Raw genomic sequence first — 144,179 nt, 5'->3', positions numbered from 1 at the left:
CATGGTGACGGTTTTAAAACCAGTAAGGAAAGAATCACTGACTATTAGACACAGCTATAATCCACACTTTGCCCCGTGGCTGTGACACTATTCCTCCTCACATCACGTGATCAGCCACACTCTGCTTGGTAGAGTAGTAACAGGCCTTCAGTGCTCAGGAAGCTGAATGTCTGGTTTCCGACTCTGTTGCCATAGCTCCTGTGTGATCAGCAACAGGTATGGAAAGCACTCGCCCGGGGACTTCAGAAACCACGGATTCTCCCCACCCCCACCCCTCAGTTTGCAAGAGCACCCACAGCAGCCAAGGCTAGTTGCCTCTGCTGTCTATTAATTCCGCTCTGTACCTGGAAATTGACAGATCCAAGAAGACCGGAATGACCAAGCTTACATCCAGGAATGGCGGGATGCATCCCACCCCTACTTTGCAGACAAAACTTCAAGCCTAGGGTGGCAGAAGTTGCTGGAAGAAGAAAAGTGAGCAATCAGAGTACAGAGAAGAGAGACAACCGCTGCCCTCCCCGCTTACGAGAGCCATGTCTTCGGCCTATAAGTCTCAAGACTGTGCAGTGTCTGATGTCGAAGTATACAACACCTCCCCCCTGCTCCACATCCTTATCAGACACCATCTCAGGAAGCAAAAGTACAGAAGTGAACCAGTGACCTCCCATTGTTGGTAGGAACCTCAGCTGCTGAGAACAACTCAAGCAACAGTAACAGTGAAAAATATTGAAGAAAAAAAATGTGACTGTTCGGTAGGGCAAGTGAGAGATGCTGAGAAACGGCAGAGCCCAGAGCCCTCCCTGATGGACATGGAGAGATCTGCGGGGACATGCACACACTCAGGGTCACTTAACTGAGACCAAACCCTGGGCAATCACTCTCCCCAAACCGCACAGCACAGCAGCCTCCACCTGCTTCCCCTTAGGAAACGGGCCCTCGGCAGCTGCTGTGAAAGGAGCTATTGCCTTTACTCAGGTAGAACTAGGAGGCCGGAAGTAGGAAAACTTTCAAACTCAGGGAAGTGGCTTTAAAAATCCCAGTCAGCTAAGACGGTGGAAATGCCTTTTAAGTCACCCAGAGGATTTTACTCCTGAGGCCTGAAGTCTAAACAATGACCTAAGTTACTGAAAACACCTAAGCACTCTGCTGAAACCTTTCTCTCTTTTTTTAGTATTCTAACTCCCACCAAGCGTAGCTGGGCGCATGGCGGAGCATCTGCCGTTTTCTGACAGAGCCTCCCTGTCAGAGCCCCTTCGCACAGTTTTAGAAGGAGAAATAACTCCCTGGTTATTTTGTGGAAATGACTTCCACAATGTGGAACAATGTTGATACATTGGTACATACATAGATGCATAGAAGGTTGCCTAGCTACCGTGATAACTACAGGCATGCATCTGAACACCGGGATCAGACCTGAAGGGTGCGACACTCCTTGGTTCTGTTGTTGCGAAGCATGACCAAGTACACTTGAGCAAGCATACATGGTGCAGGGTAGTTACTCCACGCCTCTCCATGGATGAAGACTCACGGAAAGCATGCTGTGAGTCGGTAGCCTAGTAACACAGAAAGTTATTTCATAATAAAAGTCTTATAAATAAGAAGTATACGCGAACATATTAATCTAGGGTGTGGTAAATATATAGACCAATAATCTAGCCACTCGGAATTTTCAAGTGTTATGGCCGGTGTAGAATTTTCTACACCACATCTTCACGTGCACAGCACATTTGGTTTTGTCAGCATCACCCCGGCACGTGAGCAGGGGTGGTGGTGTCACAAGGCCATTAGGCAATATAAAATTGTCAGCTCCATTATCATGTGGTCAACAAAGATATGCAGATCTTTGTTACTCAAAGCATCAGCATGTGACTCTAAGGGACTCAGTCAGAAGACAGTGTGTGTGTTTGTGTTGCTCTTGAAATGCTTGAAGCATTGGAGGCAGACCCCAAAGCTACGAGGCTTCCAGTAACCTTCTCAAGTGACATGCAGTGGGATTCCTGTGGGAAGCCTATTCGCCTGAGTAGAACATTTATGCTAGCCAGTCCTCTGCTGCTTATGAATATGTAAAGAAAGACGGTTTATTTGTCTTAGTCGGGATTTTGGGTGCTTCAAAAAAATCTCTCCAAAAAGGAGATCGCCAATCTATTGCCATAGCTAATTTAACAAAATGGACTTGAAATTTCTCTATTCCCCAAATACTTAACATGCTTAGGCTTCTGCAAAAAAAAATCTCCATTGAACCCGGTTAAAAAATGCACCTTTGTGCAGTGTTTAAATGGGTGACCATAAAAACTATTGAGTTTGCCATCTGTGGCGTTTGCAGGGGAAGCACCTTACACTAAGGCTGTAGCAGAGACTTCGTGGTTGGAAGTACGAAGTGCTGAATGACCGAAGAAGCAAAGGGTTCAAGGTTAAAGAGGGGGATAAAAAACAAAGAAGGTGAGATTTTAGCAGTATCTGTGACTCTACCCAATGCCTCTACTATTACTCATCCACCCATCCTTCCATATATCCTTACATTCTTCCATCCATCCATCCATCCATCCATTCATCCATCCTTCCATCCATCCATCCATCCATCCATCCATCCTTCCATCCATCCATCCTTCCATCTATTTACCCATCACTCCATCCATCCATCCATCCATCCTTCCATCCATCCATCCTTCCATCCATCCTTCCATCCATCATCCATCCATCCTTCCATCCATCCTTCCATCCATCCTTCCATCTATTTACCCATCACTCCATCCATCCATCCATTTTCCATCCATCCACCCACCGACCTATTCATCCATCCATCCATTCATCCATCCATCCATCCAATGATGTTTATTAAGCACCATCCATGGGTCTGGCACTTTGAATAACTGAATTGTATGAGAAAATTCAGAACAAAAGTAAGAGAAGATGGCAGGAGAGATAGCCGTGCTCTCCGAGGAAGAAAACTCTGAACAGAAGCTCCAGTAAAGTGAGGACAGGAGCCATGCAGACCTGTGCCTGAGAGAGACAGGTAGAAGTGTGTCAAGAACCAAGGCTCCAAGCAAATGTGACAGTGTGCATATGTGAGGAGCAGGAAGAAGTGGCTGGATCACACTATGCGTGGGTACTGTTGGTTAACAGGACCCGAGTCTAGATGATACTCGAGACGTGTAGGTCATGGTGTAGGACCAATAGGCCCATCTTCAGTGATCGCACAGCTTCTCTTGCTCATACTTACTCTCTATAATTCCTCCTAGAGCCTGTACAGTGCATCGAATACTGTATTACCTGAAAAGAAACTAGGATACCTCCAGGTTAAACCCTTGAATAGAAAGGGAGAGCTAGCTACAATAGATACCTGGCAATTAATTCTCTGTATGAATAAGGTGGCCTCTGGCAACAAACCAGTTGTACTTGCTATTGTATAAAATTAATTAAAATATTAAGTGGCTGTAGTGTAAGACACGAAGCAGACATGGCTCAAGTATCTGTTGGTAATCATTTTGGCCGATTCGGTAGAAACATTTGTTGGACAATCTACTTCCGTGTGTCAGAGAAATCGAGCTATTAATTTATTGCCCGGGAAATAAATGCAATGCTACCTGAAAGAAAAGAGTCTGCATACTAGTGATAACATTTGTCAGATTCCTATTCTCTAGGGGGCCTTATCCTTCTGAAATGGCTTTGCTTTGTCTAGAAACATTGTCCAATGTATTTTATCTAGTGTTTGTGTTAAAAGTATTCCCTCTCCCTTAAAAAAAGAGAAAGATGCTTAAAACAGGGAAATTTCTTTTTATTCTCTTTTAACCTGAGAGGCAAGAATGGCTTTTGGCTCAAGGTTAGATGAAAATACTCTGCAAAGGACATTGGGGCTTTGTGATTGCAACAGGAAAAGCCCAAGAAAATGGAGAACCTTGCTGAAGGATGCATCCTGAGACGGGAGGCAGGGCTCTGGTGGGGAGGGGAGGGAAGGAGGCAAAGAGTGGAGAAGATGAAGGAGACCGGGAAGTGACTATTATTTCAGGAGATGGCCCTGATAAGCTTATTGTACAGCATGGAGCTTGGTCAGTGACCTCTAGCTGCACTCAAGTTACATCGCTGTCACTACTGAGTTGCCACAGAGACGGTCTCATTCTTTTGAAAGGCAGGGACAAAGTACAGCTCAGTCAAAGCTGGGGTTGTGAGGCCATTGGGATTTCCATCTACTATGTGAAGGATTCCCACCTACTATGTGAAGGATTTCCACCTACTATGTGAAGCACCCATAAGTACAGGAGACAACAGGGCTTGTGGATGCCGACCACTGCTCAACCAAGTGGGTGCGGGGCACCATATTAACATGATGGGGAGGCGCTCAAATACAAAGATAGGGGAGTTGCAAGATGTTGGGGGCCTTATGAAGAGGAGAGAAAGGGAATCTAAACAGGGTGAGTTTGATTCCATTAAGGAGATCAATGTCTCAGAGTCTTTATCGTCGTCACATAAGTTTTCACGGTCATTTACAAACACGTATCCTAGAACTGTTCTATTTTTAATAGACTAGTTTTGTTTTGTTTTCCCCAGAAGAGATGCTGCCTCTCGTTTTTCTTTCTAAATCTCTTTTTTAAAATTTAGTTTTATAATACCATAAAGACCAAAACTATGTGAACTCAATAAAGAAAGATGTTTAGATGGTTCAGAACATCCGCATTTTGAAAACTAAACATGTTTCTTTTTCTCCTTGGTCAGTTTGGCAGCACGAAGTAATTTATTTGTGATTGTTATTGGTGTCCAGGATTTCCCTTAATAGCAGGTTTCTAGGTTTTTATATTCATGAAGCATTTCCTTATGTCTGTACCAAATCCCCCCTTTTCTCTCTCTCTCTAATTTAAGGCCAGTGACTATGGAGTTGCACACCACTGTGTAAGTAGGAAGACGCTTGGGGTTTCTTGTGCAAATTTATTTGAGCCTGTCTTTGCTAAGGCATTCAGCCCCAATCGTCCATACCCTTCCTTAGTGGCACACTGGGGCGCTTGTACAAGTGCATTCATAAATAAAATGCTCTCCAGAAGTACAATCCAAAATTGATTTAACATAACCCTTTTATATCGTGTGTTTGAATAGTGTTCTCGTGCATGTTTTAAAACAATGTGACAAGTTGTTTTATCTTGATAACTGCTCTGTGAGAAAAGCATTATTCTTTTTTCTTTTCCTTTTCTTTCCACATGAGCTCACTGAATCTTGGGTCATGCTGCCAAATTTTCTCTATTTTTCACTGAAGAAGAGCTGGACAAGTGACTCAGCAGTTAGAAGTACTCTCTGCTTTTGCAGAGGACCTGGGTTTGGTTCTCAGCACCCACAGGGGAGTTCACAATCAGCCACAATTTTAATTGCAGATATCCAATGCTCTCTTGTGATCTCCTTACACACCAGGGATATTTGTGGTACACACCTGCAGGCAAAACATTCATGTATATAAAATAAAACAAAAATCTAAACTAAAACAAAAAAACTACAGAATGATTTGAATGAATAAATTATGTATCCTCTCCATGGAGATAACTTCAGGTCTCTCTGCTGAGGGTTATTAAGGTCCAGGCCTCTTGACTCATCACACAAGGGGAGTGTGGCTCAGAGCAGGTATGAGGCGCTAGCTTTAATCCCAAACAACACATACTCACACAGATGCAACTATTCAGAACTTGCACACATAAAAACATCCTGCAGGATAAGAAAAATTAATTTGTTTCTTAACTAGCCTCAACTGTTGGTTAGTTACCATTAGAGTCACAGGGATGGGAGCTCAGCCACAGGCAGTCTGAACAGAACATGTCATGCACTGGGAAGCTTTCTGTCATTACAGTCTGGAAAGAAGAAATCAAAGGTTACCAAAATAGAAGACCATGAGGGGGGATTGCGCTGGCAGAGTAGGAAAGCAAGTGTACACTGATGTGCAGTGCGTTAGTAACTCTATTCTGAGGCAGAAGAGTGGAGCTCCCAAACAATCTTAATGGCATGGGCAGAGGTATAGTGTGGTCCCTATTTCCTTCCTCCAGAGGAGAGCTTTGAGTCATGAAAGAAGTATCATTTGGAACTGCACAGTAGATGTATAACATGACCTCCAAATGTTGCCAGAGCTTCGTTGCTCTCTAGAAGCTCTGGAGGGGTATGGGAGCCATTTTTTGTCTTTTCCAGTTTCCAGATTCTTCCCTCACTTCTTAGCCCCATGGCTTGCACCTCTCTCTCCAATCTGGTAACAGGAAATTGGCTCGTTCTCAGATCATGTTTGTCTGACCTACCTTACATCCTCTGTCTTCCATGTCTAATGACACTTGTGGTTACATTGGCTCTGCCTAGATAATTCAGGATATTCTGTTTTGTCTTAGTAGCAGATTTGTCTTAGATTGGGGTTTCCGTTTCTGGGAACAGACACCATGACCATAGCAACTCTTTAAAAAGCAAAAACATTTAATTAGGGCTGGCTTACAGTTTCAGAGGTTCCGTCCATTATCATCATGGCGGGAAACATGGCAGTGTGAAGGCAGACACAGTGCGGGAGAAGGAGCTGAGGGTGCTGAGCTGAGAGTTCTATGTCCAGATTCACAAGCCGCAGGAAGAAAAACAACGGTGAGCCACTAGATCTGGCTTGAACTTCTGAGCCTACCCCCCAGTGATGCACTTCCTCCAACAAAACCACACCTCCTCATCTTATCACAAGACTATCAACCTTACTTCTCAGAACATCTTTGGGACTGAACTTCTATTTGCCTGAGTAGATAGCAGACATTTTCAAAACCATTTGCACAACCCTCGTTGGTTGAGTTGTGATTACCTAAGTCTATATACGAATCGCTACTGAAAAGAGTTAAACCTTCCAGAAACACTTTGTTGTCAACATTTACCTGAACAGCCAGCCTCTCTTGGGGAAGGAAGACAGAGACCCACATAGATTGTTACTCAGCATTTACCCTCTGCTGTTATGCTTCTTGTCTTTGCACACAGAGACGTCCAACTCAGGTGGCCCATCGGCTCACACTCCCAGCAACCATCAAGAGCTTCCCGATGAAGCTCTAGAGAGCACTGTCCTGACCATTTGCAAGTTCTCTACTGTGGTGAGAGGGCCCCTGGGAGTTACAGGGTTAGCCTTTGCTGCCTTTCCCCATTTCCTAGGTCTGGACTTTATAAAATGCCTTAGAACCTATCCTCTTGCCTGGTTTATTTTTACTCTTTTCTTTTTTTTTTTTTCCTATTTATTTATTCACCTCACATCCTGATCACAGCCCCAGTCCCACCCACCTCCTCACCTCCCAATCCCACCCACCGCTAACACCTCCTCATACCAACCCACCCTGGCACATTGAGTCACATCTGGGCTAAGCATATCCTCTCCCACTGAGGCAACCCAGCTAAAGGAAAGAAACCTAAAGCTCTTCCCCGATTTAAAGGGACGCACATTCCACTCACTGTTTTCCTCCTTGTTCAACCCAGGCTGGCCTTGAGATCCTCTTGTACTCAGCCTCGCAGGCGCTAGGAAGGGTTTGTTTGGCAGTGCCTGGCTGAAACTAATACGCAATGATGGGGTCTTTTTTCCTTTTTAGTTTTATTCTGGTGGCAAGGGATTCCACTGAGAACTCTGTGCCTGACAGGCGAGCAGTTGGCTGTGCTTTGGTTTGTTGAGACAGGCTTTTGGCCTATGGCTGTGGCTGCCCTGGTCTACACTGAGGATCTCTGGCTGGCCTTGGATTCTCGAAGTCTTCCCAGGGCAGCTTAAGTGCTAGGATGTGAAGCATGCACCGCCACGGTAGGCTTTGGGTATGCTTTAACATGTAGGCATGAAGGTTGGAGGGGTGGTTCATCAGTTAAAGAGCAGCGTCTGGTCTTCCAAAGGATCTGGGCTTGATGCATACCACCCACGTGGTGGCTCACAACTGTCTCCAAGTCCACTTTGAGGGTATCTGATGCGCTGTAGTGGTTTCTGCAGGCACCAGGCACCCTTGTAGAGCGTGCATACACATCCAGGTTAAACACCCAGACACAGGAAAAACATGTATGTTTTAATTAAAATTTAATCTCGGCTGGATCTTTGACTTTCCTTCAAGATTTTAGATTTGTGGACATTAAACCGAGTCACTGGAGGAAGTGAAAAACCACACTTGAATTGTGTGTGCAGTGCATCTAAAGTGACAGCCGTGACAATAAATGAACTGGCTTCGGGGTTACTTTCTTCTATAATCAAATGTGCGAAAAGAGACTAGGGGTCTTGTGGGTTAGAGTTGGTCTAGGCTCTGTGCAGCAAATAAGCAAACCCATGACTACCTTGAATGGTACATGCCTAGGACCTATTGGGCAGGAATCACAGCATGAGGGAGCTGTTGGCAATTTACTCAGCCTTCTTATTCAACTGTTTCAAATTGGAACTTGATAATTCTCCTAATTGCAAAAATTAAAATTGCAAACAAAAAAAAAATACATCCAGTAAGTGGCAGCTGGTGGCACACACCTTTGATCCCAGTACTTGGGAGGCAGAGGCAAGTGGATCTCTGTGAGTTCGAGGTCAGCTTAGTCTACATAGAAAGACTAAGAGCTACATAGAAAACTTCTGTTTTGAAAAAGCAAATGACCAACTAAACAAACAAACAAAAACACCGCAGATGGAGTTGACCAAAAATACTTATCATTTAAATTTGAGCTTCTTTCCTGATACAGCATACTGCCTCTAGTGCATGTAACCATATTATTATAAATCTTATATTTATTTGAGGAGAATCTCAATTATTTTAAATCGAGGGACAAGTATAATAAAAGTAATATATTAAAATTATTCATTTATTAGCCATGAACATTTAAAACATGCAACTTTTATAGCCCTATTGTAAAACTGAGAAGCAGCCAGGGGCATCTTGGTCTGAAAGGAGTGGGAATTGCTTATACATATAAATCCTTCCTTGGTTTTTGAGCCTTCCAGTCAGAAGCTGCTGTGTGCAGCTCTATACCAGTGACCTAAAACCTCGGGGTCTGCATTACTGGCCAGATGCTTTGATGGCCTTTGATCAGGCCATTGTACCCGAGAAGCCAAGATAGAGAACAAGATGTGGCCTTTCAGTAACCTTCCTTTCTTGTGTGAGAGTGAGACAGGTTAATTAGGCTTGACAGTGCAGATGACCCTTTCAAGTCGGGTAACATGAGACTCTGCTCTTGTCACAGGTAGATAACAGTTAATACTGCTTGTACTGCCGATGGGAAGAGAAAGGAGCTTGCTCTTGTAAATGTTTTTTGATGAAGGCTACAAAGATTCCCCAGAAGTTGCCCAACCAACTCCATTCAAGGAGACAATGGTACCATTTGAAGGGTTTGAGACACATGAACGGTGCAGGACACACTTCCATTGATAAGTTATTATTGATAACCGCCCCCTTTGTCCTTTATTTCACAGAATTGTTAAAGTTCAGAATGCGGGACCAGAAAGCTCACACGGGCCATTTTTAGAAGCTGTGTCTGGAAACAGAATCTTTCTTACGTCTTAGTGACAATGAAGTATCCCAAGCGATCTGAGCTGGCGGTCAATGCGCTTTATCCAGTAACCTGCTTTTCTCACAGTATATTCTGAAGGTGGCTTTCCCTTTGTGTTAATTGTTTGTGTTCTTGTTTGACACCTGTGAGTGTGCATGTACTCACCAAGGGAGAAGCAACCCACAGTGGGATCTACCCATAGAAAATCAGTTCGTCTTCGGAGAAAATCCTGCCAGGGATACAGGATGGAGCATTTCTCCATGCAATCCAAAACTTACATGTGCCTCTCAGAAAATCAAAGCCAAAACCCATTGACATGGTTTTACTTTGAGGCTCAACCACCCATCCATTCCACCTCTGTTGGTCCTGCTGCTGTTCCAGAAGTCAGAGTATAATTTAGATGGAGTGAGGAAGGAGGAGAAGGAGAGGGACAAGAGGAGGAGGAGGAGGAGAGGAGAAAAGAAGAGGAGGAGGGGGAGAGTGGAAGAGAAGGGGAGAGGAATGGGGACAGGAACAAGAAGAAGAAGAGAGAATGGGAGAAGCAGCAGAAGTGGAGGAGGAGGAAAGGGGGAGAAGGATGGGGACAGGGAGGAGAAGAAGAGGGGGTGGTGAAAAAGAGGGGGAGGAAAAAGAAGAGGAAGAAGAAGGGAAGGAAGGAGAAGGGGGGAGTAGAGAAGGAGGAGGGAGTGAGAGAGAGATGGAGGAATGGAGGGAGAAAGGCATTGGATCCAGTCTCAGTGGAGGATCTTAGCAGCCTATAGTTTCTGCTCTACAAATACAGTCTTGGCCTCAGCAGTATAGTCTATGGATTGATGTTGTATGTCCTCTGTTAATAATGAGGTATTTCCAAACAACATGAAATGTTACCTGAAAAATAAGAAATAAAAATCAGAGTTCTGTTGCCTTTCCTGCCTATGGCCCCTCACTGCAGTGGAACAGGCAGGGCCTTCATTCACTTAGCATCTGGGCTTCCATGACTGGCAGCATTTCTTTTGGAGAGCAACTTGTTAATGCATAGCAAATGCCAAACTATATTCTGATGCTACATTTGAAGCACATCTTAAGGGAATAATTAAAAAGCAGAAAATTGTATTATTAGGAGAATCTTGAAATAAAACGATGTGCTCTCAATGGCATTATAATATCTAAAATCGGGTCTAAATTTTCAACAATAAAGGCCAACTGAATAAGAAAATACCAGTACCATGTAAAATTAGACAAGCATAAAAACTAAGTGTGATCGGTGATTATGGAAAGACACATAGAAAAGATCAAATACAAAATAATGCAAAGTTATGTGCGCCACAAAACTATGCTCACAAAATAATCTTATACATATTAAAAGAAACATGAAAATGGAAATAATTTATTTCAGTATTGGGGAATGGACCTTGGGCATCTTGAGAAATCTGATTTAGGCACCAAACTCAGTCCATGGCAATTATTTTATTAACACCGAAAATACCCAGACTGACGTACTGCAACATACCTGAGAATACTGGGTGCTAGATTTAGTGTCTTCCTTCTTGACAAGACCAATGGGTAATATCTTTGTTCTTCATCTTAAAGAAAAGGGACCAGAAATTATAGGCACTGTCTCAGACAGTCGCCATCTGAGAACTACTGACTCACACTTGTTTCCAAAATCAGCTCTGAGTTTCCAAACTAAAATTAAATAAACTAACAGGTACATACTGAATAGGGCTGTGGTGGCCCAGGAGGGGCACTGTTTGGAGGTATGGCCTTGTTGAAGGAAGTGTGTCACCATGGGATGGGCCTTGAGACCCTGGTCCTAGCTGTCTTCTGAACAAGATGTAGAACTCTCAGCTCCTTCTCCAGCACCATGTCAGCCTGGATGCTGCCATGCTTCCCACCATGATGATAAGGGACTGAACCTCTGAACCTGTAAGTCAGCCCCAACTAAATGTCCTTTATAAGAGCCACCTTAGTCATGGTGTTTGTTCACAGCAATGGAAACCCTAATTAAGACAAGGGCACAATCCTATATTTTTTATTAAACAATCATTTTTGTTTTCAAGTTCTATGTAACAAGGGTGCTTGGCCGATGAGACTTCCTTTTACTCCTGTTGTTTGCGGAAATCTATCCCTCTACATTCTCACCTCGAGGGACAGAGCATTTGCTCATATTCCACCCCCTCATCGCCCAGCACATAATTGGTTGTTCAATAAACATTTATTTAAATAAGTAGTGGGCAGACTAAGCAAAAATTTAAATGCTTTCTTCATTCAATTTCTTTAGACCATGATCTATTGGAATACGTTTAATATAGTCTAATACCAGAATGAATGCAATATATTTAATAAAGCTGCAGTACTGTCTTAGATAGAAAAATCTCAAGAAGTCAGCCTTTAGTAACAGAGAAAATCCCAATGTAGACAGAGCAAGAAAGGACCTACACCTCTCCCAGGGCTCAGGATAAAACCAGGGCCTCACAAATGCTAAACTAGCACTGAGCCCTACCCCAGCCCAACCAACTTTTAAGGTACTCCCTCTGTCTTGAGAATTTTTATTATTAAAAAAAAAAAGGTAATTATGCCTATATAGTTTTATAAAATGAAGGCTGAAAATGTTCAGCTTGGGTACAAGCATTCATGGTTTAAGACAGCAAAATTGTCACGGGCAGTACAGCAAGGCCCGTGTTTCGTGTGAGTGCTAAAATGGCAGGAGGAACTCGGGAGGGTGCCTGTCTCTCCACTGTTGTTAATGCAGTTAAAAAAAAATGGTTTCCCTAGAAAATGATACATCATGCTTAATGGGTTTGGGGTGGGTGGAGACAGGAGAATCTTGTTATCTTGCCCCACCCCTTTATGAGATAATGCCTCATAAAGCAAAGGTTGACCTTGAACTTGCTATGCTCCTGCCTCAGTTCCCCCGTGTTGGTATTACTGGCTTGGGCCCACCCCAGCCTCCACCTCCAGCCCTGCTGGCATGAAAGTGTACTTTACAACTCTTCTCAGGAGAAGAGCAGGAGAAACTTTGTTTTATTTTGTTGTTTTATTTTATGTGACAAATCTTGCTCTTCTTTTTCCCTTCCAATATTTTTATCTCCAGTTACTTAGAACCTAAAGGACTACCACTAAATCTATCTCATACTCTGAAATCTATAACTAAACATTGAGGGTATTTAAATATGAAACTGGTTTTTTATGACTTGGAAATAATATAAATCTTTCCACATTTTTATTTTACATTTTTTAAAAATCTGTTCTTTAAGAGTTTGTGTTTTGGTTATATTCCCAGGCCCCAACTCATCTCAGATCTGTTCCCCTTTCCACAAACCTTTGTGTCAAAAAAGAAAAAGAAAGAAAGCAGAGAGCTGAAGAGATGGCTCAGTGGTTAAGAGCACTGACTGTTCTTCCAGAGGACCTGGTTTCAGTTTCCAGCACCCACATGGCAGTTCACACCTGTCTGTAACTCCAAGTTCTGACACCCTCACACAGACAGGGCAGGTAAAACACCAGCACACATAAAATAAAAATAAATAAATTACAGTAGTTTACAGAACCGTTTTGTGATGTCCAGATATTATTATTTTCTATTGATTTTGTGAGACAGCCTCTCTACTAGCCCTAGCCATCCTGGTACTCGGTGTGTTTGGATACAAGGAACACTGAAGAGATTAATGCAGCTCTCAGTCCTCAGCTGTAGATAGCAGTTAACACAGAGAACTAAAAATGGCCACGGAATGCAGAATAGGAGGCTCCAGAGTGCTCCGACCTGAAGGAAACAAAGATGCTGCATGCACACACAGTTCAGGGATTGTTTCGGAAGAGGGTCTTGGAAGAGCATAAGAGCCAGAGGCAGTTGATGACAACCTGGAAGCACCTAGACCCAGCAGGACAGCTGCACACATCGCCAGTGGTTTTGACAGTGTGCACAAAGCAACTGTTGTCTGCTGGGAAAACAGGGCTCCATGTTTGCTCTAAGAGCATTTTTATCTTTAAGGTTTTTTTATGACTTACTTTATGTATATGGGTGTTTTGCATATATAGATGTTTTAATATATGAATATATATATATTACATATATGTAGGCCATAAAAGGGTGTCACAGCCACCACGTGGTGTTGGGACTCAGATCCTCTGTCCTCTGAAAGAGCAGCTAGTGCTCTTAGCCCCTGAGTCTAGCAACCATGGGTGTGTTTAGCGTTCTCTCCTATTGCAGAAGAACATGGGCAGTAATAACTTCTGAGCTATCAAAGCAGCTATCCGCTTTAAATTATGGTAAGAAACACTTTACTAAACAAGTTAGAATTTACATCATTCTATAGTCCCTGGTATGTAGACCACCTCAATAAGGTCAGCCATGTCTTAAGGGGTCCGTGTTTGCTCTGAGAGTATAGTCCCTGGTATGAAGACCACCTCCGTAAGGTCAGCCGGGTCTTAAGTGTGGGCTATGCAAAGAGATTTTACTCTAAAGACTGTAGAGAGGGCAGACAGAAGGTAGGGTTGCCATTGGAGAATCCCTACAACACTACCTTGACCAGGAGACTAGAGGCTCAAGAGCAACAGTCTGATAACAGCAGGTGACGAGACAGGAACTCCATCTCTGAAGGCATCATCCTCCAAGCCCACCACTAATCCCTTATCATGGGAAAAGTGTCCGACAGACCCCAGTGGAGGCTTTCTACAATCTCCTTTGGTAGTATTTCACAAAATAAATAAATAAATAAAAGTGTCAAGGCCATCAAACATAGCAAGTTTGAGAACCCCTTAAGGAGATATGACTGTCAAGTGTCCTACAGTATACTAGGTAGGATCCACCCTGGAGCTGAAACAAACATGGTAGGTATAAACTAAGGGAATGTGAATAAGGTGTGCTCCTTGACATGCATGCGTTAATTCTGCCTCTCTTAGAGACCAATGTACTAGAGAAATAGAAGGTACCAGCAACCGGTACAGAGTACACAGGAATTCTTGGTAGCATCTCTGCAACTTTCCTATAAATCTAAAACTACCCAAGCACAAAAGTTACATTTTAAAAATTAAATGAAGTAGGGATAAGAGATGAGAAACTTCGCGTTCCAATTTTAGGGACTAAAAAGTTCTTTCAGCATGCAAGTTCTGGTTGTCATGGTATAAATTTTCTATCCCATATGCTTACTCACAATAAATCATAGTGCGTAAAAAGTTATATATGATGTGCAGTGGACTCATCTAACTCTTTATGAATGAGCAAGAAAGGAGTTGGTGGGCAGGGCTCTGTGGCCTGCTTATGAAAAACCTCAACCACAGGCAGGTGAAGTGACTCAGTGGGTAGAGGTAACTTGAGTTCTATCCCCCAACCCATGTAGTGGTGAAAGATGCATTGGACCCCACAAATTTGACCTCACCACAAGTGTGGTAGCATGTATATGCCCACATACATGATACTAACACACAGTAACATTAAAGTTCTTAAAAATAACCCCAACCATAAGACAGAATTGCTGAATATACTGAGTCTTACCTCTGCTCATTACTGTACTTGCTTTTAATTTGTTAATTCCTAAGGGAAGATCAGATTAATAGCTATATATTTCTTGAGTCTTTGCTTTTAAAAGTGCTCTTTGGCCCTGGGGTATCACTGCTGGTGTGCCCGGGCATTTACCAGCTCACTGTCTGAGTAAGTTCGAAACTTCCAGGAATACACCAGACAGGGAAAGCTCTTAGAGTGCCTTCCAGTCACGTATGCCCTCCCCACTCAGCCGTCTCACGGGGATGCTGGGTCCTAGCTTCAGGGAAAGAGAATTTATTTTCACTTTCTCATTGCTTCTTGGAGTGACTCAAGATCTCTGATGAATAAAGAAACCAAAATGTTTAACTGACTTGGAGGAGTAATTCTCTTCTTGTTTAAACACCTTGCCTCTTGAGAACTAAATGACAACTCTAGAGATACCCAGGCTCCCCAAAAACCAGCCAGGTCTTCTGGATACTGAGATGTAGCCATTTACAATGGTTAAAATAGTTTTTTTTTTTTCTTACAAGTCCAGCATCCCTGATCCAAAAAGCCCCAAATGCCCCAATTTCTGAAACATTTTGAGCTTCAACATGGAGATTCAATACACACAGACTTTGTATCACACACAAAATGCTCTTAAATGTTTAAGACCCCCTGCTAGCTTGCCATTGCTGTGACTAAATACCAAAGATAAGAATGTCAAAGTTGAAGAGATTTATGTTCATGTTTCCAGAAGGTTCAGTCCGTTGTCACATGACCTTATAGTTAGGAGCTCCAGCAAGAACAAACATCATGACAGGAAGTCAAGCAAAGCTGCTGACTCATGGGAGCCAGGAAAGAAAGCTGAGGAGAGAGGAAGAGGTTGGGAAAATACACTCTTTAACGGCATGTCCCCAGGGTCCTACTTCTTAGCTAGGCCCTACCTCCTAGGCTTCCCACCACCTGCCCGTAGCCCTTTAAGCTATGGATATATAGTCAGATTAATCCCTGCACGAGGTTAGAGCCCTTGGGATATCATCACTTCTAAAAGCCCCATGTTCAACACGTGAGTCTTGGAAGGGACTTTTTTTTTTAATATCTAAACTTTAGTGTGTATAAGGCATGTATAAAATACGAAAAATTTTCATAATTTTACTGGAGTTCTAGCTCTAAGGATATTTCAACACGTGCTGATATAGAAAAATAAAAATACTCAAGTCTGAAATACTTCTAATCTGAAGCATATCAGATAAGTACTAAATGTAATGTGTTTTCACTGACCAAAAAAATGCAACCTTCAGTTGAACAAATGTCTTTCACTCCAGGCTCCGAAAGAGAACTTGTAGCTACTCCGAATCTGCTGACTCACTGCAGATGTCCTAAAGTAGAAGGGGCTGTTACCTTCACCAATTCACTGGGAGATCAAGGACCAGATAGCACAGAATCTCCTCGACTGCAGCTTCTATGCCTGAACTTCTTCAATGCAGGCAGTTCAGAGCCCTGGGGACAAAATGGGTCAGAGGGTGGGCTATTACGCTGCAGCTTGCTTTCTATCTAATGACACACTACCTAGTCGTAGCTGAATGAGTGTAGCTTTTAGATCCACTGACAATAGTGAGCTCCTTCTAGAGAGAAGGAAGAAAAAACAGTTCTGTGAAACGGCTCTGTGAGTGGTGAAAATTACCTTAGGAAAAGAGTCCACGGAGACATTGCCTCTGAAAAGCAATCTGATGCTTGACTTATGGTACACACTAGCCATCCAACAAAAACTAACATTGTCAGTTTTGCTACACAAGGAGAAATCGCTGCTTTGGAAGAGCAATTTGAAACCATTTCCTTCCAGTGTGCCTTTTAGATGCCTTCTACTTGTAGATGGCCAGTTAAGAAAAGACTCCCGCATAGGTAGGCAGTCATAATATTCTATATCTTCCTCAAGCATCGGCCAATGGGGCTTTTTGTAGAAATGCAAGGAGGACTATCTGGAGGTCCCATGTATGAAATATGGCCACTACAACAGGTCAAACATTTATTTGTATGCAGCTGAATAGGCCTAAGCAGCTAGTAGGTGCTTTATTGAATGAGGAGGCTTTAGACAACTGGTTCAATCCAGCCTAGAAGTAGCAGGTCTCAGCCCTGCCTGAGGGCCATACAAGCAGCTGCAAAATCCCAACCACAAGATGCAGCATCTGCGACTTGGTGCCGATCATTTTACCGTCAAATTTCTGTAGAGATTTGTGATTAGCTGAGAAAGAGGTGTTCTAGTCACCCCCCTCCCCCATGCATTTATATGAATCATACATTTCTAATCAACCAGTATAGCTGTATCTTTTACCCTTTTGCTTCCTTTGCCTCTTGGCTGCTCTTTAATCTTGGTGATCAATTTGATAATGACTGACTGAATCTAACATATTTTTATACAGAGAATCGAGTGAAGATTCAAACGCTGCCAACAAATAATATATCAATTTTTAGATGAAGGGTTTTGATTGTCTACTCCACTAAACTCACAAGATAGGATTAAGTTTATTTTTGTCCATACTAAGTCAGTCTGAACTAAGCAGAGAATTCAAGGGCAGTTAAATATCCAAACAATTCAAACCGCTTTATGTTTATTTAATATGTCTCTTTAATTTTCACAGACTGGAATTATCAAGAATAGTCCCCTATCTTTCAGATATTTTATTTCATAGCCTTTTACCAGTTTCAAGGATGACCATTTTGTTAACAATATTGAATGAAACGTAACCAGGTGGTATGGATGTATTTGCTTGGTATTTTAAGTCATCAGAGAGTACGCCTAGCATTTTTATCTTTAAGGTTTTTTTATGACTTACTTTATGTATATGGGTGTTTTGCATATATAGATGTTTTAATATATGAATATATATATTACACATATGTAGGCCATAAAAGGGTGTCACAGCCACCACGTGGTGTTGGGACTCAGATCCTCGGTCCTCTGAAAGAGCAGCTAGTGCTCTTAGCCCCTGAGTCTAGCAACCATGGGTGTGTTTAGCGTTCTCTCCTATTGCAGAAGAACATGGGCAGTAATAACTTCCGAGCTATCAAAGCAGCTATCCGCTTTAAATTATGGTAAGAAACACTTTACTAAACAAGTTAGAATTCACATCATTCAAAAGGCTTTAAAGTCATTTTCCTGAACGATGGTAAAATGTAAACGGAAATAATATTGTAACGGACATAGGTACTTGCACTTTTACACACCTCATTTACCATAAAAATGCTGCACTTAAACCTGAAAAACAAACTTCTACTGTTTTGTGTGTAGTCCATCCTAAATAGCCAACCTAAAAGAAGCAAAGGCATCAAATATGGACTCCAAACATCACCTTAGATGGTCGTTCCAGAATCCTACACACTCTTAACCTGACAAACTGACTGGCTGGGTGGGGGGGTAGTAAATTTGTTTGTGTATAAAATAATTTTCATTTTTAAGGTATTTTAAAAAATGACTCTTCATCTTGAAGTGCTGCCTTTCGATTCACTTCATGAAAGAGAATCTCCCCTCCCCCCGCACCCCCATCAGAGAGTCTTTAGCTGGGGTTCCCCACCTCTTATCCGGTTCAGTAGCAATAAAGGCGAGTCAGATGTGGCTGCTGGACCCTGGGGTTGCGCTTCATACACTGAAAGCTGGAGTTTTGCTGCCACCTGTTGACCAGAATCGCAAATAATAAATCTTGTCTGCAGGTCAAATGTCATGGTTGGAAGAGTTGAGAACCCAGCCTACTCAACCTTCCTTGTTCAAGAGTAAAGAGCACAGATTCTAGGCCCTAGAAGAAATGCGTGGCTTTCTTCAGATCACTAAAGGGAGACAGTTCTGGGGCCAGAGCCCAGTGTTTGTTTCCCTTACCAGCTACTCTCCCCACTGTGTAGGTGGTGGAACACGTGAAACGCACAAGCGCCCTTTACACAACACCGGAATCACTGATGTGTCTGGATCCAAGAAACCAATCATCTTACACCTTTCCAAAATGCTACAGCAGATGTGGGGTTGCTCGCAGCGACGTTCAGAGAAGTTTGAGTGTTTTGGAGAGTAAGGCAGTGGGCCTCGGGGTGTCTGACTGCACATCAGTCTGAGGACAAGGAGGCTGAAACCCAGATCTCTGACATGGGTGATCCTGATCACAGGTTAACATGTGTCATGGGATTCACACTTTGCTGGAACAAGAGTCAATGAGAACCGTAGGGAACTCTACACGTTGGTGAAACTAGGAGCACTGGCTCCCTCTGAGGGTAGAAACAGCTCCTCTGGGTCCTGGGCTGTTTCCCAAGGCAGTAGGATGCTGGAGGAGAAAGTTCAAGGGCTTAGCTGGAGCCCGGACTTTGGAAGTCAGAGACAGGACAGAAGCCTAATGGCACCTGGCTGAGCACATTCGTTAACACACAGTAAGTACCACTGAGAACACCTGGAATTAGTTAAGAGGGGACTCTCAAAGGGGGCTGGTCCTTTCTGCTACTATGATGGTCACAGAGCTGGAACAAAGACTGTTTGGTTTCCATGACTCCAAGCACCAGGATTAGGCCACAGCTCCGTACCAGTACAAATACAGTCCTCTCTCGGTATCCATCCTCAGAAGACTGGATCCAGGCCTCCTTACCACTATTCAAGCCCAGGGAAGCAAAAATCCTCAGCGCTCAGTTCCTTCCACTACGTGACTGAGTGTCTGCCTGTGGTCTGTGCCTGTCCTCCTGTGGGCTAACCATCTCTAAATGTGTTGTCATAGCTGATACCGTGGGAAAGCCATGTAAATGAATGTTCCACTGAGTAGCCAGGGCCTAATGACAAGAGAAAGCCTGGACATGTTCAGAACAGGTACAATTGTCTTGGCAGGAAGTTTCAATCCACGTTGGTAGAGCCTGCTAATATGGAATCTGCCGCTGCAAAGCACCAGCTGTACAAGGTCCAAAAGTGCTCAGAACTTTCTTAAAACGAAGTATCAGTCACAACAATCCAATCTAAAAAAACTTATTGAATCTTAAAATTTTTAAATCTATATATGTTAAGGTATATTATGTACAGAATATGTATTATGTCTCTATAAAATCATTGCCTACCCTTTCTGCCTCTCTGAGGTGTGTGGGAATCTTTAAGTTGTTAGATACATCTGGATGGAAGGAGGAGCTCCACCACGTTAACCATTCTGATGGGTTGGCATTTAGCCGTGGCCCTGCCTTTTCCTTTGGCCAACCGAGCTCACACAGAAGCATCACACAGTTCTTGGTAGAGATTTCTGAACCCGGATGTGCTCGGCTGTTTTTCCTCACACTAGATAGTCATGGAGCACACACTTGGATGGAGCTCTGAATCTGGTACTTGGCTGACTCAGTACACACAGAGACCCTGTGTTACCCGCCCTGGACACAAAGCATGAGAGAGAAACAAACCTTTTCTGACTTAAGCCAGATTCGGGGTTGTTAAACTCCGAATTATGTGACCTCTCCTGAACGTTCTAGTGCCCAGCCACACCCGTGCTACAAAGACAATGTCGTTTGAAACCATGCAGCAGGGGTGTGGAGAGCTGGCTCAGCAGTTAATAGAATGTGCAGCTTTTATAGAGGATCAGAGTTCGAGTCCCAACTCAAGTCAGGAGGCTCACAACCATCTGTAACTCCCCCTCCGGTAGCTCTCTGACCTTCCCAGGTACCTGCACTCACATACAGAAACCCACACAGACACAGATACACATGCATATAGTCAAAAATAAAATAAAATAAATAAAAGGTGGTGTATGCCTTTAATCCCAGTAGGTGCAAGGCAAAGTCAGGCAGATCTCTGAGCTTGAGTCCAGCCTGGTCTACATAGTGAATTCCACAACATCCAAGTCTACACAGAGAAACCCTACCTCAAAAACAAACAAACATTAAAAAAAAAAAAAAAACAGTCAACCAATCATCAATAAAGCATCTAATTGAGGTAAATTAACAGGGAATTTTGGAAGAGACGTTTTGGGGAAATACACACTATTTAAAGACTAACAAAACGAAAAGCTGGGCACTGAGATAGAAAGCCACATTGTACACAACAAGATGGCTGAATCTGAGTTATGGCTAAGCATCACATCTCAATGGTGATGTTTTCAGGTGTTGGAAAAATACTAACCTCTGATTCCCCTAGAAATGTTACCTATAAAGCTGTTAGCTTGTCAGGACTGTGGAGGCCCCTGAGAGTCACGAGCATGGACATACGATTTTTAAACATCTGAATCTGGCGTTGTACTGGCTGGTTCTGTGTCAACTTGACACAAGCTGGAGCTATCACAGAGAAAGGAGCCTCAGTTGAGGAAATGCCTCCATGAGATCCAGCTGTAAGGCATTTTCTCAATGAGTGATCAAGGGAGGAGGCCCAGCCCATTGTGGGTGGAGCCATCCCTGGCCCAGCCCATTGTGGGTGGAGCCATCCCTGGGCTGGTAGACCTGGGTTCTATAAGAAAGCAGGCTGAGCAAGCCAGGGGAAGCAAGCCAGTAAGTAACATCCCTCCATGGCCTCTGCATCAGCTCCTGCTTCCTGACCTGCTTGGGTTCCAGTCCTGACTTCCTTTGGTGATGAACAGCAATGTGGAAGTGTAAGCTGAACAAACCCTTTCCTCTCCAGCTTGCTTCTTGGTCCTGATGTTAGTGCAGGAATAGAAGCCCTGCCTAAGACAGACATAAACAAGGAGAAATAGAGCCATAGGCATACAAAGATTAGTGCTCCCTCATCAGCTCACCCCTGTCCTTTTTATCTCTGTCAGAGTTAGCTCCGAGGCCCTATCTCCAGATCTTTCTTTGACCACTTTCATCAGCGCCTCACAGGGCTGTGGAGCACACCCTAAACGGGCTGTGGAGTGAAAGGGACACCTCAGCAGGCGACACGTGGAGGAGAGAAGCAGCCAAACAATGAAGCCTTTGAAGGCGGCCAGCCAGTTTCCTAACAGCAACTAGGTCTAATTAGTACCTGTACGGTAGTCACCTCAACTCTCCTTTTAAAGCACCCAGGCCTCTTTCTTCACCTGCTAGAGAGAAACCCTGAGGAAAGCAGCTTGCCACCCTCCAAGCCAGACAGGTCAAACTTCTTTGTCCTTCCTGAGCACACTGTGAAGAAAGCCATGATACAAAGGGAAATGTTTTTGTTGGCAGTCAGTTCACAGCATGTTGACATCCCTGTTTTTAACAACCCACAGCTCAGCCTGGGTGTAGTCCTTCTTTTGAAGGTCGAGTCTGGAGGAAGTAGGTCACGAGAGCCAGTGTTTGGCTCCCCTGAGCGTGACTGAACCCAGGCGTTCACTACTTGTGTGTGGCTTTAGAATGGGTGTCTGGCTGACACGGAGTGCCACCTGCTGATTCACCAACCGGCATGCCTAGTTACTCCAGCTGACCAGCAAGGCTGGACTCTTTCCTCAGAGCAGGACAAGCTCGGCAAGCAAACAACTTGTTGCTGACCAAAGCATAAAATTCACGGCAGAAAGACTGGGGTTGGCGGAAATAACCCAAGAGGGCCTCAATAAGCTGACGTGCGGGAATTAGAAATGGGATAGAGACAAGGGACACGAGAAAGGCAGAGGCAACGGACAAAGGCTGAGTAGGGTTTCCCACTCTGGCTGAGGCACGGACTTACTTGTCAGTGTCCCTGAAACCCATCTTCTTCATCACACGGCCAGGCCCCAGTTTTCGGGTTCCTTTATAATCGGGTGTAGCCATGAGACTGGATCTGACCGGAGCAGAAACAATGTGTGCTTTCAGGCCTGACCTATAAAAAACCACCTGCTCATAACCCTTTCTCCCCCTCCTACTTGCCAGGTGATAACACTAGAATCCAAACAGTTAAGGTAGGCAACCAGGCTCTGCAAGACACTGAGCCACCTTCCCTCTTCCTCGCCTCTGGGTGCTGACCTGAAACCACTCCGTCCTAGGACTTGAGAAGGAAGTGAGCTGTCTGTTCCCTGTGTCCCTGAACTCTCATTACAGCAGGTCTATCCCCGTTCATACTTTTAATCATATCAGTAATGTTATCAGACACACAAGGTAGAAGCGATTTACCATAAATCTCTCCAGTTCCCATCTCACAAAGAACATAGGGGGCGTGTTTTCTCCTCCAGCTTCTCTCCTGGTTGCACTGTTCTGCGCATGTGCACCAACCACACTGAACTCGCACATCGCCGCCTTTCCTACCAGCCACCTAGCATCTTCCCTAAATCTCCGCCAGTGTTTCTTCCCAGCCTAACCCTCCCTCCAGAGCTGTAACCAGTTCAGCGTTTCTCATTCTTGAGATTTTAGCTTAGATATTATTACCTTGAGTCCTTTGGTATCTCCCCAAAATTCAGGTGACTGCTGCCTCACAGAATATGTCGTAAAGGCTCTAAAGCACTAGGTTATAGTTGCCTGACTGTCCCTTCCTGAATCCAGGCTCCCTAAGAGTGTGTGTGCCATGTTTATAGCTGACTGTCTAGCACAGTACCTGGGATGTGACAAGCATTGGATAAAAATTAGTAAGGCTTGCTCCCAAAGCAGCCATCACAGCCCTAAGAATGGTTATTGACAATGGTTTGGGAAAAAACGATATTTTCATATCTTTTGGGACCCCCTTGCTTCTTCTGTCCCTTGTACACAGGTGTTACATGCATCAATATGTGAAGTGACTATCGGCTTTGAAAAAGACTTTTATTATTAAAGGAAAAACAAGGTGAAGTTCTGAGCCTTGACTGATATTGGTATTTATACCTGGAATGGCTTACATGAGAAGGATCATTTTTTCCCTGAGAGATGCTTGGAAAACCCCAAAAAGGTTGATGCAAATAAGATCGAACATCATATACATATACATATACACATACACATACATACACATATACACACATACACATACACACATACACACACATACACATACACACATACACACACATACACATACACATATAAATATACATATACATATACATAATGAATGAATAAATGAAATTCTTTTGACAAAAGACAGGTTAACCTCACAGTGAGAGCTTAGATGTTACTCTAAAGAAGAATAGGTTAGAGTGGAATCACGTAGGCCAGCATATAGAGAGGAGGCCAAGTACTCATGGATTCCTCCATATCTGAACATTTTAAAGGTATCCTTGTGACATTGTGACTTACCAGTAATTCTACTGTAATTCTCAATAACACATTCCTCATTTATTGTATATTGTAACAATAAATCAATTTATTACTAGATCATCTTTTAGAAAGTAGTTGTGTCTTTTCTCTAGAGAGATCTGGAGACAGACATTCATCCTGAGGTATGTACAGGGAGGAGGCTCTTGGGGTAGAGGACTGAGGAAAAAGTCTCCACCAGACAGGCTGATCACACTTGTTGTCATAGAAAAAGCAAGGAAGGATCCCAGAGGGGATCTTTTAAGTCCCTTTTAAGGTTCAGATAACAATATACTTGAGGAACAAGCCAGAATCTAAGGCTTGAAAAATAGAATAAAACCTCAGAGGAGGCCCTTGGACGAACGCAGAGCTATAGAGATTCCTAGGCTGAGTCCGGGAACCTCACTTAAGTCTCAGAAAACATTTGCAAGCAAACGACCTGAGAACCAGGCATTTCCTACATTCTCTTCAGATGAAAAGTTTAACCATGTAATCAAAGCCAGCCAGAAGCAAACGGGTTGGTTAAGAAAGCTATAATCTGATACTTCCCAATGTCTAGTACTTACCAAGAGGAGCCACCCCACTTCAAGTTAAGGCAGTGAACAAATCTGAGTCTGGCCAGCAGAGGGCAGTATACTCAATTCTAAGGTGGGGGATTTAGGAGTTGGCCGGATGCCAGAAAGTCTTATTGGCTGTGGTGAGGGATCACCTGTGAAAATCCGCTTACTTTCGAAAGGTGGGAAATGATCTGAGTGCACACAATTCCTGAGCGGACTTTCAAAGTCTGATGATTAGCAATGCAGTGTTTCCTGTCAGGCACTGAGGTGGTGGGAATGTGAATGCCTCCTTTCCTTTATCCTCTGGACACCAATCCCTTAGCAGCGGGTTTTCAACCTTCCTAATGAAGCACCCCTTTAATACAGTCCCTCATGTTGTGGTCACTCCCAGCCACAAAATTACTTCGTTGCTACTTTGTAACTCTAATTTTGCTACTGTTATGAGTTTTAATGTAACTATCTGATACGTGACCTCTGTGAAAGGGTCCTTCGAACCCCCCAATGGGGTTGCGACCCACAAGTTGAGAACTGTTTTAGATGTCCTTTTTAGAAAGGGTTGGCGTGTGAGGAATAGCTGTTTGCTTCCCACTCATCCCTGCCCCCCTCCCCCCAGTCAAGATAGAGAGAGCAAGTGGGTACATTTTACTGAGTTATCCTTAAATCTAGATTGTTCAGTCTGAGCTATGGGGAGTCCTGGGAATAGCCAAGATGTTGACTCTTAAGCATTTGAGCAAACAGAATCTACAGGACCCATACACGTCCAACATCCAGAAGCCTCTTCCGGAAGATGGAGAGAGGAGCCGGTGGATGACATCACGGGTTCCGGGGCTGTTCCCGGAAGAAAGCAAATGAGCATTTCCATTTACACGCAATGGACTATTGCTGCCTTGCCAGAGAATCAATCCTGCCTCACCTCTTAAATAAATCACCAGTAAGAGCTGATTATAAACGCCATCAACTGTGTGGAGCCACCAGGACTACAAACTCTCTTTCTCTCTCTCTCAGTCTCTCTCTCTCTCTCTCTCTCTCTCTCTCTCTCTCTCTCTCTCTCTCTCTCTCTCTCTCTCTCTCACACACACACACACACACACCGACTCAAACTCTGGGTTTGGTGTCTCCAAGTTTGGAAGGTTTCAGAGCCTGCCTCTGTTTCTACTTCCTTTGTCTCATAGAACCACCTGAAGCTTTGCCTGAGCCTGAGGGATGTCACTGCCTCAAAGTGGGGGCTTCTGGTCTCCTCTCTGTTGTATAGAGTTGGCATACCAAAATCTGTTCTCTAAAACTCCCACCTTTTTTTATGTTTCTTCCTAGCCAACCCAAATTTTGTGTAGGAAACTCTCTCCACAATCCCCTCAGCCCCCTCATCTCTGGTAACCAGCGCTCCTCTTTCTTTCACTAGGGTTGCCTGTGTGAGCTTTCCCGTGTAAGCGGGATGGTAGCAGATGTATTTTCTGGAGCCTGGCTCATTGCAGTATACACAGTGTCCTCTGGGGCTATGTATGTTGGCACATGACTGGATTTCCTTCCTTCCTTCCTTCCTTCTTTCCTTCCTTCCTTTCTTTTCTTTTAAAGCTAAATAATATACTGAGGCATCAGTGCTATTGCTGAAGAGGTAAAGTCTGACTTCCTCTCCTTCCTATTGTGAGAATTGCCATGGGCACAAGGTAGCTTTAACATTCTGACTTCATTCCCACTAGATATATGTGTAGTACTTGTATGCTGTATTTTTAATGTTTTTGAGGCAAACTGGAATGCTTAACCAAAATGGCTGTGTTAATTTGTCAATCCCATCAACACTACCTAAAGCTTCTTTTGGCCTGTCCTCCATGTCTATATTTTTTTAAAGGTTTATTTACATTTTACAGGAATGTGTGGGGTTTTTTTTCTGCATGCCTCCCATCCTGCATGTATACATGTGACTGTGTGTATGCCTGGTGCCCTTGGAGGCAAGACAGGGTGCTGGGTTTCTTGAAACTGGAACTATTGGTGGTTGTAAGGCATGATGTGGGGTCTGTGACCTGATTCTGGGTCCTTGAAGAACATTGGGTGTTCTGCATTGCTGAGTTGCTTCTCCAGCGCTCTCTGTCTCTCTCTCTCCCTCCCTCCCTCCCTCCCTCCCTCTCTCTCTGTGTGTGTCTCTCTCTGTGTGTCTCTCTGTTTCTCTCTGTGTGTATATGTCTGCGTCTCTCTGTTTGTCTCTCTCTCTCTCTCTGTTCCCTCCTTCTCCCTTGCCCCCCCCAATCAAAGCTCCAGGTAGAGATCTCACTGTGATTTTAATTTGCAGTTTACGACCATCAGTGATATGTTAAATATTTTCCTAATCCTTGTTGGCTAGTTGTATGTCTTTTGAGAAATGTTTGTTCTGGTCTTTTGTTACATATGGCAGGAAGCACAGCAGCATCAGGGTAAACTTGGTGCTGGAGGAACCAGGAGTTCTACATCTTTATGAGAAGGCAGCCAGAAGACTGGCATCTTCGGGCAGCTAGGAGGAAGCTCTCTTCAGCAACGGGTGGTGCCTGAGCAGTAGGAGCCCTTAAAGCCCACCCCCACAGTGACGCACTTCCTCCAACAAGGCCACACCTCCTAATAGTAGCACTTGCCATAGGTCAAGCATATTCAAACCACCACACTGACTCTCCATCTAGGATGTGATCGTAATAGGTTCTTTCACCTGTAACTTATATCTCCATTTTGTTAGGGGTTTTTTGCTGTGCAAAAAGATTCATTTGAATCCAATCGTATTTATCTACGTTTCCTTTTCTGGTTATTCTTTTGAATTATACCCCTGAAAGTCGACCTGATATAGCCTTCAGTCTATGATTTTTCTAGTGATTTTTTTTTTCTAGCTCGACCTTGAATGTAAAATTTTAATCAGTTTTGAAGTGACTTTTTGTTGTTTGTTAATTTAAGGGGTGAGATAAAGATCCCATTTTCTCCTTCCTGCTGGAGGACAGCCTTTTTTCCTAACGTTACTTAATGAAAAGACTCCATTTTCCAGTGGCGTGTCCTTGACATTTGTCACAATTTATTGACCAGTGGGTACATGGCTTTCCATCAGGGCTTTTTCTCCATTCCGTGGGCCATATTTTTTGCTTTTATACGAGAAATGTGACGCTTACCATGGCTTTGTAGACTCTTTGGAAATCAGGCAATGCCATACCTCTAGCTCTGTTCTTTAATTTCCTGGTTTGCTATTTTGCAGAATTCATTAGTCATTTCCAACCATTTCTGTCGTTGCTGTCAGACTTTCAGATTTTCATGCGTCAGTAGGCAGCAGAGGTAAGTTCACTTCTTCCTTGTTCTGGAGTTGTCATGACCTCATATTTTTACTTAGCATTCCTCCCTCCCTCAATATTATGACAAGATTCTGAATGTAAGGCACCAAAGAATGATTCGAATTTTAGTTCCTTGGCCACAGTTATTGGCTAAAAGGTGAACTGATAGCCCAAGAGTCAGGGTAAATTTCACTAAAGAGCTGTCCTCTGGAAATGCTGGGTCAAAGGTGTGTTCATTCCTTCAGTTAGATGTACAGTTAGAAAAACATTCATCTCTTTCTCTAGCCTCCTAAGCAGTAACAGCACAACTGTGCACCACCAGATATGGCCAATCATCTGGTTAAGACTCAGGTTATTTGTCTTCATGATATAGAGTTGTTTGGACTCCTTGTGCACTTTGAATACAAATACTTCATTAACTTTGTTTTCCTCCCCTTCTATAGGTTTCCTCTTCACTCACTTGCTTGTTTCTTTCATCAGATGTGTTTGCCTTCGAGGTGACTCTGCTTGCCCACTTCCGCCTGTGTTCCCTGTGCTGTGGGAATCACATCCAAAAAGCCACTGCCTAAAGCAATGATGAAGAGACAGGGTGGGTGGGGGCAGCTTTTCTTTTGTCTTTTCTTGTCATGGTTTGATGGTCTCAGATTTTATGTTTAAGCCCTAGTGAATCTTTGTCTTAATTAATATGGTGTGACACAACATTTAATTTCATTTTTCTCTTGTGGGTATTCATAATTTTTCTCCTTCTGTGTGTGTGTGTGTGTGTGTGTGTGTGTGTGAGAGAGAGAGAGAGAGAGAGAGAGAGAGAAGAGAGAGGTCTTGCTATGTAGTCCAGGATGGTCTCAAGTCTAAGTGCCTCAGCATCTCAGCACCTCAGTGGTGCACTGCTACACACAGCTTCTTTTGCAGTAGTCTTACTCAGACTTCATCCCATGGTTATCAGAACCTAATGCATGCTTTGGAGTGTCTCCCTTCCTCACTACTCTGGACTACCTGACTTGCCCTTAGGTTGTTGGATGGGCCGCGGGCTATCCTTTGATGGATACTCCTGGTAGGAAACATCTTTATCATTAATTTCTTGAATGGTATGTATGGGTCAATTCAGTTTTTCTCTTGATTCCAGTTTTTATAATGTAGTGTTGTACTACAAACTTGCCCATATACTTTCCAAATCAATTTGCATAAGCTATCTATAATATTTTCATATTACTTTGTCATATCCATAGTATTATTTACTATGAATATTTACCATAGCAAAAATTTTACTTAAATTTTTTAATAATAGTAAACTTAAATAATAAAATTTCATTTAAGTTTTTTTTCTAAATTTCTTTAATAAGGTTTTTTTATTTAGACATTTTTATGCAATATAGTCGGAACATATTCTCTTTCTTTGCCTGTTTCTTCACAGACCCCCCCCAACTCCCTACTCACCAACTTCATGTGCTTCCTTTCTCAAAACAGAACAAAAACCGGAAATCGATGCAATTTAAAACAAACAAAAATAAAACAAGAAGACAAAAGAAAATGCTAAACCAAAACGAAAAGCACACAAAACCTACAGAGTCCAGTTTCTGCTGGTCAGTTACTCCTGGAATGAGGCCTGCCCTAGGGCGTGGCTGATATACCCACTCCATTGAAGAAATTTGGTTTTCCTTTGTTTGTTGGCTTTAGCAGGTATCGATTGCATGTAGTTTCTTGATTTGGGGAAGAACTTTGTGTCCACGGTCTCTTTTCAGTGCTGGAATTTTGTCTGGTTTGAACAGTGCAGCTCCTGCACACGATCTCCTAGTCTCTGTGCGTTCACATGTATATTGGTTCTGCTGTGACTAGATGATGCTGAGTCTTTAGAGTCATCCTACCTCTGGCTCTCATCATTTTCCCGCCTCCTCGTCCACGAAGACCCCTGAGATTTAGGGGGAGGAGTTGATAAAGACATCCATGTACGGTTGAGTGCTCCAAAGTCTCTCACTCCTGCACATTGTCCAGTTGTGGGTCTCTGTGGTGATGACCTTCTACTTCAAGATGCTACTCTGAGCTCACAGTGCAGTGGAACTCACAATCCTCCTCCCTCAGAGCCAGCGGTGCAGCCTACTCTCATTATTTTGTGGTGTGTGTGTGTGTGTGTGTGTGTGTGTGTGTGTGTGTGTTGATTTATTGTTCTTGTGAAGTTTTCCCATACAAGTCCATTGCTCATTAATATCCAGCCTTCCTTTGTAATTTAAGCATGATAGGCTTGTTTGTAAGCCCATGTTGTATTGGGATTTTACTCAATCGCATAGCACAAGTTTGGGGTTCTAATTTTTTCTTTAGTTTTAATATTTTATAATTTTCATTGGCTTTTATTTTTAGCTTCAAAGCAACATCACTCGCCATTAAACACTGGCTTTTTAATCAGTGTTTATGTTAGAGGTGTTTGTACAATATTCTATTTATACTTAAAAATAATTGATAGGTGTTAGTTAAAAGCAGCAGTTCAATCATTTCCCTAAACATTGCATATTTCTTTTTTTGTAATTTGCTATAACATGTATGAGTGCTTTCTTTATGTATGTATTAACCACATGCATGGCTGAAGGGGCAAATCCCTTGGAACTGGGGTTACTGATCAATGTTAACTGCTGAACCCCTTAATCTGCCGTGTGTGTGTGTGTGTGTGTGTGTGTGTGTGTGTGTGTTCTTTCTTCCTTTCTTTTGATAACTAACCAATTTCTCTTTCCTACTCTTTAACAATGAGAAATGTACTAGGTGTGGTAGCACATGGAATCCCAGCCCTCAGGGGACCAAGTGAATCTGTGAGTTCAAGGCCAGCCTCATCCACAGAGAAAATTCCAAGTCTACCTGTGCTATCCAGTGAAGTGGAAGCCTACGGGTTCTTTGGAAAGTTGGTTGAATGGTGTTTTGCCGGGTCAGACACACGAAGGAACGTTTAGCTGAAGCAGACACAGGTGAAAGGAAGTTCTGCTAAAGCCGTGATGAAGAATTCTTTGCATACAACACACTTGTTTTGTCTGCCTTCCACTGTGTAGTTGAGCCGCATTTGTCGGAACCCCAAGAAGGAAACACACCAAAAAACTTTCGGTGGTGTGTTGCAGTCTCTTGCCTCGGACTCCGGCTGATTGGGGAATGATGTCAGCTGAGAGAGACACATGTACTGAGGGAAGTCACCTGACGCAGAGGACGTGTTGGGAGGGTATAAATAGGACTTGACCGGCCAGAGACAGAACTTGGCTTGCTGGGGGCTCATCTTTGCTGACCGTCAATTCCCTGAGAGGCACAGCCGAGAACTGGTTTTCCTCCTGCCGACTTGAGCCGAGACCTCAGAGGCCTCTGACTCTTCCGAACTGGGCTGCTGGTGCATCCGTGAAGTGTTTGTGAGTAGATCCAGCTGCCGCTGCTAACCCATGAGCTGAAGTGCCGATTTCCAAACACAGGGGAGTTGCTCCAAAGAACCTTTCTAAATGGGTCCACTTTCCCGTGTCCTTCCTTTCCCACTACCTCCGGTGGGTGGTGGGCTACAAGGGAGGTTAAAGCATTTAAGAACAATCATTAAAAGTAGGTTTTTGAAACAATTAAAGTTACAACCCAGAGAAACTGTCTCGAAAACCCAAACCAAACTAAAACGATGAGAAATTTAAAACTTTCGTTATGATGGTATTATTTGGTCTTCCTGATTGTTCCTCTTAAGATTGCTTTCCGTTTATCTTGTGGGGTTGTAGAAATTCAAGTTCCCATCAGCTCCATGTGAAATTTCCATCTTCAGAATTTGGTATGGTATGCTGCCTATGTTCTGTCTAAGATCCAAAATTAACCGGGTCCACAGAGGGCCAAGTAATGTCCTAGAAAGCTAGGAACTGTGGTTGTAGGAAAATAACAACAAAGCCACATGTAAAAATTCGGCAGCCAAATGGCCTTGTCCATAGTAAACCCTCAACACGTGTCTCTGAGCCACTCAACTCCAGGGAGATCCTGTCCAGAGTCCATTTACCTGGCCAGTATTTAACTTAATGACGCTTGCTTCAAATTAGGCTCACAATGGCAGAGTTGGGGCTTCTCTATGAATCTGAGGATTAACACATGAGCAGGTAGGAAATAAAATTCACTGTGACACTGACTTCTCACTTCCCAGTTCCCCAACTCTCACCTGTCCCTAAAGTCCCCAGGTAGTCCTGGCTGGCACAGAACTCAATGCTTAGACCAGGCTGGTTTGCACTGCCTCCTAAGTGCTTGGACTAAAGGCTTGCACCACCGTGCCAGACTCTCCAAGTTCTTAGTGTGGTTGTTCATCTCTGAGTGTTTGCTGACTGCATTTACACAGCCACCTGTTTGTAACCTGTCTGTTTTCCTGTTGGTGGCTTATTCATTTTTCAGCTGAAGGGGAATTCTTCTGTGTAGCAAATATTTTTCTCAGCACCTGTCCTGCCTTTTCAAGTCCCCTTAGGCCACAGAGATAGTTAATGAATGTCTTTACTCTTCTGTTTCATGGCTGTCTCTGTCCACTCTCTCTTGCCTGTGTGGTCGTAGTGTTTGCTCCCAGTTTGTAAACTCTCTTTTTAACTTCTAGTTACATATTAAACCCATCCATAACTTTTTACTTTTAACGATTTGTTTTCCATTTCTAAAACTTTAATTTTTGTTTCCCAATCCAGCTGGTCATTTTTGTGCTTCCTTGCAACTTACTGGGTTTTTGTTGTTTGTTTGTTTCTTAGGGTTTTTTCCCCTCAAAACATTTGTTATCTTGCCATCATGTTCTATGTTTTATTTTTCTAATACATAAAATCCTCAGCCTAAATATGCTTTTTTGTCATGTCTTATATTTATGGTAAAGGGTGCCATGGAAGACAAATGGGAACTCTGCTAGCTACTTCAAACAGAACTGAATAGAATACATTTGTTACTGGGGCTGCCTACACTCCCAGACTTCCAGAGCCTGGCAACCTTCCATCCCTTTGAAATTGCTTAGTCAGCTGCAAGTGCTTCAGGGACATCCCCTCCCCCTACCTGACTGATCCACCTGGACTGTTGGGAACCAGAGAACAATGATTTGCAGTTTCTGTCCTCAGCAGAACTAAGCTGCAAGTGTCTCCTTTTCCTCCCTATCATCTAGTCTTCTTTTGATAGAATCTGGCAAGAAACAAGCTAACAGGGGAACTTAGGGAAGGTATTGTCAGGCTCATAGCTCCTTGCAATATGAGGCCAGAAGTGTGAAGACTTTGTTAGATAATTACAAGCCCAAAGGCAGCAGAGATCCTTGCTTGATCACTGATTGGGTTTCAATATGATCAATTTAATCTCAGAAGGCCTCTAAGTTAGGTTTTCCTACAAGTGTTTGGATGCTTTCCTTCAAAGATGGCTCTTTGTCAGGGAGTTGTCACAGACAACTCTGGTGCAATCAGTTGCAGGGCAATCTCTCTTGAGTGGATACAGGGGAGCCATTTAGCAAAGCATCCTTAGCTTTGACGTTCTGCATGTTTTCACATGCAGTGTGCATGTGTGTGCATCTGTTAATCTTTGCTGGCATTAGGAAACCAATGATGGTTTCTTGTAGTTTTCTTATATCATCTTCTTTCTTGTGCTAATCCTCCCCTATTTTCCTGAATTTTATAGTCAGTCATTTTGAACAGATAATTTCTCTTACTTGTTGTTGAGTAGATACCATTGTTCTCTATAGATAAAGCTGAATACATGGTCAGAGAGTAGGGAAGCTTTTCTCTTCCGGGCAGAGCTGAGCAGGTGCGGTTTCCATCTTGTGCAGGAGGTAGCAGAGGTTCCAGCCTAAGAAAACCAAGTTCATCTTACATGTGGAATCCTACCTGAATTCCCTCCTAATAACATAAGGAACAGACTCTCCTTTTCCAATGCACAAACACTTTTGGAACTTCATTAGAAGTAACCATAAAGCCCCAGGATCTGCTTCCTCTACCCATATTTGATATCTGGATTGAACCCCCCCCCCCAGGAGTAGAATGAGGTACCGACCTAGATGTCCACATATTGTTCACATCCTTCAAAGGATATGAGCAACTGAGACTGCGTCAGAAGTTCCCAGTTCACAGAATGCTCAGACCAGGGACTACAGCCTTCACTTGGCATCTGAGGAGTCCATGAAAGGTTTAAAAACAAAATCTAGGAAAATCCTTCATTAGATAGACGATCACTTCCATCTCTCTGTGATGTATGGGCAGCACTCCAGGGAAGTTCATTTTTTTTTTTCTGAGTCAGTTATGAGGCTCTTACATTCTGTAAGTTCTCACTTAGAATTGTAGAGATTTATTTATTTTATGTATGTGAGTAGTACACTGTAGCTGTCTTCAGACAAGGGCATTGGGTCCCATTACAGATGGTTGTGAGCCACCATGTGGTTGCTGGGAATTGAACTCAGGACTTCTGGAAGAACAGCCAGTACTCTAACCGCTGAGCCATTTCACCGGCCCCAGAATATCACTCTTAATTATATAAAAATCACTGGACCCCCAAGTTGTTTTAGACATTTTTATGAAAATATGAACCCAAAAGAGAGTGAGGAAGCCCACTAGTGGTAAAAAAGAGGACCTTTCTCTTTCTTGAACCATTGCACATTTCCCAATAACTTGCAGAATTAGATTTAAAAAAAAACGCATGCGGATTTTCAAAAACTGCCACTGGGAAGTATCTTCTATACATCTTTGCAGGAAGGTAGCTGAAAGGACTTCATTTCAGTGAGTACGTTTATTTCCTACCTAGAAATCGGTGTCAAATTAATGGGTGGCCAATACAAACAGTATCCAAAGCATCCTTTCTAAGAGATACTAACTGGATCGCGCCCCTGTGAGAACCAGAAAGATGTATTTTCTTTTGACAAGTATGGGCTGAAGAGAATAGAATGATAACCCCATTTCAGGTGAACACACAGGGTCTGTCGGAATGTAGTAAATCTCTGGGATGAATTTCGGGTGCTTTCTCCACCCTCTATCCTTTCCCATGGGATACAATACATTGTAAAGTATGAGCTTTTTTTGTGCCCAGCCTTGCTTTGAAAGACACAGAACTTTATGTTCATTAATAAGCTGCCGGCACTAAGTTGGACAGATTCTGAGCTATTCTAACCAGACTATAGTTGGGTTATTGGTGTGACCTACTCCCCAGCCACATGGCCCATTTCCTGACATCTTGCTCGGCATCTCCTTAACTGTCCCGAAGGCATCTCACTGGGTCCCACCTGAAACCATCTGCCTCTCTCTGGGTTTGGAAGTCCCAACTCGTAGATTTTCCTGAAGCTGTTTGTATTTTAATGTTAATTCCATTTCCTCAAGGAGGGCTGCCCAGTTACTTCTCAAGACTATCTAAAGCTTCCCATTTTAATTAGTAAAATAAAGGAAAGCCAGTGACTGGGTGGGGAAGGGGAGATGAAGAAAGGGAGGTCTAAGAGGTCAGAGGACGACGGAAAGGAGAGATCATGCCAAGATGGAGGTTCCCAAGACCCAGCTAGACCCAGGTGATATTGATTGGCATTAAATAGCTACGAACATTAAGGATTTTACAGGTCTAATATCTCATATAGAAGGGCAGTTTGTATCTTTGTCTATTTGATGTGATCTTGTTGTGTAGAGGGTTTGTGGATTGAGAGTTGAATATATAAACTGTATGAAAAGCTATCGGGCTGTAGAGTTGTTTGTGGGATTTTGGGGTACAGAAACACCCTGGGACAGAGGCACAGAACAGGTGGAAGGAAATCGCCAAGCGAAGGGAGTTTCGTGAACAGAGTGAGATCTGGGTGGTGGCTTGGACCGGCTGTGTTTGGCTCTGTGTCAGGGTTGGGACTGAGGAGTGAGACCTCAGGGCCAGTAAAGAGATAAACTATATTTTTTAGTATTTACTGCAACACCATCTTTTCCTCTCCTGTTCAGCCCTTTACCCAATCAGAAGATGGGGAACAATGTTTCACAAAACCGAGTCAGGAGATGCTTCACGATGGTGGCAATGCTGAAGTCCTAGGCTGCAACTAGATATCTGGGTACAGAAATCATCATTTGAATGCACAGTGCACAAAAGCATCCCTCAGTGTGTGGGTGGGAGGAACTTTAATAAGCAACTTGAGATGGTGTTGAGCAGCAAATCACTGGCCTGCCTCTTAGGGACAAAGTTCAAAGTAGGGCTATAAGAAAGATGCTACTGAAGGCTGTCTTGGAGGTCTGCTCCAGTCTCTACCCATCCCCTTAGTAACGGAGACACTCTGGCGTTTATTCTGGAGATAACACCTCCATTTCTAAAACAGTTGAAAGACTTCATTGTTAACGGGAAGGTGGACATTAGGGCCAGCTGAAGAATGTGAATCTTGGTTCTGTAACTTAGCTTTAAGGTGACTGAGATTTGCTACATCTGTTAAATAGACTTTGTTACAGGATTAAAGGGACAGACCTACTTTCCAGACAGAACTTGGAAAACGTAAAAGGGTACACAATCAGGGAACACGCGTTTTCAGCGACCAAGGCCCAAGGAGCTGGACACGATTGCCTAAAAGGAGAGAAAGAATTCATTTTCCTTTTAGAAAGAAAGTGAATTCTTTCTTTCTGAGGCCCCCTTTTTCCTTGGGTATTATCATGGCTTATCAGCTTGACCTGAGAAGCAGGAATAATGCAAGGATTGCCTCTAGCAGACCAGCCTTGGACATGTCTGTGGGGACGTTTTCTTGATTGCTATTTGACGCGGGAAGACCTAGCCCTCTGTGAGAAGTACCATCCATGAGCAGGTAGGCTTAGGCTTATAACAAATGAGTCTGGTCATAACCTGTAAGCAAAAACAAATCCTATCCTCCCTGTATCCATTTTGGGCAAAGTGTTTTTATCGCAGCAGCAGGGACATTAGTAGTAGTAGTAGTAGTAGTAGTAGTAATAATAATAATAATAATAATAATAATAATAATAATAATAATAATAATAATAATAATAATAGAGTGGCTGCTATACTTCTCAGGCTTTCTAGTGTAAGTTGTCAAACTCAAGTTTCACCTGCTAAAGGATGCCTTCGTAAACTACAGACTGCATCTCCATATGCCTTCTGAGGGGAGAGGCATCTCATTGAATCCTGGCTCGCTTTTACACTCCATCTCTACTATTTGTGAAACTGGGGGGGGGGGGCGGGGAAGAAGTTCCATTTTACCTCAACTGTAAAACTGGGACGTCGACAGTTTTCAAATAAAAGTTTAAGGAGGCATCAACTGTTATTAGGGATTTTCTGAGTGTCCTTGGGATTATCTCTGAGATGGCAGGAGCCTGGCAGCCCCTGGCGTCTGGGTTCGGTAGTGCTAACCTGCCACAGGAGCCTGGGCAGTTAGAAACCAACAGTGAGAACTCTACAGTGCAGGCTTTTTCTGATGACCCCTTTTTTTCCCACAGCTTGTAGGAAGGCCGGGACACACTATATACACCCTGAGAACTGGGGCTACAAAGCTTCTTCTGGATGGGTCCACAAAGCGAGGCCAGAGCCATCGTTAGCACACGGGTAGAGAAGAGTCGTTGTTAGTAGATCTTCATGGGATTGAGAACAGGCAGGTATCTTGTCTCGCACAGGAACAGTGTTGCTCAAAACACAAAACCCGAAGCAGAAGGGAGGAGCCACAGGGCAACCAGCGGTCCTCTCACCTTGCTCCCCAGCAGTCAGCAAATCTCCAAGTGGGGGTCATCTATTGTCTTGGCAACACCTCCAAAGAACCTCCGCAGCCTGGAGGCCGAGCTCCCTGTGTCCATCAAGGGTTAGGGTGGAGTGAGGGAGGTGAGCTTCCTTCGCGATCACCTTGAAGCATTTCTTCTCCCATATCCAGAGAGGCGGGCAGGCGGGAGAGCAGGCTGGGGAAAGCCAGCCCGGGCCAGGGAAGAGGCAAAGTTTCTCTTCCCGGGCGCGGAGGGAGGGAGGGTAGCGAGGGGCTGCGGTGCGGGAGGCCGGTCGCCGTGCAGCGTGGCGCGGCGTCGCCAGCGTGCTCCTCCCGTGCGCCAGGGCGCGGCTGGCGCTCCTGCAGAGGGAGCTGTGCGCCCGCTCTGGCGCCGGCGCGGACGCTCCTCTCCCTCTTGCCGCCGCTTGGGCCCGCCCGCCGGGGAGGGGCTCCCGGCCTCGCCGACAGCGTCTTCCTGCTTGGTGCACAGCCCCGCCGTGAGCCCGCCCGTGCACGCCGGCCCCCCAGCTGCTCGCACGCCGCCCTCCGCCGCAGTCCGCGCCCAGCCTCGCCCAGCCTCGCCCGCACTCCCCACCTTCGGCCCGCGCCCGGCTCCGGCCATGCTGTCCTTCCAGTACCCCGACGTGTACCGCGACGAGACCTCCGTGAGTACCCCGCTCTCACCAGGCCACCCGGCCCGCGCCGCCCGCAGCTTGGCTCCCGCAACCCCCGCACGCCCCGCGCCGCTCCCCGGCCTTTGTTTGCGGAGCCGTCCGGGGTCGCGGGGCTCCTCCCAGCGCGGGGCCGGAGGGTGGCCGCGGCCCACGTGCCTGCGCCCGTGGTCAACGCCGCTCGGCCCCAAGGACAGACCCCCACCCCCACTCCCTCAGGCATGGGCGTCTGGGGCCAGTGGGCAGCCAAGGTACCCCCGTGTTTCTAAGAGAAGTAGTCTGGCTTAAATATGGTGGTATTTAAGTGTATGCTGGTGTGGGTGCGTGGGAAATGATGTAAGATTTGGAGACAAAAGCAAACTTTGAGAACTTGGAATTTGCAAGTTCTTAGAGTTGAAGCTCCTTCATTGCGCTTCGAGGCTGTCCTGTTTCGAATCAGGTGCCCGGGGTGGGTTGCTGGGGTACAAACAAGGAGACGGTGGGGAAGGAGCAGTGGGCCCACAGTGTGCGGAGGCCAGCCAAGTTTGCCAGAGAAAAGTTAAGATGGGGTGGCCTTTTGCAAAGAAAGTTTCCCCCACTGGGAGTTAACTGTTTACCTAAGCTGCAGGTGAACCCCAGGTGACTTCAGACCATTTAGTGAAATTCAGAAGTGTGTGTGTGTGTGTGTGTGTGTGTGTGTGTATGTGTGTAAAATAGTTTGGAAACTTAGGTGGATCGAATCCAAAACATTAGGGCCCTAATTCCTGTAGTCATAGCCTGATTTCTCAAGTTATTTAAAATAGAATCAAAGTAAAAATATTTTTGTATAATACCAGCTTATTTATTTTCCTCTTTACTTTCATCTGGTTCATGCCAGAAAATGTACTCTGAATTCAGCACATCACACTGGAAGGTAGAGAGGCTCATGTGTTAAAGACCATCTTGTTTTCAAGTGACCGCCTGGTGATCATGTTTCTTGGTCTGTTCCACTGCTTGCTTATTGAATTCGTCTTCAAGGGGACCGGTTAACCCCCAGACAACCCGGGTGCTGTTTGTTGGTGTCCCTCACTATCTGGGTGACATTGGGCAAATCTTTTACCTGTTAGGAGTTCATGTATGAGGTCCTCTTTTGTAAATGGGCTATTAGGGCTGACAGGCCTTGACTTGCTCGTGGAAGACTTGTCATCTAGGTGGCCTAGTTCTGTAGTGGGTCAGGTACAAAGGTGTGGAGCTGTTTTGAGTCTTGAGTGTCTTTTGGTTTTCAGTTTAACATATGGTATATGTATATATGTTATCAATAATGCACGTTGTGAGTGTGTATAATTCCGACCATTTGGTGGTTTTGATAAATATAGTCTTAGGGTTTTTCTTTTCTCTTTTGAATCTGGGGGTGGAGTGAGGGTAGTGTTGGCTCTTGCTTAAATTTTTCTTACTCCGGTCTGCACCAGTCTTGCAGTTTAGCAATATTTAGCATTTCCCGGAAGGGTCAGGTATGGATTTTCTAAGTTTACACACATCTGTAAGGCATGTTTAGAATTTGGTACACTCCACTCCTTCTCACTGAAGAGCTCATGATACCCCTCAAACCTGTGGCCTTGGCAAAGGAGTGCCAGCCGGGTCTACTAGCCTGAGTTTACAGAGTACTAACTTGGCCTGATAACCCCCCAGGTGGCATTTCGTACAGTGGGGTTCTAGTACCGGGTCGTAGGTTTGACTTCATACATTGGCTGACTGCAGCTTTTGGGGGGTGGGCTTGGTTTCCTATGGTATGTGCTAGAGATTTCTGCCTTTCAGCCATGCTTATATACTCCCCTAGATAAGAGTTTGAGCATGAAGCTTGTGTGTTGTCATGAGCAGTGAATGTCATATAATGCCATTGCCTAGTCTATGCCACTGTTACATGTCTAACAGGTCACATGTAATGCCATTGCTTAGTCTATGACACTGTTACATATCTAACAGGGAATTAGGCCTCCTCCTGGACACTCAAGCCCTCATAAAAGGGTATTGAGTTAGAGGAGAACACAGAAAAGGATGGGGTGAGTTTCTCTCAGGAGGAGGAAGTCATTTTCTAATTGAGCTTGGAGTTGGCTGGATAAGGGAGAATGGACACTCTTGACTCTCGAGATTAAAAAGCCTGAATAGCTGTATAATTTGAATTCACTTGTGGGATAGCAGGAAGACCCTCATGGCCCTGACGCTGTCCATGGAAAGTCAAACTGGGAGGCAGCTGGGAAGAGGAACAGCTCCAGGCTTGGTGGGAACACACCAGTCTGCAGTCCATCTGTCCAGACAGGCAAAAGTGAAGCAGAGCAGCGGGAAGCCAAGCACTGTCTTATCAGGCTTCTCACAGCCTTTCCAGGAGGTGAAGGGTGGCTTCCAGACTTCAATCACGATGAATTATATGTCTGTGACTATGCAAGGGGTGTAGCTATGAGAGTCTACAAAAGTAGAGTCGAATAAAGGGGGAAAACTAGCAAGAGGATGTTGCGATAAACATATAATACTGGTCACCTTTTATCCTGAGCTACTCTCATAGGAACATATAGCACTTTGGGGTATTTTTATCTCATTGGCTCCAGGCCTCCTCTGAGTACTCAGGTGTGGTCCACTCCACCCGCTCCGGCTGCTTCTGTCCCAGGTGGTCCGCAACCGCCCCAGTGTCTTGTTTTTCTGCTTTCACACACTGTCCTCCACAGTTACCGGTAAAGTCAACAATCAATAACTTATCAAACAGGTTTATATGCTAAATCCACAGTCACCAATCCCTCTACACAATAAGCTTATAACCAGTTGACAACGGTATAAACTGCCCACCTAGATAAGATAGATTGACCCATAGAAACCCTTATAAATGTCACAACCCTATCTATGTAGAGATGCACCAAGAGAAGCATCCACATCTGCTGCCATGTGACCTCCTCCTCCTCCTCCTCTTCTGATTTACCCACCCCACTCTCTACTGTTCAATCATGTATTGCCTTGACATCAACCTGCAAGAGGACATTGTGGACTGTGGCTCGTGGGGATTGACATTGGGAGCATCCTAGCGAATCCGAATTTAATCTTGGTTAGTGTCTTTGAGATTACTAAGATTCCTCCCAGGTCTGAGAAGACACAGCCATTTGCATCCTCTTAAAGACCATTTTGAGTCAGTCCAGGATGTGATGCAATGGGTTCTTGAGTTTGAGCCCAGCCATGTACTTGCTGGGGTACACTTGGTCAAGTCTAAGTACCTAAGTACATAGAAGAATGATGTTGGGGTGCACCCCACTGATGAGCCCCACACTGCGATTGCTTTAGCCCTTAGTTCCCTATGTCACAGCCAGGGTTGGGTAAACTAATGCAGATGATGTCCGTAACATGATGTTAACTCACGGACTCCTGCCTGTGCACAACAGGCCTTTGTTCCTCTTAACCTCGGAGTTTGTGCTTTGCCATCTGTAACATGGAAACATGGACGGCTCTTTAAAAATAATCCACCCTTTTCTGTACAGCAGAGTTGTGACTGTTCAGTAACATCTCATCCTGGCAGTACTTTCTCCTAGCTGTGGAACTGCTGACCTGGCTAGCTTCTGTACTTTCTCAGGAAAAGCTAAGCTTGGGGGGGACGCCCAAGGTCATTTTTAAAGTGGTCTGGACTCGGCTTTGGTTGCAGACTTGCCTCTGAATGTGGATGGCTCTAGGTATGTTCCTCAATCCTGTGCCTGCTGTCGCGCCCGAGAGGGCCTTTAGAATGGTGACTTCTGGATTGACGGCAAAGAGAAAGGTTTTCTTATAAGCCTATTATTTATCCGCTCAAGGTGTCAAATGAGGAAGACTTGTAGAAGAGAAGATCTTAAAACGCTTTGATTGAGTGGCGATCTGCCAACATTGAGTGATCGAGGTGGAAAATTGGCTTTAATGAAGACCCTTGAGGAGCAGGTTTAGTCTGTTTTGAGATCTCTTGCTCTGGTCTGTCTGTTGTATAATGAAACCCTCTCCTGCTCACCCAGCCTGTTCTGTCTGGCCTCTGTCTCTCTCAGGGGGCCTAGGTCGGGAGGAATGCAGGCAGGCAGGTGGTATAGGCAGGGGACCCTGAGGCTGGCTGGCTTTTTTTCCAGGAGAGGTAGCTCTTCGTGGGGGCTAGCCTCACCCTTCTGCTATTATGGCATAAAGCAAGGACACAGGTTAGAAATCTATCTGTGATAGAGGTGACATTCCTGCTGCCCAATACAAGAAGTCTTAGCCAGGGTGCTGGTATCACTCACAGACCAGACTGGAGAAGCTGATAGTGGGATTCAGTTAACCAGATTAATCTTGACCCTACCATGTGATGGTTTTTACTTTGGGATTAAGTCTTCATGCATGCTCTTAGAGAGTGGTGAGGAGGGGCAGGCCTGTTTGTTTGTTCTCCCTTCTCTGTTCTTTGAGGCCAGGCTTTGGACTTTGTACCTCTCTCAGAAGCCTCTCAGTTGGGAGCTCCAGAAGCTCCGCCCACACCAGGTCCACCAGCATGCAACCATTGTCATTTCTGCTAGCAGTTTCCTTTCTTCGGGTGTCAGGGTGGCCTAAGTGGATGGTGGCATTCACGATGCCTTGCTAGTGATAAAAGATCATCTCTGCAGCAGTACGAAGGAGGCCGTGGTTTGAGCGTGTGCCATGGTGTGTACTCCAGCTTCAAGAGCTGGCGCCAGAACTAGGCTGTGCGTCAGAAGCTTGCGTTTAGTAGTAGCTCAGACTCAACAAGCAAAATGGATCCTCTACCATGCTGTAGAGAGTTGATTTCATCACCCAAGCTCAGCACACGTGTGGTGTGTGGTGACTGCCTTCCGGACGCATCCTTCTTGTGTGCCCACCACACTGTATCCTTCTGTGTAGACCCAGCGACACCGTCTTGAGTTCCTCTAGCCCAGCAGCCAACCTTTGTTCCATGCTGTGTACAGTCCAAGCCTTTCTCGTCCTGACCTCTCATCTTCTTTCCCTCTCGCTAAAGCATCCTTTTTATGAAGAATGGCTTGACACTTTTGAGAACCTGCCGGTTTGGCTCATGTGGTAATTTGGGCACACATGTTGCCCATGAGCCAATTAAGTACCTTTGGCCTCTCCCATTTCTCCGTCATATTATATATACAGTATATATTGTTAATTGAGCTTGAGTACTGATTACCTAAGCCCTCATTTTGTCTCTTTGCAGGTTCAGGATTATCATGGACATAAAATTTGTGATCCGTACGCTTGGCTTGAAGACCCAGACAGCGAACAGACCAAGGTAATTCCAGTTTGGAGTAATCACTAAGCCACCTTAGTGACCCTGTGCACCTGCAGATGTCGGTAACCTCGTTTTTCCTTCCTGTGTCTCCCTGTATTTCTGCCTTGGAACAGTGTGTACCTGTAGGTACCCCAACTTTTTGTCAGATGTTTCTGGGGGTGGGTAGCAAACACACTTAGTCCCCAGAGTGCATAAATAAAAGTGTGAATAAATATGGCTTGTCCTGACGCTGATGAGCAGCATGCTTGGGTGGGAATCCTAGAAGGGATGAAAAAAGTCAAAATGGCAGGAGAGATGCTGCCTTAGTCCATCTTGGGGTGGGGCAAACACTAGTTTAGATAATCCAATACTGCTTTTAACACAAAGAAAAAAACCAAAATTATAAATATAAGAGTATTGTTCGGTTTTGTTAAAGTCAGAGCAGAGGGAAAACTCTTAAGAACATAAAAGTTTGTTTTGTTCTGGAGAAACATTTTCAAGGGCCCAGCTGAAGTCTCATTTCATTAGCACAGTTCTGCTCAAATGTTGTGGGCTGTGGGGACTGTTCCTCTGTACGGTGGCACTTGTCAGGTATATGTGTGCTAAGGGGCTGGGTTTCCTTGGGAAGGATGGCTGTCTCAAAATCTCTCAGTATGCGTGTGTGTGTGTGTGTGTGTGTGTGTGTGTGTGTGTGTATAGTGTGTGTGTGTATATATATATATGTGTGTATATGTATATGTATATGTATACATATATTTGGTTCTTTTGAGACAGGGTTTCTCAATGTAGCCATGGCTGGCCTGGAACTTGCCTTGTAGACCAGGCTAGCCTCAAACTTAGGAATCAAAGGCATTGCTACACACTTGACAGATCCATCTTAAGTTCCTCTCTCTCTCTCTCTCTCTCTCTCTCTCTCACTCACCCCCCTTTCTCTCTCTCTCTCTCTCTCTCTCACACACACACACACACACACACACACACACACGTTACAGTAAGTATTAAAAAGGTGGCTTGACCTTTTTAACCTTTTATCCTGCGCTTTGCCCGCTCCCTCGGGGCCGTCTGGCATTATGGGGATCTCTATCTTGGTGCTCTATGCCTCCTCTATTAACTCAGGTGTAATTTACTCTACCACCTGCTGAGTCTGTCTAGATGCATGACCACCGCCTGACACAAACATGACTCCACAGCCATTAACTTATCAAACAGGTTTTTATGTTAAATTCTCAATCCACAAACCCTCTACACAATAAGCTTACAACCAGCGGACAAAGATATAAACTGCCCATCTAGAAAAGATAAAGTAGACCCGTAGAAACCCTTAGAAATAATCATAGCAACCTCATCGAGCTATAGATGCACCGAGAGAAACATGCACATCGGCTTCCATGTTGACTTCGGAATCCCCCCTCCTCCACTGCCTCCTCTCCCTCGCCTCTAGCCTCTTTTCCCGCCTACCTCTCCACTGTCCAATTATGTATCACCTTAACATAAACCCACCAGCCCCCCAACTTTGTGTATGAGAACATGTGTGCTGGGGCTGGGGAAATGGCTCATCAGTAAAGTGTTTACCACAGAAGCTTGAGGACCTGAGTTCAGATCACCGTACTTATCAAAGTCTAGGTGTAACTGTAACCCGGGTGCTGGGGCAGTGGAGACAGCAGGATCCTGGGGTTTTATAGATCAGCCAGTCTAACAGAATCAGTAGACTTCTGCCCTCCACATGCACACATATGTACACATCCATCTGCATATGCATGAACACACTCACACACACTCATACACAATCACACACACACACAATCACACACACACAATCACACACACAATCACACACACAATCACACACACACACAATCACACACACACACACACAATCACACACACACAATCACACACACAATCACACACACACTCACACACACAATCACACACACAATCACACACACACACTCACACACACACACAATCACACACACACACACACTCACACACACACAATCACACACACACCTTGAAGGACAGTTTCTAATATGCTCGTCCTGGTTAATTTTTGTTGACTTGACATACCCTTCGTTACCTAAGAAGAGGGAACTGCAGCTAAGGAATTGCCTCCATCAGATTGGTCCACGGGCAAAGATTGGGGTTGTTTTTCTTGTCTGTTGATGGGGAGGGCTCAGTCCTCATGGTTGGCATCTTTAAGCAGGTGGGCCCGGGCTGTGTAAGAAAGCTAGTCGAGCAAACCAGGAAGCAGCTTCTTACATGGTCTCAGCTTTCGTTCCTGCCTCCAGGTTGCTGGAGAACTCCTACCCCAGGGATCCTGCAGTGATGACTTATGCATCCCATAAGACAGATAAACCCTCTTCTTCCCCAAGCTGCTTTCTGTTGTAGTATCTGCCTCAACAACATAGAGCCAGCTAAATATTTCACAAATTTAATGTCTGTAGACCCCTAGCACATATTTCCCCCCTTACATTTTCTTTCCTTTTTTTTTTTTTTTTTTTTTAATTAAAAGGAAAAGGCAAGTCACATGCTGGCCAGGTCATTTGTTCAGCACAGTCTCCATATCTTGTCTCGGTGTCTCATGGGCCCACAGCGCCATATCGATCAGTGTTCCTTGGAGGACTGAATTCGGTTTTCCAAGTCTGCTTACATTCGCTAGAAAGCTCCAGCTAATGCAAGTGGGTTCTCCCTGCTTCCGAAAGGCAGGAACTGGAGTAGACTCCTTAGGACACGTGAGACATGGCAAGGGAGGAGACTGTTCTGACCAGGGGTCTTGGCCGTCTCGTTTTCCCTGCATCCCACAGATGGGCTTGCCTGAGCCAGCTTCACCTGTCCTGTAGACTGGGGCTCTCTCTTCTCCTTCAGCTTGGTCCTCTCAGCTTCCTTCCTGCCCTCCATCTGGAGCTCTTGTCTACAACCCTTCATTCTTTTCCCAGTTCCCCTCAAGAACGACAAACCCTTCCCAGGTGAGGATGTGTATGGCAGTAGACTTCAGCATTTCTCCTAAGGGTTTCTGGAAACAGCCCCAAGTGAGGGTGATGGCTTCTTTTCTGAAGCACCAGGTCCACCCTGGGTTTCTCCAGCCTCTGATGCTGGTTGTCCGAGGCACGTAGTGACCTCACACTCACCAGATGCTCCTCGTTTGCTGATGAATGCCTGCTTTGCTGTCTCTCTGTTCCTAATGACTGGGCCTGTGGATAATAAGCCACTTATTAGTGGATGCCAAGCTTCCGGTTAATAGGTTAATAGATGGAACTTTGCTAATTAGTGATGTTACAGTTGGCCTTGGATGGATGCTAATAATGCGTTTTTATTTCCGTGGTTTACATTGATCGTGTGCTTACTGCGCGTCAGACATTTCGCTGAGCGCTTTGCCCACCCTATTGCATTGGATCCTTAGACTCTGTAATAGGCCTTTTTATTCCTACACTTTGCAGTGAAGAACTTGAAGTACCAAATGTGAATTAAGTAACTTGCCAAGGTCACCTTCTGGTGTATTTCCAGGAGTGGAACCTGGCAACAGAGTTGATGATCAAAATCAGAATAAAGAGAGAGTTGATGCTGGGCAGCAGATGCCTTTAATCCCCACACTCAGGAGGCAGAGGCGGGCCGGCGGGGTCCTGAGTTCAAGGTTAGCCGGGTTTATAGAGCGAGTTCCAAGAGCAAGAACTACACCGAGAAGCTCTTGTTCTGAACCATCCCCCCAAACAAACAAGAAAATTAAGACTAAAAGGAAGTAGACTTTTGGGTTGTATCAGCTCTTGGGACACTCGCTGTAGGAACGTATGTGACTGTGCCTGCCGGCTTCCACCCGGGCAGTCTGCTCACAGAGCCACAGCGGCAGTACCCAGCTGCCTGCCTCGGCTCTGCACACGTAGCTTCCTGCTTGCTGTCTAAAGGGGCGTGGGGTTGACATGGTCTTACCTTACTTGAAAATGAGTGGGTTAAAAGGGAAACCAAGTAGACTGTACTTCCTTTCTTTGGGTGAGGGGTTGTCGGAGATGGGGCACAGGGTCTTCTGTGTGTGTCTGTCTGTCTTGCTGAGTCTGATGTTTGCTGAGTTGGTTGGATTGCTTGGCCAACAAGCCCCAAGGATCCTCCTGCGTCTGCGTCATTAGCACTGGGATTTGGGAATCACAAAGCATCCCAGCACACCCAGCCTTTTATGTGGGGTGCTGCTGATCTACACTCAGACTCTCATGCTGTGGCAGCAAGTACTTTACCAGCAGAGCTGTCTGCCCAGCCCATGCCCGCTGAGCAGATGCTGTACCACCAGATCACCTTTTTGTCCCTGCTCCCCTCCCCATGCACTGGGCTTTACCTTTTCTAAAAGTTATCAGAGCAGACGTAGAACTTGGAAAAGTGTAACAGGGAGAGGGCTAGAGGGGGTGGATCTGGGTGGCAGCAGTTGAAGCAGTCGCCGCCAAATGTCTGCTTTATAGCAGAGGCTCCAGACTGTAGCTCACACACAGTTCAGTGCATAGTCTGCAGCTGAGCGCGGAGGGAGAGCTCCTATGAGCTCTCCTGGGCTCCGACGAGGCCCCACTTGGCCTGCTGACTGACCATGGGCCTTCCAGGTCTGAGAGGAGGTGGCTATAACTAAGTTGAGGAGCTTCTGCAAACCACTGTCTTCGAGATCAGAGGCCGATGTCTCTAGAAACCGAATGTCATGTTCAGGGCAGCTCTGCTTGCTCATATGTCCTGTCAAGGGCTCCTCCTCCTCTTGGCTCTGCCTGGCCTCTCGGGCCTTTGGAGATTGTGTCCCTTGCTTTTGTCATCTGGGAAGCACCTTGGGTCACTGCAGGAGTTGTAAGCTTAGGTTTGTCTTCCAGGGAGCTGATGGTAGTCCTCGGGGACCTTTTATTGCTCTCCCAGACTGTAATGATTTTATTATTTTATCTTACTCCTCGGGCTTGGTTTTATAGCCCTCTGGTCTAGATTAATGCAGCAACTATAATCTCGTTCTCTTTCCTGTGCAGCCATTACCCCTTTACCCTTCTAACTGACTCCTCGAGGTGGTGCTGAGTTACTGAAGGAGATGCACATAGGGGCAGGAAGCATTTATACCTTTCAAGAAATAGCCACTTACAACCTGATTGTGAAGCCAGTCTCTGGGCGCTGAGCACTTGAGGAACCAAGTGTATAATCAGCTGCGTGTGTCTGATGGCTTTTTCCTCTTGAGAACTGCTCCTGGCGAAGTGAGAGTAGCTCGGTTTCCCTTCTGTTTCATGAGAGAACTCTTAATAGGAACCAGAAAAAAAAATCAATAGAAAAGATTGTGCATGTAGTTACCCTTTCCAAAAAAAGAGAGAAAAAAAAAAAGAAAAGATCTGCCGTTTGTTTTGGAGAACATAGTGTAGATTTTCTTTCTAAGAGCAGTGCACTTTCTCTTCCCGTTCTCCTGTTGACTGAGCTGTTCAGGGTAGCCCCATTACGCTTGCTGGCAGGCAGAGAGGAGCCCTGGAAGTACCACACCTTCTTCCTTAGTCCCAGTACCTCTCCTTTCCTTGTCTAGGACATTTAAACAGTGCAGTGTTTCTGAGATTAATAATGTCACCGGTAGACCGATGGAGGGCGGATGTTAGGAGACGAACACCTGCTTTCTTAGGCTCCGTTCTTGTATCCGCTAAGATCGGTTTTCCGTGCGCTTGCTTCGGCTTGAGCTTTGCTCTCTAACGTTAAACCTACATGTATGTAGGAGGAGTTGGCTGTGTATAAGTCTGGCCTGGGTCTTCCCGGAGCAAGAGCTTCTCCTAGTGTGGTCCAGAGCCAGGTGAGCAGGGGCCTCTGACTGCCTCACCCCACCAGGCCCCAGTGGTGTTAGGTTTCAAGAAAGTGTGGGCTGGAAGCCTGCTCAGGAATTTCAGAGCAGCTTAGAGCTAGGGAAATTGCTTTAACCACGAGGTAGCCATGAGTACTGACTGGGGTGGCTGTACACAGGGACTCAGTTCACTGTGTTCTTTGAAGACCTCATAGCAAGTGGAGATGTCTGCTTTGTTCCCCCAGTCTATGAGATGTTTCTGTGCAGCAGGGAATATTTGCTGGGTGACCTGGAAGTTGGAAGGCACCACTAATAAAAGCCTAGGTTTTATTTGTACTTCTATGACCAAAGGAAGCCATTCTTTAGCGTTTATTTCCTTTATAAGGACAAACAGCTGGGCGCTGCAGAGACAGTTCAGGGGCGCTCAGCCTTCCCGGTGCTGCGACCCTTAGTACAGCTCCTCCTGTTGTGCTGACCCCATTATTTTCACGGCTACTTCACGACTGTTATTTTGCTACTGCTATGGGCTGTAATGTAAAATACCTGTTTTCCCTTGTCTCAGGTGAGCCTGGGGAAATCTCCAGAGGGGTCTGGACACACAGGTTGAGAACTTGCTGCCCCAGAGCAAGATGGTTAGCTAGACCAGGTAAATCAGCTCTGGACTCAGGGAGAGAGATCCTGCCGAAATATGTAGGGCAATCAAGGAATACACCCGACACCAACCTTGACACACTTATACACACGTGCACCTGCATACAGTTTTGCCCAGACTATGTACACACACAGACACACACCATGTGAGAATGTGTACCTGAAACTCCACAGAACAACGACAGTGGGTAAACAAGACATACTTGAGCACCACAGCTTACAGCCGACCAGCTTCCCAGCCCTGACCAGTCACCAGGTCAGCGTTGCATTTCAGAGAGACTAAATTCTCACCTGCAAAACCTCGCAAATTTTCCTTTTGAGTCCTTGATTTTTCACAAAAACAAAAGAACCCCAGATTCTTACTTTGGATCTCTACTCTAGTACAGCCTGCTTGAAAACTCGGTTTTGGTGTTTCAAAGCCTGGCGTCTGAACGGGGCCAGTGGTCACCTCAAAGCTGTCCCGTGCCTCCTTTTTGATTGCCACACTGTGAACCACCACACTGGCAAAGCTGGCCTATGAAATGTACCTATTCATTAATGTCTCATGTCAGGGCCTGGAGAGAGAGTGACACTGTATGCCACCCTGAGGTGGGGACAGAATTTAGGTCAACACACTGCCACATATTTTTGCAGCCTCCAGGTCCGTCTCCAATCTCATTACCTCCTGCTGGATTGTGCGGCCTAAGTTCCGTTTGTAAACATACTTCACCCAGATCTACACTTGACATTATGTATTTAGGGTACAGATTCCTTTTGATGCTCGTTGGCCTAATTGTCAGAGGTATGAGGGAGTTGCCGGCGCCCAGTGACTCATTTGCAGTGCTCCCTGCCTGTGGTTTTCTTTGTCCTTGTCTCACTGTGTACCAGAGTCTTTGAGTCAATAGTTTGACTTCCTGTTATTGCACGCATGTGCATTTGAGCATCAGACTCGGCTCATCAGGATTCTATGAGCCATCCTTCCAGCCTTGCACCAGAGTGTTTCACATAAGCAGAAGCTGATTCTGGCCGCATCCGGCAGAGGAATTAACAGCAGGATTTGAAGGCAGTCACAGGGATGGGCTGCGGGCCACACTTGGAGCAGGCTGACTTCAGTGGAGGACCTCTCATCTTGTTTCCACCACTGCTAAGGCTGTGGTGACTCAGTCCTCTGTCTCTTGTTCAAGTAACTGTGCCCCAGCCCCAGAGGGTCTTGCTCAGCAGAGCTCCAGGCAAGTGCTTATCTCTTGGCTCAGGACAGTGGTTCCCTTACTGGCCGGACACATAACCTGAGATTCCTGCTCACTTAGAAAGGAAGGGAAGGATGGCAGCTGCTCTGGAGGCCATGGGCCCTCTGGTCGCTCACCCTTTGCCTCTTGTTCCCTCACCTTGCTCTGTCTTCAGTGCTTGTACCAGCTCTGAGGTTGTGTGTGCTGTGACAGGAGTGTGCCAGTGTGGAACACACTCGTGACTTGCGTCCTTCGAGCTCTCAGGGAAGCTGAGCTGCACCTTGAGTGGAAGCTTAGACTCTGGTCCTTTTTGGTTACATTGTGAGGAAGCTCCATGATAGAGAAGCCGACCCCTAAGGCGCCGGTAAGAAGATTAAAGATGACGGCACATCATTTTTCTGTTTTCCTTGTAGCCATTTACTCAGGCTTCTGTGGGTTTTCCGTGAGACGCTGACATCAGGTGACAACTATGGCTGGATAATGCAACTTAGTGGTCGCATCAGTGTGTAGTGTGTACTGTCTCGGTCACTCTTCACACCCGAGGGAAAAGAACTGAAAAGTCAAATGCAAAGATAGCTCACTTTTTTTCTCCCATATTTAGTTGCTCTTAACCCGTTGCTCTTCTCCTTGGCGGTGTTTACGGGGAACGGTGCTCATTCAGGAAAGTCACCAGAGCCACTTCTGGAGCATCTGGCCTCGGTAGAAACCTTCAGTTCCCACGTCTAGTCTCTATGACCTAGAAAGCCTGGGAGACTGACTCAGAGGCTGCTAGGACATTCAGAGGAGGGTAATGGTGCCTTAGAGTCACAAAGGGCCCACTTGCCCTGGGGCTCCACTCCTCCTGCCCTCCTTTTCTATTACCATCTTTGTAAATTACAGTGTAGGAGAGCAGGGTCTATTGTTTCTCGCTGGGGAAGCCCGAGTATCAGAAAACTTGTGGGGCTTCCAGGTGAGCTGGACGTTGGACCCGAGCTGGTGAGTCACCGAGTCCCTGGCAGTCAGGGGTGCCTCCGATTTTTGCTCTCTCTCTCTCACCCAAGGCTGGTCGTACACCCAGATGCTTCACCAGCTTCCCCCTGGGCTTCCTTCTTCCAGAAATTTCTTCCTACTCTCTTCTTTCCAGCAACGGAAGAGGACACTACAGCGCTTGGAACCTAGTTATTCAGGTGGTAATATGTGGTCATTAGGTGAGCAATTTTAGAAGTAAAAACAACATTGAATTCCAGCTCCACCATTTTAGTACTTTGTGCGGTCATGCTTTGAGCCTTTCTAAGCCTCAATTTTCTTACCTTGTAATTTGAAGAAAGCACCTCACATAGATGTGAAAATTAAACGATTAAATGGTTTTGAGCCATTCATCAACATCACAGGCACACGGTAAGTGCTTGGCAAACGCTCGGCATCGGTTGCACTTACGGTGGGCAGTTGACACAGCACAGGAGCTCTGCTTAGCCAGGGTTTGCAAGCTCCTCTATGGAGCTGTGTGGGACAAGGCTGTATATTACGAGTAATTTGAGCCTTTCCAAGAGTTTCTGTCATGTTAAATCTCATATTTCTCAGGGAATGCCCATCTTATCTAGGCATTTTAGGATGCTAGCATGGAGCTGGGTGGATCTTACACTCTGTGGTCACACTGTCGGGTCGTATACCTGTGTCCCTTTGAATTTTGAATATCCATCTCCTCGCTCACCTTTAGTTTGACGAGAGCTTTGGCTGAATGTCTTTTTATTCTTTTTTTTTCTTTTAAACATGAAAGGTAGTTCCTTGACTCACAAGTTAGACTTTTTAAAATTTCTACTTGTAAGTTTCTTTTTCTTTTGAAATGTAACTGCTTAGTTTAGTTTAGCTTGAGGATCTTTGGTGTAGGCATTACTTTTCCCCCAGACTTCCCAGTCAGCTCTGGGATAAGCTCTGGTCAGTGTCTGCTGGTCCTAGGTGGCCACTCTCTCCTTGTTCAGCAAATTGTAGGCTCCTTCAGCTGTCAGTCAGGCCTCTTGTTAGCAAGTCTGAAACCCATGGAAAGGAGCTTATAGGAGAGTTCAGGGGGTCCAGGGATGCTCGTGTGTGCGTGCATGTGTGTGTGCACATGAGTGCATGTGTGTGTACCTGTGAGTGTGCATGTGCACGTGTGTACTCGTGTGTGCATGAATTCGTATGTGCATGCACGTGAGTGTGTGTGTGCACTCGTGTGTGGGAGTGTGTGTGTGTGTGTGTGTGTGTGTGGTGAGTGTGTGTGTGGGGGGGAGTGTGTATGTGGGAGTGTGTGTGTGTGTGTGTGTGTGTGTGTGTGTGTGTGTGTGGTGAGTACATGTGGGTGTTCAGGATCAGCCTGATCTAGCAGCATGTGTACAGTGTTCCTGGGAACCTGGCTCTTTGTCCATGAGGTCATTGCGTGTTTTCCAGCTGTCTCCTATGTAATTGGGAATGATGGCTTTTGTTCCTTTAGGCTTCACACTCCTTACAGCCTGACGTCTCTGAGGAACAGGTAGACTGTCTACTGGCGTTCAGCTCTGATCTCAGGAAAGCACCTTATCGCCTGCTCTGTAGACAAGAAGTGATGAGACAGTACTGTTGAAATGAGCAGGACTGACAGAAGAGCGTTGAGGGCGGATTGCACAGACTAGCGCTGTGTCTGCCGCTGTAAGGCTGGTTGCACTGAGGCACCCGTGCCGGGACTAAGTCCTGACTAAGAATGAGCCTGTTGTGGATAAGATCTCATGGGGTGGGAGTTGACCATTGGTGTGAGTAGATGTTCACTAGGCACAGTGAGAGCTCTGCATGCCCAGGTATGCACTATGTCCAAGCCCAGCCCCATGCAGCCCTTAATTTAAATACTGTGAACTGGATCAAGTGACCTCTGCCACTGCCTGTGAGGATTTCACACTCACCCTGTATCTGAGGAGTGGATACTCTGGTTGGCCAGCAGGGGTCAGGCATTCTTTAGAAGAATCTCCCACTGGTCATGTCTCATGAACTTTAATTTATAAACCCCCAATTATATGTGTGTGTGTGTGTGTGTGTGTGTGTGTGTAAGTGTATTATACATATACACATGTACAGTCTTTTTCTGGTCACATTGGCCAAGTCTTAGGAACTTTAATTTATACCCCCCCCATATACACACACACACACACACACACACACACACACACACACACACACACATTTTTTTTTTCTGGCCGTATCTCATGCACTTTATAATGGTCTCAGTCTCTCTCTGTTTCTGTCTTTGTCTCTCTCTCTTTCTCTCTCATTTTCTTCTTTCTGGCCAGATCTCTTGAACTCATTTGTGTGTGTGTGTGTGTGTGTGTGTATGTGTGAGTGTGTAAGGAGAGACAGACAGACAGAGAGAATGAACAAACAGATGCTACCATGCAGGTTGTATACATGGGAATGTGGAAGCTCTCCACCGCATCTTTTGAGACGGTCCCTTACTCAGTCTGCAGCAGAGACCAGCCCAGGGACCTGCTTCCACAGCAGACCCCACTGAGCCACCTTTCCTGCTCCATGCCTTGACTTTCCAATACACTTACTGTATTTTAGATTTGCCTAGTGATACATTAATTATTCAAGAGAGGATGTGTCTTCTGCTTCATTTTTGTAATAGTTAGATATTTAGAGTTGAATTTTATATTTTATTACCAGACTTTTGGTCAGTAGAGACTCAGAACCAAATGAAATGAAAATTTTAGCTTTGAATAGGCAATGAACAGTACCACCGGTGATGCCTGACTCTATAGTCAAACAAGGGCTTCTTGCCCCCCCCCACACAATTGACAGTAGTTAATCCAGTGAGAAAGTAGTCTGATACACTCATTTAGGGACAAGCAGAACATGAGAGGGAGAGCTGACTAGGCTCCTATGAGGCCCCACTTGGCCTGCTGACTGACCATGGGCCTTCCAAGTCTGAGAGCAAGTGGCTCTGGAGAGGAGACAGGGGTCTATCCTGGAGTTACAACACTAGCAGGTCTAAGGCTTTGGGGCCTGGCTTCAATCAGCTATTTCAGGGATGAGAGGCCTGTGGTCCCAGAGGGGAAAGGCACCTAATGCACTTGAGGTGCAGTAGTCCCTGTTAGAGCTGAACAAGCTTGGCCTCTCAGGGGTGGAGGCCCCCGTGCTGTCTGATGCGCTGCTTGCTTTTCTTAGTGTTCAGCCAGGACAGAAAGCAGAAGATGCTTTCAAAACCGGGCTTCTCAAGCTGTCTCAGAAAGCGCAGCATTCTGTTCATCTAGCTTCAGTTTCTAATGTGTTTCCTGAAGAGCAGATATGGTTCAGTGTTTGGCTTGCTCTGCTTGCAGCCTCTGTGACCACCCCACACCCCCACCCCAGGTCCTGAGTCCTCTGGCCTTGGGAGGGAGCTGTGCCACCCTGGCCTGTTTTTATCTGAGTGTCTGGGACAGGAGCTGTTGGGCTCTGCAAAAGAAGAGGGGATTCAAGCATGCATCCCCACTGGCTTCCTCAGGCTGGGCTTTAGTTTCCTGCCAGACTCCACTGGACATCAGCCACTTCCTCCAGAAGCTGAGGCACTTGCTCATTATTCTCATCTCTGAGTCTGTGCAGGGAATTGAGTCCTAGACCTTCCTTGAATACCAGAGTCTTCAGATGCTCAGGCTCCCAGGGTCCTCAGCTTACTAACAAGACCTAAAACAAACTTTGTAAATATTTGTCGTTTTGTTTATGGACTGAGGACAAGGGAAGAAGGGAAAGTCTACATATATGCAGTTGTTTTCTCCAGATTCTTTTGATTAGTCCAGGTGAGAGTGTGGAGGGCCAGGTTTATACACAGCCGGGTCTGTGGCCCTGTAGAAACATTCTTCTTACTTGGTGGTGGTATTTGAAAAAGGCAGGGCTAATCCTTATGTGCAGGACCTGACCCTTACTGCCTGGTCACTGGACAGCTTGCAGGCCACAATGCACCACCTGGCCCGCTGCCCTGGAGGTGGCCTGTCCTTCTCTTACTCTTCGTAGCATGTCCTGTCCCTCATTCAGCTCTCTCTTTTGCATCTCATGCTCTGTGCAGACATTTAGTTACTGAGTCACTGTGGGCATCATATTTATTCATTGATATAAGGACCATAGAACGTGAGTATGTCTTATTTTAGTGAGCTGTGTTTTTATTTATACGCCGTCTTAGAAAGGCAGAATACATGTGTATTCATAAGGCAATCAGTAATTGGATCTGCATCTGCTCCCTAAGTATATGTGTGTCTCTGGTTGACAAGTGAAAATCAGCTGCGTTTAGTTTTCATTCTATTTTCTTATGTTTAAACATTGTGAGATGTCCTCATCAAGCCATGGAACACATGACCTCACATACTTACTATCTTTGTGGTCAGAACACTTAAAATCTGCTTTAAGCTGTTTCCAGGTATACAGAATTGTCATTGTATCTGGTCTCCTCCTCACTTTGGTGTCCTGTGACCAGTATTTCCCCGGTACCACCCACTGCCTGCCACTCTGACCTCTGACCCCAGATAATGTACATTTTACTCCCTGTCACTGAAGAGTAACCTCTTTAGATTCTGTCTGTGTGAGATGGAGAAGCGTTTCTCTGCCTGGCTCTGCCTCAGTCTTGATTGTTGTGTGTGACAATGCAGTGTGTCCGTGGACGGCTTCAAACCCTCCTCTGAAGGCATGGATGGCTGTACAATTGTCAGCATCCCAAACACAGCTGCTCTCACCCAGGAAGCCATGTTTGTGTTCTTCACGTATGTTAAGAATGGTATCACAGGCTCTACCACAAACGAGACTGTACGAGCTGGTGTGGTATTAACTGTAGCCATAGTGTGTGAGGCAGGGCTCTAGAACTCAACTACTATGTGCAACTCAAACTCCCCTTGTTCCTCTCTCCCTCCTCCCTCCTCTCACAGAGCTCTGCCATAGGGTCTCATTGTGTAGCTCAGGCAAGCCCTGAACAGGTGATGCCTGCCTCTGACTGTCATTTCAGGTGTGCCACTGCCCCCAGCCTCTCTGTGAGGTTTTTAAATATTCTAATAACAAAGCAAGTAAGAATCGAGGAGGCTGTCCTGGCTTTGAGTAAAAACGTGTGTTTACTGTATTCGTCTGCAGATTAGGGTTCAGAGGGTCACCTGTATGTGCCGTGTCTCACGGACTTTAACTTGTTCCGTTTTACTGTGGTGGGAAAGCTCCTTGAGAGGCTCAGAGTGTGAAGTCCCCTCACCCAGCTGAGTCTTCCCTATGGCCTCTGTAGAATTCCTGTTTTCCTTTCCATATCCTTATCCCGGCCTCTCTTCCCCCAAATTTGTTATCTTTAGATTAACAAGCCAGAACTGTTATATATGTACCACATGGTATGTGTACTTGTGAGAAAAGGACATCTCAGGGAAGCCTTTGCAGAACACTCACTACTGCCCCATGAAAGGGTTTTCCCTATCGTGAAGAGGGGTCTGGTGAGGAGCTCGGCAGCTTTTAACATTTGGTTAAAATGTTTTGATTTCACTGTCTGGTTTCGCATCTCAGTGTTTGTCTTGAAAGACTTGGGTTTTTAAACACCGCTCTATTTAAATTAACAGACGGACCTTTGTGACAAATGTAACAGGTGACAAGACAGGACTTATTTAAACATCCCTGTGGCATGATTCTTGCCAAGCTTGACCATTGCATGACACTTCTGTGTGGGGCGATCCAGAGTGTGTTCGCAGTGGGGTGCATCTGCTGTGGTTGTTATGACAGAGGGTGTGGAGCAGGTCAGAGAAGCAGAGAGATACACAGTTCTGCCTTTCTAAAGCACTGAGCCCAGCAGTCTGTCAGGCAGCTACAGCTCTCGGCCCTCTGAGGCCAGAATGCAGCCTGACAGTGGGATGTGTGGAATGGAGCAGCCCTGGTGGAGGCCGGGCACCAGCCAGGATCCTCAGCTTGCTGGGAACCCCACCGAGGTTCTCTTTCTTAGACTCTCGCAGCAAGACCCTCTAGAAAATTGCCGTCAACACTGCAGACTAACGTGAAACGTATTCATTCTCTGCGTCCACCCCCAGGCTTCGCCTGCTTTTGCTCCTCAGAGTCAAGCTGTTCCACTTGGCTTCGTGTCTAACCTGGACCACTGCCTGGGTTGCCCGAGTAGCTCTTTCTCCACCTTTGCCATGGCGTGTTCTCTACCAAAGTAGGGTGATCTTTAAAAATGGTAGCCACACTTCCTGTGTCCTCACCCACTGGTATCTTGCTCTCGGGTGAAAGGCTGAACCGTGGCCATTTGCTTCCCAGGCACCAGGTCCTGCAGACACAGTTGGTGCCTTCTCTCCTGCTTATTCTCAGCACGGTGACTTTCCTCTCCCTTGTACCTGACAAGCTCTGCTGTTGCCAAGACCTGTTGTTGGCTTTGCCTACACCTCTGCCCTACCTTGCCTGGCCTCTCTCCAGCTCTCGGACCCCCACTGAGGACATTTCTCTCCTTCCCCAGGACCACCTTCCATGCCTGGCCACCTGATTCATTAAATGCCTTTTCTGTGTCTTTGAGTTCTGTGACAATTGTCTTGTTTGTACATTTCCAAACCAGGGTTAGTTGTGTTACAGTATGTGACAAGGATGTCACAGCAGTGTCACAGAATGGTAAGGCTTTCTACATTTTCAGTTACAGCCCTTGTCTTATGTAGACTGAGCCGGCTAGTAGCCAGCAGATCTGTAGCTGCTCCTTTGACAGCAGCCTCGCTTTGTGAGTGGCCTCTTGTGTTCTTGGAGCAGAAGACTGTACAACTCTAGGGTTTGCTTTGTATCTGTCCCCAATAAAATGTGTACCCTCTGGTGGCAAAAAGTTTGCCTTGGTCACATGACCTATACCTTCACAATGGCAAGACGTGTGCTCGTACATGCTAGACCCTGTAGAAAGACACATGGATGGCAGACAATTTCATAGCCTCTCTCTTGTCTCCCATCTCTGCATCGACAGTATGCCACTGTTTTTGTTGTTAATATAAAGCAATCTCAGCCCCAAGTGCATTGCTAATGTAGTCAATTGTATTGTAATATACATATTATATATTATAATATAGTTGACTGATGAGTCAACTCGATGCTGGACTTCGCCAGGCGGCGTTAACACCACAGACTGTCTCCTCATCTTTGAAGCAAGCTTCATGTTCTCTTCCAAAATAAAATTAGGTCATGCTCTTGGATACACTCTGATGTCTAAACTGCTGCTACTGTGTGGATTGCAACCAGTTTCTGCCTCCACACTCGGTGGGGCCGGATGGAATCTGCAAACTGTACAGGCCATACAGTAAATATTCTGGCCATAACAGCCCTGTGGCTCTCTCCCCGTCTCCAGTTCACTCCTTCTTTTCCTTCCTCCCTTCCTTCTTCCTTCCTTCTTCCCTCCCTCCCTCCTTCCCTTCCTTCCTTCCCCACACCTCTTCTCTTTCTCTTTTTTCTTTTCTTGAAGTACTGGGGATCAAACCCAGGGTCTACCAGTGAGCCATGTTCACCTAGCCCTCTGCCTCCACCCCTTTAACTAGAGTGATAGGTAGTCTTGCCACATAACCATGAGTTCAGGTATCCAGCACCTATATAAAAAAGCCAGGAACCCCAGCGCTGGGGAGGCAAGCGCAGAAGGAACCTCTGGGGCTTGCTGGCTAGTCTAGCTGAATTGACTAGCTCCAAGTTCAGTGAGAGACCCTGTCTCAGAAAAATGAGACGGAGAGTAATTGAGGAAGACACCCAGTGTTGACCTCTGGCCTCTACAAGCTCTACACTCTAGATAGGAAACTCAAGACAGACCCGAGTATGGAAACCACCCAAGTTCATTTCATTGATGTCATGGAAGCAGGAATGTCTCAAACACAGCTGCATCACCAAAGCCCACCCCGGCACAGGTGCCAGCTCACAAGCCTGGGAACCTGGAGCACGCTGCACACGGTTCCGCAGGCTGGAGTGTCCGTCCTTTCCAAGTGCCTCAGTGATCTAAGCCTCTCCCAAGTAGCTTGGCTGGTTTCTGCTGCTTCCCAGGCAGCTGGTCCTTGTCTGGTCAGAGTTTTGTAGCTCAGCTTATCTTCAGGTGTTGAGAGAGTTTCTCTGTGAGTAGCGATGGCTGTCCTGGAATTAGCTCTGTAAAGATCTGCATGCCTCTGCTTCCGGAGTGCTGGAAGTAAAGGTGTATGCTTCCATTGCCCGGCTTGTCTTAAGTTTTGGCAGCTGGATTCCTCTGAGATGCTTTTGTGGCTTGTCTCTGCTTCCTCTGGCAGGGAGGACCTGTCATTTTCAGGGACTTCCTGAAGTTTTTTTTTTTGTTTGTTTGTTTGGCTGCTTACCTTCCTGTTTAAAGAGATTCCCCGCAGGGTGAAACTGTTACACAACACATGGACTGTAGTATGTGTATCCACACACACATAGCACAATACTTATCTATATGTATGAATATGTATACACACATGTACATATACACATAGATACCTCTTAGCTCAAGGGTCTTCCAAAACCAGAGCAGGGCAAAAGCCAGGCCTCTCTGAAGTAGTGTCTGATTCTGTGGCCCAGAGCTGAGCAGAGTTTGATGGGACTCAATGGCATTTGTGGCAGTAAGCAGCTGAGAGACATATTTCAAGGAACTCCTGTTTTATTACCTGCTTGAATCATGTTTCTTGAACTGCATAAACCATGCTAACTGCTACATCCATTTTCAGCATTCTTCTCTTTTAAAGTTGTAAACATTAATGAGTTTGGCACTATTTCCTCCAAGCATGAGTCTGTGGTTCCCAGAGGAGGACTCAGGATTATCTGTCTGCTTAAAATAGCGGCCTAGATGGGCCCTGACAGCTTGAGTGGCACCCATAGTAGACTGGAGGTGATGCTGGGTTGTGCTGTCCCGTATGTCATGGGCTTGGTTACTTCCTGGCCTCCCCTGGCTGCTTATCTATTTGTAGACGTCTGATGAGACAGACCCACTGAGTGTGGTGTCCGTACAGCTACACTTGCCTCATTTCTAACAGGCACACATGAACTATTCGGGCAAGATTTGTACATTGTTGTAAACCACCTCACTAGAGGAGGAGAGGGTGCTCAGTGACTAGATCAAAGTGCAGCATATGTGTGTATGAAGAAGTCACAGTGAAACCCAGCATTCTGTACAACCAGCGTTTATGTAGCTAAAACCTGTAACTCTGCATTACAGAACACAACTGGCTGCAAGAATGAGGTCCTTCTCCTGACTTCCTATGGTCTCTTCCTTTTCTTATAAATCATGATGTGGGGCTGGAGAGATGGCTCAGTGGTTAAGAGCACTGAATGCTTTTCTAGAGGATCAGGGTTCATTTTCTAGCTTACACCTTTCTCAAACTCCCAAGATCTGACACCTTCATACAGACATACACGTAGGCAAAAAACAAATGTTTACAAAATAAAGATAAGTTACAAAAAGATGGTTGACATTCTTAGTCCCAGCCACTTGGATTTTTCTAAATGTCCAAGTAGTTCAGTTACACATTTTAGTGGCGTTCTTAGCTGGGGTGGACATAGTGGTTGGTTTCAGGTAATATGAGAAAGGGAAGTCATTGAAATAATACCTAAGTGTTTCTCCTACACTTGACCCATGGCTTGAAGCTGGACCCTTGGGGCTTTATGAATATATTATTGGTAGGATATGACTGAGTGTGTGGTACCGTGTGTTGGGTGAGACTGTAGATTCAGAGCCAGACCTGCTCCCTAGCTGTGTAATGTGGAATAGCCTTGCAAACTGCATCAAGGTGCAGCTTTATGTGAAAGTGGCCTCATGGGAGAGTCTTCTTGGGCTGCAGAGACAGGTGAGGTAAACCTGATGACCCGAGTCCATCCTTGGGACCCACGGGATGGAAGGAGAGAAACATCTTCTACACATTGTCTCCTGACATCCACACGGTGCTGTGGGATGAATATACACACACACACACACACACACACACATACACACCCATACACACCATACACACCACACACACATACACACCATACACACCACACACACATACACACCATACACACCATACACACACACACACACATACACACCATACACACCACACACACATACATACCATATACACACACACATACGCACCACACACACACACACACACACATACACACACACATACACACCATATACACACACACACACATACACACCATACACACCATACACACACACATACACACCATATACACACACACATACACACCACATATACACACATATACACCATACACACCATACACACCACACACACATACACACCATATACACACACACATACACACCACACACACACACACACACACACATACACACACACATACACACCATACACACACACACACATACACACCATACACACCACACACACATACACACCATATACACACACACATACACACCACATACACACACACACACACACATACACACCATACACACCACACACACATACACACACACACACATACACACACACACACACACAAATAATCTCAAAAGATGAGGCAGACTCTAGTGATATAAGACAGGTCAAGTATTAGATTTAGTTGGTGCCATGTAATAGTTATTATTTTTTTGTTTTTAGTTTTGAAATAGGGTCTTCTTTTGTATCCCATGCTAGTCTAGAAATACTGATACAGCATAGGACACACACACACACACACACACAAATACATTCACACACACACACTCACAAATACATTCTCTCTCTCTCTCTCTCTCTCACACACACACACACACACACACACACACACACACACACACACACACAGCCTTTGAAATCACTGTGGTCCTCCTGCCTCAGCCTCCTGACTGTTGGAGTTACAGGTAAAAACTATCCACTCATTTCCAAAACTGTGCTTCTGCTGAGTCATGCTGAAGAATAACGTTTTACGTGTGGAGTTCTTTCTGCTGAGTCATGCTGAAGAATAATGTTTTACGTGTGGAGTTCTTTCTGCTGAGTCATGCTGAAGAATAACGTTTTACGTGTGGAGTTCTTTCTGCTGAGTCATGCTGAAGAATAACGTTTTACGTGTGGAGTTCTGTATTTGACTTGCCTTTTGTCCCTTTTAATTCTCTGCAGGCTTTTGTGGAGGCACAGAACAAGATTACAGTGCCATTTCTTGAGCAATGTCCAATCAGGGGCTTATACAAGGAGAGGATGACCGAGCTGTACGACTACCCCAAGTACAGCTGCCACTTCAAGAAAGGAAAGCGGTACGCGGGCTACGTGTCTTCCTGCCTTCCTCTCCAGTGTGATGTCTTCCTTAAAAGTGTGTGTGCGCGCGTGCATGAGTGTGTGCGCACGAGAGAGAGAGAGAGAGAGAGAGAGAGAGAGAGAGAGAGAGAGAGTACATATGCCAGTGGTTGATACTATGTTTCTTCCTCTATCACTTCTTTCTCTCCCCCCACACCCCCACTGAGACAAGGTCTTTCTACATAGCTCTGACTGTCCTGGAACTCATTCTGTAGCCCAGGCTGGCCTCGAACTCAGAGATCCACCTGCTTCTGCCTCCCGAGGGATGGAAGGTTCGAGCCACAACTTTCCTTCTACCCTGATTTTTGAGACAGGCTCTCTCTCAGAACCTGGAGCTTACCAGAGCCGGGGATAAGACAGGACGGTACTGGTGCCTCGCTTTTGTGTCAGTGTTGGGGATTCCGGCTCAGGACTTTATGCAGTAAACATTACACTCACTGAGCCATCTCTACAGCTGCCCTGGATGCTTAAAATTCCAAGTACAAGCAGGTGTGGTGGTGCACGCCTTTTCTCCCAGCACTTGGGAGGCAGAAGCCAGTGGTCTTTCAGTTCTAGGCCAGCCTGGAGCAGAGTGAGACGTCTCAGAGGTTTGAACCGGCCAGCTTATTGTTGTGTTGAACATGAGAATAAGTTTTGTCCCGCTCAATACTTACCACAGTCATAAAAAAAGCAGTTAAGAAACCTGGCAATGACGCAGCCTGTGAAACTGGATTATGGTAAATTTTTATTACCCGAAGTTACTTGGTGAGCCTGTGATTCGTAAATAACAGTGAAGATTTGTTTCCACCTAATATTAACTCTGGCTTGCAGTACTTGTAGTATTTTATTATAGGAGCTTTTTTTTTTCCTATCCAAGAATGGGCTGCAAAGCGGAGCCTGTGAATTTATCCCTCCTGTTCATCTGTTTCTGGCACCCACTTGAACATACTCTATTGTTCTTTAAAAGAAAAGTCTCTGGCTGTGCTCACACATTTTCCTTGGATTTCCTTAGATCCTCCTCCATCTCACAGGGCTACCCTCTGCGGGCTACAGCCTGCCTGGCACCTGCCCTCACAGTCCTGAGCCTGGCCGTGTGGAGAGTACAGTGAACCCGTCTCTGTACGGAAGCAGACCAGAATTTTACAGTAGAAAATCTGCCTTCTTTCCTCATTTAGAAGAAATAGTCACTGCTCTATTTAACTGCCAGTGTTATTTTTAGCCTATTGGTCTGTCTCTACCTCACAAACCAAACTACAACAAGCTATTTGCATACCAAAGGCAGTTCAGGTTTTTACTGCTGGAAGCTGGGGGCCTCCACTCTCCTCCCTCTGACTGTCTCAGCTTCATAGCAGCTGTTTCTTCCTGGGTGTGGTCTTGTGACATTTGCTCCTACATGTGTTTGATTCTTCTCACAAATAGAAAATGCCACAGCTAAATACAGGGAATTTCTGTCCCCAGGTATTTTTATTTTTACAATACAGGTTTGCAGAACCAGCGTGTATTGTATGTGCAAGACTCCTTAGAGGGGGAAGCCAGAGTGTTCCTGGACCCCAACACTCTGTCGGATGATGGCACAGTAGCACTCCGAGGTAGGTGCTGTGCTACCAGACCCCCGGCAGCCCTTGCAGCGCCACTTGGAGCTCTGAAGTAGAGATTCCTAGGGTGTGGACCATATTGGAGGACAGATACACACATGGTATTAGGAAAGCTGACTTTGTACACATATTTAGACCACGGGAATTGTCACGTCCATCTCTCTCTCATGGCATGAAGCAGGGCTGGAGAGTAAGTCACACCAGACCCAAATTAACTTCTGGGATGTTGAAGTTTCCTTACTGTTCCCTATAACCTCTAACCTGACTGGAAACACTTAAACCCTCTTGCAAGAAACTTAGGCACTGCAAAGAATCTTCCAGCTATAAAGTAGGCATGTGATCTGAGTGTGGCAATTGACGATCTGTTAGAATCAAAAGCAATCTCATGGAATCAAATCCACTTGGTACCCTGATCCTGAAGATGCTGTTGCACAACCGGAGTCCAAGTGCGTATTGCCTGCAGATGCTCCATGCCTACATTAAGCCTGCTCCCAGTGTAATCTCCATAGGCCATAGCAAAGATAAGCCTCGATTGGTTCTATGTAAGGAGGACATAAGTTACTCTCAAGGTTTATGGTCTAGTAGTTACGCAGTTACATTGCTGCCTAACACACCAGCTGATCCGAATGAAGGCTCAGCGTCTCCTGTGTATTCTGCTGTTGTATGCTCAAGCACAGTGCTTTGGTTCTCTAGAACTGTGAAATTGAACAGTGGTGTTTGTTGTTCCATAGGGGAGTCACAGGACCCCATCTCATTGGATCTGTAGAAAGGCCTTTATGCAGGCATTTCTAGCTATGCCTCTGTTACTTAGTGATCTCCTCAACCCCAAGTAGGCTTAGCGTATAAATGATGGTATGTATTGGAAGTGCGCTTCCACCTGTCTTGATAAGACGATATTAGTATTTCCATGAATCTGAACCTGTGATTGAAAATGAATTTAATACTATAGTTCTGTGGTGGTAATGTATCCCATATAATAGTCCATATGGTTTTCACTGATAATCTGTCTTTCAACCCACCCAGGAGGGCTGCGTCCTAATCTTCCCCCAGTGATGCAGTGCAGTGATTTTTAGGTGGTTGCTCAAACATGGCGATAATAGCCGCACAGGGGAATTAGGCATGAGACCTGGCATGTGGTTCCTTATATATGTTTTTAGTCAAAGTAATGTATATCTCATCCCTGAAACTTTTAATTTATATAGAAATAATCCAAACGCTTCAGTGACTATTCTTAAAAGGTGACTATTCTTTCCTGTTCAGACTCTTACTCTGCATCATATATATATATATATATACACACACATATATAATATATATACACATACACATATATAATATATATACATACACATAAAATATATATATACACATATATAATATATATACACATATATAATATATATACACATATATAATATATATACACATACACATATATAATATATATACATACACATATAATATATATATATATACACACATATATAATATATATACACATATATAATATATATATACACACACATATAATATATACACACATGCATATATAATATATATATACACATATAATATATATACACACACGCATATATAATATATACACACACATAATATATATACACACATATATTATACACACACATATATAATATACACACATATATATATAATATACACACACATATATATAATATATATACACACATATATAATATATACACATACACATATATATAATTATGTAGGACTTACAAGTGATGAGTAAGTATGTTAGTAAACTTTAATTTTCTACTGATTGAAGTTTCATGGTAATTATTGAGCTTCTACAAATTTAAGATCCTCAATAAATAATAAAATTTCCTGGCGTCCCAGGAAATCACTGGTATCTAAGTCTCATTCTACTGGGATAGCATGCTCCCCTAACTACAAAAGCTAACGTCAGACATGGCTGTTTTACGAGACACTTCAGGGGATGGGGGAGTTGTTAGGCCCCCAGGGCACTCCACGGACAGGTTGCTTTCTGCTTCTTTTAAAATGTGCTCGTGATAGACCTCCCTTGCCAGCCCCGAGGTTGTATTTAGATGGGCCTGTGATGTCATGGTGTGGCTAGTAGTCTTTGAATGTCTGTAATGCTCTGAAAATGAAGCTGTGAAGAGTGATCTCAAACGCTTTGGAGTCCATCCCAAAAACTATTTGATGGCTATAATTTCATTCTATTATGTGCCACGTACCACAATCCAGTCATTTCTATAAAAGCAGCTTTCCCCGTGCTATACTTACTCACTTTAGAGTGTAAATAAAACATGCCGTATGTCCCAGATGAGCTCTGCTTTTAACTGAGCTACACTGAGTTATAAAACTTTCAGAACAGAAGCTCTTAATGGACATGTAATCCAAAGCTTCCTTTTATCAAGAAGGCATGACCAAAGGGGATTAAGGGTTATGTTACCTTAACGGCAATTCCTTCAACTTTGCTGAGCTGGGGTTCGCTCACTGTCAGCTTCCTATTTCCTCCTTGCCTCATTTGGCCCCCATGTTGTGGCAGACAGCTTTGACAGTGTGGCTGTCGACCGTAGGTCACGTGACCGTTTCCTGTGCCCCGTAGGTTATGCCTTCAGCGAAGATGGTGAATACTTTGCCTATGGTCTGAGCGCCAGCGGCTCAGACTGGGTGACAATCAAGTTCATGAAGGTCGACGGTGCCAAAGAGCTTCCGGACGTGCTGGAGAGAGTCAAGTTCACCTGTATGGCCTGGACGCATGATGGGAAGGGGATGTTCTACAACTCGTACCCGCAGCAGGACGGGAAGAGCGATGGTGAGTGCTGCAGCGAAGCCCGGTTTCATCCTTCCAACCTCGTAACTAAGAGGGAAGCTGGATTGGTGGACACAGCTCACGGCACCGGACGGGTCTAACCTCTTCACTCTGAAACACAAGTGCTATCTGTCCACCCATCTGTCAAATTACAAAACTTAATGACCTCATAACATGCGCAGCATTTTGTTCGGCTGTGACCCCGGGCAGCACGGGTGGCCGGTGGCGACCCCAAGGCCGCAGGTTGGTTAGTGTTGTGACTGGTTTAGGAAGGCCAGTGTCTCCCAACTGTCGTCTTACTGACTTCTTGGTGCGGTGTGGAGGCCTCTGTGATTGGCATGAGCAGTTTTTATTGCGCTTCCCACCAGCGTCCCTAAGAACCCGAGTGTTCTAACGCACCATAACGAGCTTCTCGCGTTTTTCCGTGTGTCACCTATTATCCCAATGGCTTGGTACATTTTCACAGTGAGAAAACGAAGTTTAGTCTCATGATCGTCTTCAGGATCGCTGGTCGATGTGAACTGCTCGACGGTGATAAGGAGCTAATGCCCAGCATTTAAAAAACAATTTAAATAATTTTAAAGATAAATAGTTAAAAACTAATTTAGAACAATTAAAAGTAATAAATATTAAAGAATTCACAGAAGAATTAATAAAGATACGTATGTATATATCCTTGGTGTCCTCACCAGAGGGAGGAATAGCTAATAATTTAAAATGAGCTAATCGGCAGTGCCCGTTGTCACCTGAGTCCGTGGACTACATCAGGCTCACTCGTGAAGTCGTACATTCTGTGCTCTTGGACTCAGCCATGATGTGTCACCATTGCCGTGTCATGGCAGTTACTTTCCGTGCCTTGGAAGTTTCTCCTCCCTTCCCTAGTGCCTGGCAACCCTGATCCTATCTTTTTCCTCGTTTTCAGACAGGGTCTCACTGTGTTACCCTAACTGGTAGATGGCGGTCGGCAGGTAGAGCCTCTTCAGATCCGCTTCTATGTTAGATATTCTGGGGCTCCCTTCTTTTTAACAAGGGAGAGCATTTCATGGTTTGTCACACTCATCCCTTCCACAGCTCAAGGAAGCTTTCCTTGTTTTAGCGGCCATGCACTAAATTGCGATCACGGTGGACATTTGTGAGCCTTTTCGTGATGAAGTCCAGGCATCACTATTGCCAGATCTGAGGGCGATGGACCCCCTAGAACTGTCCTTTATCACCTGGGGCCCTCCGCGTTCCCAGCAGCAGAGACGTGAGGGTTCCTGGCTGGCACGGTGTCTGCGATGCTCTCCGGTTGAGATGCCCTCAGCAGTTCTGGTAGCTCCAGTGACCAGCCTGTTTACTGTCTGTCTGATCGGATTCCAGTTTTCTTACTGTTGGGCCTTACCAGTGCTTTGGCTAACAGCCCTCCCTCTGTTATATTGGGATTTTGCAAAGGTTTTGTCCTGGTCTGACTTTTCGCTCTTCCAGGAAAGATCTTTGGCCAAGTATACGTTTTTAATTTTGTTGGGTGAGTTTATGAGTGAGTGACCCCTATTGTTACATCTAAAAACGTGACACCTACTCCAAGAGCCACTTAGATTTTGTCTGCACTGTCATTTATAGGTTAGTGTTTTACATCTTGGTCTGTGATCTTCTTTGAGTTAATTTTTGTGAGGAATGTAAAGTTTACATCCAGATATGCTGTGGTTTTTTTTTCTATACCTCTTGTTAAAGGGTAGTTACCACATTGTATCTCCTCCTTTGTTAAAGATCAACGGACTGTATTTATTGGGTATATTTCTGGGCTTGCAATCCTGTTGCTAAACTGTTTGCCTGTGTGTTTTGCTTGTGTGTGCCACACTTTGAGTCCTGTAGCATTTTCTTCTTTTTCCTAATTGTTACTTTTTCAGATCATAATTCAGGGTCACGGTGTCACATGGAACCTTCATGCACATTTGTTACTCTGCTTAGCTCTTGCTCGCTTCCCCACCCCCTTCCTTCTCCCTTCCTCCCTGGTGCCCTTTCCTCCCCTCCAGCAAATCTCTTCCCCCATTAGTGCCCTTTCCTTTCTGTACGAGCTTTCTTCATACAAGGGTATTCCACTGCCCCACTTCACACCTTCCTCCTGTAGCTCTAACTTTTATTTTAAAGCAAAGTCTTGTCCTGTAGAGCTGGCTAAAGTTTAGGTTGGTTGCGGTTGCCTTGGCTCCCCAGTGTCAGGATGACAGGCGGACACCGCTGTCCCTGCGGGAACAGAAGTTAGACGGGGTCAGTCCTCCACCTCTTCACCTTTAGTGTTGCCCATTGCTCTGAGTATTTTTGTTTCTATTGGTGACCAAAAGCATTTGGGGAGAAAAGTGTTGATTCTGTCTTACACTTCCAGGTAAAACTTCATCACTGAGGGAAGTCAGGGCAGCTTCTCAAGGCAGTAAACTAAGGCAGAAACCATGGAGGAATGCTGCTGACAAGCTTGCTCCATGCTTGTTCAGTTTGCTTTCTTCTACACCCAGGGCCACCCTCCTATCCAGGAGTGGTACCATCCACAGTAGTCTGGGCCCTCCCACATCAATCATCAATCAAGAAATGCCTTCATCGGATCGTCTGTAGGCAACTAGACAGTTGAGGTTCCTTTCCCCAGGTAACTCCAGACTGTGTCAGATCGACAAAAAACTAACACCACCAGGGCAGTCCCTGTCTACAGATTAAGAGACTGGGATCCTGGCATTATGGCTGAGGTCATGTTGAGAGGCGCTAACGCGTTGGTAGCCCTGAACCTTCCTTCCATGAGCAAGGGGTGTCTCCATTTATTATTTTATTTCTCTGGGATGCTGATAACTTTCCTTGTAGACCTTGTAGTACTTTGTTAGATTTATAGTGAATTTTTTCACTTTGTAGGCTGCTAATGGTAACTTAATTCCTCTCCCTGTTTGCTGGTGTTCAGGAACATGTCTGACTTGGTGTCTTTTCATGTTGTATCCTGCACTTAACATCCGAATGTTCTCAGCATGTCTGATGGGGGTCGGTTCCCTTAAGGTTGCCAGCTGCTTTTCAGCAAAGTGTGTTCTGTTCTTTAGGCACAGAGACATCCACCAATCTCCACCAAAAGCTCTGCTACCATGTCTTGGGGACGGATCAGTCAGAAGATATCCTGTGTGCCGAGTTCCCTGATGAGCCTAAATGGATGGGAGGAGCCGAGGTATCGTATGCCTGTCCTCTAAGACAAGTCTCATGGATGCTTGTGTAAATATTTCTAATAGGGGGATTCCACAAGTACTAGAGTGAAGTCTTCAAATACTGCTATTCAAATGGATTGTTGAGAAGGAAGATGGTGAATTTCCCAGAGATTGGTACCGGTGTTCTAGAATGTTTCCCTTTGCCCTCAGGAGAAAGGGAGAGACCGAGCCTCTCTCTCTGTACTTCACCCGTGCCATGGTTTCTCACTAGGCATTTTCCCACTTTATAAGGAGTCATACACTCGTTGGGGGTGGGTCTTAACAATAATTGCCAATGTGCTGTGCTCTTGAAATACTCTGGCCATGTTGTTTTCTGTCTGAGAGTCGGCTGTGAAGGTGAACAGGTTCCCTCACAGTGAGATCCAAGTTTCTGTATGTGCACTAAGGAATATTTGTTGTTCAGGGAAGGGGAACTTGCTGTGTGTTTTTTTAAATTGAGGTTGGGATGTCACATCCCACTGTGGGTAACAATCCACCAGAGACCCGTTAGCAAACTGAGGCACTCTTTTCTGAGAAGCTGTAGGACTTTGGCAGGAAAGGAATTTAATTTAATTAATTTAAATTTTAAATTCTTATTTCTGAGTCTGGTTGGAGGGATACAACAAGAAAAGTGACAGCGTCTTGTCCCTGTGTCTTCACGGGTAGTAGTGTAAGTTGTTCTTTCTCTAGACCAGGAGTCGGCAGTTTCTGTGCAGTTTTTCCCACTCTGGCTCATTGGGGTGTCAGGTGAGGTCTGGAAGGTTGAGCCTCCCATTGCCTCAGTAGCTGTGAAGGATTAGAGAAAGGGGGTGGGCGTGGCTCGTCCAGAGCCATTTGCTGGCTTGGTTTGCCTTGGCTGCTCAGCTGTGGTGTGCTTCCCTGTGCCATCCGTCCGTAGCAGGGTACCTTGGTTCTCAGGGCTTCTTTACCGTTGTCCTGCTAACCTTGGCATCCTCCCTGCCAGGCCTCTCTTTCTTCTCCAGGTATTTCTGTGAGGTTCACACCTTCATACCTTTCAGCAGGGATCTTTCCCCAGTTCCTCCTGGCCCAGAGGAAGTCACATCTGGGGACCATTTTATCCCCCAGGCTGTCCTCTCACCTGCCTTCCAAGGGCCTCAGGCCACGCACGTCCTGGTCACAGTCCCTTCTGTGCGGCACACTGCAGTACCTGAGGAAATTTTGTCTTGGGCCTCTGGGGTCTAAGCACAGGACAGCTGTCACAGAAAGAGGTCAGCTACTTAATGTGGATGAAGGGTCAGGGTGGAGGGGAGAGATTGTTGTGTTTTACGTTAGATGGGCCACCCCTACCAAAGACTTGCTTATTTTGAAGTCATTTGTGAACCAAAACATAAACAAAAATTTCCAAAAAGTCAGACTTCCCAGCAGAGGGTGCTGCAGACTAAAGATTGTGGAAATCCTCAATGTGAGAACTCAGATAGTCCTATACGGGGGACTTAACTCTGTCATACCTTATTCTTTGAAGTTTTTTGTTTCTTTAATTCTAAATCTTAATATGTATTTCATATAGCCATAGCTGTTTTCATACATTAGCTTTTGATCTCTAGTAATTTAAAAATGGATACTTGGATATACAATGATAGATGTTGCACATAGATTCACGTGAGAAATTCACACACACACAAATCATGGAGTCTTGTTTTGTGTTGGTCTGGAGGCTACCATAGGCTCATATATTTAAATGTCTGGCCCCCAGTTAGTGGAACTGTTTGGGAAGGATGAGGAGGTGTGGCCTTGTTGGAAGAGGTGTGTCACTAGGGGAGGGCTTTGAGGGTTCAACAGCCCACATCAGGCCCAGCTTTTCTTGGCCATACTTTTGGCTCTGATGTAAGCTCTCAGCTGCTGCTCCAGTGCCTGCCTGCCGGCCTCCCTGCCTTTGGTCTCCCTGATATTATTGGTTATGGACTCACCTTTTGAAGCTGTAGGCAAGCTGCCGGTTAAATGCTGTCTTTTGTAAATAGTGTCTCTTCATAGCAACTTAACAGTATTCAAGACACCTAGTGATGGATGCCCCAAAAGGGAGAGCTGGTTTTCCCTTTCCCAGAAAGTATCAATTGCAGGTATCATCTTAGTTGGATTTTTGTCCACTCCCCTTGTTTGTGTTAGGATTATTTGTGTTTGGTGTCACCTTTGTCCTGTTCACAGTCTGTGAGTTCGTATGTTCCATCGCCTACCGTCTCGGGTTTCTACAGTCTTTCTGTCTCCATTTCTCTCTCTCCTGAAAGGGGGGGAGGGAGGGGAGAGGGAGGGGGGAGAGAGAGAGAGAGAGAGAACATGAAGCTGTTGATTGATGACATGGGGGAAGGATCTGGGGAGAAAATATGATCAAAATATTGAATGAAGAAAGTTTGAATAAAATAATTTTGTTATTAATTCTGAGAATCTTATACATCGCATATAATATATTTTGGTCGTATTTACCTGCTTAATGGCTTCCATATCTTTCCCCCACCGTTCTACCCCCTCCCAACTACATGGCCTCTTCGTTGTTTTTTGTTTGCTTGTTTGTTTATTTTAGAGAGCTCACTGATTTCAGATTTATGCTACCCATATGATTGTAGATGTTCACCTACCGTCCATCTGAGTGTGGTCAACATTCTGGGGGATACCCCCGACAGAAGAATGAGCTTCCCTCTTTTGGAAGCTGTCAGTTGTCTGTAGTTTCTTAGATGGGGGTGGCAGCTCGCTCCTGTGCTGCTGAGTTCATGGGTGCAGCGGTTCTGTTACACTCAAAGGACGCCATTTTGGTCCAGTTCTCTACTGACTCCATCATCTGCTCTAGCCACCCTTCTTCTGAGCCTTAGGGAGGGAGTGGCTCAGCACTCAGCCACTGAACTTATACTTTGGGCTTTGATCAAGTCTACTGCACAAAAACAAATAAAAACTGTGAGGTTGGAGCGCTGCACTGATCTGTGGGTTTACAAAGGGACCCAGGTCAGTTCGACGATGTCCATTTACCAAAGTAACCGTTGTAGCTTCCCATGAGGGTCCCATGAGTTCCCCAAGTGTTGGTTCTTTAGTTTATGAGGTACGTGTTTCCTCCTGTCAGAAATAGTTGGTTACCCCATAGCATTCTTGCTACCCTTTGCACCCACCGGCATATCTTACCAGGCTGGTTGTTAATGTAGCCCAAGGTGCGTAGCTGGGTGAGACCCTTGATGGCTTTTCTGTCCAGCGCTCTGTATGACGTCTCAGTCACCATGCTGAATACTACAGGGGAAGTCTCTGCAGCAATCCTGGGAAGACAGAAGACCTCAGAAACCAATGGGCAAGCAAGAAGGCCAAGCTGGTCCTTACAAAGCAGCTGATGTGGCGATGCCATTCTGTAGAGGATTAGGTGGTATCCCCCTTGCTGAACCACTGGGGCTGACTCCCTTCAGATCTTGTACTGTTTATGTACATTTAATAAAGCATTGCACCATTTCGTCAGCACCTAATCTAGTTTGTTTTCCTACCGCTGTAATAAACCCCAAGCCTCAAACAGCTTGGGGAAGGAAAGTAATTCAACTCCTTGGTTAGAGTCAGTTAGCAAAGGAAGTTAGGGCAGGACCTTGGGCAGACCCCCTCAGCCTCACCACCCACAGTAGGAGGGGCTCATCAATTAGCAATCAAGAAAATGCCCCACAGATTGCTCCCAAGCCAGTCTGATCGAGCCAGTTCTTCAGTTGGAGTTCCCTTTCCCACGTACGTCAAGTTGGCAGCCAGGATGAACCATCATAGGACCCCACTTGACAGTCATGTTTCCTAACACATGCATTGATAAACATTTTTTTTTTTTAAAAAAGGGCCTGTATTTTGACAACTGCAAACTGTCACTTGAGCCTCTGGTGTAAAATTTTTCTACCTGTGGTGTCATATGTATATGTCATATGTCCAACATACGTTTGCCACAGTGCATGTGTGGGGGTCAGAGAGCAGCACCAGGAGTTAGTTTGTGCCTCCCATTATGGGTTCACGGGACCAAACTTAGCTTGGTAGGCTTGCGTCCCAGCACATCTACCTACTGAGCCATCTTGCCAGCTCAGATTTTGGGTTTTTGAACTAGAGATGATCAGCCTATATTGATTGCTCTTGGAGAGCTGGTTGGTTACTTTCCTCCCCTGACTCCTGTATCACTCAGTGAGGGAGGAAGAAGAACAAGTGGGATTCTTGAATAACCAAACTTGTGTACCAGAAGGCAAAGGGTAGATGGGTTAGAGACCTAAGTGCCTATCCCTCATCAAGAGCTGTGTTACTTTGAATATTGAAAATATGGTTATTTTCTTGGTTTGGTTTTTGCTCAGGATGTTCTGTTGTATCTGATTCTAATTTACCAGGCAGCATATCAAATGGTGTTTGGATAGATTCGGGTTTCACTCAGCTGCATCATTGGGCCATCTGGAAATGCTGGCCAGTCTGGCACATGACTGCATATTACAGATATGTAGGTTGGCCATACACACGTGTATGCTTGGCTGCTTGTATGCCTGACACGGCCTCTTCTGCCTTCCATGAATCCTATATGAATCCTATCTGAAAACTCATCATGTGCATGGAGTTTGGCATTTGACACTTTTCTTTAATTGAGTGTTGGAAACAGACTCAGTGTCAAAGGGATGTTATGATTCAAAGCCGTTGTGAAAGGGTCCAGTAAATCAGGTAAGGATTGCCTCAGAGGAACATGACGAGCTCTTCAAGCTGTTGAACTCCGTTTCTCTGCCTCTGTTAGCCTCCAGTCTCGGGTGTCACTGCTTTCTCTGCACCTTTACACTTACAGTTAGTTCTCTGCTCCAGCACAGAAAGAGGTGTGTGTTTTATTCCTAGAGGGTAGCATCTGCTAGTCCTGAGACGTATACTGAGAATGAGGGCGTTGCATACAGCCTGGGTACACACTGGGCAGCTCTCTGGTGACGGGACCCCATATCTACACTAGCGTAAGCAGTCGTAAGGAAGGGAGGTCTTAAGCGACTGATTTTAGAAGTCTGACTCCTCCTTCAGAATTGGAGACATATTTTCCCCAAAGCATTCTGGGATCTATGTTTTCCAGAGCTTTTTCCATTAATTGCTCCTCTCTGACCATCATACATCATGCTCAGTCAATGCAATGATATTGATTATTCCTGTTTGTGTCTGTCTGTCTGTCTGTCTGTCTGTCTGTCTTAAACAACTCAGTGTTAGCTTTCAAAGCCCCGCCCTGGCTTATTGTGTATTCTGAAAATGAGTTCAGTGGTAACCACTGGCTGGCCTCTCAGTAATCTTGGTTGAATAAACTCGCCCTTAGCCATGATCCACTGAGTAGCTAATGTTTGTGGCATGTCTTTGGTAGAGAAGATAGAAGCTGGGTGATCCTACCGAAATTAGCCATCTTTGGTGACACTTGTGTGCCATTATCTGCTCTGGGCAAGCAAGGTTTTGTTTGTGAACCTCGCTGTGGTGTGAGGAGTGAGACAGTACAAAACTTTCTCCATACTATTGGCAGTGTTTCCAAGCAGCTGTGACCAAAGCAGGCCTCAGATCCGGCACGCTCTTCTCCCTTAGTTACCTTCTAGCTGGGTTAAGTCCACACTCCGAATGTCAGCCAGAGGCCGCCACAGAACTTAGCTGTCAGAACACTGGCACACCAAACTTTACAGTAGTAATTGGTGACTTTCAGCTCTGATACCTGTCAGTACCGCAAGGAAGGCACGTGGATCTGGTGTCAGAACATAACTGCCTCGTTGATAGTGGTTCTTGGGGTTTTGCGTGTGTTAATGTTTTCTTAAGTAAAAAGGTGACTTAATGGAAATTTACAAGATTTAAGATCTTGTAAAATGAAGGTATGGAAACTAGAAACGTAGGACTTACATATTTCATAGCTGGCCAGGCTGGCGTTCCTGCCTCTTTTGCACACAGTGTGTTTAATCAGATTGCTTCCAGAAAGTGAGGTCACTCTAGCTTCTGTCAGATTGCTTAAAACAGTAGGACTTAGAGGAGGACGGAGGCTGTCCACCAAAGTCCAGACCTGACTCTCTTGTTTGTTTGCTTCTTGATTTTTTTTTCCCCTTTTCTCTGGCTTTTAAGAAATTTACCTGGGACTGGAGAGATGGCTCAGTGGTTAAGAGCACTGACTGCTCTTCCAGAGGTCCTGAGTTCAAATCCCAACAACCACATGGTGGCCCACAACCATCTGTAAGGGGATCTTATGCCCTCTTCTGGTCTGTCTGAAGACAGCAACAGTGTACTCATACATAAAATAATTCTTTAAAGAGAAAAAAAAGTTACCTTATTCTTTAGAGTCAGAAAGATCTTATTAGCAGAATGTTTGTCTTCCCACTCGATCTCTTAAAAAAAGAAAATCATCTTTAAAATTACCTTAATGTAGTCTAAGAACCTAAGCAACTGTTGGTCCCAATTAGTTTTTAGTGGAGAAAGGTATCTTTTCCTAACCTGTACACTGAGAGGAGAATAATGCATGCACAGTTTTGTGATTGGCAGCTCGAACATTGAAGATACAAAGGTATTTCCAGTTAACCAAATTATGTCACCAGGAGGAGGATGCCTGTCTTAGCTGGCATTGTGACAGCGGTGTGCCCTGGGACTTCTGCCTTAGGCTAACTGAACTGCTAGACTGTTAGTCTGGTGGTACTGGGGGGAGCCTGGGGTGCGCTAGCAGCAGCTGCTCGCCAAGGTCTGGTGCTCTTTCGAGAATGTTGCTGTCGGGTTTCACCGCTGACTGAGGTGCTACAGCTGAAGTCCCCGTCATTTGTGATTGATGTGGCAGGGCTTTAAGCAGCTGCACAATTTCCGTCTATTTTCAGGGGACAGGCGAACAAAAGCCTGAACTAATTAATGTTAAAGAGGCTGCTTTGCATAATGTTTAATAACATTATAATTGTGTTTACTGATTCTTTTCAAGTAGGACGGTCTAAAGAGGTGACTAAAATGATGAGCATTGGTTTGTTAGCTTTCTTTATTAAAAGCAGACAAGAAATAAAATGTGACGGCTTTGATCAATCTCAAGTGAAAAAGGAAGGTTCATAAAGAAATTGACTTTGAGGTGTTGTAGTAATTCTAGTACTCGGTAAGGAGAGCCGGAAACCAGGAAGGAATTGAAGACCATCTGTGGTTGCATAGACCTACATAAAATTCTGTCTTAAAAAAAAACATCTACACACACACAGAGACACAGGTTTGGGATTGAAGCTGTTTGCTAGAACACATGCTTGGCCTGGAAGCCTCACATTCGCCCTCCAAAACAAGAACAGAGAAGGAAAGGGAGAAAAGCAAGACAATAGAACACCGGAAAGACTTGTTAACATTGTAAAAAAAAAAAACTGCAGAATCTCAGATTAGATATTGTTAGATATTGATCCTTTCAACCTGCTCACTAGACAGTTGGGTGTTCTTCACTGGCCACACTGGTCTGAACCCGTCTGGAGGGTACTGTGTGTGCGCTCCTCCGTTCTGTACAGCCTCAGCTCCTGCCCTGCACAGCTAGAAAACTAGATACAAGAGCTGAAGCAGCAGCTTCTTAACAGATAATTGGGGGTGACACATGAGAGAGGTTATTCCTCTGGTCACCTCAGCCTTCTGCCTTGATGTGCTTTAGAGACCCCAGCACAAGGATAAAGAACCCGGGGCACTTTATCCTCACCAAGCTAAGGATTCAGAGACTGGAACTGCCAGCATATGTGTGGTGGTGAGGACGTCCCAGGAAGAGTCCTAGAGATTTACTTCAGGATGCTCAGTGGCTTCAGCTGACTGTCAGGATGTGTGTCCATTGAATGGGGCTCCCTGATTCAGGCTCAGCACAACTCCCGGGAGCTATAAACTAAAGGCTTGACAAGGCTTGGCGACAGCGTTATAGCAGAAGTCACAGAGCCTTATCAGCACCTAGGGAATCAGAGGTCCCTAGGGAGCTAGGCCTTTGCAGTCTGGCTGCAGACCTTAGCCAGCAAGGCTGGCAAGCAGGTGGGCACGGAGCCAGCTGCTTTGCCAGCCAATTAATTGGTTCAGAACATTTTATAGGCAGATTGGAAAGAAAAAGTCCTGACCACGTTCCAAGTCTCAGAGTCCCATTCAGAAGTCACCACACGGCCAATGAGGCAGAATAATGTGGCCTAAGGACAGAAAGATCCTTAATTATATAAAAATAGATTCAGAAATGGGCAAGCGAGTTAGCAAAGATTTTTAAAAGTTTTACAAGGGCTTTTGGAAAATGTTTGACAGGACCAAGTGAAGCTTGTTGTCTGTTGAAATGCCAGGGGAATTAAGTGCAGGGGAATTACTTTAGATGAAATATACACCCCCTGCATCCAAGGAGCGCAGCAAATCCCAAGCACACTGTTAAAGCCAAGTCGGTAGCAATCTACGTGCAAATAAGTGAAAGTAACAAGAAAATACCAGAAGCCTCCAGAGGACAGCTCTGCAGCGTCGCCAGTGGGCTTGGCCAGAGCCTCCCCGAGGGGCCTGCCCCGTGATCTTTAAAACCACGGACCTTCACCACATGTGGTGCCCCTTTGCCATTTGTTGGTGTGTCATATGTGGCATAGTTCCATGTTTACATGTGTGTGTCTCCCTTGTGAGGTGTGACATTTTCCGTGAGTTTACTGACACATCCTTAGCATGCAGAAACAAAGCATATACATGAGTTTGTACATATATAGAACCATGTCTGTGGAGTGACCGAATAAAAGAATAGCAGTTGGGAAGTGTCGCAGGGCTCCTTTACGGAGCGCACCTGTCTGCGTGCATTCGTGTGTGTGTTTCTGTATGTGTGTGTTTATAAAGACGAAGAACTTTAAGAATTTGCCCTGTGACTAGAGGCTTGCCAGTTCTTGAACCACAAGAGTGAACTAACAGATTAGAGACTCTGCCAAGAGTTGTACTTGGGCTCCGAGCCGTCTGCTCTCTTAAGGGCCCATAGCTGGTTAAACAAGGTGCAGCCACATTATGGAGGGAAGTGGACACTGCGGCTCAGCCAGCTTGCCATAAAGATAACGGTCGTGAGACGGTGGTTACGGAATGTCTTGCACTGCAGCTAGGTAAGGACAGAAGCCGGTTCAACTGTCTAGTAAGGCTGAGTGTACACGTCCTACGACCGGTCGCTTCCAGTTTATATCTACAACCTGGTGAGCGCTTCAGGTTACAGATACGTTTAAGATTTGTTTCCCTAAAGTGTTGTTCATAGTATGAAGGAAACGGAAACAATCTAAATATTTAACGGTAGGGAGAAGGCCCAGTTGTGTGGTAGCCCTAAATTGCATGTATAGCGTCCAGCAGGTAAAATGTATAGATTGCATTGATATGAATCATTGGAAGCTAGTAATCAAAAAGATATAACATGGAAATGAGCCATGGAAGGACATGCATAGTTTGGTACTGCTCATCCAGGCCTAACAGCACGGCACTCTTTAGATTTTTATCATGATTTTTCTTTTTTTACTTCCTCTGGGTATGCTTTCCAGAAGTCGAGGCTCTTTACCTCTGAGATCTTGTGGTAGAACTGACTAAGGCAGTGCATGAAGAACTACTCAGTGGAAATGTGTGAGTGTGGCCCTGGACTTCCCATACCTCCATCCACTCTGCTAACCCTTGCTCATTTAGAACCATAACTCTGAACCAGGTAACCCGTCACGGGCAGACCTAGAAGTTAGATGTGTTAGTGTTCAAGATATCAAACCACACATTCTTGGATAGTAGGTGAGAAATTTAATACAAATTATCACATCCTATTTTCCTGATAATACTCAAATACCTATGTGTGGGCCATGGACCATGTCAGGAAACTTGGTAAGGTTGAGTGGGAAAACCCTGGTACCCACCTGAGGACAGTAGGAATCTTCCTACTCCCAACCAGACTCCTGGCCTGGAACCCGTGACCACAGCCCCCCACATAAGAACGTGACCAGTGGTCATGTAGCACAGAAGTAGCTCAGAGCACAGAGTTCTCCATGTTAATGAGGTGAAGAGATGGGCCCTGAGGGCTTAGCCGATGAGCTTCCCTTCCTGGACTGTTCTGCAACAGGAAGGTGTATGCACCATTTTCCACGACGGACAGTGAATAAACAGTGTGGACAAGCATGGACTGTCTCATCAAGAACCATCTTGGGGAGCATGGAGAAAGCATTCATCTACGGTGCATCTGCTTCTCCCACAGAAGGCCCCTCTGCTCTCCTGAGCTTAGCCGGAGTTCCCCTTCCCCTCCAGCCTCAGGGCAGGTCTACGGCCTCAGCCTTTCTCAGCCAGACTAGGGTCCCCATCGTAGGCTGCATTTTCCCACCCCCAGAGCGGCGTGTCGGCACTACTAGTGAGCACCTGCTGATGGCGTAAGGTAAAATGCAGTCTAACATCCTGCTTTTAAGCTGCCTGGGCAGAGTTCACATACCCCTGTGGCAAGACGGAATACAAAACCACACCTGTACTTTATTTTTTAAAGTAACTTCATTCTCAGATCCTGCATTTGGAGTAAAAGCGCTGCATTTGGAGTTTCCTTTTTTCCCCCGTAGTTGGATATAAAATGTCCACCAAAGCCCGTTGGATATTTGGTCCCCAGCTGGAGGTGCCGTTTTGACAGATCCTGGATCCTTGAATGGGTGTGGCCTAGCTGAACTGTTACTGTAGGGTGGGCCTGGGGGTTTACAGCACTCTTGGCTTCCCTCCTGTCTGTGCCCTGATCCTGATGTGGTCAAGCTCCTGCTGCCAAGTCTTCCTCGTCACGGTTGACTGTAGCCCTGTAATCCATAAACTCTGATCCTTTTTACTTCAGGATCTTTCAGCTATTGGTCACAGTGAGAAAGTGGAAATGAATGCATGTTTAACATCCTGCTCCGAGAACAGGTCTGTGACTTGGGCTTATGTGCTGGTTTTGCTTCTTCATAGTTATCCGATGATGGCCGATACGTCTTGTTATCGATCTGGGAGGGATGTGATCCAGTAAATCGACTCTGGTACTGTGACCTCCAGCAGGAAACCAATGGTATCACCGGTAAGTCATTTTCAGAGCTATATAATTATCCCGGGATACTCCATTAAGAAGTGCTGCTTCAGTCTTGTAGTTGACTCTCAAGAAACCATCTTCCTTTCTACCACATCAGCTCAGTTCATACAGATTTTTCTTTTTGTGGTATTTTATGTAGATCAAGACAATGGGATGAAGCTGGCTCTTAACGTTGAATTTTCTCTGTAGATTAGGCATAGATGATACAAACCGATTATATTACATTTTACCTTCTGCTCTTATCTGTGGTAAGATCTCTTGTGTCAGGGAGAAGCTAGAGTTCCAGTCTGTAGCTGTTCAAAGTCAGATAGTTGTTAGGAGGCAAACTGTCAGAGGCAGTTTAACAGTAAGATGGGTCATTTGCCAGATTAACCGGTAATCATCTGATGACCCCTGCTGAGCTATGTACAAGGGACTAGGCTGATTTTGCTCTCTGAAGCCCTGTATTTCACCAGAGTTAGCACACCACAAGACCCTTAAAAACTGAAGGCAGTCACCAGGCAGGTTGTGCAGGCCTTTAACCCCAGCACCGTGTGGGCAGGGCAGGTGCATCTGTCAGGAGGAGGCCAGCTTAGGCTGACTGCCAGTCGAAAGGTGGCCCGCTGTACTGCCATCAGACATTACAGCCCCTCAGCTCCACACTTTACTATGTTTGACGAGCTCTGAAAATATCACATAAGCTGACATCCAGATGAGGACACCAAACAAACCAAATAGAGATTCTTCACGTGGGCTTTCAGAATATGCAATTTATATTTCTAGTTTATTTGCCTCACTAATAGTACCTAACATTCTGATACAAAGATACTGCATCCTTCTGAACAAGGAGCACATGCGGTCGTTCTGGCTGTCACAGAGCAGGTTTAGGCATGTAGCAGGATGGTCAGTAATTTACTCTAGTGCTATGCATACATACATACATATATATTAGTATATATAATACTATGTATAATATATTATAATATGTACGTATATACATATATACACACACGAGAGCTATTTTATTTATAAAGGTAGAGACACCTATTTTGGACTCAAAACTACAGCCACCACTGTTCACCTTCCCTGTGAGGAGAGGCCGCTCTGGGTGTTTTTGGAGTCTGTGCAGCCCAGCCAGCACCTTTCGGTTGACCCCAAATGAAACATTGTTGCTGTCCTTGAGCTGGAACTCGTGCTTCTTGGGTGGTGGAAAGGATTTGGGCTTCCCCTGGCTTGTTAAAATTCCCAGTTACAGTGTTCCTTTACAAAAGAGAGAGAGAGAGCTGTTTGCATTTTCTGCTTATAACTTCATGGAGTCTTTAAATTATTTGAAGGCTTATGCCATTAAAGGATACAAGCTAACAAATTGAAACACACCAGTTGTTTAACTTCAAATAGGTAAGGAAGTTCCCTTCCATCTACACTGTGCACACTGAGCTGCAGTTGCTAGTCCTACCGTACTGCGTGAGAGCAGTGTTCCATCTGCAGATGGGATTGGGGGAGAGTGAGCATCAGAATACTGTTGGCAGGGCAGTGGGCTCATGCGCATGTGGGGACCATTCAGGCAAGAGCTCAGTGGGTCCGGTTCTCAGGAAGAACAAGCAGGCTGATGCTATTTTCCTAAGTGGACTTTTCCTCTAGAGAAGCCTCACCTCTAAGCTTTTGACTTTGCAGTTGTTGAGCGAGGTTCATCTACTGCCCAGAACGATATCCTGCGCTTGAATAGATCACCTAACAGGAGCACCTAAGCTAGTGTGTTTGAGTAACCAGAGACGTTAGGCAGGCCAGGTCAATAACCTCTGCTACAGGCTCATGGGACCCCACATAAAGAAGACGAGTCTTATGACGCTGTCCCACGGTAACAGTTTGCATAGGTCACTGAGCTGGTCAGGTTGGAGGTCACTGAAAGAGGGTCATTGCTTCAATCAGACTTCCATAGGCAAGCTGACCTCCGAGTGAACACCGGGGTGGTGGGTCTGAAGCTGAGGGTGCTCACTAATGAGCCTTCTGTAGGGACAGCTGCCAGTTTCCGGGTAGTGCTGGGGCCTGTCGTTTCTTTCATTTTATTTATGTATTCATTTTGAGATTTATTTGTATATATATGTGTGTGGGTGCGGGTGTTTTGCCCACATGTATGTCTGTGCCAATAGAGGATGTTGGATGCCCAGAACTGGAGTTATGGACAGATGTGAGCCACAGTGTGAGTGCTGGGAGTTAAACTGGAATTCTCTGGTAAAAGGCCAGTGCTCTTATCTGCTGAGCCATCTCTCCAGCCTCATGTTTTCATAATTTCTAGTTTTACATGTGTGGATAACAGAAACCACAGGGGTTGGGATTGGCCTGAGGGCCAGTCATACCTAGTTCCACAAGTCAGTCGCATGGGGCAGCGTGAGGGCATCTCCTTTGTTATCACTGGTTCACTGTGAGTCGGTCACAGGATTACAGCTATTTAAAGAAGCAAAACAGTCCACGTGATACAGATTCCAGGACTCCTGGCAGACAACAGCATCCACAAGTCTGTTATCTAAACTGTCAGAGTTCTCTTGGGACGCCCCCCCCCATCTGTCTGTGTGTTTCACATCCTTTCTAGATGTATGAATAGAATACTGTGTATGAATACTGTGTGAACGGTTGCTGTCCTGCTTTATCTATGGGCTAGGGAAGTCTAATGTTCAGTCCAGATGCATTTTTCCCTTTAGCATGGGATCAGTCTGACTGGTTGGATCGGGGGCTGCAGATCGCACAGCGGCTGAGTGCTCTGAAGAGATGAGGTCAGCGTGGTCTCTACAGTGGAGACGTAGCAGATGGAGTAATGGTTGTTAAGTTACTTGCATGGTTCGTCTTAATTACAGCCGAGTATCTTGACTTGAAGGTTGTTTTTCCCTCTCAAGATATCCATGTCTGCAAATGAAAAAATAATACCTGTTTGACGGGGAATTATAAAAAACAGCAAAAATGCCCAGAAAGGGACTGAGCAGGGTTTGGATTCCTGGCTTTTCCTCGACAGAAGTGGGTATTGGGAATCACAACACTTTGGTTTTGGATAACAGAATAGTAGATTAAATATGTACTTTGTAATTGGGGGGGGGGTGTTTTTAACTCCTAGTCAGAGTTACTCTCAATACAAGTTTTGCTTATTTTGTTTACTACAACACCAGGGTGGCATCAGAAGAGCTCTGTGTGCCTCTGGGGTGAGGTGGGAAGGCTCTGTTGTTCAGGCTGATGGTAAGGAGTGTGTCTAATTGGTAGGCGTGAATACGTCCCTCCGGCTCTGGATCTGCTCCCCACTTCTGTCATCCTACTTAAGACAAAGGGACTTACCTGTTTACCTTGAATGCTGGTGAATTAGTCAAGAATATATGACGACTAGGAATAACATGGAGTGTTGAAAAAAAAGCCTCTACTTCCATGTTAAGGGAACATACTCCTTTTGGTAGATTAAAAACCCTTTTCTCTGATTTTAACTTTCCCCCTTCAAAGGCAGAAAGAATTGTTAGGAGTTTTTTCAAATAAATTAACTCTTCATTAAGACACTACAGATCTGACTTTCTTAAGGAGTGGGTAACTTAGCTGGGCAGTAATGGCAGTCCACGCCAGCACTCGGGGGGGGGGGGGTGCAGAGGCAGTTTTTCCATGAGATATCGTTAATACCATTCATCATTTTTAAAGAAAGAAACAGAAGTGTGTCTTTGGTTTAGGGAAGCCATAAGAAGTTAAAATTTAAGTTAAGTCTTCACCCAGTAAACAAGTTAGTCCCCATCAAGAAGCAGGCTTTACAAAAAGCAGCATTAACTTTATGGTGGAGAGGTTGGGTATTGAATTCTGTGGGCCTCATATACAAGCAAAATGGGCAGAACTGAGGGGGTTAAGGAATTAAGCCAAGTCTCTTGAGAAAGATATTTTCCTGTTGTCCATTTAAGTTCAACAGGGTTCTCACTTGTAAGTAACAAAAATGAATGAGCTTCTATGGTGCACCCAAAATATCTTTTCTCCTTCCTCCCCCCCCCCCCCCAAATTGCTTATTTTTTCTGTCAGGACAGAAACACAGCAGCACAAAGGCCTCCTGTTGAAATGTCCTGCCTGGTAAGGCCCGGCCCCTCAGCTGGCCTTTCAGTACCCCAGCATAGTGATACCTGCACCCAGAGTTTATTGATGCATTTTCCCCAGGTGTAGCAAAGAACTGAACTCAACCTCTATGTATGAATGAATAAGAAGAATATGGCATTGATCAAGCAGAATAATATGCAACTATAAAGAAAAATGCAACCACAGTGTGCAGAAAAATGGATGGGTTTACTAACTGTATGATATTTAGTGAGGTTACAGAATCTCAGAAAGAAAAAAAGACATAGTCTCCCTCATGGGGAACCTAGCCAATAATATATGTACAGATTTAGACAAAGATATACATGGGTACAGTATAACATGTAGAAAAGACAATAAGAAAGGCTATTAGAGGATGCTGTAGTGGACACAAGTTAAAAAGAGAATATCAAGCTATGTTTTTAGCTCTGAGTGTCATGGATGGGGGTTGGTGTTAGGTAAGTGTATTTGATGCACTTGGTAGCAAGACTGTACAGTTCAGTGGGAGGCTTCATAGCTGCTGCATGGCTGTTCTTACTGCACGGAAGAGGGTCACTGGGGTCCAGCGGCTTCGGACCTGCTAACTTCTGTCTGCACGAAAGAGGGTCACTGGGGTCCAGCGGCTTCGGACCTGGCTAACTTCTGTCCGTGGTGCTTGCTTTTAAATCCCAAGTCTTTTATAATAATGTTAATTTAAATTAGAATATTTTTAAATTTTACAGCTGTTTTGTCACATCCAACCTCAGCTCCTTAATTCTGGGGAGCTGTGGCCTCACGGTGAACATTCACAGCTAGAGTCGGGTCTTGAGAACACGGAGCCTGCTCACAGGCTTAGCCGAGGTTTTGTAGTTCAGCAGGGCCTGGTTATTCAGGTAACTTTGCTTGCTTCCCTTCTGGCTCACCTGTGGGTACCACAGAGCCAGAGGAGTTTCCTGCATGTCTTGGGTCTGAGCCATACCCCCCAGGGATGTCGGGTGTGTTGGCATTGTTATAAATGCCACTGTCACCACAGCCTTTTCAAACAGAAACCACATGAAGGTTGTGCTGTGAAATAAATATTTCACATCAGGAGATGCTTTATAGTCAGGGGTATATTTTAAAAACCTGACATTTTACAGGACCAAGATTTCGTGTCAGCAAATGTCATAGTCCAAGAAACAAATGAAGCTTTCTGATTATCTTCAAATGTTTAAGAGGCAGCTAATAACTTTACTTACATTGTTGTTCTAAGACATGAGGGATGCACACACACATGTGTGTGTGTGTTTGTGTGTGTGTGTGTGTGTTTGTGAAGCATTGTTTATGTGAACAACTTTGGTTACTGTAGGTGGATCACCTACTGAAGTACTCATTTGAGGGGATTAATTTGTCACTTAAAAAGTTAAGTAGTATAGTCTGTGCAGCCTCGTGAAGTATGATTGTGGGGTCTCTGGTCTGGGAGTTTGCCTGGTTCTGTGTTCTGAGCAACCTGGGAATTAAACAAAGCACTGTAAGCACTCAGGGCCTTCCCAGTGCTCTGTTGCTTTGGTAGAAAGGGGACAGAAGTCATGGAGAACAGAAATGGACTGAAAGCACAAATCCAGGGATAGAGACTGGCGTGTCCCAGGTGGTTCTGCTGGGCGAGGAGGTGGACGCTGACACCTGTGCGTGCTTCTCCACGGGTAACACGGGTGATTGGTAGCTGAAACCTCCAGTCATGGAAGGTCCAGGATGTATGCTAAGGACACTCTTGGATTAGTACAGGAGCTAGAGACAAAACTTTCCCCAGATGCATGAGAGACACTGACCTTCAGTTAGAATTGACAGAGGCCTAGAACCCTATGCAGCAAGAATTTAGAGAGTACTTATGTTGGTTGTATTAGAGGAGGCAAGCAAAAGGAAGAACCCTCTGAAAGATCGCCCCTTCAGTCCAGGCCCAGGGGTCCAAAGGATACCAGCACTGCACAGTCAGAGTGTCACACAGACACAGTTGCCCGCATGAGAAGTGGAGTCAAGTCAGTAAGTACATCAGACTGTGAAGTATGTCAGACACACTTTAGGGGCGGCAGTGGTTCCTCTCTGTAGCCATGGCTGTGCTAGAACTCACTCTGAGAACCAGGCCAGCCTGGAACTTAGGGCTCTGTTTCTGCACTCTCAGACAGTGCTGGGATCAAAGGTGAACATCACTGTCGCCCTGGATATTAAACACACTAAATCGTAATGCCGCCATTAAAAAAAAAATAGAAGAACCTTTGATGTGTACTGTAAGAAAGTGGTGCTCTTATGAGCCAAGCATGTGACCATTGCCGTGATGAGTAGTATAACTACTCACAGGAGGAAAGTAAATACAGGTAAGAGATATTTAGTGAAAAAGAATGGAAATTCGTAAAGTACAGCCCACCACAAAGGGGAAAAACATGAGTTATTGGACATGAAGAACGAACTTCTACAAATGACAAACTGCAGGTTGGAAGCAGCCGTTCTGCAGAAGGCAGCTCAGGGAAGCCAACGGGGTGAAGAATGGCCGCTCTGAGATTGTATAGGATAATGTAGCTGTCGCAGCAAACAGCAGAGTGTTTCTTAAAACGTTACAAGAGTTTAAATGTCGTGGTCCTAAGCACCTCCAGTGAGTTTCATTTAAGTGTTGTAATTCTGGGGGTAGTGGCCAGCAGCCTGACCTCTGAGTTTAGACTAAGAGCATGTGAACACATGCAAGTTAAAAATGGCCCCACGGCCGTTACATATGATTACCTAGTCTTTCTGTGGCAGATGGAGCGAATGGTGGAATTCATCAGATGCACAGAATTGAGGGTATGCGTAGGAATGACCCCAAGATTCACACGTCATTCCGGTGAGGTCAGAGTGTTCATCAGTTGTGTAGAGAACAATTTTTAAGTCAAAGGCTATTCTTAATAAATCAAAAAGTATTAAAATAAGACCAGAAGGCTAGAGAGATCACTCATTTGTGAAGAGCACTGGCCGCTGTTTCAGAGAACCCGGGTTCAATTCTCAGCACCCACATGGCAGCTCACAACTATTTGTGACTCCAGTTCCAGGGAATCTGACACCCTCACACAGACATACATGCAAGTGAAACACCGACACACAGGAAATAAAACCAAATCATCCAAAACTAAACAAAAAAGATATGCAGTCTTTGAGCACAGTAAGTTTAGACTGATGTCAATAATAACCACAGGTCCTGAGTTCAGTTCCCAGCAACCACACAGTGGCTCACACCCATCTGTAATGGGATCTGATGCCTCCTTCTGTGTGTCTGAAGACAGCTGCAGTGTACTCACGTACATAAAATAAGCAAATCTTTGGAAGATAGTGGAGTAGGATCGGATTGTCCTGATAGAAAAGAAGTTTCCTGTGGGAGTGAAAGCAAGAGGTGTTTAGAGAATTCCTAAAGCCATAGAGTTTTTTCATGCATACGTTCCCTAAGACCTCATTGAGTCTGTGTTAGGCACATCATGACAAGCGTTGTCCAGTCATTAAAGGTGCTACTCAGAAGAGCCATTTACAGAATGATAGCAAATGCTGTTAAGAATTTTGTTGGTGACCACCGCATATCAGATCCCAGAAATAAAAGACTAGAGACTGTTGTAACTTCCTCCAACACAGCTTTTATTTGTATCCTTAAAATACCTGCAAACTGAGTAGCAAGTAGCAAGTTAAACCCGTAATAAACACTGAGCAATAGCTTGAGGAAAACATCAAATGTGAACCGGTTAGAAGCGGCTGGCCATTGGAGAGTGTGCCAGGTAAAGGACACCGTGCGTGGTTTGCTGAGCACCGCTAGAGTTCAGCAGGAGAAACAGTTTGGATGTGTGAAATTGAGAACAGTTTTATGGCGTGGGTTACTTCAGAGTGTAATGGGAAAGACAGAAGGTTCAGAGGCACCATCATGGGCCCGGTTAGTGTGTTAAGACATTGTGCTGCCTGGAATAGAGGACACCAAGAAAGGCCATGGGAAAACCAGGCAGCAAGCTAATGCTGAGGGTCGGGGCTTCTGGAACTTGGCCCTACTGACTTTGTGCAGTATGCTCGCTGCTTTGCTGATTTTGTAGCATCTCGGATCTCTGCCACTAGATGGCAGTAGCACGCCTCACCTCCTAAGTCATGGCACCCAAAACACTGCAGTAGACCTTCCAAAGGCTGTTTGGAGTTGAAGAGTCTATTGCCCCCAGGTGGAGGGCCACTGCTTTAAGCCAGATTTTGGGGTAGGGGACATTGTAAGGTGGCAGGAAAGGTGGAAAGACAGGCTTTGGTTTGAGACTTGGTCAGGTAGAAAAAGCTTTAGCGGGAGTGTGGAATGGTAGGGCGGGATGAGGTCCTTCAATCTCCCTTTAACGCTGGGGTTTCTAGTGGCTCCTTGGCGCCTACCCACAACTATCCTTGCTCTCCCTTGTGTGTTGGAGCTCCCAGTATTACCTGTGCTGTGAACTTTGTTGAAAGAAGAGCCTCTTGTGTGGAAACCTACATTGTTTCTTCCAGCATCCGGGATGACAAATGCTTGCTTGCTTCCCAGGGATCCTGCAGTGGGTGAAACTTATAGACAACTTTGAAGGAGAGTATGACTACATAACCAACGAGGGCACCGTGTTCACATTCAAGACAAACCGTAACTCTCCTAATTATCGGCTCATCAACATCGACTTCACGGACCCTGACGAGTCCAAGTGGAAAGTGCTGGTTCCGGAGCACGAGAAAGATGTCTTAGGTAAGGCAGGCGGCTGCTAGGAACCTGTGCTTGTGAGAACACGGGAAGGTCGGTCCTTCGCGGTCTGCGGACTGGTTACTCTGTACAGAGCCTGTGGCTTGTAATGACTAGGATGGCCGAGGCCTAAACAGTGTATTCTGCCTCATTAGAGAGTACTAGCTCTTAGCTTAAAACTTCTGTGTCACCTTGGCTGTTTGTTTTTACCTGTCGTAGATGTGAGGGTGGACCTCCAGCCATCTTGCTAGAGAAGAGAATAGCCTGCCCCTGCTCTTAATTGCAAGATGCCATTGGCACTTATTTATCGTATCAGAAATAATATGATGATGTATGAATGAGTGTGCAAAGACTCGAGAAAACTCACTAGTATTGTACTAGGTTTTTACACAAAAGAGAATTCCGACCAATGAAGAGTTTGCTTGCTGGAAGTGAGCTTCTGTGGTAAGTTCAGTGGGGAAGTCTCAGGCCACTTAGAAATGTATCATATGCAGTGGAAAATTGCACCCAGGCTGCAGGTTAGCTTCTTCTCAAAGAAAGTACTCACTGCTGTGTTCTCAGTGCATTCAGACACTCCTGCTGTGTTCTCAGTGCATTCAGGCACTCCTGCTGTGTTCTCAGTGCATTCAGGCACTCCTGCTGTGTTCTCAGTGCATTCAGGCACTCCTGCAGTGTGTTCTCAGTGCATTCAGACACTCCTGCAGTGTGTTCTCAGTGCATTCAGACACTCCTGCTGTGTTCTCAGTGCATTCAGACACTCCTGCAGTGTGTTCTCAGTGCATTCAGACACTCCTGCTGTGTTCTCAGTGCATTCAGACACTCCTGCAGTGTGTTCTCAGTGCATTCAGACACTCCTGCTGTGTGTTCTCAGTGCATTCAGGCACTCCTGCAGTGTGTTCTCAGTGCATTCAGGCACTCCTGCAGTGTGTTCTCAGTGCATTCAGACACTCCTTCAGTGTGTTCTCAGTGCATTCAGACACTCCTGCAGTGTTCTCAGTGCATTCAGGCACTCCTGCAGTGTGTTCTCCAGTGCCTACAAGCTAGAGGTGACTCAATGGCCACCTACGAGTCAGCTTTCATTTATGATACTCCACAAGTCTCCTGTCCTTTTCTTACTTGGTCCAGTTTACCATTTGGATGTACCATGGCCAACTTACTTCAGTGACTGTCATAGCCACTGAATTTAAGAATTTACTCCATGCCCACCCCGTGCTTCTTCCTCTCTTTAGAATAGAGATATATTGCTGGGCCCAGCTACTCCTAAGCATGTTACTTGTGGATATTAGGAGTTTTCGTATCATTGCTTAAGGAGAAGTCTGTGTGGTAATCAAGGCTACTCAAGATTGATGCCCTGTGATCCTCACAGCGGCCAGTGTCTTGATGTTCTTCTGGACGAGCAGTCACGTTCTGAGTGTGAGTCCAAAAATGAGCAATGTCAAGAACCCCATCAGAAACCTCAAGGAAAGCTTGTCCTTCCAGTATGTCTGCTGCGTGGCTTGTGTGCCACCGTTTCATCCCTCCTTCCTGATGGCCTGACCCTGCTTCAGGTTGGCTTCTGTGTCTGCCATTCTGTGTCCCCCTTCCCCATAGACTCATTTGTCCTCTTGCAGCATGGGGGCATGCCGATGGGACACTTTCTTGTCCAGCCCACTGTGGATGATACCTTCCCTAGACTGGTGGTCTAGGCTCTATTAGAAAGGCGTATAGACAGGAAACCCTGGCTTCCTGCAGTGACTAACTGTATGCAGCCTGCAAGGCAAGGAAAGCCTTTCCTTCCTAAGGTGGTTTATCACAGCAGCTGAAACCAAGCTAGGATACCCTGTTAAATCAAGTCCTGGCAGTTTGTGGCATGTATCTTAACTTTGCGGCCGGGCTCCGTGCCCAGTGTTCCCCCTGGCGTATAGAACAATGCTCACATTTTGTTTCCCTCCAGCCTTCTGCACACTCCCTCTACTTCACATGTACCTGTCTGACAGACAGGATGTCAGATGCACCATCCTATACTGCTGCCCTTCCATTCGTCCGCCTCCTCAGCAGTGGCTAAGCTCCACCCCCCCCCCAACTCACCCCAAGGCAGACCACTACCAGCATCACTGTCTTCCTAAACCAAATGGCTTTTTCCCCTGAGTCTTCGAAGTGGATCTCCTTGCCTGTACAGGTTTCCTTTCTGCCTCCAAGTCCTCATGCACTGACGCTTGCATTGCTGGGTCCTCCCTCTCTTCACCGTGGCCTTCATTCCATCTCCCATTCTTGTAAAAATATCTGCTCTCCACCAGGGCTTGTACCTCGCCTTTGACCATTCAGTTCCTGCATAAAAGTCACAAGACCTTTATAATATGCCTTAATCAGCACTGGAGCAAGGGGAGATATTTACCCTCCATGCTGTTAGAATCCATTTTTCTATCGGTAACACCAAGTGAGTACGTAGTGTGCTCCATCTGGGTTGCTCTTACTTCCAGTCGGCCAGCCTTCGTGGCCACGATTTTAAGATTCTCACCACATGGTATCGTCTTCTCTTTCCACCTTCCTCTCCCTCCTCATGGTCTCATCAGACCCCAAACCCCATCTGTGCCTCTTCTACACAGCCATTAGCTGTAGGTATCTCCATTTAACCAGGAGCTTTAAATGAACAAGCAAAGTCACATTGTGTGTGTTCTCTCTCGTTCCTGGGAGTCACCAGGCCTTGGGGGACAGTATTTATCACTATAGTGCATATCAAAAGATCAAGCCTAACACACTAACAGTTTATCTCCTGGAAATCCTCCTTAGCCCTTCCACAACCCTATGCTCAAGGCCTCTCACCTGCTCGGAGTCCTGAGCCAACAGCAGTTAAATGCACATTTTTCTATTATATGCTCATGGGTGTCTGCAGAAGTGACCTCATTCCTCCACTTGTCTCTCCAGGATCTTGCAGTGGATCTGATGATACTCCCAGGGCTTACTACATTTTTTTGTGAAGTGATAGGTCCTCTTGTGTGCATGGATTATGATTTGGTTTCATTTTTTTCTCCTCTCTATATCCCCATAGCATGGTATGAAATATAAACTAGGCATGTAAGTATTTTCATTACTTCCTGTTACTTTGTAACAAAATACCTGAGCTATATAACAAAATACCCAAGCTGTAACAAAATACCCGAGCTAATCAACTTTTAAAAAGGAAAGGTTTATTCCACTCATAGTATTAGAGGGCCCACCCCATGGTTGATTTGCTCCGTTGCTTCTGGGCCCATGGTGAGGCATAGTGGGGATCGAAACTTACCTCAGGACAGTCAGAAATTAAACAAGAGGAAGAGTGAGGGAGGGCCGGAGGCCTCTCATTTCCCAGGACACAGTCCTGTCTAACCAACTTCCTTCCATTTTGCATGGGATAACCAACTTACTTCCACTGGCTCCGTGGGCTGAGGACCTTAGAACACACTGCTGCAGATTAGAACAGCAGGGATATTTGCAGCCCACGTGTCTAGTGTCCAGTCTGCAGAACTCATGCATCCGAGGGTCGCCGTGACTGCTACCTAAAACGCGATGAAAAAAAATTGTTTTTGTGACTTACAGTTCTCAGGACTGAACTTTGTGGTGGTTGTGCTGTACATGTACCGAAAGGTTGTATATTCCTGGCTGCACGGCAGGGCTGTAGAGGGATGGGACGTGCTGTCTGACCTTTCTCTCCCTGTCATTTCAGAGTGGGTGGCTTGTGTCAGGTCCAACTTCCTGGTCTTGTGCTACCTCCACGATGTGAAGAACATTCTGCAGCTTCACGACCTGACTACTGGTGCACTCCTCAAGACCTTCCCGCTGGACGTGGGCAGTGTGGTGGGGTACAGCGGGCGCAAGAAGGACTCCGAGATCTTCTACCAGTTCACGTCCTTCTTGTCACCAGGTGAGAGGCTCTTTGTGGTGCTGCCGTGGGGTTTGTTCTGGGGAGCTGCACTGTGGTGCTCTTTGTGCACACCTCAGGCTGGACTCTAGACAGGGTCACTTCAAGTAAAGCAGTTTATTCAGAACAAGGGAAAATAAAAACTGTTCTCACGAACTCTGCTGCTGGGGGTGGGGACAGCGTTTGTCCTCAGTGCCAACAAATGTCACTGTCTTTGTTAGGTTTTTGTTGCTGTGTAGAGAGACTCTGGGACCACAAAACTCTTGAAAATGTTTAATTGGGGCTGGATTACAGTTCAGGGGTTTAGTCCATTATCTACATGGCAGGAAATACGGTGGCCTGCAACAGACATCGTGTAGGAGAAAGAACTGGTCCAGTTGGCAGGTGTAAGTAAAGGAAGTAAACTGGCTTGAGCTTTTGAGACCTTTTAGCACACTTCCTAGTGATGCACTTCCTCCAACAAAGCCACACCTACTCCAACAAGCCCACACCTCCTGATGGGGCCACTTTCTGTGCCCGATGGGAGTCATTTTCATTCAAACCACCATAGTAAGTCTCAGTCCCAGCTTTGATCTGTACAAAGATTCACAGTGCAGGTAACAACAGCAAACCCCCTGAATACCCGCACTCAGCATACAGAACGCCTCCTGGAATAATTGTAGTTACAAAAATGCAGTCTCACTTTCTGCCCCTCTGACTCTGTCGCCGTCATTTGCTGGTGGATGAAGTGTCTTTGGGGGAGTTTGGCAGGTGTTGAGGTAGCCATCCTCCTCTGGGAATTTGACGAGATTGCAGCAGTGTCTCCTCTGGATACAGTTCTGCTTGAGTCTCTGGGTCCATAAGACATCTTACCGCCATGACCGGCTGCTGCCAGGGCTGTTAGAACTCAGAGTGATGTTGTAGGTAGGTCTGGGGTGCATAAGGGCTTTTTCCCAAGTGCCTTTCAGGGGACTGAGAGGAGCTAGAAAAAGCCACAGAGCGGAAACTGGCCCAGAGCCAGAAGTCAGGAGCCAGCATCAAGAGGACATCAGGTGCCCCGCCTGTCCCCAGAGCCCGGAGCTCAGCATTGGCCAGTGAGCAGGGGTGACCTCCCAGCCCTAATGTCTTTCTTAAGCTCTCACTGGTTCTAGGCATTTGCTTTAAACATGTCATATCTTCATCAGTTATGAGTGAAGGACATGGAGGACCACGGGGCAGGGGACACTCATCAGCTCTTAATAGAAGCCAGGGTCCCCTTTCCAGTGACCCCGTGTGACCATTTATTTCAGGAACAGGCTCATCCTTATCTGGGTCAAAAGGCTTACTGTCCTAGTGGGAAATGACGGTTCTGTGCCAAGTGATGAAATACCGCCGGTGTCTGCAGCTGTGACGGTGGGGAAGAAAAGTGTGTCCCTTTTCTTCTACGTCTGAGGAAGCTCTCATTTGTTACTGTAATGCTTCATTTGTCTCCCTGTCTCCTCTCGCTCATCTTCCCATCCTCGCCTTCCCTCTTAATGCTATTGGATACCTAAAACCGGAGAGCAGAGTTCTCAGACTCAGGCCTTCTAAAGGCAGGTGCAAAGCAGCCATCAAATAGTCAGGTTCTCAGGAAAGCAAGGACTGCCTGTGCCTGTCAGGATAAGAACCTCAGCTTCCCACTGGGGGCAGAGTACATCGAGCAAGGGTGCCAGCTGACTTCGTATCCAGTGGAGGTACATAGTAAGGACACATCTGAAGCCCATTTGTGACCTGCGAAGATGCCGGCAGCCAGGCCAGTCTAGAACAGGACGCAATGATTCCGTGACACACACCACTTGGTATTTGAACTGATTAGTGTATTTGTGGAAGCTTAGGGGTTGAGGTTAGCTTCAGCCAGACTTGAACAAGACAGCATCTTCCAGGCCTGGCTCTTGGAGGTGGGGAGGAAAAAGCTTTTCACATATGGTTTGGAGAAGAAACCTTTCAGAGCCTAGACTTTGGCATTTAGTGTGTTGTCCTCCCGACCCTTTTTATAGCCTAAGTCCTGCCCTACAATGTAACAGGCAAGCGTCTACCTGAGCTTCAGGACCGCATTGCCTTCTCTACATGTGGACAGCGTACTCTTCCCCAACTCCCTCGCCTCCCTTCTCAGCCCACACCCCCGGTCTCCTTGCCTCCATCACCCTGTTGCTGGAACAGCCCATGAGAACGCCACTTCATTGGGTGGGGAGCATCTTAAGGCCAGATGCACCTTTTGACCTTAAAGATTTCTGTAATCAGCTTCTGCTTCACATCTTCAGTTCGTTTCCTAACTGCCTACTGCTGTTCCTGAACCAGAATGTTTTGTTCCAGCACGTTCCCTGCCCCTACATGGCCTAAATCAGGCAGGACATGATGTATCAGTACGTTACAGAGGTTCACATTATATTAGCAAGAATGTGCAGTGGACTGACCTGGGCTAACCAAGATGCCTAGGCATAGAGAATATTGATAAAGTGCATTTGTCATTGAAACCATCCTTCGTGGAACCGTTTGTGGGGCCTTATATGGAGTGGAAGGAGGCATGTGACACTAATGGCAGCCAGCTCTGCTGTGTACATCATTCTATGTTAGCATCTCAGCTTTTCCCTATAAACAGGAATATAGAATGTCTCCTCTTCCTTGTCTTTCGTTAAGGAATTTAATTCCAGTTTGTTAGTGGCTTGTCTGAGTGCACTGACTCTTGGCTCTAGCTCCCAAATCTTTCGTTTTTTGTGTTAACATCAAGGCGAGTCCGGGGATCGCATGGTGAATCCAGTGATCATATCGCACACACTTGCTCTTTATTTCATCTTACTTTTTTCCTTTTATTTATTCTTCTCTCATCAAAACATTCCATGTCACTTCCCAGACCCCACTGCTCCCCGTTTCCCTTCAGAAAAGAACACTAAGGCATCCCCAAACCCCTGCCCCAGAAATCAGATTTGTGTGTGTTTGTGGTGGGTACCCTATAGAGATTTGGAAGACAGAACAAGTAAACAAATACCAAAAACTCTTGTCAACTCTCATCAGTTCTATCCATACGTATCGAACATTGTTCTACAGTGGGGGAGGGGAAAGAGGGCTGCCGTTTTAATCCGTGGTCAGTCTGTTTCTCTGTGTCCTGTGGGAGTCCTGTCTTGCTTCTGGTTTCCCAGCAAGCACTGAGGTCCCAGGATCAGTTTTCCTTATACTTGACAATGTATATTTAAAGTATATGAGGTGCCATTTCTACACCAGCCTCTCTGGCTCGTTTCTCAACACAGAACCGCACTGTCTTGTTTCTTTGACTTAAATATTAAGAGAGATGCATTAAATCCAGGAAGTAGAACTTTTATTAATGATTACACAAGCTGGAATTCCTGATACATATTAATTATTTTGCCTTGTGCACAATGACCGGGACAAAACTGAAAATTTGATTCTGAAATGTCTTGTGATGGTTCACCTTGGGCTCCTGATTGGTGGCTACATATGTATCCATGGTTACATCAAATAGCAGAAGCCCCAAAGGGATTAGTCCAGAGACCCCTGACTGATTGTAGACATTGAGTATGGGGCGGGGCCAACGTTCCCATGTGACCTGGCTTGGAGAAAACTTGTTGACAATAGTGTTAATTACTTTTCTGGTTGCTGTGACAAACCACTTGTCAGGAAAGCAAAGGCATCAGAAAGATTTCTTTGGACTCACAGCTGTGTGTACGAGCCACACATTCTGTGACTGTGGTGGTTTGAGTGAGGATGGCCCCCACAGAGTCATTTATTTGAATACTTGTCCCTGTTCGTGGACTTGTTTGGGAAAGGTTACAAGTTGTGGGCTTGTTGGAAGACATGGGTCCCAGGGGCGGGCTTGGAGGCTTCAGAAGACCCATGGACTCCCCGCTGTCTCGTTGTCTTGTGGTTGTAGATCAAGGTGTGAGCTCTGAGCCGCTCCATCACTCCACCCTCATGGACTCTAACTCTCTGAAACTGTGAGCCGGATTACACACTTTTATAAGTTGTCATGGTCACCACAGCAATCTAAAGTGACCAGACATTGAGGAAGGAATGCCTGGTAGTTAACGTCCTGCTCATACTAGGGTAGGCCAGGCAGCAGAGAGACCTGAACACTGAGGAGCCTTCAGTCCAGGACCACAGTCTGTGGGACGGTGCTGCCCACGGTTGGGGAGGGTCTTCTTCCTCCACTAAACCTCTCCAAAAATTCTCTCCACACACACTCAGGGCATGGTTGAGTTGCTGCACATGCATAAAGTTGACCGTGAATTTTAACACCTCAGCGCTGTAGGAGGGGAAGCCGTAGGTGGTGCTGCCGATGAGGATACTTCCCATTCTCCATGGGCCTGCTCACATCAGATTTCCCTCACGATGCTTGGCACAGCCACCCAAGTGCTGATGGGCAAGGCCCCTGATGGCTGCTAGCCTCGGGTGGCATCCCTGTGGCCTGTGTACTTCCTGAGACTTGGAATGTAATCAGAGACTTGCTTCCTTCTAGGTGTCATTTACCACTGTGATCTAACCAAAGAGGAACTGGAACCCATGGTTTTCCGGGAGGTGACAGTGAAGGGAATCGACGCTTCCGATTACCAGACAATCCAGGTATGGAGAAAATGGTCTCTTTCCCGGGAGACCCCTGGGGGAAATCTGACATTCAGGATGCTCTTTATATCCCACTTCGTCAGAAGCCTCAGCGCTAGCCCATGGTGATACAGAGGACAAATACTTTTGGTGCTCTTGCTGTTTCTAGCCACTGAGCCAGGTGCTTAGGGCTCTGCAGTGGTCCCTGTAGTTTCGACCCTCACAGTCTTTGGGTTCTGCCTGTGTCTGTCTGTCTACTTGAAGTAGAGATTGCCAAGCTCGGGTCTTCAGGAGATTGTGTAAAGCTTCTCCCTCTTCATCTGCAGTTTCTGCTGAGCCAGCCGGTGCTCACAGCGCATCTGAATGAATGGACAAGCTAAACCCTTGTTAAGACGGCACACGCTCAGTCCCTGAATTTTCTTTTCAGGCTGAGGCTCCCCTTTAGGCTTGTTGGTTATTGAGGCTTCCAGAGAATGAACTGACTAGACGGAGCATGTCTGTTCCTTTGCCTGTAGAGTGTCAGATGCTTCACAAAGCGCCCCCAGAACAGACTCAGCAGGATTAATGCACACCCAAACTCAGAGACTACAGCAGCATGCACTTAGGGTCCCAGCACCAAGGAGGGGAAGTAACCATGGGGTCCCAACCCTAACCTAGAAGCTGTGTGGAATTGATGCCTGCTGGCAAAGAAATAGACAATTTTTGCCAGTGGAATCTTCCTGGGTACGTTAACCACATCTCCAAGTAGGCCTCACGCCCAGGAGTAGTTTGGCCAGCACCAAACAAACTCGATGGTGTGGACATTTTGCCTCAGTTTTGTTGTTTGTCATATTGATGTTTTGCTTATTTATTTCGATATGTGTGTGTGTGTGTGTGTGTGTGTGTGTGTGTGTGTGTGTGTGTTTTATAAAGGAAAGTGTGCTTTTTGTTTGTTTTGCTTTTGTTTTAAAGAAAGAAAAAACAAAAGTTGGGTGGTTAGGGAGATGGGGAAGATCTGGGATGAATTGGTGCAGGAAGGGAAACATAATCAAAATTAGATTGTGAAAGATGAATAATTTTTCAGTGTTTTAAAGAATACTAATAAAGCTTTTAAAAGAAGCTTTAAGGAGTGGGCACTCCCACATGGGAGGCGGAATCATGCAGGCTACAGATCAGGAACCAGAATATTGGAGAGGCTAGCCAGGCGATTGCAGAGCGCGCCTTTAATCCCAGCTCTCCGGGAAGAGACAGATGGATCTGTCTCTGTGGGTTTGAGGCCAGCTTGGTCTACTGATTAAGTTCCAAGACAGCCAAGATTACACAGAGAAACTGTCTCGAAAAAAAGAGAAGACTGCAGTAGAACTTATGCTCAGGTACTTGACTGCTCTGCCCCCGAGGGTGGTTTCCTGATACTAGAGCATCATTATAGGGTGATGCTTTTCCCTCAGTCCTCTAGAACGAGTTTAGTTGATGGCTAGATATAGACCCTAAGTAAAAACACATTTACAAAAACAGGTGGAAGCGGGTTTGATACAGGATTGCGGTTTCCCATCTGTGTCCTATATTAACTGCTAGCAAGCTGGTCTTCTGCTGATTGGAGAACAGCTGTGCCCATGTGTTTACATCCTGGCTGCTGAGTATTTTCCCTGAATGGTTGCACCGCAGACTATGGCCCACTACACATGCCCTAATTTGTTTAGTTTGCTGGATTGTAACCTGTGTGAGTAGTACTTAAAATCAGAAGCTCTTTCAGGCAGGCCTGACTTTGCCTTACACAGATTGAACGGCATCGGGCAAGGCACGTAGCCTTTCTGCCACTGTTTCCAACTGTAGTGTTCGGGATCCCTTTGGGGTTAATAGAAAGGTACTGTGTATTATGAAGTAACAGATTGAGTGCGGTCTCATTCACTAGAAATAACTAATGTTCATCTGATTTATCTCTATCAGTTTGAGTGTTACACTAGCTCCATTGCTAGTTGTGCATCTGGGAGGGTTTCCACCCCACATGCCTGTCACATGGCTCTGTAGGAGACATATCTCTACCCACTGTTGCATTTGACTTTCTTCTAGGCTTTCCTGGGCATCCCCGGTGAGGACGGCATATGTGTTTTCAGTTCCAATTGGGAGGGGGGTAGGGGGATAAAGCTCAAGTGTATGGAGTACAAATCCGTCGGCTGTGAACAGAGCAGCTAGGTTTCCGGCAGCCACTGTGCCTGGCTGTACTAGGTACCTGTGCCACTGTAAAACTCAGAGCACATATCTTTCTGTCCCTGGTGCCCCATGACTCAAAGCTGCTCTGACATTGGTTTTCTCAGACACTTAGAGCATTACAACAGCCATTGTCAAATGTGAGCTCTAGGGGAGGGCTTTGTGCATACGTGAAAAGTGTCAGTTAGAACCTGTCTGCCCAAATCTTTTCCAAGGAAGCTAAGATACGTTAGCAATGCCTTCTCATGAAACAGATTTGTGGGCCTGCCTAAGAAATCTTATCTACACATGTTGCCAGTAATAAGTTTCTTCCTCTCTGAACAAAAATGAAAGTTTAGTCCCTCGATAGATACAGATTTATAACAACGCCAGGGACTGTTTGAATGCAGACTTTCCATATGCTGGGAATGTAGTCAGGACCAAGAATTGAAACACATAAAGATCTGAAAAGATGTCCGGTTGCTGTTGCCATGGTCCAGGGGAAGATGATGTCGTATGTGGAGTGCCCTGGCTGGGGGCTAGGAGAAGCCCTCTTGCCGTTGGAGACTGGGGAGGAGTGGCTTTATAGTGGCTGACTTTTACCACCTCCTGCCATTCAGAGCATCTGCTTTTTCATTGCCGCGAGGTCCCTAATTTCACAGTCAGTTCAAGAAGCTAAGCCTCAGCCCACTGTGTGCTGATGGTGCCGCTGGCCCTTGTCATCAGTGGATGGATTTGTGTGCTGTGGTTGAATGGGGCATAACAAAGAAATGGAGCGTAGCCAGAATTCACTCTAAGGCTTCTCAGAGTCTCATTGTGGTTCAGCCAGCTGAGAGATTGGTTTTTCCCCCCTCAGACTAAAATGAAAGAAAAAAAAAATCATAGACCTGAAAATGGAGCAGGAGCTGAATATATGCCAACTATTCTCTTTTCTTAACAGTCTCGCCTTTTATAAAAGACAAGATAAATTAGAAAACTGAGGTATCCATATTTTATGAGCAGGTGCAGACTCGCTTGGAATGGCGTAAGAGTAAGGATGTTAAGCATTCGGCCATGGTGCTCCTGCCTGTACCTCTCCTTTATACTTAGTAGGACCCTTTCTTAGGGTGACCCGCTGTACTGCCCCCCACCATCCTCACAGTGGTCTGCTCAGCATTGATCATTTGTCTTTGCCAGCATGCCTTGGAGTCACAGTAGTGGGATATCTCTTCTGTTTTGTGGGTTTCTCTGTGTAGCCTTGGGACTCGCTCTGAAGACCATCCTGGCCTTGAACTCGCAGAGATCCACCTGCCTCTGCCTCATGCTACGGTTAAAGGTGTGCACCGCCATCACCCCCAACATCTGCTTTCTTAGTTAGATTTGTACTTATTTATTTTACATTTAATTTTCCATGACCTTGGTAATAACTGATTGAGAGGACATATTTTGAGCGCTAATAAGCTTTTTGATACCATGAAGTACCTCTCCAAGTACATGTAGTGTCAAGAACACGGCCCATCATGTCCTTGTGAGCTGACTGTTGCATTAATGATATATTTCTGCAACACTGGGTTCATATACTCAGGCCTTGGTTAGAAACAGGGAAGGGCTGTGGCAAGATGGCTCAGCCAGTAGAGGTGCTGTTGACAAGCCTGACACCCTGAGTTTGGTTTCTGAAACCCACATGCTGGAAGGAAAAGAACTAGTCTTCACAAGTTATCCTCTGACCCCAATGTCGTGGTCCATCTGTGCATGCACACCCTCGAGTGCGAACACACACACACACACACACACACACACACACACAGAGGCACACACACACTAGATGTAACAGTTGCGAAGGGTGAAGAGCAGTGTTCTCAGGGAGCACTGAGGTCTCCCTGTGCGTCAGGTTTCACCGTGAAGGTTACCTGAAATGGTATCGGTTGTTCTGCTGGCTGCTGCAGCATTTGCCTTCATCTGTACAGTGCTGTAGACCTGCGTAAACAGACGTCTGTAGTACTCTGGCACTGTGGACGAGGGTGTAATGCCCCCGTGCAGAGCGGTGGTCTGCCCTCCTTCCCTTTGCTGGGCAGATCTGAAGTGTTAAGATGACTTAGCCGAAGGAGTGGTGAGGGTCTGTTTCCGTACCATACAGAAGCCTGTTACGGGTCAGTCTGTGGCTGGTGGATGGGGTTGTATTTGCTTTCTCTTCCATGTCTGAAACATGGCATCTCTTTGAATCAGCCTGGAAACATATAACCCACAATGTGAAAGTATCAAGGTAGCCTTGAGAATTTTGCCCTCATGAGCAACCATATAAAATCCTCACTGTGGGTGGGTCACATGATCTCAGAAAAGAAATAAAAAGCATATCCTTCCTATCTTTCATCGAGCCTGTAGTTAATCTCTATGGGAACAGATTATATGCGAAAAGCCAACAAGGATCATAAGAGGTCGGAGAGGGGCTGAGTACACGAATAGGCAGAAGGTACGGGAGGATATAGGGTCATTGGTTTCTAATTCCAATTCCGACGTGCAGTTTTGTTTGGTTTTGGTGGTGGATAAATACGTAAAATATATTCAATATTAAAAATGTAAAATTTAATGTTAAACTGGAGCCTTTGTTCCAAATGTCTATTCTAGCTGGGTAGAAGTTTGTACCAACTTTAGGGCTGGCTAATTTTGACGTGCAGTGTTTTTATTAATTTTTAAGGTTTTTATGATAAAGTTTATGACATTATAAAATGAATGTAAAAACACAAAGTCTACATCATGAAATGTTCTGGGCTGAACCTCTCTGGGTTTCTCTGAACTTTGTTCTGAGGAAATGGTTCTGTATTGGATTATGAGTGTCGTCTGAGTTTTGGTGGGTCCAGGAGAGCAGCGACTTCCACCTGGTTCCTAAGAATAGGGGAGGGTACCAGGTAAAGCAACCTGCTGGTTCTCCTGGACAGTGGGGGATGTGGTCTATGGCCCAGCACTGTGGGGATTTTGTTTGCAGGCTTACTTTGCTGAGCTGTGAGTGTATCAAAAAGCTAATGATTTAATATGAGTGGTTTAGACCTGTCCACTGATTGTTTAACACTACATAGTTCATATTTGATGCTACACCTATCTAAGGTCAAACCTAAACTTAGCACTGTGAGTGATAGTTGTTTGTGCTTTAGATGTTTTCATCCTTACTTAGTGTCTTAGTCAGGGTTTCTATTCCTGCAGAAAATATCATGAGCAGGAAGCAAGCTGGGGAGGAAAGGGTTTATTCAGCTTACACTTCCACATTGCTGTTCATCACCAAAGGAAGTCAGGACTGGAACTCAAGCAGGTCAGGAAGCAGAAGCTGATGCAGAGGCCATGGAGGGATGTTACTTACTGGCTTGCTTCCCCTGGCTTGCTCAGCCTGCTTTCTTACAGAACCCAGGTCTACCAGCCCAGGGATGGCACCACCCACAATGGGCTGGGCCCTCCACCCTTGATTACTAGTTGGGGAAATGCCTTACAGCTGGATCTCATGGAGGTATTTCTTCAACTGAGGCTCCTTTCTCTGTGATAACTCCAGCTTGTGTCAAATTGACACGCAGAACCAGCCAGTGTATAAAGTTTTTTTAGTAATTCAAATATCGGCGTACATTACTGAATTTGCTGTTATGTGTGATAAGGCCACTCTGCAGACTTAATGCTTCCCTGAAAGTTGTGGCTTTGAGAATTGCAAAGGCTGGTGAGCCCCGCTGAGGCTGAGGCAGCCACACCTAAGCTCCTCCTCACTGTCTCGGAAAACAGTGGCATCAGGTCTCCTTTATATATGTATATATATACATATATATATATGTATATACATATATATATATATATATATATGTATCTATAGCAAAGTAGAAAATACCGGTGGCAAAATGTGTCTGCTGCTGGTGTTTTTTCCCAAGCCACTTTAATAATTGTGTTTTAAAGATGGGATCAGTCTGGATGTGGTCTCAGCACTCAAACAGGAAGATCTTGAGTTTGAGGTTAGCTTTCGTCCTTTTACAAACAGCATCAACAAAACAACCAAAAAAGCCAAACTGCCTCTCAGTGTAGACACATCTCTGGACACCAGGGAAAAGTGAATCGAAGCATTCATGGCGTGGAGGTCATAGGTGGGTGCACAGGGGCTGGTCTAGTCAGGGATTCCCACGTCTCTTGCATAGCCACACAGAGCTTCTGTTTCCAGCATGGAACGTGGTCTCATGCCTGCTGGGGTTTGGCATATTGTACCCATTCTTTAGCCCGCTTCAGCTAGGGCTGTGTACTGGGAGAAAGTGTCAGTCACATCTGCTGGCATGTTATGGGTAAAGAGTGAATTACAAGGATGTGTGAGATGTCATTTAAATTGTAGGGGAGATGATGTGCCCAGCTAAAACTTAGACTCAAAGCAACGGGATTGGATGGGGCCGGGGGTGGGGGAGGGAATAGCACAGTGGCTTTCCACAAAGACAAAGTAGGAGTCAGCTAGGTACTTTTTTGACACAGGTCCAAAACCAAAGCCAGGTGCCTAAACCTCATGCTTAGACCTGGGGCGAAATAAAGACCCATAAAATAATCAAGGCCTTATTGATTTCTTCTTTGGCCCACTCAGCATTCAGTATTGAGGTGTCTGTTCATTCTGATTTTGTGTACTTATTAGAAGTGTGTTTGCTATTGTTTTAAATTTATTGTATTGTAGTCAGGTAGGATGCACAAAGTTTCTTAACTTTTTCTCAAGTTGAGATTTGTTCTGTGTCCCAGGATGTGATCTGTTTTAGGGAAGCTTCTCCAAGCTGCTGAGTGTGGAATATTCCCGTGGGTACACATTAGGTCCATTTGATGTATGATAATAGTTTGATTCTGTGGTTCTCTGCTTTTGTGCAGATGACCTGTCTGTTGGGGAAGGTGGGGTATTGAGATCACCTGCTGCTAATGCGTCAGATTTGGTCTTTAATCTCAGTAGCGTGCTTTTTGTATGGAACTGGGTGCTCCAGAGTTTGGTGCACATATGATTAGGATTACAGTGTCTTCTTAGTTCATTGCTCCCTTCAGGATTAATTGTCCTTTATTTCTTCTGATGAGTTTGCTTTGAGTCGGTTTTGTTAGATATTAAACTCCTGCTTACTTCCTGGTTCCCCTTGCTTCAACCTGTTTCCCATCCTCAGTGAGGTGGAATTTGGTTTTAAAAGTAGGATCGTTGATCTTAGCAAACACATGCTACAAAGACAAAAGCATTCTGTGTGCGCATGTATACGGTCCTGCTTGTATGGGTGTGTGCATGCCAGTGCACGAACGTGTGTGTGCACATGGAGGGCAGGATTGACACCCTGCCTCTCTGTCAGTCACTGTGCACTTCAGTCGTGAGACAGGGTTTCCCACTGAACCTGGACCTCATCCACTGTCTGTCCTCCTGACCCCGTCCCGGCTCTGGAATGACGGACACACACTAGGGTCTGGCTTTCAGGACGATGTTGGAAATAGAAACTGAGATTCGTGCATCAGACAGTTTCAGCTGAGCCATCTCCTCCCAGCACAAGCCTTTGACAAGGACATGCTTCTTATCAAGCAATAGACTTGTGCATGGGCAGTATGGGTGTATTTGAGGTTAGAGTTCTCTGAAGGGTTATCTGGGTCAGGGAGAAAGCAGGGGAAGCCAGTGTTCACACGGCTGTTTGGGCTTTTGACTTTGTGCCTGACCTGTTCCTTGAATAAGATAACTAAGTGTGCACAGGACCCCTCCTGGGACAGGCTTTCTGCTAGGAATGGCCTTATGTCAGGTGCATGAGACAGACCACAGACTCATGCTCCGTCTCTAGCTTCAGACCTTCTCCACCCCCCCCCCCATAGTGTATATGTCCCATCTTGGGGTCTGGCCCTCAGGACAGAGCTATGGCTTCTTAGGTTTGGGTTCAGTTTGACAGCGTCTGTGTAGAGTTCACACATGGAGAATGTCTCAGTCTCTAGAATGGATGTGTTGAGAGGAGGTGGTGCCCCGGGGAAACTGCCTACCCTTGGAAGGAACCAAGGTGGCCCTCCTGATTGGCCTCCATATGTGTGCCTGTCACACTGTCAGTCATAGACCCCGACAATAAGATAGGGAAGCATCTAACTTGACTGCCCCAGGTATTGTTATAGCAGGAAAGATCAGCTGAAAGGTACTTCCTACTCACCTGTACTTAGAGGAGGTCTGACGCAGCCTCTCACATGAGAGCAGACTGAAGTCATTCTGGTTAGACCCAGGCTAGGCCTGGGAACTGCAGACCTGTGTGAGCCCTTCGTCAGCCGGCATAAGTTAGTTCTCTCCGCAGGTTCTAAGTGCACAGCCATATGTAACCGTCCTTCTCATTCCCAAATGTGTTCCCTTTTCCAAAACTGTACAAAGTTCTTCTACAGCTCCTGCCCTTGGGAGGTCATTGTGAGCTGTCACATGGCAATACAGGGTGGATGTTACACACTGTCTGCCAAGCTCCGCGCATGTGGACCCTGCTCCTCATTGCTTTGGAGGAACAGTTGGGGCGAGTTCTGAGAAGCTGGCCCAGCTCCTCTTGTCAGACTCTCAGGCTAATGCTCAGATGCCTTGGCATGGTTCTTTGAGATCTTCATGTAGAAGTTGATGGCCGTCACCAGGGCTTTATTAAGACCCTAGAGACAGTTTCTTCATTTGCCTTGGCTGATGTTTCAGAAGAAAGACTAAACCATGCGCTCAGGCTGCACGGTGAAGTATGCCCATGTTACTTCTGGTGGGCTCTGTCCTGGGTAACATGGGTAGAGCGCAGTCTCTTGTAACCTCACAGGGTTGAGAGATGTCAGTGGGGCACATGGGTGAGTCCTTAACGTGATCTTTGATCCTGTAGCAAGCTGACTTCCCTGCCAGGGTTGGTTCTCACAGATCAACCCACTCTTAAGATGACTGCTTGCCTTTGTTTCCTAGGCTGCTGTGACCTCTTAACCAATAGCCAGTCTTACAGTCACGTTCCTCTGCTAGTTGTCCAGCCTTGAGTAGCATCCACAGGCCCCCACAGCTTCACACCTGCCACTCTTCCTCTTGCCCACTGGCATGCGGCCACACTGACACCTTGTTTTGTTATGCCACACCCTTGTCACCCCTTGCCTGGCCACTCATCCACTTCTTTGTCCAAGTGTCGGACTTGTGTGCTGCCGCAGCCCTTCCTCCCTTGTGTCCGGCTTTTATTGTTTCTTCATTGCTCTGGACGTGAGCTGACTTCACCTTTCTCTCTTCCCAGTGGAGTGCATTTTCACACCTGCTCTGTGCGCAGAGCACAGACAGGTTGTGCAGAAAGGCTTGACAGACTGAAAGTAGCCATGACAGGCTGTAAAATACACTTACTGCCAGAGACCTAAAAACACTGGGCTGTTCCTTTCTGCGACATTTGTGTTGTACCATCTCCCTGGTCTGGTCTTGGCCACTCGGAACAGACAGTCTGCTACAGTTTTACTGCAGAATTGTTGTTGTAAGATCTAGTCTTCAGAGACTGTCTTTGTCATACTTCATAACCAAAACAAGAAAGGAAATGCCTCTCTTTAAGAGAATCACAGCAGGGTTTTCATTGGGATTCTCAGCATTGTGTATCTTGTAAAATGCCCGTCTTTGTGGTTTTAGTCTAAGTGAGGTCCCAAGGTCACTCTGCTGAGGCATCCTGATGCAATTAATGAGTTTCTGGGAGAGAACCCCCCCCTCTTGAAGTGAGCAAGTGGGAATGGGGGAGCAGCGGAGGACGGCTGGAGCAGAGAACTCTTTGGCAGACTTTTTAAGCTCTGTGCCTTTCATCTGGTCATGCCGAGGCTACAAGGAAAGATGGGATTTATTAGGGAAAATAATCCAACATGTCTAGCACTTTGATAGGGGTGGGGAGGACTTGTCCGAGGAGCCCAGTAGAGGAACATGGAGGACTGCTCTGGAAAGGGAGTATCCTAGGAAGCTGCTCCAAAGAGAGCAGCCTGCCCAGCAGGAAGCTGGCATCCCTGAGCAGGGCCCTTGTGGGATGCAGATGGGGTTGTCACCTGCCAGGTCCTCAGAGAGCTGCAGACATGAAAGCTGAACCATGGCACATTCAAAACCTGGCTTTGTGTGCAAGGAGGAAAAAGTACCAAAGGACACCAGTATTTCAGGTACCGGGAAGGAAGAAGGACCAGGACATGTCTCGGAAGCCAGGGAGAAGATGCTCGGGGTGGGAAGACATCAGTCCCTTGCCAGCCTTAGCCGTGAGCATTTGGCCATAGAATGTCAGGAAGAGATGAGGGGGCACCGCAGGCAGGGTTGGTGCGCCCACTTTCCAGTGGTGCCCAGGCCTCCAGTGCTAACTGTCAGGGATGTTGTATGAAGCTCACTCAGTGAGGTTTGTACAGCGCTGGCTTTTAAGTCAGCTCTTCTGCAGCTCCTGGTATTCTTATCTATCATCAGGACAGCCTCCGATGCTCCATTCAAGACTGCCGTGAATATGATTCCATTATTCATCTCTTGCTTTTCATTTTCTTGATTACCGCTGCAGATAAAAAAGGAAGAAGGCTGCGTGATTAAAAGTGTATTTTTCAGTGTTTAGGAACACTTCGGGGCAGTCCACAAATCTTCGCCATGCTAGTCCTCAGGGTGAGGATACAGTTCCACCAGTGAGATTTCCATGCAGGGATACAGAAACACTTCACACAGGCCCCATTTAGAATATAAATCGAAAGGAATTCAGAACTTGGTGATTTACCGTCCTCTCCAGCAACCCCTTCTCCTTCCCCCTGGTGAGCTGCCTCCTAGGAGCAGCTGGTGACGCGGTGTGTGCCTCCGGACAGCCCCTTCTGATTGAGTCTGCTGCCTGCCAGTGAGCAGCCAGATCCGGCCCCTGGGCCTGCTCACGTTTCTCAGGGGGGACTGCAGAGCAGCTTGCAGAGCTTAAGGGACTCCTGAGGCTGTCCCTTAACTTGAAGCCATTCATCAGGGACTCCCCTTTTTTCCCTGACTCACCTGGAGGCTCTGTTTTGATGGTTTATATCATCTAAGAGATTCAGACCAGAAGATCTTAGCAGCCTTAGGTGTGTCTGACACCAAATTCACCCCTTCAGATTCTGGCCATTTGTTTTCTGCAAGGAAAACTACTCCGTGGCTTCTTGCGCCCGTGTCTCACGCTGAGTATGAGGGTTATATTGAATGTGCAGAGAGAATAATAGTCGGTGGACATTATGCTGCGGCTGTCGCTCTAGTACATTTGGCAGCCAGCCATTCAGGGCGCTCTGTGTAGTCTTGTTTACCCCCTGTGCTGCCATTAGTACTTCCCCCCCTTAACTCCTGTGTGGCAAGAGTTTAAAGCCACACAGTCCCCTTCTGTTCTCTGATCCACACCCTAGTCAGAGCCTTTGGGTTATCCCTTTATTTTTCTAATGCGGTAAATAAGTGTTCTGCTATAGTTTTGAGGTAACGAGGGTTTGAAATGAATTTCAGTATTCTTGCTGTGTTTTTATGATGCCGGTGCAGCCTCTTGCAATAAATTACCAGAGTTAAACAGTTTAAGATCCATAAAGCTCTCTGCCCTGGCATTGCAAAATTAATAGGTTAACGGCTACACATAAGGAAAATGTCAGATGTTAAAAAAATTTTATTAGTAATAAGCTGGAAATTTGTGACCTTAAAAACCTTGTATAACCCTTTACAGCCCTCAGCCAGATCTAATTTTATTATTTCCAGCCTGCAAAGCATTATATGGCCAGACTCTAGGCTGCTGTATTTGTGTGGACTTTTAATGAAAGATATTTAAAATACTTACATTGCTTAATTGAATACAGGGCCCACTTGGGATAAGCATCGCTGCATTTATCTAGTGTATGGTTGTTAAACACAGACTTAGTACCATGGAAAAGGTTCAAAAAGAATACCACATAGGTCTCAGGAGTAGGGCCTTCTCTGAAGGAAGGGCCAGGAGATTGGCTGGTCCCTTATTTATAGTAGCTAAGAATGTGGAGTCGGGAGGTCAGATCTCAGCCCCATCATTGTCCAGTTAACCTTCTTACCCGTTTGCTTTGCTTCTCTCTCATCTTTCTTTCCTTGTTCTTGAGACAGACTCTCATTCTGTAGCTCAGGCTGGGACTTTCCTATGTATGGGTTGGCGGGTGACAGAGAACAACTTATTGGAGTTGTCTCCAATGACTTTAGCTTGTGTCAAGGTGACATTAAACTATTCAGCACAACTTAGGTCCCAGGGATTGAATGAACTCGGGTCATCTGGCTGGCAGCAGGCACTCTATCTGCTGAGCCATTTTGGCAGCCCCCTAGTGTTTGCTTTTAAGCATCAGGAACTGAATTTGATTAGCTAGCATAGGAATTTACTGTAACTAGGTTCAGTCTCCAGGGTCCTCCGGAGTGAATGGTCATTATAACACCTGAAGTTTCTTTCTCTGGTTTACTATAAACCTTCAAGCAAAAGATACGCCTGTTGAAGTGCTGCAGCTGAATTTGAGAGGAAGGGGGTCAGTATAATGAGCTGCCAAAGGTGGGTAAGGATTCATTCAGTTGTAATGCCTTTGTGAAGGGATGTAGCATTGAGTTTGATGCTTTGAAGGTACGGAATAGCTGAATAGAGAATGCGGAATTGGAACAAGGAAGGAACGAGGGCATTGGAAGAAGGAAGGAATCAACAAGGTCAAAGGCAGAGTCTTGGCTCCGGAGGGGATAGGAACTGTGTAATGAGGAGTCACCACATTAAAAGGAAGGTTTAGGAGGCTGGAGAGACGGCTCAGTGGTAAAAGCACCTGCTCTCAACCTCTTCCAGAGGTCCCACATTTGATTCCTGCACCCACAGAGGTAGCTCACAACTGCCTATAACGTCTTGATAGACGGGGTCCAGTCCCTCCTCTGCCCACCATCACATGCACACTAAAACTTAAAAACAAAATTTAAAAGGGGAGCCTCAGAGGTAAATCCAGGAATAGCAGGTGCTCAGAGTCTGGAAGTAGGAAGTCCGTTGGAAGGCTCTGCTGCCATGCCAAGAGCCAGGAATGGTTTGAGCCCAGGAACAAGCAGGCCTGGGTGTTTGGGGATTAGAACGTTTATTCAGTAGACAAATCTCCTGTTCACTTAGCAGATACTGACTGACGGCAAGTGGTGCTGGCCTCGTCATCCTGGATGATGGGTGAAACCTTCTCATCTTCTGTAGGAGCAGGGGGCACGCCTGCATGCTGGGGGCAGGTCTCTGGGTGGGATCTTTTGCCAGAGCAGCCATGTTGCTGGAATCAAGCCCCATTGCAATGTCAGGATCCTGGGTAGTCTCCGCCTTTTCCTCACAGAAACTGTGTTCTCTCTCTCTCTCTCTCTTTCTCTCTCTCTCTCTCTCTCTCCTCCCCACTCCCCCCCCCCCACCTCCCGCACCAGTCTCTTAAGCCACCTCTCTTTCCTGTGCTGCTCTTGTGAGAGTTGGGAGTATCCTATCTCTGATTAATTCTGTCAGTCTTTTTCTGATTTGTCACCTTGTCCCTCAATTAGACATCCCTGTTTGAGATTAAAGGTATGTGGATGTCCACGTTCTAGCCAGATCACACAGACTTAGAAGGACTTCGGATATAATCCCAGGGAAGCCTTGTTGGTAGATTAAAATTCTTCTATAATTTTGGGCACCACAGAACCTACATACACATGTGCATACACATGTCCTCACACACATACAAATAAAAGTGATTGAATCTTTATTTTTCAATCTTTCAGCCTGAGTTGGGGGTGAGGGTTCAGTTACTAAGAAAGTTGGAATGACTTTCTCTCCAGCAATTTTTGTCTGTCTTAAAAATACTGTTGACACTTTTACAAGAAGGGTGTAGCAATATCCGGTGTTTAATAATGTGTTCCTCAGCACGGTAGCACTGGCTCTGGATTGGGATGAGCTTTCTGAGATAAGAACTGTAAAATAGTGACCATGCTCTCTGTGACAAGTGTGTGCTCCGGTGACACTTCATTTTAAGGGCATGGTGAGTACAGAGCAAGCTAGAGCGAGCATCTCCCACGGGGACATTTGTCCTGTGGATGCCCTTGAGGCTGTCAGTCACTGTTGAAGAGGAGAGAAATGATTTTGTCCAAACCCCACCTACCCGGACATGTGCAGCGTTTTGCATATTCCTGTCCGGTGAAGACATTTACAGGCATGAGCGGGTTGGAAGGGCTTTGTAACGTCGTAGAGAAAGCTGTGGATAGAGAGGGGAGAGGCTGGCACCAGGCATTGATGCTTGGCAGCTTTCCCCTTTCATGGGCTTTTCCTCGTTGCTTATCAGTTGAGAGGATGAAGGACTGGGCTCACCTAAGTGTACCTGAAGCACTTTAAAGTCCCACGATTTGGAATTGTCGTTGGGGCTGAGAAGAAACTGAGGCAGCCGCTGTTTACCCAGCCTTTTGAGTGTGAAGATGCCTCCTCATCGTCTACCTGAGCTCTTGCAGGCTCACAGTGCTTAACAGTCTCCATTTCAAGTGTGGAGTGCCTTCGTTACTCTGCTGTACGTGTCCAAGATGAAGTTTTTCAAAAGATGTGCAGAATGTTTAAGTACCGAAAACTTGAGTGTGTGCTGAATCTAGTTCAGAGTCAAACTCCTCGACCTTTATACCTTTTATATATATACCTTTGAGGCTTTGCTCCCAGAGTCGGGAACCAGTGTGCCGCCTCCTTCAGGGATGGCTGATCTTCGTCTTTGTTACTGTAATGGGTCCTTCTGTGTTAGTCGCACATGTCCTCTGATGGGCGAGATGGTCATCCCTGACTAACAACACCTGCTGTTTCTCCGCTCCGTCTTGTCTTGGCACTGGGAACCGGCCCAGGCAGCGGAGCAGCTTAGCTGCTGTCTAAGGCCTGGATATACCAGGTGCCTGAGTACTAGGGGTCTGGGTGAGCTGCTTCATCACAGGAGACAGGTGCAGCTCACTGAGGATGGTACTTCATATAGCACCTTGATCAACAAGAGCATTAGGGCAGGTGAGACCTCTCTTGACTGACTGACCTACTCCATGCCAGAGTTCTGGGCCTTTCTTAAGAGAAGGTCCACCTTTTTGTCTGATTTTAACAGTAACAAGGTGTAGAGCCACCACCTCCAACCTCTCAAGATCCCAAGATACTTAAACTTTGTAAAGGGGGTTCTTAATTCACTGCTTAACTCTGGATTACCATGGCATTGTTTTCTGTTTGCAGTATCATTGATGAAGGCTCATGTCTAAAATAGTCTTTCTTGAGATCTAAGTATTGACATCTTCCACCATAGACTCTTGGTGAATGGAACTTATAATCTATTAAGTAAAAGGTGTACCCATCACAGGCTCTTTGTAGGTCTGTTTGTGTACTGTGCCCTTAGCAAGAAGATGGAAGAGGTATCATCAGCTACATGAGAAGCCATTAGTCTAGGATGACAGACTTTCCCTGCCTCTCAAGTGGGCACCTGGTAGATCCATATAAGTACTTTGTTTTCCTGCCCATTAAGGTTTCCAAAAAAAGCCTTAGCATCCCTTTACAGGGTGATGCCCACAGTGGACACCCAGAAAGAATAGATGCAGATAAAGGAGAGATGTTTTGAGGTGATTCGTATATACAGGCGTGCTTCCAGGCTTATGGCAAAGTGGAGAAGGGTGTAGAAATGGCTAGGACTTGTATAGAAGAGCCAGAGGAAAGACCAAAGCCCCCACTGATGACTCTTGAACAGGGAGAATCAGAACAGAACAACAGGAGGTGGGGGCTGTGAGTGAGCATAGATCACACTTAGGTAAGATCAGTCTGAAGGAAGCCAAAGATGGAAAGCGTCATACAGAAGGCTTTGTTTTGTTTTATGGGGTAGAAGACACTTTAAGTCTATTTACATGCTCAGGAGAGAGACAGAATTCCACATCGTAAGTGGTGATTGGAAGTAGTAGACTCCCAGACCTTAGGAGGGCAGTAGTGGAGGAGGAGGTAAAAACAAAGCCAAGACCTGGTGATCTTTCTTGCTGTGGGGCAGCAGAGGCCAAGTAGGCTTGGAGAAGGTATTTTGAGAACTTCAGATAGATGACCTCAGACAAGGTGGGTGGGGTACAGAAGGAAAGGGGGATGGCAGTGTAGGGCAGTGGAAATGGAAGAGAGTATAAAGATAGGAAGTGGCTATTCTAGAACCCACTTGGATGGTGGTGTGTAGGGTAGGAGTAAGGAGACATTGAAGGACACGTGAAAGGAAAAGCAAGGCATTGACATGGAATGGGAGTGTCTCCACATGTAATTCAGAGCCTAGATAAGCTAATTTGTGATACAGTAACTAGCATTTCCCTGGCAAAGAGAAAGCCAGGGTTGAGGTTAGAGTTAAATGGGTTCAGGAACTAGTGACAGTCACAGGGTTGATCAGTAGTCCTAAACTGGACAAATAAAAGAAAGGCAAGCAAGCTGATGGCACTGAGGATTAAATGTCCTAAGAGCTTTAGAAGTGATAAAGGTCACAAAGGTGAGTATCCCAGAAATGTATTATGTCTGCAGGTCTAGGGGCTCCATGTCCCCTTGAAACATAAACAGGCCTAGATGCTTAGACCTAACCAAAGAGGATCATAAAACCATGGATATAGACTTAATGCAGAGCATTTTGGTGGGGTTTGTGAAAGAAGGAATCTGTTGGCTTCCTCTGACCTAGCAAAGTAGCCTCAAAAAGAAGCGAGTGTGTGATGGGAAAAGCCTAGACTATTCTATCATTTTGGTTTGGTTTTTTTGTTTTATTTTTGTTTTTGCTGTTTTACTTGCGTGTACGTCTCTGTACTATGTGTATGTCTGGCCGAGAAAGTTATGAGGTCTTCTGGAAATGGAGTTACAGATCATTGTGAGCTACCATGTGGGTGCTAGGAATTAAATCTAGGTTCTCGGGAAGAGCATTGAGCCATCTCTCCAGCCCTGACTACTTTTAATGACAATTTCCAAAATCCTCACATGGCTGAATTATCAATAGAAAATGAGCAATGTGTATATTTTAGGAATAAAATTGCCCTTTTACAAGGTGTTTTCTTGCCATTTCATACTGTTTGAAATACCATCAATGTAACATCAGAACCACACCAACTTAAGTCACGGTTTAGAGTCTTCACTGGAAAAGACACACGGGGGAGGGGAAGCGTTGGGCTCTGAATCGGGGTGGGATAGAGGGTGGTGCTGGCAGTCAGTTGGAGATGAGGTGTCACACAGCAGGGAACAAGTAGAGGGGTCTCAAGAGGGGACATCTGTCCTCCTGCCTGGGTGACAGCTAAGAGTTTGGGGAGGAGAAGCTGAGCAGGGGCTGGGGACAGTGCCTGAGTTGTGTGTAGCTGAGGGAACCCAAGTTTTGAACAGATGTTTGCAGTGTGATGTGAGCCTGCTTTGCCTTTGTTCTTTGGATGTGGATCCCCTGGGTGTTTCCTCTGTGTGTACTGTTCCCTGCCACACAGCTAGGCTCTACCCGTGCCTTCAGTGTTGCTGTGCTAAAGGCACTGTGACCAAAAGCAACTAAAGCAGGACCACGGAGTGCTGCCTGCTCCTGTGGTTTGCTGAGGCTGTGTTATACCTTCCAGGACCACCCACCCAGAAGTGGCCCCTCCCACACAGGCATTAATCGAGAAAATGCACTACAGATTTGCTGACAGACAATGTCATGGAGACATTTTTAAGTTGAGGTTCTTTCCTGATGACCCTAACTTGTGTCAGGTTGGAAAAAAAAAAATCCAACCAAGACAGCTACTCCCACAACTGTACCTGTCCCTGAAGTCCATCCATTCTGCCTGCTCACCCTTCCCTGCTCCTCAGGACTGTGGGGCAGCTTTCTGGTGCAGAGCCCTACCCTAAAAAGACTATGGTGCAGTGTTAGTCTAAATAAGAGCGGAGGAGCTCAGCGCCCTCCAAGGTCAGCAGGATGCCTCAAGCCCATTTGAGCCAGGCCTCTTCCCAGTGCCACTGGCAGGGAAAAGACCATGTTTGCTCAGAGAAGAAGCTATTTACAGCAGGCTGCCGGTCTGCTGCTTGTAGCTTATCGCTTAGTCTGTGACTTATCTCTGCAGCGCCGTCCCGTCTCCTTTATCCCAGAATTATTGGGTATGGAAATGTTGACTGAACCGGCCCTAGATGTCCCGATTTAGAAAAGGTTCATGCACCCGTAATTACCACCGCTGAGAGAAGAGCTTTGTTTAGCCTAGAATAATAGGATTCCTTGCTAACCCTCTGAGCTAATGTTTTTGTTCTCACTGAAATTTGATTGATAGTCAAACGCAGAAGAATGAAGACATATTGAGTGTCTTGACCTTTCGAGAGGAAGTTGAATGTGAAATTTGTCTTTAAGACAAGATGTCCCCGTAGATTAAATTGATTGGCAGAGTCTGACTTTCCAGCAGAGCACTGAATGCCCGTTCTCCTTCGTGAATTCATGATGGGTACACTGGGTGATTAAAAACTGAGGGTAAAGATGAACAACCTGTCCAAGAGCACCTAGCTAGTGACGGGTTGAGAATTCAGGCTCCTCGCCCAGTTTCAACATCTCGGCAAAGAAAACATGCCTCCCCATCTCTCGAGCCCACAGCAGCACTGATTCTCACCATACTCCACTCAGCGACTTGTTCTTTTCACCTCTCAAACCATTTTTTCCCACATCGCGCTGTACGTAACTAAGGATTCTGCTTCCCTTTGTTGTAGGTTTTCTACCCTAGCAAGGATGGCACAAAGATCCCCATGTTTATTGTACATAAAAAGGGCATAAAGTTAGACGGCTCACATCCTGCTTTCTTGTATGGCTATGGTGGTTTCAACATTTCCATCACACCCAACTACAGGTAAGCACACAACACCTGACGAGGATATGATCGTCTGTGCCACGTGGGCATCCGCTAAATCACGTGTTTCTTGCTTGGTGGTATTTCATGGGGGCAGGACCGATTCTGAACACCGATGCCTCGTGCATTTTAAACTGTTCTGTGATTATTTTCTAGGTAGCAAGTGCTCATATCTACATATGTATGCGCATTGCTGTTGTCTGTATAAATAGCTCCTGTCAGGTTTTGTGCAATCTTAATATCCCATTCCTAGGACGAAATCGGATTTGCTTTGAGTGTTTTTAATAAAAGGATTTTGTACTTGAAGCCCCAGCATTAAGCGTACTTCTGAGTAGCGCTCATTTGAAATCTGGTCCACAGATTCACCCCCGATCCTTTTTATTTGAGAAGAGATTTGTGGACTGATAGTGACTGGGGCAAATTAATTCATATCTATCCACCAGCTGTCCTAAACGTGACTACCTACAAGAAAGCTGTTGCCTTGTTTTGGACATTCAATAACTGTAATTGCTCATTACTTTAGATTTAATGAAGTTGAAAGATGGCTTATGCCCCCAGAATCCTTTCATTGAGACCGGACAATCCTGAAGCGTTGATTGTTTACTTTGGTTAGCAGAACAAGGGAGCTCTTGTATAAAATCATGTTAGAGCAGTAGTTCATGATGAGGGTGGTACTACCCGGGGCACAGGCTGGAGTGAGGCTGAAAGAAAATGGTCTCACCGCTTGAACCCTTCTGGCCGGCTGTCTCCTTAGCTCGGCCATGTCTCTGTGGTCCCATCACGGGCCACACTGATTCTGAGACAGTTGATCTGGAAACTCAAGCCAGCCCATGACTATTGGATGAGCCTAAATATGGCATCATTTGCCATTCTTCATATTCAGCTTCCAATGAGGATGCTGTGGAGGTGCAGGGGCGGTGACACATGCTCCAGCCAGTGAGGAATGAGATGTGCAGTGGGGTCCACATCAGTCCCCGAGTTGATCTTCTTGTCTAAAGCTAGCAATCTATCCATTTGTACAGTGAGTTTCTTTTAGACCTTCAGGCCAGGAATCAAGAGAGGATCCCCGGACCGTTTGATCTCAGTAGTGGACATTAATAGTTTCAAGACCATGAGAGATACAGGAATATGTAAAGACCAAATCAAGTCATCTTGGCTGATTGGACATAGTCTGTGGTATCTATTTCCTTCTGACGACCTTCTGTGTCCTCAGTGACCCCACCCTCACCTCTAAGAAAAAGATGAACATCAGAAATAGTGTTCAAAGCAAAATAACTTTAACAATAGAAAGACGTTACTGCACATGCTTAGGTTAGAGGGGAAAAAAATGTAGGGTTTCCAAAAGGCTTAATTTTTTTTTTCCTGGACAGTAGTCTTTTTTCTAGAACATACTTTCCAGCCTTGAAACTTGTTCCTCTCCAGTTCTTGTGGTCTCCCATCCTTTCAAATCATGTAATTATCTCAGTTTCCTTAGAAGTGGAAATACGCACTTGGTTGAGGAAGAGCTTGCTCTTTTCCGAGTTGACCAGTGCAGATAGAATGACCGATTGACAGGTCCTCTCTCAGAGTGACTGGGAGCCCAGCTCCAGTCCCACCTGGCCTTCATCAGTCCGTTTGCCATGTTAGTCATAGCCAAGGTGTGAACCGGGGGCCTCTGGTTATCCCCGTGACTGCATTATGAAGTATGAGTGCACAGTGAATTGTTTACCAGCATAGGAAAGTGAAATGTTCTGTTTATAAAGGTATATGAGGTTACACGTCCCTCACTTCTGTCAAGTAATAAACATGCTGGGCTTCTGTCTGGATGCACTTGCACCTGGGTGTTCTTCGGATACACTGTTGTGTTGAGATGGAGGGAGGAGTCTTGGTGCTGGCTAGGCAGTCGCTGGAAGATTAAACTGTCACCACTGTTTCTCAGCGTGTCCCGGCTCATTTTTGTGAGACATATGGGCGGCGTCCTGGCGGTGGCTAACATCAGAGGCGGTGGTGAATACGGAGAGACGTGGCATAAAGGTGAGCTCTTTTTCTCTGCAGAACCAGGAGTCTGGCCTGACTGAAGCAGCCGGGCTGATCTTGTTCCACCAAGCTGGGGCGGAGAGAAGCCAGAGCTTTTTGGCAGAATAAGAGGGACCCTTTCAGACACATTTTGTGGTGCACAGCTTCTCCTTGCCATTACAAACAACTGTTTTCTAGTTGTTTTTTCTTTGTAGCCCGGGAGAATGAAGCACAGTTTTTCAGACATATTCCTTATAAGATCGTTGTGGAAGTTTTGTCCCTGCGGCAACACTGGAGCTGCTGTAGGAAGTAGTCTCTGGGGGCTTCTGTTATCTAGTTCTGATGGCCTTTCTTGCCTGTTTGGCATTATCTGGCTGTCTCAAAAGAGGCATCAAAGCAGGCCCGTTTCTGCTAAGAAAAGGGGATAGTCCCATAGCTCTGAGCGCCCAGCCTTCAGAGAGAGCCTTCTCAGCACACGGCTAGGCAGACTCGCTAAGTAAGGCTTCTAGACACCGATTCTATGCGGGTACTATTTCCTGGCCTCAGGGGTAGTGTACTACGTCCAGCTTCATTCTGTAGAGGGCCTGGGTTTGGATTTATATGAATGGTTATTCCCTTAAAACACTGTCTCTCCATCCTTTTTGTATGGCGCCTCCCACACCCTGGTCCAGGCTTCCATGCCATCGGAATTATTCTTCAGTTGTGCGGTTCGTTGCCTTGTGGTAGGAAACACAGCTCTCCCGCCAGCCTCACTTCCCAAGCTCTGCCATCTGCATTCATTGACCACATGACCGAGTAGTCAGTGGTGCTAGGGGTTGTCATTGGTACCAGTCAGCAGGGGTCATCTCTCACCGCAGGAACATCCGAGACAATTCTCCACTCTCCAAGGCTCGGGTTTCATACATCAGTTCAGCAACAAGAGTGAGCCTATAAAAAGAGTCCCAAGTGCCTAGGAGATCCTAAGTGCTGCAGAGGCCATGGCCAGTGTCCAGCACACTCATTGTTGTCACCCAAACTGCAGGAGCATCACAGCAGGAGTGAGTGCCCCTAACAATACTCACTTGTCACCATATTTGAACCAGCGTAGAAGTGACTGATTTTTGACCTGATAGTAGATGGATCTCCGTTACCTTAAATACAACGATACGTACAAAAAGCGTTGAAAAGGGAGAATATATATCATAAATTTCATTTCCACCCCAAGTTTATAGGCCTGTTTGACTCGTCTAATTTTTTTGTTTAGTTATTCATGTACACATAGGAATATCCTGACCACAGACCATGCTCCTGAGTCAGATTCACCCTGTGGGAAAATGGACCCATTGGTCTATCAGGGACATTGCCCTTGGTCCTGGTCTACTTTCTATACCTATTCATCAGTTAGACCCACCATTGTCCAAAGCCTTGGAAGCAGCAGCCTGGAGCCTAAGACTAAATCAGTTCTGGGGTTTCTACTGCTTCAAATGGTTGGTGAAGGGAGCACCCGGGACCTTCTCCAGTTCTAGCCTGGTGTGCGGAGCGCTGATGGGTCCAATTCTCATTCTCTCTGAAATGCAATGCACTTTTAAAAATAGGCATATACACCAAATGCTATTGTTCCTGGAAACTAAGTAATCCTGACTGTTCTAATTCACCAGTAATTGCTTATTAAAATCTTAATAACATTTGTTTTGATGTAAAAAAAAATCTTTCAGTAGCGCTGCTTTATGTTTAATTGAATTTCTGCACAAGTGGTTAATCTTGAATATCTAATTAGATCTGGGCCTGCTTTCTTCATTCACAGGCGGTTGCTTCAGGCATCTGTCCTCTGAGGCCTTCCCTTTCGGTATTCTGAGACCCTGTAACTCTTTCGTGCTGAGTGACTTCATTGGTTCCCTACGTAGGAGGTGGTGCTCAGGTGACCCCTCAGGGGACATCCTAGAAGTCCCTGCTCAGCCTGCTGCAGCACCACTGACGGCCCGTCCCAGCATCTCTTTAGAATTAGTGGCTAAGCATAGCTAGACCATTTCTCTCTAAAATACTGCATAGAGGAAGGGTTAGTTCTCCATGGCAGGAAGTATGAACAGCCCGCGCCATTAGCTTCCAGTGGTGTGTGCTCGGTGGAACTCGGAGGGCTGGTGGCCAAGGAGTTCTGGGTCCATTTCTCATTTAGCTTCTCAGAGTAGAGATTCTTTTTAGGTCACAATTCTCTCACATGATCCTTTTCTCTGGGGACTTCTAACTAACTTAAGCTGTACAGTTTGTTAATAAAAATACAAATTTACCATAAGGATTCCCAGTTGTGGTAGTAGACTTCCAGAGTTCATAATGTTGAAATTGAGGCATTTTCTATCAACGTGGCTTAAGCAACCATTGTTGACATTGGTCAGCAGTGGAAACCTAACATTCTCCTTATCTGAAATCCATGTAATTGTTACTTGCTTTTTGGGGTGTTGTCTTTAATTTGTCTTTTACTTTGTAGGTGGTATCTTGGCCAACAAACAGAACTGCTTTGATGACTTCCAGTGTGCTGCTGAGTACCTCATCAAGGAGGGCTACACGTCTTCCAAGAGGCTCACGATCAACGGAGGCTCCAACGGCGGACTCCTCGTGGGTGAGACTTGCTTCGTATTTAGGCAATCACTAGCCCATGCTCTTGGGGTTTTCCAACAGCTCCCTGTAACTTTACGGCTCACGGGTGGGCATAGTAGTGCAGAGAGAGTAAAACTCACTTGCGTTTGTACATCTGAAACAGAAAACCAGGATGTGTGGACCTACATCGTACCAAGTAAGCGCAGCCTGCTCTGACCACTTTACTCCCTACAAGCTAAAGTCGAAGATTGGCAGCATTCAGCCAGCACGGGACTGATGCTCATGGCCCCCTGACTGAGCCACTGAGACCTAGTGAGATTTAAGCCTCATGGACATTGTTTAGAAGCATGCTGTGTGGTGATAAACGTTGTGGCCGTAGAGAGGGGCACACACAAGCAGCCCATACCTTAGGAGTAATGCAGAAGCAAAAGGAGTAATTGGTATGAATAGCTAACACTTGCTGCGCACCATGTGGTGGTAGAGATACTATTACTGTCTGCATTTTAATGAACACTGTGTTCATACAAGCAGGAAATCGTGATGCTGGGGTTAAGCCTGGCACTCTTTCTGTCTTTGATGGTTAGTGGGATTTTACTCTTTGTCCTCTCAGAAGCATAGTCTGGAATATGCACGGCAGGCCTGGATTGTGTTGGCTGAGTCCTCATCCACTGGTGTTCAGGGAGTGAGGGTCTATTCTTTGGTACGTGTGTAAACGACAGTTTTCAGTCCACAATTCTTGGGAGATCATTCATCCTTCAAACATGCTAAGCGTGTCAAAACATGGATTCTCGTGCTTAAACTTCTCCCCAGTAGAACACAAAGCCAAATGCTTTATAGACTGTTAATAGTCAAGTTCCTGCCTAAGACACGAGGACCTGGGTCTAATCCCAAGCTATCCTAAATAATTAAGTGCCTAGCTAGCTTATGAATATAAAAATATAGTTATCCAAAATAATGTTTAAATTTGGAAAGGGTGGGGCTGGAGGGAGGTGACTCAGCTGTTCCAACACCTCCTGGTCTTCTGGGGGCCAAGATGAACTCTTAGGATCCACATTAGGTAGCTCACAGATTTTATTAGACATACCTAGAGGTGCCAGGCATAGGTGGGTCACAAAACAGATGTCTATACCTTCATAGAGCCTTATCTCTGGTCAGATGAATGAGACATAAACCAAGGCCCCTCAAGTGAGGGTGATGAGAGAGGCCCATGTCCTTGTAGGACTAGGCAGGTGTCCCAAGGCTAAACCAGAAGGGCAGACTTTGAATGTACTCTGAGAGACCTTTGGGAGTCTGTGCAGATGGACAGAAGATCAGGCCCAACAACCTGAGTAGCCGAGAGGCCTCCCTGGCTCAAGCCAGAAGTACTAAGTAGTCAGATTCTGATGTATTCTGAACTACCAGTAAGATACCCAGCAGAACTAGCGTGAGTCCAAGGCTTGGTAGAAAAGGACATTGCAGACACTGAGATCTGTGGTGTAATGTAACAGTTTACCCAGTAACTCTGCTGCGTTTATGCCTTATAACCCAAGTCCTTTGTGAAACCCACAGAGCTGCATCAGGATGCGGGCACACTCCAACCCTCTCACGTCTAAGAAAGAGAATCGGGTTCTAAGGGAATGGCTCAGACCTCTGTGCTATTTATTAATGTGATGAAATCAGAAGAGTGTGAATTAAGGGGTGTTTTTTGCCAGAGACAGGAAAAGTCCAGATCTTTTGACTACTAGCTGTGCACTTCTGATGTGCTTCCCATCGGTCTTCTTGGCTGCTGTTTACCGGACTTGGGCTCTGAATTTAGTTCTACTCACTAGGAAATATTTCTTGGCAAGTATTCAGTAGATTGCAACAACCAAACCTGTGTAGACAGGGTACACTGTGCCAGCATTGGTGAGAGCCGCATTTCAGCCCCTCCTCTGCTCTGGACTGGTTCTGAGATGCAAACCCGTCCTGCAGATCTCTATCGCCTGGGTAGGCACGTTGGGTATGATACTCACGTTGGGGAGTACATGTTCCATTTCTGGTAAGACTCCTCATTTCCTTTCCTCTTGGTCTCATTGGACACTAATGGCTGGATCATCTCTGACAACTTCCTCTGTTCCAAGACTGGAACACCCAGCATCCTGAGGATAGAGTGCTGAGTTCATCCAGGTGTGTGATGATACAAAACTTCCTTTTTTCTCGTCTTTAGCTGCTTGTGCAAACCAGCGTCCAGACCTCTTCGGCTGTGTCATCGCCCAGGTTGGAGTGATGGACATGCTGAAGTTTCACAGATTCACTATTGGTCACGCCTGGACCACGGATTACGGCTGCTCCGACAGTAAACAGCATTTTGAATGGCTTCTCAAGTATGTGTTCCTTAATGTTTGTATATGTTACTCAGAATCTTATCTCTTAATAGTGACCATAGCAAAGAAAGTCACAGATACGGTGACACACTCCTGTGTTCTTTGGGTTTTGTTTGCTTGCAGTGCTGTGGATTGAAACCAGGACCTGGCACGTGTCACAGACAACCCTCCCCCCCCCCCCTGCTCCTGCCCCACATTCATTTTCCACAAAGATGGCCATCTAGCATTCCTGACAAACACTAATCTAGATCATGCTGTGAGGGGACTTTTCAGGCAGCAAAGGGTCATCGAGAACCCGAGACCCACCCTGACTCAGAAGGATCTGGAGACCTCAGCCGTCCAGAAATGTCAGGTCGAATTCTGCTAACAGCTGGATTCTGGGAGTAATTCTTCCCCAGCGGTCCCCAGTAGAAGCACTGACCGCTCACCTTGACTTGGTCTTGAGAGACTTGCAGCAGAGGGCTGCAGTGAGGCAGTCAGACTCCTGATTACCCAATGACAGGAGACTGGTTCTCAGCTAGTGTTACTGCGCGTTAGTCTACCAACCCAGAATTGATCCAAAACAGTATCAATAGAGAAGATTGGAATCCTTAGACAAGAACATAGAAAGCTAAGACACTCTTAGCTCCGTATACCCACATATATTTGAAGTTCATTTCCAACCCTTCACAGCTTTGGTGATAGCTGTGGGTAAACGAGACATCTTCCTTCCCTTCAGTTCTTAGGCGCTATTTATCATTGCAGTCTTCTTGTAGAATCATACATTTGGGTTCAATGTAACTTTTAATTTGTTAGCACCTCCTGTAAAATGTCTTGATTAAATCTGTGAAACAGCTAAAATTTTAGTCTCAAAGAGAAAAAAAGCTTAAATCTGACTCTCGTGGTTACTCACTGTTTTAACTAAGTCCAAAGAAGCCACAATTCTCAGTGTCTGGAGATACACATCTAGGGGATGAAGACCTTTGAAGCCTAAGGAGTTTTGATTGTACGTCAAAGGCATCAGAATGTTCCCCATCACCTTAACCTTCCTGAATGAACTTGAAAGGGGTGGGGGGGTGAGAGGGGTCCGAAAATTCAGGGCATTCCTGCTTCAGATTCCAGGGTTGTAGTGTTGCTTATCCAAGACTGGGCTACTGATTGGACTTAGCATTCAGCCCTGCCCATCAGTTAGAGAAGGCCATACAGGGGTTCCTGGGCGTGTCCCATTCTGTAGCATTCTGGGAATTGGATCAAGTGGGGTTTCTTTCCTGCAGAATTTCTCTAGTAGACATTGTTTCACAGTGTGCAGAGAAATAATGGATACACAGGGTCGGTCAGACAGATCCACCGCTGCCCAGCACCCTACACAGTGAGAAAGCAGGTCTCAGGTTCCTTTTCCTTGGGTGATAAACCAAGCAGGACTCACACTGTTTCCATACTTTAATTCAGAAGTCTCTACTGAGACAAACCGTTATTAGTGGGGACATTATTAATGATGGGCAGAATGTAAAGAGCAGATCCCTAGGTGTTCCTCTTATTAAACTGTTGCCAATGACTCTTCAATTCAGTTCTTGACTTCTTGAAACCCTTCTTAAGCAACTTACCTGTTGCTGCTTTCTCTCCATTGGCGGCACTTCCAGGACTGAATAAGCCACGCCCCCTCCGTTTGCGGATTCTGGGGGCCAGGCCCAGATAGAGCAGCAGCACTTAGCCTGGGATACAAGCGTGACAGCTGTTCGGGGACAGAGAAACACCAGTACAGGGCGGGTTCAAAATCCAGCAGATAAACAGAGAGTACAAACTCCAAACGGTTGGGTTATTTCAGTGGCCTGTGACTTCCTTTCTTTTATAGCCTTCCACGGTTAGAGCTAAATAAATGACCCAGCTCCCCAGTTTTCTGTAGCCCTCGACAGCCGCACACAGGCTGCTGTGGCCCTCGTGTGCAGTTAGCTCCAGTCCTAGGTAGTGAAGTCAGGCCCTGCGCGGCGCTGGCCTCGGTGGCTGTTCCGTGGCAGCACCGCGCTTGGTATCTATGCATCCTCACGGAAGCCCCTTTGCCTTACAGATACTCACCACTGCACAACGTGAAGCTTCCGGAGGCAGATGACATCCAGTACCCGTCCATGCTCCTCCTCACGGCCGACCACGACGACCGCGTGGTTCCCCTGCACTCGCTCAAGTTCATCGCCACGCTTCAGTACATCGTGGGCCGCAGCCGGAAGCAGAGCAACCCCCTGCTCATCCACGTGGACACCAAGGCTGGCCACGGGGCCGGGAAACCCACCGCCAAAGTGATAGAAGAAGTCTCAGATATGTTTGCGTTCATAGCGCGGTGCCTGAACATCGAGTGGATCCAGTAAACGGGATTTCCAGCTCCTCCCACCAGACACAGAAAAACCTCAAGGGCTTTTACACCACCCTGACCAAGAAACCACTGGGCACATGGCTGCCCCACGTGAGCACCGTGCCTCCGCTCACAGACAGCAAGCCACGGAGCAGAACTGCCACGGGATTTTCTCTTTTCTAGGCTTCTCCTTTCTAGCGAGCCCTTGATGTTTTGTTTTTCCCACTTTCTCCAGGCACATATATTAAAAGTGGGGGAAGGGGGGTACGTTTGTATAAGAAACTAAATGTCAGTGAACATGTGAATATCAGACCCCTGAATTCGTAAGGGTCATAGTTGGGCATACTCATATATAAGAGCTCAGTGAAGTTACTTCTCTAACCATAGCATATAACCTTAAATAAATGGGACACCTCCAGGGAGACTCCACTGCAGTGTTAATAAATGCTATTTAAGAATGGGAGGCTTTAGTTTTGGTTCCTTTGAGAGGCAGCCCTCAAAATGCAGGTGACTATCAGAGTAAAGAATGTAGTCTTTATGCAACAGCTTAGTTTCCTAACTAAAGAGGCTGAGTCTGTCCATCTCTATACTCTCTGAATGCTGCTGTGGGACGCGGCTCACATCACCGTTACCCACCCAGGTATATGACTGGGCTCCCCTGGTTTGGATGCCTCTCATTAGAAATCTCCGGACTGGGATTGGAGAGGTGGATAGGTTCCTGGACAAGGGAGCTCGCTCCACAAGCCTAAGAACTGCTGAGTTTGAGTGACAGCATATGTTTAAAAGGCTGAGCACAGGCTACACACACACACACACACACACACACACACACACACACACACACACACACATATATATATATATATATATATATATATATATATATGCCTGTAACCCCTGCAGTGGGGACAGCAGCAGGCAGATCCTGAGCACTTGGTGGCCAACCAAGTTAGCCAAAAAATGGTGAGCTTCTGGTTCACCGAGAGACAGTGTCTTGAGGCAGTAAGGTGAATGGGGTCTCCATGGACACGTGCATAGATGGCCATACCTGTATACACATGATTGCACCATGCACAGAAACCACATACAGACACACAAACTACCGACTGGGAAATTGATGATATTCACCTGTTTGCCCAGGTAGCGTGGAAAACAGACAGCATAGTAAATGGCCCAGTCTCCCTTTATAACTGGAACCCGCAACATTTCCCAAGCTTTGCCCTCCTAGGTTACTTTCCAGGAATGCAGTTATCTTCTACGGAAGTAATGTGTCCGTTTGCTCTACCCTGGCCCAGTAATTTTTGAGGGAACAATACAAATTCCTCAAACCTAGGCTTTAGAAGCAACGCTCTGGGTTTGTTCCTTTACCTATCAGTTTGGGAATGCGGATATCTAGTTTATAAGAAAAAGATGTGTTACTTTATCAGATGTGGTTAAAAGGAGTGCCTTAACTGCACACAGTTACACAGATCATCCTGGTGACTGTGTCCAAATCACATACATATGCCTGTTACGCATTGTTGCTCTGAGTTTTTATCCATTGTGGTCGGAGACTAGATGCAGCCCCTTCATTCGCGCCTGCTAACACTCACCAAACAACTTCAACACGGGGCAAGGCTGGTTTTCCCTACTCTGGAATCATGCTGCCAGCTGACCATTTGCTGGCTGGCATTGACCTCAGACTCTAACGTGCCACCAGCCTGCGGGTCACACTAAGAGACGCTCTTTGCAGCCTCCTGCCAACATGGCCGCAAGAACAAGAAGTGTGTGCAGGGAAGCCAAAGACAGCCTCTCCTGACCTGCGTAAGTCATGGAAGATGGCTGAGCTGTCCCTACCCAGGGCATCTTCCAGCTCACGCAGAATCTGACCACCTTCCCGCTGAAGTCTAGACTTCGAGAAGCAGGAGGATAATGGGCAGGGCCTGCTGCAGTGGGACACCCCTGTTCAAAGCCCAGCGCTCCCTGGAGGCCATGGTGGGGAGCAGAGCAGTATCCTTCCGAGAGCTTAGTATCACTTTCCCACCCTAATTTTCAGATCTCGATTTCAGAGGGGCACTGCACCCGCACACTGAACATTACCCACTTTTTAAGCTTTAAACATGGGAAGTAGTGCTAGGAATGGCTTGTGGGTAAAAAGCACAGGCCGCCAAGCCAGAGTCCAGCCCCTAGGACCCACATGGCGGAAGGAGAGAGCTGACTCCTGCAAGTTGTCCTCTGGCTTCTAACATGCATATACAGGAAGTAAGTGAACATTGGAGCTGTTTTAATTAGGCGCTCCATTCAGGCCTTTCCAGAGCGGTCTCTGTCCCCGGTCCGCTCTTTACTCGTCTCATGTTGCCAGTGACATTTGCTGGTGTGTGTTGGGGTTTAGGGGGTCCCTGGTACACACATGATCTAGCTCCCAGGCTCTCAGAGCATCTTCGCCTTAGTAAGGTAGTTACATTTGTGTCATTTAGTGTGTTCATATGTGGAATATTGTGAAACCCTGCAGTTAATCAGGCAGCTACATCGAGGTAGTACCACTAACTTGAAGCCAAACCAAGTTTGGTAAGGGTTTTGACAGCCATGGGTAACTTTCTAGGGAAGATCACACAGCCAATACTCAGAACAAGGTGCAGATACCCAAGGGTTGGTTAATGGGCTAGAAAACTGGGTGGGGAGGGGCTTAGAAAGAGACCAAGAAAAAAATTGTCAGGACGTTCAGGCAAATTGAATGAGGACAGAGGCTGGTGGAGCAGAACCTTATTCCGGGTCCTACAGGTATGAAAAGCCTTTCTCTCATCAAACGTCCCCCCGGGGAGGATAATGTCTGGTGTTTCCCCTGCCCTGTGCTGCACTACCCATCCTGGGTTTGCATGTTTGTCCTCATGCAGCCCTATGAAGCATGTCTGTACCCTTACTCTGCTTATTTAGCAAAGGCCCAGGGTTCCCCAGCTAGGGGAGCACACAGAACCGCAACCCTAGCAATCGGCCCTTAGGGACAGTTACAATCCGAATGACTTATTTCCCCCTAAAACTTAAGTATTAAAATCTCACCTCTCAAAGTGGTAGCATTAGGTGGAGTCAGTGTCTTAGGCAACTCTTAGAAGAACAACATTTACTTGGGACTGGCTTACAGGTTCAGAGGGTCAGTCCAGTGTCATCAAGGTGGGAGCATGGCAGCATCCAGGCAGGCAGGGTGCAGATGGAGCTGAGAGTTCTACATCCGAAGGCTGCTAGGATGAGGGTCTTAAAGCTCACACCCACAGTGACACACCTATCCAGAAGTCACTAGAGTAGAACTGAGAAGTCACCCCAAAGGAGTCAGGGTGAAGCAAGAAGGCCACTTAGAGCAGGAAATCTTAACACCATGAAGGTAGCCCAGGGCCAGGAGCAGCAGAAACCCACAGATAAACTGGCATACTGTATTACAGAACCTCAGTGACATGCTACTGGGGAAAATCAGCCAGGCTCAGACAGCCAAGTATGTTCCACTTACATGGAAATGTCAGTTCAGTGGGTACATGGGATGGGGGTGGGGTAGGGAGAGAGGGTAACTGTTTAGAGATAAAGGTTGTTACTTGGGCCATGAAACTTCCAACACTATTAAGGTGAAGGTTGAGCCACCCAGTAAACATGGCCTCATTGAATCATGCTTCACAAGAGCAATTTTTCTGCTATGGAAAGCATGCCTCAATCACGATGTCCAACTTTGGGGATGAAAGAGAAAAGCAGCAGTAAGTCTTTCCAGATGATGTCATCCAAGAGTAGCCTGGTGTGCTATGATGTCAAGCAAGAGAGGCAGGTGACAAGGAGCAGCTGAGATAAAAGCTTGCCCATCACCCGTGCATAGAGATATCTTACGCAGGAGTCCTTACTTCAGTGCTGACATGCTGGGCAAAGCTGTCTGGGATTGCCCCTCTGAGATTGCTCCTTAGACCAGATTAGCCTGTTTGTCCCCTCGCTGGCTTTAATGCTTAGCCAAGTTCCTTTGTACAGGGCACAGGCAGCAAAAGTCCACAGAGCAGGCTCCATTGAGGCTGGGTATTACTTTTATCTATGGCCATTTATAGAGGCTCTCAACATCAAATAGCCCTTGGTATTGTAAACAAATACCTTAGCAGTAGCAAATGACTTAAGAAAATTTCCACATGAGTTGGCTAAGAGAATAAATCTTTCTTTAGCAAAAGGAACCCCCTAGTCACTATAACAAGGTAAACAAGATCAACAACAGATATAACCAGCCAAATAAATTCCAGGGAAAGACCAGAAGTCAATCCAACACCTGGGCATGTGACTAGGAAGTAGCTTAGCATTAGCTGGCATTGTCCACAGCCTTGAAAACTCCTTCCCCAGGAGTACAGGGTACAGAACACATGGCTCCCCAAAGCCAGCTGTGCCATGGTTCTTTCTCACTGCAGTGGGAAATTCCATGATACATCCACTACCTAATGACTTCTGAGAGGATAAAGGACTTCAGCATCTGGTACCCATGGTGCTTTGGAGTTGCTTCTTGCTATTCCTTGGGATAAGGAATCATCATACTTGGGTAAAGCTGACTTAAGGTTGTCTTGATAAAGAAGTGAACGGAACTGTGGGGAGAGGTCCTGGTAAAGTGTGGATTCCAGGACAGACTCTAAGAAACAGATACAGGAAAGCTGGCCTACCTCATATTCCTGATCTTGGTGTCTCTGCCTAGAAGTGCTTTTGTCTATCTCTAGTTGCAGCACAAGGTCAAGAGCCCTAAGATGCAGCCAGAACCAGCCATAAGTAGTATGGAGGTGGGACCAGGTTCCCAGTATCCTGACCACACTACGCACAGTGTCACAGCAAGTGTACAGTTGCATTGTACCACAGAAGGTACACAGGTATGTTGCGATAAAGTAAACACTGCTTGTGACTTTCTATAGGAACAGGAAGGTTGTTTTATGGGTACAGAGTACAGGAGCCCCCGCCCCCTTCATTCCCCTCGTGTTGACTTAGCTACAGCTGTCAGATAAAAGGCTGCTAAGTTATCCTCTACCTTGTTTAAATTTAAATCTTCTGCCCCAAGAGCCTGGTTTGCTTTTTGCTCTTTTTGGAAGGGCAAAGTAAGGACAGCCTTACCTTGAGCTTATCTGTTAGGTAGAAGGTGGACAAGAATGATGGAACAGGATGAAGGCAATATTGTAGACAGGCCATGTTCTGTTTCTTGGTATAGAGCTTGCCAGTCTGCTGTAAAACTCTGGCTATTGCCTTTAGTAGGAAACATCAATCTAAAAACTAACATAGTATCTTACTCATGTTACATCTTACAGATGTTCATTGATCAGTCATGGACTGTGACTGTTCCCAAAGAACAGTTAGATAAGCAGTAACCAGCTAAACTATCCTGGCTGGCAGCTACTTCTTCCTCTAGTCAGAATGTCCCAAGTGGGTAACTGTCCTCAGCGACAGATACGTTATCCCCAACATATCAAGAGCTAAAACAACAGGACATTTTCCTATACACGAGAGCAGGAGTCTGCAACCTCTTCCCCCTCGGCCTCTACCTTTTTGCATCTTTTCAGAAGATGAGAAGAAAAATACACTTAAAAGGACTAATGGGTAACATTAAGACTCAGAAGTGAAGAGGGTCCGATTACTTCATGAGTTTGCCACCAACCCCCAAAACACTCATTAGTCCCTAAGGCTTGTTAAATTTAATTCTCCAGTGCCACAAGTAGAATCCTTTCAAAAAATCATGGGCTCCTGCTGTCTCATTTTAGAGATCCTAACCTCTGCAAAGCTGTTTCCTAGGCTCTGGTCCCCAGAGCAGGAGCAATGGGCAGGACTGAGCATCAGCGTGACTCTCAAGGCTTCGACACAAACATCATCTACGGATACATGGCTTATTCTTTTTTGTTTTTTTTTAACTCATTTCAATATTTTCAAATACAAATTATAAAATCTAAGTGAATAGTTTTTTTTTTCTATCAGGTTCATGGTTCTTTTTCTTGCAGGAGTAACGTTTTCTGTGTTAGATGCAGAAAAGCCTCAGCATAAGTTTGCACATTGGTCCTTAGTCTCTACCCGTCAACTCTGCCCTTACACTCCACGGTTTTATTAGATACTTAGTTTTTTATTTATTATTTTACAAGAATTGGTGTTTTGCCTGCAAGTACGTCTGTATGAAAGTGTCAGATCCCTGGAACAGGAGTTAAAACAAGTTGTGAGCTACCATGGGAAATAAACCCTGGGTCCTCTGGAAGAGCAGCCAGTGTTCTTCAGTGCCCAGCCATCCCTCCAGCCCCGTAAGATAGATTTTCATTGTGCATGTCCTTGAACTTGTAATGTCCTGCCTCAGTCCCCCAAGTTCCCAAGTGCTAGAATTACAGGCATATGCCCCTGCAGCAGGCCCTGTTAGCTTCGTTTCTAAGGGAGCTTGGGCTGGGCTTGTAGCCTACTGCTTGTCCAGTGTGTGGGAAGCCTTGGGGTCAGTCCCCAGCATTTACTCTTGTAATCCCAGCACTGAAGAGACAGAACTAAGAAGATCCTGTGGGCTCACTGGCCAGCCAGCTTGGCATACTAGGTGGGCTCTGGGCCAGTGAGAGACACTGTCTCAAAAAATATGGGAATCAGGAATGAAGAGATGGCTCAGGGGTAAGAATGCTTGCATCTCTTCCAGAGGACACAAGTTACTAGATGGTTCACAACCACATGCATCTCAGGCACCAAAAAATCCAACATGCTCTTTGCACACCCTCAGGCATGCACATATACATTCACATGCAAACACATACATTTTAAAATATAAATAAGGCTTCTAAAAGTGAGTGAATCTGAGAAATGACCCCCAAGTTTGGCTTCAGATTCCAATGTAAATAAAGCACACATGTGTATCCATGTTCGTGCACACACATACATTTATGTACATGGCATGTGGGGAGGAGAGAAGGGGTTGGAAAGGACAAATAAAACTGACAAACTTTCAGCTAGCCTAATCAAGAAGGGAGGGGGGATAGAAATGAAGAAACATTTACAACCAAGGCCACAGACATAAAGGGTCATAAGTAGCTGCTAGGAACCATTCTAAACTAAACCTAAAAAATATAGAGGAAATGGTAAAATTCCTAAACACAGACAAACTACCAAATGTGAAGGAATAAGAAACAGAAAATCTAAGTAAATAGAGTAATGAAATCAATGCAGTAATTAAATCTACTGCCTATCAATAAAATGTCCAGGACCTAGTGGCTTCACTGATGAGTTTTATCAACATTTAAAAGAACCAACTTCTACTCTTCTTAAAATATTTTTTTTAATTCAAATGAAAGGAAATCTGTACTTTGCAGGGTAGGGAAAATGGAGACAGAGCCCACAAAGATGCCTGAGATTCAGACTCTGGAGACCAGCATCAGAGTGCAGATCTAACTTTATTGTTTATTACATAATCTTATATATAGCTTTTTAGCCAATTAGGGTATGTTTATGTTTTCCAGGGCAAATTGGGGGGCAACCTGTGTTGTTGTTAAGCCAAATCTGACTCACCTGCCCATGAGCCTGTCCCCAGGGGACATGTCTGTGCAGGTGGAGGAAGCAGCCACTGACTGCTCTGGCCTCGGGTCCTTGGTGTTGTCTCACTGGTGGACTAGAGACATGTCAACTCGCACTCTGTGTACAGTGGATCTGGACTCTGAGGAGTCTGAGGAGACTGTGGGGCCTCGCTTTCTGTCTCAATTCTTCCTCCACCAGGTTTATCTCCCCATCCCCCACACTGTACAACTCTTTCAACCGAGATCAAAATTACCCTAATGTCAGGAAAAACATAAAGCAAACAAGAAGCCTGTAGATAGCCTCGTGCCTCTGATGAACAGAGGTGCCAAAGTCCTCTACAGAGCAAACTAAGTTCAACAGTGCATCAGAAAGGCTACAGTGACCCGGTGATGATTCAGCATAGGTAAGTCACCACCTGACCTAACAGGTCAACAGAACAAAGACCGACAAGCATCAGCTTGTCACAGTTGGTGCAGAAGAAGTGTTGTCAGCAAGGTTCAGTATGTCTTTGTGAGTAAAAATTCTGTACTAGTCAGTCACAGGAAGGACAACCTCTAAATGTTGTGCACATACCTGTGTGTACTTGTGCACACACATGTGTGCATCCACACTTACGACAACATTCTTTCTGATCTGAAACAAGACTATTAACCGCCACTGCTCTCTCGTTGCTTGCACAGGGTGCATAATGGCTCAGCAGATAAAGGCGCACACCCCAGAGCCTAAGGACCCGAGTTTATCCTAAGAACCCATCTGGTTGATGAGGAGAATCAATCTTGCAAGTTGACCTCTGACCTACACACACACACACACACACACATACACACACACACACACACACACATACATACACACACATACACACACACACACACCATTATGTACATGTACACACACACAGACGTAAATAAATATAAAAACTTATTTTAAAAAATAGTAACTAGTTAAACAAAAGCCAAACAAATCAGAAAGTTTGAATATCCACTTTTCATAATACACACACAAAACCTGAATACTCTCAAAAAGTAGCTAAGCTTTTAAGAAATTAAAAGTGGCAGAAGAAAACTCAACACACTAACAACTGGCATGTTCTGGCAAGTGAGGGACTGCACACCTGAAATCTCAGCTACTAGGGGAATAAAGGCAAACCTGTCTCCAAAATCCAGTGCCTCCCCCAAAAAACAAAACTACAGCAAAGCAAACTGCAGTAGCATATTCGTATACCAGTAATTAACTTGCTAAAGAAAAAGTTGGAAGGAAGTAAAAATAAATTAATAAATTTCTCCAAGGAAGAAAAAAATCTATACTATGAAAATCATAGCATGCTGGCAAAATTATAGAAGACTTCAAAATTTAGAAATAGACCTTGTTTTATAGATAAATATATAATATAGAGAGTAATTGCGTCTAGTCTGTAATAAAGAAAGGCATATTCTCACATCTTTATAACAATGTCTATATCTCTAGTTAAATTTGGTTTAGTGTTAATATGAATAAAGTGTTTAATGGTTAAAAAAAGTAATAGACCTTGTTAGTGGATAAAAATTAATGTTGTTAAAATCACTATACTTTCCAAAGCTACCTATATTTTCAAGGCAATCCCCATTAAAATACTGTGAGTTTCTTCAGAAAAATAGAAAAAGCAATTCTAACACTCATAGGTAACTACAATAGACCAAAACTAGCCAAAACAGCCCCAGTACAGGAGGTGGGCAGAGGCATCAGTCCTAACTGCAGGGCTACAGACAGAGGTAGCCTCTAAAACAATGTGATACTCCATGAAGCAGACACGTGGACTGAGAGAAGAGCAGCGCTTCCAGGATCAGTCCGTGTTCACACAGCCTACTGATTCCTCACGAGTCGCCAGGGTTACTGTCAGTCAGTGCTGCAAGCAAAATTTGTTCTGCATATACAGAAGTCTGTAGCCAAATACCGATTGGTACACATTCAGATCAACAAAAATGGATAAATGGCCCTAAACATAAAATTAACAGCACTTCAAGAGGCTGGCGTAGAAAATGATTCTTTTTTTTTTTTTTTTTTTTCAGAGAAGACCCTAAAAGCACAGGAGACAGTAAAAACAGAGAAATGGATTCTTTCCAGCTAAGGGGTTTCTGTATAAGGAAAGAAATTCTAGTCTTAACTGGCAATGTAAAGAATGGGAAAATTATCAAACCACCATCCAACAGGAGATTAATGTCTAGAATATGTTAAGTACTCAAAAGTCTGAACACTAAAAACACACAAACTGTTTACATTTGTTCAGAAGTTTGAACAAACACCCCTTAAGAGGAGACATGCATGGTTGTCTTAGTCAGGGTTTCTATTCTTGCACAAACATCGTGACCAAGAAGCAAGTTGGGAGGAAACAGTTTATTCAGCTTACACTTCCACATTGCTGTTCATCACCAGAGGAAGTCAGGACTGGAACTCAAGCAGGTCAGGAAGCAGGAGCTGATGCAGAGGCCATGGAGGGATGTCACTTACTGGCTTGCTTCCCCTGGCTTGCTCAGCCTGCTTTCTTATAGAACCCAGGTCTACCAGCCCAGGGATGGCACCATCCACAGTGGGCTGGGCCCTTCCCCTTGATCACTAGTTGAGAATATGCCTTACAGCTGGATCTCATGGAGTCATTTCCCCAACTGAGGCTCTTTTCTCTGTGATAACTCCAGCTTGTGTCGAGTGGACTCAAAACCAGCCAGTACAATGGTCAGTCAGCATGTTCTTTAAGTTTTTCATCTTGCTAATAATCAGAAGTACAAATGAGAACCGAAAAGCAGGACCACCTCCTCCCAGTTACAATGGTTGTCACCTCCTCCCAGTTACAATGGTTGTCACCTCCTCCCAGTTACAATGGCTGTCACCTCCTCCCAGTTACAATGGCTGTCAGGAGACAGCAAAAGGCTCAGCATCCCTTCCTACAGTGGTTATGAAAAACAACTGGCAAATCCTCAAAACAAAACCAGAACAATCACACACTTTATAAATTCTCTAAGTATATACACCAAAGAGATAAAACCATTATGGCAAACACATTTGCAAGCCAGGTATGGTGATGGGTGTAGTCACTCCCAGAACTTGGGAAGCAGTGACAGACAAATCTTCGAGTTCAAGGCCAGCCTGATTCAGTTCAATGACAACAGCAACAAAACAAAAGTAAAAGATGTTCGCTTTTTAGTAAATTTTTTGTTGCAGTTCTCCTCTTAACCCAGCTAATTCCCAAATAATTGAGACTGGATTATTATATTTACTTAACAAACTTTCTTAGCACAACAACTGGGCAGTATTTTTCCATTGCAATGCTTTATACTAATTTGGCTACCTGCTAGTCAAAACTCCCAGTGACACTCGAATTTTAGTACTGATCTTGCTCTTTGGGCTCCAAGTGCTTTCTCACAGTGTCTCCTGGACTCTCTCACTATGGTGAAGCCCCACTGCTTTTATCTCCTGCACCCCTGCTCATTGGCTGATTGGCTAGCTTTATTGACCAATCAGGGAATAATTGGGGAACCATGTTTACATTGAGACAAGAGATTCTTAGTCTAAGGATTGCAACCAGATATGGAAGCACAGAAATCATCATTTGAATACAATAATAACCTTTGCACAGGACAATAACATTATGCCTACAAAAAGAGATATTTGTACACTCACATTTACTAGAACAGTATCACGGTGAAACCAGCCTAGATGCCTGTCAGTGAATGAATGGATAGATGGTGGTTTATATACATATCTTAGGGTTTTACTGCTGTGAACAGACACCATGGCCAAGGCAACTCTTATAAGGACAGCATTTAATTGGGGCTGGCTTACAGGTTCAGAGGTTCAGTCTATTACCATCAAGGCAGGAGCATGGCAGCATCCAGTCAGGTATGGTGCAGGAGGAGCTAAGAATTCTACATCTTCATCTAAAGGTTGCTAGAAGACTGGCTTCCAGGGAGCTTGAGTGAGGGTCTTAAAGCCCACACCCATAATGACCCACTTCCTCCAAAAGGGCCACACCTACTACTCTAACAAGGCCACACTTCCTAATAGTGTCACTCCCAAGGCCAAGCATATTCAAGTCATGAAAATACACAATCAATACTACATAGTTGTTCAAAAAAGGAAGTCCTGTCATTTGCAGCAACAATGACGAAAACCAGAGATCATCTTATTAAGTAAATAGTAGAGAGAGGCTGGAGAAAGAACATCGGTGCTGTGCAGCCCAGTGGAGTAACAATTGGTTTTTTAACAGTCTAACACATTTCCAAGTTTCTAGAGAGGCATCAAATCCCCAACATGGGAGAACTGGTGTTTGATGAGACAGAGATGCTTATTATCCTGGCTTGACTGCATATTTTATTCTTGTGTCAAAGTACCATAATACGATCTATAAAGATGTTCAAATATTATAACCGGAGTCCTCCAACACATCTGATCACTTTTGAATCTACCAGCGCCGAGTAAGAGTTCCTGTCCTTCATGCCCAGCAGCAGTTGATGTTTGTCATAGATTTGGCCAATCCAATGGGGGCACCGTGGTCTCTCACTGATTTCACTTGTTTGTTCCTGTTGATGACATCGGTGTAGAGAACTTCCTGTGTACCTGTTGACATCTGTATATATTCTTTGGTGAGATGCCTGCACCTGGTATAATGTCCTCAGAGATTTTATTATGACTAAGTATATGCTTAAAATTATTTTCTACATATATCATATTATTCTTCTGCTTTGATCTGTAGGGTTTTTTTTTTTTTTAATGTTGAATCAGCCCTAATTCTTTTTCTGCATTATTGAATTCTACTTGTTAACATTTTGTTGGGTCTTGCATCTAGTTTTTTGAGAGATATTTGCTTTTAGTTTTTTCTTTCAATATTCATAAAGATTTTTCATACTTTTAAAGATTTTTTAATTTACGAGTGTGCATGTTATGTGCATATACACACAGTGCCCATGCCGGCAGACCATGGAAGGGTGTCGAAGTCTCTAGAGCTGGAGTTACAGGTGATTTTAAGCCATCCAAAGTGAGAGCTGAGACCCAAACTCAGGTTCCCTGGAAGAACAGCTAGTGTTGTAGCCCCATTCTCTGCTTTTTATAGTAGCCTCAGAGTACTACTTAGGAAGTATTGTTTCTGTGTATTCTTTCTGTTATCCAGCATCTGTGGAGATCTGATCTCTTTGCTTCCCTAAGTGTCCAATAGACTTCAGCAGTGAACCTATCTGGGCCTGGACATTTATTTATTTATTCAATTTGATTAGAAGGCACCAGCTGATTGGGGTTGTGGTGGATCTATGGATTTCTTCTTGTGTGAGCTCAGGCGGTTCGGATCCTTAGAGAACCCTTCCATTTCCTCTAGGTTACAAAGAACTCCTTTATTATTCTTTCAGTGTTCGTGAGACCTGAAGCTATCATGGCCTCTGCCCTCGCATCTTAGAGTCTTACTCTAGCTAGAGACGGATCAGTTTCATTGACTCCTGCAGATTCAGGTTTGGTTTATTTTCTCTAGTTATAGTCTGTTTTTTAATAGCCATTAATATTAAAATTATTTTTCCACTTTTATTTATTTTTTTGTTGTATTTTTTGTTGCTTTTTTTTTAAAGAAGGCTGGTTTTGGCTCTTTCTCCTTCTTAACTCTCGTACCCTATGCTCCAATTTTCCCTTTAAAGTAGTGCTCTCTGGCTTGCCACCTCCATATACCAGAACTGCGTTCTCATTTGGTTCAAAATATTTTAATATTTTTCTTGTGCAGTCTTTGAGCCAGGTGTTATTTAATCTCCACATTTTATGGAGTTCTCTTTTATCTGTCACTGATAAAGCTGATATCATGACTGTTTTAACTTTCTTGAAATGCCTGGTAAGACCCAGAACAGGATACGTCTTGGCAGGTGCTTTGAGAGCCTATGGGAACTGATCAATATGCCCCTATAGTTCTATTACTTCTCGCCAACGAAATTCAACACCACCCTGTTTGGAATTATTGGTTTCTGTGTTTGGCACACACACCCTTCACTCACCATCTCTCTGATGTGTTTTTTTTTTTTTTCTTCATGTGGATCTAAATTTCCAAGATGTCTCCTTTTTCTTTGCTTAAAAAGCTTCTTGCAGGATTCTGTTGGCAGAATAAAGATCAGTAGGGAACAAAATTTCTTCATTTTGACTTGTCTGAGAAACTATTTCTCTGTCACATTTGGTGGGTGATTGAAGGTTGTGCCACGTGCTACAGCCACGGCACTCGCTGCCTTTGTACTCTGCCTACCTCTTGCTCACACCTCTTGCTCACACCTCTTGCTTGCATGCTTTAGATACCATTCTTAGCCTTATTCCTTTTTTACAAGTTATTTTCCTCTTATCTTCGATGTTCCATGGTTTATAAAGGCGTGGGTTCAGTGGCCTGGTGCTTGGTATCTGCCCATCTGAATCCTGAGGAGAAACTGACGCTTAGCTTCAGAGATCCGACAAGACTGGGTATTTCGGTGTGGTCTGACAATGACCTGGCTGCTGTTCTGCTTCCGAGATTTGTAGTTTTCACATCTGACATTAATTTGTGAAGATTCCTGGTTATCATTTGTTTTAAAGCATTTCTGCCCTTTTCTTCTTTCCTCCCCGTTATGAATGCTGTGCCATCTGCGCTTGCTCCACAGGCCTTTCTGCAAGCTTGTTTCGTGTATTCTTGTCTCCAGTCTTGTTTGCCTCACTTCTTACGTTTTGAGGTTTCTAATAACATATCCCCAAGCTCAGAACATCTGTCCTCAGCGACTCCTGTCTTTTAACAAGCCCACAGAAGGCACCCTTTGTGTCTTGCAGTGTTTTTGGTCCCTGCCATTTCTTGGTCTTTTCTTTGGTTTGGACTCTTCTTGTTGACGCAGTGCATCTGTCGTTGTCTATGATGCCTTCTTTCCTCATTAGAGCTCCTCAGCGTAATTGTCTGAAGCCTGACAATTTCAGCATCCTTGTTGGGCCTGGCTCTGATGCTTGCTCTAGTTCTCCCGATGTGCTTTGGGTAAAAGGGAACACAGTAAGTTGTCTCTCACAAACAGGGTGGTGGAGTGAGGGGCGATGTTCTGCAGCCCCTGGTGAGGTCCAGTGTTGACTGAGTCTCCCTAATCTCTGACCATGAGCTGCACAGGTACTTCCTGTTTTCTCCACACTTAGGTGGTTTGGGTGCAGAGTGATACGGCCTGAGGGAAGCTAACTGTTGACGTGCCTGGGGCCAGGTAAGGAGCTCTAAGGTCAAAGCTCTCTGGAACAAGAGAATTCCTCTATCCTCCTCCTTCCTGTTACTTTTCTTGGTGCCACAACAAATACCTGACAAAGAGGAACATAAAGAGCAGAGAGTTTTTCATCTTACCACACAGTTTGAAAGAAACCATTGACTGGGAAGTGAGGCAGCTAGTTACACGGCATCTGCCATCAATCTGAAAGTATTGCTCAATGGATGCTCGCGCTTGCCTTAACTTCTCTCATTCTCCCTTTCTTTCTTCACGTGTGGATTCCAGCCTATAGTGTAAGACATTCGGGGAGTCTTTTAGCTTCCGTTAAATCTGTCTGGAAACACACACACACACACACACACACACACACATTTGTCTTCATCCATCATGATTCAAATTCAATCAATTAATAAGAATTAATGCCTTTCTGCCAAAAAACAGAGGAGGGGGCGCTCCTGATCCTTACTCTGAGAAGCTGGCCAATCCCCTTAGGGACTTGTCTTACAATATTGGAAGATTCCCTAGGTCCATATTCTCTCTGTTGAACTCTCCCAACTATCACACTGACCCCCCAGCAACCTCTGGCTCCAGAGCCATCCTCCCATACTAAGGTCTGTTACTTTGGAGGCTTCTCCCTGTTGAGTTTGCTCTGTGAACCACGACTGCCTTATTTGACTGCCAGTCTCTCCAGCCTTGGGGGTGGCCGGGTGGCAGTAAGTCCAATACCCACCGCTCTCTAATAGACCTAAGAAGTCTTGATTTCTCAGAAATTAGTGCCAAAAGCAAAAGAAACGAGTTGAAAAATGAACAAAGCAAGCATAATGAATTTGAAAATTTAATACTCTGAGGTCAGAGTCTCAATTGTAAATCCAACAAACTCCAAATGAATGAGGTGTTAAATGAGGAGAGGTAATCAGGGATCCCCTGGGTAGCCCCTTTTACATGGTGTGGGGTTTTGTCATTGGGGATAACTGTGGTATTTTATTAAAATGTGACTGATCAGCTTATTACACCACAGAGCCAAGTCACACTGCACTGTGTTTGGAGTGTGGAACCTGGAAAAATTACAAGGCCCCTTTGAAATAAAATATGACAAGGGAAAGTAGAAAAAGAGTTTAAACCTCAAAGGAGCAGAAAAACTTATCTTTTTCCGAGTAAAATGTTGCAGAAAATATTAGTTTGGGGTTTCTCCCCCACCTTAGATCATTTAGTTCCCAAATAAAAGGCACAAAACCTCTATATTTATAATAAGCCTTCCAGCTCTTTGTGCTATTTTGTCTGATTCCCTGTCAATAATCCTGAGATATAAATTGCCATGTTCTGCCTAGGTCACCCTGCTTCAACTGGCTGACTTCAATGGCCAGAGGGCATAATCCATCTTGCCCATGCCTTCTCTCTTCTCTCTCCTCCTTGTGACCTGTGGTTCAGATCCCAAGCCCAGGAACCAAAGCCCCACCTACCTCTACTGTGCCCAGCTACAGGCTGTAGACATCCTTATTCAACCAATAGCTTTAAATTTAGGAGGAAGGTTTGCACAACAAGAGCTGGCATAGTTGAGAATTCACTCCGTCTTGAGACGACTAGACATTGGGATGCAGAATTTATCATTACAGTACACAGCAACAGACCAAACTCCGACAGTGAACTGCTGAAGTTGAGAGATGAAGTGAGCCCTGAGTCTAACTCCTGAGTGAACTTGGTTGAGTTATACAAACTCCAAGAACCTTGGCTCTTCAGCATTGAACAGTGAGACACGGGCAAAGCTTCTACTGAAGCTGGTCTCTCTCCATCCTCTTGGGTCTAGACAGGGCTGTAGAGTCATATTGGGTCTGTGACTTATCTGGTGATGGCTGAGGTTCAGCAGACACAGCTGTCCCGCCAACTGGCACCAGCGTTCAGTCACTACTTCAGCTGTCCCCAGAAGCAGTATTCAGTCACAGCTGCTGACTCCCTGACATTTTTTTTTCTTATTCTGGCATGTTTTACTATACAACTGCATCTAAGTCATGTTTATGTCCTAAGACAACTGGACCCAAAAAGTAAATATTTTTTATTAATCATGTTTTTATGAGTTGATAATTTACACAATATTTTTTCATCACTTTGACCCCCCCCTTCTACTTCTATTGAGAGAATGATATTAACTCCATTTTAGGACCAGGCCTAACTTCAAAAGGAAAGTCATCCATTATAGGAACTGACTATAAAACTTCCCTAAGTCATCAGTCCCAGAAACAGACCATAAATTTCAGGGACAAGATCCTAAAATCCCCCATCCAAAGAACAGCCTAGAGAATCACAAAGATGGGGAAATAGCTTATCTTAGGATGGGCCATCTTTAATAGGCAGCCTTTTATGTTTTGGGTATCTCATCCTGTGGTTAAACATTCATGACACAGAAATGCAGTCCACTGAC

At 45.5% G+C, this 144,179-nt stretch overlaps 1 protein-coding gene across 1 annotated transcript; it reads left to right on the top strand.

Annotated features, from left to right (window-relative positions):
• Positions 1–37,970: 37,970 nt before the first annotated feature.
• PREP (prolyl endopeptidase) lies at positions 37,971–127,502 on the top strand. Its single transcript, XM_080937653.1, has 15 exons — positions 37,971–38,162; positions 43,324–43,398; positions 63,036–63,169; positions 64,647–64,777; positions 67,392–67,601; positions 70,649–70,770; positions 81,644–81,749; positions 90,337–90,528; positions 94,205–94,402; positions 98,868–98,971; positions 117,706–117,842; positions 119,761–119,855; positions 122,299–122,430; positions 124,594–124,750; positions 126,795–127,502. Exons 1-15 carry the CDS (start codon positions 38,118–38,120, stop codon positions 127,087–127,089), a joined length of 2,133 nt encoding a protein of 710 aa, XP_080793779.1. The 5' UTR covers positions 37,971–38,117; the 3' UTR covers positions 127,090–127,502.
• Positions 127,503–144,179: the final 16,677 nt, after the last annotated feature.

This window comes from Micromys minutus (assembly GCF_963924665.1).
Source record: "Micromys minutus genome assembly, chromosome: 25".
In the NCBI taxonomy this organism is placed as follows: Eukaryota; Metazoa; Chordata; class Mammalia; order Rodentia; family Muridae; genus Micromys; species Micromys minutus.
The sequence above is the reverse complement of the archived record's forward strand: the minus strand, read 5'-3'. Positions and strand labels throughout refer to the sequence as shown.

Excerpts from the sequence above, each read along its gene's own strand:
- PREP (XM_080937653.1), top strand. The coding sequence starts at position 38,118 with ATGCTGTCCTTCCAGTACCCCGACGTGTACCGCGACGAGACCTCC. Across the intron at positions 43,399-63,035 it reads CAGACAGCGAACAGACCAAG|GCTTTTGTGGAGGCACAGAA; the intron begins GTAATTCCAGTT and ends AATTCTCTGCAG. Across the intron at positions 64,778-67,391 it reads TGGCACAGTAGCACTCCGAG|GTTATGCCTTCAGCGAAGAT; the intron begins GTAGGTGCTGTG and ends TGTGCCCCGTAG.